Source organism: Cervus canadensis, chromosome 22 (assembly GCF_019320065.1).
Source record: "Cervus canadensis isolate Bull #8, Minnesota chromosome 22, ASM1932006v1, whole genome shotgun sequence".
In the NCBI taxonomy this organism is placed as follows: domain Eukaryota; kingdom Metazoa; phylum Chordata; class Mammalia; order Artiodactyla; family Cervidae; genus Cervus; species Cervus canadensis.
In genome coordinates, this window is record NC_057407.1 from 45,886,809 (window position 1) to 46,017,893 (window position 131,085).

General features: G+C 43.0%; 4 protein-coding genes, 3 long non-coding RNA genes, 1 other non-coding gene and 1 pseudogene across 19 annotated transcripts; 2 read left to right on the forward strand and 7 right to left on the reverse strand.

Annotated features, from left to right (window-relative positions):
- Positions 1 to 7,418: 7,418 nt before the first annotated feature.
- Positions 7,419 to 49,426, reverse strand: LOC122425076 (zinc finger protein 621-like). 4 transcript variants are annotated; one of them, XM_043443402.1, is made up of 5 exons: positions 18,710 to 18,863; positions 17,918 to 18,001; positions 10,542 to 10,668; positions 9,893 to 9,997; positions 7,419 to 8,537 (listed from the first exon to the last, which is right to left on the reverse strand). In XM_043443402.1, the coding sequence occupies exons 2-5, from the start codon at positions 17,939 to 17,941 to the stop codon at positions 7,597 to 7,599; spliced, it is 1,197 nt and encodes a 398-aa protein (XP_043299337.1). In that variant the 5' UTR covers positions 17,942 to 18,001; positions 18,710 to 18,863; the 3' UTR covers positions 7,419 to 7,596. The 4 variants fall into 4 exon arrangements, with proteins under 4 accessions (XP_043299337.1, XP_043299336.1, XP_043299338.1 ...); XM_043443401.1 differs by lacking the exon at positions 18,710 to 18,863 and adding an exon at positions 18,469 to 18,703; XM_043443403.1 differs by lacking the exons at positions 17,918 to 18,001; positions 18,710 to 18,863 and adding an exon at positions 49,324 to 49,426.
- On the forward strand, positions 18,892 to 46,625 carry LOC122425081. 6 transcript variants are annotated; one of them, XR_006264680.1, is made up of 4 exons: positions 18,905 to 19,080; positions 19,168 to 19,279; positions 19,774 to 19,903; positions 46,496 to 46,625. It is a non-coding gene; the product is annotated as an uncharacterized LOC122425081 (long non-coding RNA). The 6 variants fall into 6 exon arrangements; XR_006264682.1 differs by lacking the exon at positions 46,496 to 46,625 and adding an exon at positions 37,261 to 37,600; XR_006264683.1 differs by lacking the exon at positions 46,496 to 46,625 and adding an exon at positions 23,822 to 25,894.
- Positions 45,073 to 68,239, reverse strand: LOC122425073 (zinc finger protein 621-like). 4 transcript variants are annotated; one of them, XM_043443397.1, is made up of 6 exons: positions 67,993 to 68,140; positions 67,213 to 67,296; positions 51,998 to 52,224; positions 49,978 to 50,104; positions 49,324 to 49,428; positions 45,073 to 47,963 (listed from the first exon to the last, which is right to left on the reverse strand). In XM_043443397.1, exons 3-6 carry the CDS (start codon positions 52,160 to 52,162, stop codon positions 46,999 to 47,001), a joined length of 1,362 nt encoding a protein of 453 aa, XP_043299332.1. In that variant the 5' UTR covers positions 52,163 to 52,224; positions 67,213 to 67,296; positions 67,993 to 68,140; the 3' UTR covers positions 45,073 to 46,998. The 4 variants fall into 4 exon arrangements, with proteins under 4 accessions (XP_043299332.1, XP_043299334.1, XP_043299335.1 ...); XM_043443399.1 differs by lacking the exon at positions 51,998 to 52,224 and adding an exon at positions 66,671 to 66,743 and having other exon boundaries at positions 67,993 to 68,138; XM_043443400.1 differs by lacking the exon at positions 51,998 to 52,224 and having other exon boundaries at positions 67,993 to 68,239.
- A 6,513-nt stretch (positions 68,240 to 74,752) lies between these two features.
- LOC122425083 lies at positions 74,753 to 77,726 on the reverse strand. Its single transcript, XR_006264686.1, has 2 exons — positions 76,981 to 77,726; positions 74,753 to 75,616 (listed from the first exon to the last, which is right to left on the reverse strand). It is a non-coding gene; the product is annotated as an uncharacterized LOC122425083 (long non-coding RNA).
- Positions 77,727 to 82,135: 4,409 nt separating this feature from the next.
- Positions 82,136 to 96,197, reverse strand: ZNF619 (zinc finger protein 619). The gene is made up of 5 exons (XM_043443390.1): positions 95,718 to 96,197; positions 95,159 to 95,241; positions 89,365 to 89,565; positions 88,278 to 88,394; positions 82,136 to 84,044 (listed from the first exon to the last, which is right to left on the reverse strand). The coding sequence occupies exons 1-5, from the start codon at positions 96,053 to 96,055 to the stop codon at positions 82,801 to 82,803; spliced, it is 1,983 nt and encodes a 660-aa protein (XP_043299325.1). The 5' UTR covers positions 96,056 to 96,197; the 3' UTR covers positions 82,136 to 82,800.
- On the forward strand, positions 89,668 to 90,227 carry LOC122424983 (annotated as a pseudogene).
- Positions 96,198 to 98,884: 2,687 nt separating the features above from the next.
- On the reverse strand, positions 98,885 to 102,383 carry RPL14 (ribosomal protein L14). Its single transcript, XM_043443405.1, has 6 exons — positions 102,299 to 102,383; positions 101,656 to 101,757; positions 100,724 to 100,818; positions 99,585 to 99,684; positions 99,439 to 99,492; positions 98,885 to 99,230 (listed from the first exon to the last, which is right to left on the reverse strand). The coding sequence occupies exons 1-6, from the start codon at positions 102,299 to 102,301 to the stop codon at positions 98,943 to 98,945; spliced, it is 642 nt and encodes a 213-aa protein (XP_043299340.1). The 5' UTR covers positions 102,302 to 102,383; the 3' UTR covers positions 98,885 to 98,942.
- A 1,743-nt stretch (positions 102,384 to 104,126) lies between these two features.
- On the reverse strand, positions 104,127 to 104,233 carry LOC122425264. Its single transcript, XR_006264800.1, has one exon. It is a non-coding gene; the product is annotated as a U6 spliceosomal RNA (small nuclear RNA).
- Positions 104,234 to 117,223: 12,990 nt separating this feature from the next.
- Positions 117,224 to 126,036, reverse strand: LOC122425085. Its single transcript, XR_006264689.1, has 4 exons — positions 125,996 to 126,036; positions 124,117 to 124,119; positions 118,731 to 118,736; positions 117,224 to 117,375 (listed from the first exon to the last, which is right to left on the reverse strand). It is a non-coding gene; the product is annotated as an uncharacterized LOC122425085 (long non-coding RNA).
- Positions 126,037 to 131,085: the final 5,049 nt, after the last annotated feature.

A 131,085-nucleotide genomic window follows, 5' to 3' on the forward strand; every position in this document is an offset into this window, starting at 1 on the left:
TGCAATACAGGAGACGTGGGTTTGATCCCTGGGTCAGGAAGATCCCTTGGACAAGGAAATGGAAACCCACCCCAGTATTGTTGCCTGGAAAATGTCATGGACAGAGGAGTCTGGAGGGTTACACCCCATGGGGTCACAAAGAGTCAGACAAGACTGAGCAACTAACACACATTGTAACTAGTGAGGAGATCATAGAAATAACAATCATTACTGATTCATTTATGAGAAATAAATGAGCCAGCCCTACAACTGGGCTTCATGTAATAGAAATTTCAAAATATTTTCTTTAAGCAACATATTCTTTTATATATTATCTAGCTTTTAAGATAATATGACTTGGGGGCTTCCCTGGTGGCGCAGTGGTTAAGCATCTACCTGCTAATGAAGAGGACACAGGTTTGATACCTGCTTTGGGAAGATCACAGATGCTGCATGGCAAGCAAGCCCATACATCACAACTATAGAGCCAGCGCTCTAGAGCCTGCGAGCTGCAGCTACTGAAGTCTGAGAGCCTATAGCCCGTGCCCATCCCAATGAGGCCACTGAATGAGAAGCCTGCGCGCCACAACAGAGTAGCCTCCACTCGTTGCAACTAGAGAAAAGCCAGAGTACAGCAATGAAGACCTAGCACAGCTATAAACAAATCTTTAAAAAATTAATAAAACAATATGATTTTTACCTTAAAGCAATTCAGAAAACTAAGATCATGGCATCCGGTCCCATCACTTCATGGCAAATAGATGGGGAAACGGTGGAAACAGTGGATGATTTTATTTTGGGGGGCTCCAAAATCACTGCAGATTGTGACTGCAGCCATGAAATGAAAAGATGCTTACTCCTTGGAAGGAAACTTATGACTAAACTAGACAGCATATTAAAAAGCAGAGACATTACTTTGCCAGCAAAGGTCCGTCTGGTCAAGGCTATGGTTTTTCCAGTAGTCATGTATGAATGTGAGAGTTGGGACTATAAAGAAAGCTGAGCGCCGAAGAATTGATGCTTTTGAACTGTGGTGTTGGAGAAGACTCTTGAGAGTCCCTTGGACTGCAAGGAGAGCCGACCAGTCCATCCTAAAGGAGATCAGTCCTGGGTGTTCATTGGAAGGACGGATGCTGAAGCTGAAACTCCAATACTTTGGCCACCTCATGCAAAGAGCTGACTCACTGAAAAGACCCTGATGCTGGAAAAGATTGAGGGCAGGAGGAGAAGGGGACAACAGAGGATGAGACGGTTGGATGGCATCACCAACTCAATGAACATGGGTTTCGGTAGACTCCAGGAGTTGGTGATGGACAGGGAGGCCCGGAGTGCTGCGGTTCATGGGGTAGCAAAGAGTCGGACACGACTGTGTGACTGAACTGAACTGAAATCATATAACTTCTTTCTGGACAGCCGTAAAATAAGCTTTTTGTACTGATCTACTTATAGAGGAGTAAAAAGACCACATTTTGTAAAGCACTTTGAGAATCTTTAATTCAAGATACTTTAGAAACAGAATATCTACTATTGCTTTCAGAAAAGGAATAGGGCAAAGGTGTGGAGTGTTGGACCACTGAGGGGCAGCATTTGGGACTGGGTTCCTGGAATGTGGGACAGAATGAAAGAAGTAGTAAGAGGAGAACAGAGGAGCAAGAAGAGGAGAGGAGGTGTATTTTCTCAGCCTGTGCCACTGATGCTGATCACTCTATACTTTCTCCATAATTCTGTACTTTGTATAAAGGTATGTAACTGTGTATAAAATGTGTCCATTTCTAAAGACTCCTTTGCTGTTTTAACTCACATAAATCATATTACAGTGTATGTTAAGGTTAGGGAGGCTTTGTTTTTGCTGTTGTTTGGTTGCTTTTGATTATCAATATATTTATTCTCTGGTAGCACAAAATCAGCCAACTTCTTCAAAAATGTCTTAGCTATTCTTTGTCCTTTTCTGTATAAATTCTAGAGTCAATTTGTGAGGTTCCACACGTACACGCACACACAGACAACTTCCCTTGTAAACTTTGATTGGAATTACTTTTAACATAAAAATTCACTTGGCAAAAACTGGAATCTGGATATTGACCTTCTCTACCCATGAATATCATGTATTCTTCAGAAATTTTGGTCATTTTCTATGTCTCAAAAGAATATTTGATATTTTATAAAAGCTGTCCAAAATGTTTTGAAAATCCTTTCTGTTTTAGGACTGCTCCACATTATAAATCTCACTTTCTGAGGCAGAATTCAAAAACTATTTCCCAGAAGCCCTTGCTCTTTAGATGTACACATACAACCAATTTTCACTGAGCAGGTACAACTTGGAAGATGGAAATAAAGGTCATGAGACCGTATAGTCAGGATCGTTCTCAAGTGGATGTGGATGACTTGGTTTTTCTCAGAACAGGTAGCAAACCTCCTGGAGGTCTAGCCCCTCTCTTCGGTGCAGTGAGGGTGCCAGTCTAGTAGCAGGCACCAGCAGCTGCTGGGTTTCCACCGGAGCCTCTTGGTACTGTCCTTGGTCCCTTTTCTGACCATCTGCTTATGTGAGAGTCCAGCTTAGTTCCTTTTTGGGAATTCTGTAAGCTACCTAGTGGTTTGTACCAAATCCATTTCTGCTTAAACATGTTAAAATAGATTCTGGGGAATTCGCTGATGGTCCAGTGGACAGGACTTTGCACTTTCCCTGCTGTGGGCCCAGGTTCAGTTCCTGCTTGGGGGACTGAGATCCTATAAACTGCACAGTGTGAACAAAGAAAAAAAGATAATGTTGTCTGCAACTACACACAGACACAGAATTAGGAAGTAGAAGTGGGCTGCTGAATGTGACAGAACTGCCTTAGTATACAGGAATGAGAACTGAGTATTGCAAGTCGAAAAGGAGGTGGAAGAGATGAGGTAGGGCCCATCTGTGTCTTTTCAGAATTCTCGCACCAGGGATGAAGCCACAGCCACTCCCTGGAGGTCAGTTATCCCAGCAGAGAGCAGAATGTATCAGCTGAGGCTGGTGAGGACTGGGCAGGAGGTACTGGGAGGTTTGAGAGAGGAGGTGCATAGCAGCAGTCCAGCAAAATGAAGGGAACCCTAGAGATACAGTATCATGAAGAGGTCTAGGACACAATCAAAGGAGTGGTTCAGGTAAAAAGAAAGGGTAAGAAGGAAAATGAGAGGTGAGCTGTTGGCAGGCTCGTCCACTGAAAACACCAAGAATTCAGATAAGATTAATGCTGAGCAGAGTGAGAGCAGGTGATGAGCTGACACCTTCAAGGAACAAAGGGCACAGGATCCAGAGGTTCCAGCCTGATGACAGGATTCAAAGGTGGAGGTTTTGGGGAAAAGTCAGAGGTGAAGAATGGCCTGAAACTTTCACAGAGAAAGGACCCAGAATATGTGATGTGAGGGATGCTGCTAGGGAAGCAGCATCCTCAAGAGATGAGGAGGTTTTGGTTACAGGGAGAAGGACTTAACATCTATTGTTGTTCCCCAACACCCAAAATTCCTGCTACACTGCTCCCAAGGAGAGGGGGTGGGTAAGTGACATGGAATCTCAGTGTTTCTTAAAGACTTTTAGTTGATTTTCCTGTTCTTCACCCCACCAGCATCACCTACACTTCCAGAAAAGAGAAAGTGTTAGTCGCCTAGTCATGTCCGAACTGTAGCCCTCCAGGCTCCTTTGTCCATGGGATTTTTCACTCAAGAATACTGGAGTGGGTTGCCATTTCCTTGTCCAGGGGACCTTCCTGACCCAAGGATCAAACCCAGGTCTCCTGCTTTGTAGGCAGATACTTTACCACTAATCCACCTGGGAAGTTTGAAGTCTTGTAGTTCAGAGTTGGGGATGGTGGTAGTTGTGGGAACCAAAATAATTACCCCCAAACTAAAAACAAATATAGACCCTTTCCCCCAGTAAACTTAGCAGAAATAAGATACAACAGACTCTGTTAAAGATGGCCATTGAACATAGCATTCACACCCTCCTGAAACCCCATTGAGAAAGAGATTAAAAATTGAAAGGCATAAACTCAGAAGGACAGTGAAAATAAGCTAATTATAACAGTTTGGAAAATCGAAATTAGGTGAAGGAGTACTTGACTTTGAGTACAGCTAAGAAAAATCCTAAAGCAAGTTGCGGGAAGCTGAACAGCGCCTCCATGTGGCAGAAAAGGTTAGGAAAGATTCAGGTAACTTCTGAAATCTGTGGACAATGCAGGAGACCTGGGTTGGATCCCAGGCTGGGGAAGATCCCTTGGAGAAGGGAATGGCTACCGACTCCAGTGTTCTTGCCTGGACATCCTATGGACCGAGGAGCCTGGCAGACTATACAGTTCATGGGGTCGCAAAGAGTCAGAACACGACCAAGTGACTTTTCACACAAAGAACGCATCCAAGACTATAAACCTTATTCCAAGCCCCACCTTCTGTCACATCCCATAGGCCCGGCTACATCTCATTCTTACTGTTGTTGTTCAGTTCCATTCATCTGCAGCATCCACTTTGTGCTCTCTTTAACCCAAGTGTATTAACTTTATATAAGCAAAAAAATTTTCTCACTCTTTCAGTCAACATGCAAATAAGCCACAAAAACAGCAAAAAGTAGCCACTGTCCACCTCAGGAACTTCCTGGTGGTTGAGAACTCAAGGACTCTCCATAGGCCACATCAGATCTCTTTCCCCTTCCCTTTTCCTCCCTATGGACCAATTCCACTTCCTTTTCTCTCTCCTTCTAAAGTGACACCACCCAAACTATTTTTAGAGGTCTCTTTCCTGAAGACCACTGAGTTAACAGTGCAAGCCCTTTATCAATGTACGCCCCCAGACATCTTCTGCTCAAGGCAGCTCTCTCAAAGCATGGTCCACACTAAAGGGCTGGGCATCACATGGATATCCACAATCAGGCACTTTGCTGTAGAGCAGAAACTAACACAACGTTGTAAATCAACTATACTCTCATAAAACATTGTTTTAAAAATCAGAATCTCTGAGAGTTAGGCCAGAAAATTACTCTTTCTATACCAGGTTGTTGAGACACATGGTGAAGTTTAAAAAGCACTAATTTCAACGGAGAAACATGTAGATAGAAAAGCAACTTTAAAAAAACATATGGCCCCTTCCATAAACATTTAAGGATTTACTTTAAATTTGTGCAAATACTTTACCAGCTTCCATGGTAGCTCAGCTGGGAAAGAGGTTGCAATGCAATGCAATCGCTTGCAATGTAGGAGACCCCAGTTCAATTCCTGGGTCGGGAAGATCCCCTGCAGAAGGGAAAGGCTACCTACTCCAATATTCTTGGGCTCCCTGGTTGCTCAGATGGTAAAGAACCCGCCTGCAATGCAGGAGACTTAGGTTTGATCGCTGAGTTGGGAAGATCCCCTGGAGGAAGACATGGCAACCCATTCCAGTATTCTTGCTTGGAGAACCCCCATGGACAGAGGAGCCTGGCAGGCTACAGTCCGTGAGGTCACAAAGAGTCAGACACGACTGAGAGACGAAGCACAGCACAACAGTGCTAGTAAGGCATATGTTGGAGATACTGTGGGTTGGTTCCTGAGCACCATGATAAAGCAAATACAGCAAGAAAGCAAGTCACATGAATTCTTTGGTTTCCCAGTGCATATAAAAGTTATTTACACTACAATCTGTGAAGTGTGTAATAGTATTATGTCAAAAAAAAAAAAAAAAAGAGGAACAGCTTTAATTAAAAATTACTTTATTGCTAATATATTAGCCATTTTCCAATAATGCAGTATTGTCACAAACCTTCAATTTGTAAAAAACACAGTATATGCAAAACAGATATAATGAAGCGCAATAAAATAAGGTGTGCCTGTAATGCATAACTCAAGTTCTTTTCCCAGGAATTACTTCACATAGTCCTTTGCATAGTTATAAAAGACCTCATCTAAAGTCAAAAGCAAGAGCAGTCCATAGTTCTACTTCACTAACCTGTCACAACCTCTTGAGGGTCCCTTGACCTGCAAGGAGATCAAACCAGCCAATCTAAAGGATATCAACCCTGAGTATTCATTGGAGGGACTGATGCTGAAGCTGAAGCTCCAATAATTTAGCTACCTGATATAAAGTTGACTCACTGGAAAAGACCCTGATGCTAGGAAAGACTGAAGGCAAAAGGAGAAGGCAGAGGACTAGATGGTTAACTAGCTTCACCGATCAATGGATAAGAATTTGAGCTAACTCCAAGAGACAGTGGAGGACAGAGGAGCCTGGTGGACTGCAGGTTTGATCCCAGGTCTGGGAAGACTTCACATAATATGGGGCAACTAAGGCTATGTGCCAAAACTACTGAGCCCACACACCTTAGAGCCCATGCTCCACAACAAGAGAAGCCACTGCAATGAGAAGCCCACATACCACATGTAGAGAAAGCCCATGTGCAGCAATGAAGACCCAGTGCCAACAAAAATTAATAAATAAATAATTATTTTAAAAACATGACACAGGCATATTCAGATTTCCCCCAAATCATCTGCTCCTATTTCTTTAGTAATTTGCCAAACTCATAATTTATGCTATCTGGAGAAAAGGAAATGCAGAAACCAACGCTTGCAAACAGCAAACCAGAACCACCACCAAGAAAAATGTACACAATGGGTGGAGCAAAGACGAATGCTTTGGTGTATGTGTGCTTAGGAAACCAAAGTTAAAAGGAAACAACTACGTATCAAGAGCAAAACTAAAGATTAAAAAAAAAAACCTTTCACGACATGACTGCTATCAATCATATAAATAATTGCTATCACTGTGTACACGTATTTTCTTTCTTTTTTTTTGGATGTGCTGGGTCTTCTTTACTGCACAGGCTGATCTCTGCCTGCAGCAATTAGAGGCTATTCTCTAGTTGCAGTATAGGCTTCTCACGGCACTGGCTTCTCTTGCTGCAGAGCATGGGCTCTCGGGCAATCGGGCTCCAGCAGCTGAGGCAGGTGGGCTCAGTAGCTGCAACACAGGGGCCTAGTTTCTCCAGAGCATGTGGGATCTCCCAGACCAGGGATTGAGCCCGTTTCTCTTGCATTGGGGGTGAATTCTTTACCCCTGAGCCACCAGGGAAGCCCAATACATGTTTTTTAACTGGTTATTTCACATGATTTTTTTGCAGATGTACGAGATCCTCAATGATCTGTGTCAAAGATAACCCAATTTCAACTGCATGAAAACACCATGAACCTTCAACCACTGAACCACCTGCATTAATTTCTAGAGGCCCTGGTTGGAAACTCAGGTCAACTCTAAACTCTGACAGATCTCACATGCCTCCTGTTTCTCCCAGGCAGCTTCTCTCACATCACAGGGACCTGACACGGGGATATCTTCTCTCAAATGTCCGTAATTCACCGCAGCGTCCTACCAGCCCTTCACCCATGGGCAGCCCCATGATGCAGATATGGTCATCACTGTTCAAGTCTGAAAGGGACCTATATGAAAGTCAAGTGTTTCCATTTTCTACCCAGAAGAGAATATATTGTATATAACACAGTCTTTAAATATATCTCGATTACAATGGGGTTTATGCTCAAATAGCTGGAACACAGGTACAGTATAATCAAGCTGAAGGTAGGTTAGAGATCTGCTGCAACCGCAAGAGAAGTGCCAAGACAGAGGTCACGGGGGGTGAGGAGCAGGGGTCAGAATAACTGGGGAAGGCTTCACAGCAGGAGGAAGACCCTGGAAGACACGAACTACTTGGACAGAGGACGAAAGCACCCCAGCGGCGGGCAGCAGCATGAACACGGGCACGGAGGCAGGAGTGAGGATGGCGTGTGGCAAGGCCACGACCACAGCAGGAGCAGAGCCCGGGCCCTGGAGACGCCCGGGAGCTGAGGGTGCAGAGGGGCCCTGGGGACACAGCAGGGGCGGCGGCCCGAGCGGCCTGATGGGCTTCTCCACACGGTGCCTTTTCTGATGCTGAAGAAAGCTGGGGTACCACTTGAAGGCTTTCTCTCCGGTGTGAACTCTCTGATGCTGAATGGAGGTGATCTTCTGGGTGAACACCTTCCCACACTTCTTACACTTATAGAGCTTCTCCCCAGTGTGGATCCTCTGGTGCTGGGTCAAGGCAGTGCTGGAACTCAGACCTTTGCCACACTCCTTACATGTGTAGGGCTTCTCCCCCGTGTGGATCCACTGATGCTGGGTCAAGGCGGCTTTAGAACTCAGACCTTTGCCACACTCCTTACATTCATAGGGTCCTTTGCCAATGTGATTTTTCTCATGTATGATACAGTTCTGGCTGGACTTGAAAGCTTTGCCACACTCCTTGCACTTGAAGGGCTTTTCCACATCATGGGTCCTCTGATGCCGAAGGAACTTTGAGTTGTATCGGAAGATCTTCCCACATTCTTTACATTTGTAGAACTTCATGCCGCCTCGGAGTATCAGATTGGGATTCAGACTGAAAGTCTGCCACACTGCCTTGCTTTCAAAATCCAAGTGCTGAGACACGTTCGTGAGAAGCCCTCCCACGGGCCTGCCGTGGGCCTCTGTGCCCTCAGAGGCTTGCTGCTCTACCGCCGGCTCTTCTGTCTTGATGCCCCTCTCACCACCTAACCAAAGAAACCACAAGTTTCCTCATTACTGAACTGGAAGGGAAACGGGTTCCAGCAGTCCTGGTTTTCTCTTCTAGGATGCGATATTTCAAAAACATACCATGAGATGGTTATGAGCTTCCAAAGGAGGATAAGAAAGAAATAGAAAAACAACAGCATAAACTGGACAAGTGATGACACTGCAGTCCAGGAAGTGCCTCTTATAAGGAAGGGCTGGGGAATGAACCAGGGAATGTGAGGTGGGCAAATGAGAACTTGAAAGAGTGGGAAGGAAAGGAAGCAAGAGGGGAAAAAAAGAGTGGGCGAGGTAAGACAGACCAGCACAAAATGCAAACAGGCTTCAAAAGAGAGAGAGGGAGACCCCCAAGGAGGGAAGAGACATCGGTGAGATGAAGCGGAGCAGCTGAGAAGCCCAGAAACACAAACAGAGAAATGATGGATCCCAATGCCCCACCTGGAAGCCAGGAAACCACCCCCAATTTTGAATTCTAAATAACAACGCAACAATTCTACTTTTAAATATTTCATATAATATTCTGGGATAAAACATTATTTATTTCAGAAAGTCAGTGGGAATACAAGTTGATTGGAGAACTGTAGGCCACCATGGTTTTACTGCTAAAGAAACCACTTCTTACAATATTACAATATGTGTGAGAAGTGAGGCCTGGAAAGTTTCTTCCTAAAGCAAAGAAAAGTGAAGTCGCTCAGTCGCGTCCAACTCTTTATGACCCCATGGACTGTAGCCTGCCAGGCTCCTCCATCCATGGGACTTTCCAGGCAAGAATACTGGAGCGGGTTGCCATTTCCTTCTCCAGGGGATCTTCCCAACCAAGGGATTAAACCTAGGTTTCCCACATTGCAGGCAGATTCTTTACCATCTGAGCCACCTGGGAATGAGCAAAGAAAACCCAAATAATTAAAACCTCCCAGGATTAACTCATCAGCAAAGATTCCAGGAAATTTTAGGGTTAGTGGGTGTGTGTGTTCAGTGTGGAAATGGGACAGTATTCTTGCCCTTTCCTCTATGGCCCCATTGAAAACAAATTCATTGTAAACCACAACATTATGGAACTTTAAAATACTAAAAATGATATAAACACTAAAAAGGCAAATAAAATCATAGCTATGGTACAAATCAGTCTGATGCACAGAATCACACTTTCCTTTAAGTATGGCTGAAACCCTACCACCCCGCCATGAAAACCATCCTTACAGGTTAGGAACAGGAACTCAATACAGGTCAGCAAGTGACTGAGTCAGCTACAGGGAGCTTTGCTCTCCACTGCAGAAGAAACATTTCCAGTAAACCAGGAAGGCGAAACCAGAAGGTGCAAAGTCCCCTTACTTACCTGGACAGGTGCCTCTCAAATCCTCTGCTTCCCAGGGATTGGGGTCCCATGGAGCTTCCCCTCTCTCCAGCTGGGAGATCAGATCGGGTCTGGGGAATGGAGATACTACTCCAGCAAGAAAGAGAGACAGACAAGTTGAAGGGAGACATCCAGAGCTGTTACTGAGATCCCTCTGCCCACCCCAAGGCAGGCAATTTGAGCTGGGGTGTGGAGAAGGGGGCTTCCTGGGGGACCAATGAGCCACACAGGGGTTCTGAGGAAAGGGTCCAAACTACACTCCGTGGAAAGATCAGGGAGACAGTGATTCTCCCCAGGGAGAAAGTGCAAGCTCGCCCTGACTCAGAAGAAAGGACATCCCCTCAGGATGAATGTACTGAGATCCTGGGAGGCTCCTGCACACAGGAGAGGGCCCACATCCACGACACTGCAAGGACGGAGGAACTGAGGCCTCCTGGGGGCACCCCAAGAGTCCTTTCCTTCAGGGTCCAAAACCACGCTCTTCCCTGGGAAGGAATAAAGTCCAACTTCAAAGCCAGAGGGAACCTGGCATTTCCCCACCCAGCATCTCCATAGCACCCTAAGGACTACTAGAACCTCCAAGACAATTGAGGAGTACGTCAACTATCAGAGGGCCACTGAGAGACCTTACCCAGGGAAGCCACGTTTGCATAATTCTCCAGCATCACCTCCCTGTACAGGGCCCTCTGCGCAGAGTCCAGGCTGGCCCATTGGTTCTGGGTGAAGTACACAGCCACGTCCTCAAAGGTCACTGGCTCCTGAAACAACAGGTTCCTGCTCAAGCTCTGACTGAGGGCCAGAGGGGGCCAGTGTGAGCTTCTGGGAAGAGGTGGACCTGCCAAGGTCTGTGACTGAGCCCCATGGAAGGCCTGTTCCATGGACAAGAGCACTGGCTCCCACCTTCAAATGTGGAACGCCAAGGCTGTCCCACCTGCTCAGCCCTGCGGCTCCAAACTGACATCCCAACCTCACAGCCTGGCATCCGGGGCTCTCCAGGCTGTGACTGTATCAACCGCTTATGTCCCTGTCTCCATGGAGCTGTCTCTCTAGAACCCACTGCCCTGAGGTACCCATAACCTGTCACCTTATTCTCTGTACCCCAACTACTCTCCCCGTCTCCTCTCAGCCAAAGCACATGTACACCACCGCACGTATTCCCTGATCCAGTTTCTCCTTGGCCTTCCCCACCAGCTTCCACTACACACAGAGAAGCCACTCCTTAGAAATAGCCCCAGTACAGCTACACGTTAAAAAAAAAAAAATGAAATAAGAACATTCTCTAACATGATGTATAACAACAAAATCAAAATAGATTAAAGATCTAAAGGAAAACATAGGCAGAACACTTTTTGACATAAATCACAGTAATATCTTTTTCAGTTCGTCTCCCAGAGTAATGAAAAGAAAAACAAAAATAAACAAATGGAATCTAATCACACTCAAAAGCCTTTGCACAGCAAAAACCCAAAGTGAGAGAAAATATCTGTAAACAATATTACTGACAAGGGATTAATCTTCCAAATTTACAAACAGCTTATGCACTCAATTAAAAAAAATTTAATCAAAAATGGGCAGAAGATCCAAACAGACATTTCTCCAAAAAAGACATACACAAGGCCAAGAGGCATGTGAAAAGATGCTCAGCATCTTTAGAGAGACTATTAGAGAAATGCAAGTCAAAACTGCAATGAGGAATCACACTGTTCAGAACAGCCATCACCTAAGTATCTACAAACAATAAATGCTGGAGAGGGTATGGAGAAAAGTGAACCTCCCTACACTGTTGATGGGAATGTACACTGGTACAGCCTCTGTGCAGAAGAGTACAGAGGTTCCTTACAACACAAAAACAGAGCTACCAAATGACTTAGCAATCCCACTGCTGGGCATATATCCAGAGAAAACCGTAATTCAAAAAGATACATGTACCCAGTGTTCACTGCAGCACTGTTTACAACAGTCAGGACACGGAAGCAACCTAGATGTCCATCAATGGAGGAGTGGTACATATATACAGCGGAATATTGTTGCTGATGTTTAGTAATTCAGCAGTGTCTGACTCTCCTGCGACCCCAAGGGCTGTAGTCCACCAGGCTCCTCTGTACATGGGGTTTACCAGGCAAGAATACTGGAGTGGTTGCCATTTTCTCCTCCAGGCAGTTCTCCTGCGTCTCCTCCACTGGCAAGCGGATTCTTTACCACTGAGCCACCTGGGAAGCCAGCAATGGAATATACTTGGCCATAAAAAAAGAATAAGATAATGCCATCTGCAGGAACACGGATGGACCTAGAGATGGTCATATTGAGTTAAGTCAGTCAGACGGAGAGAGAGAATCATATGATATAGCCTATATGCAGAATCTTTAAAAAGAAAAACAAGATACGAAAGAACTAAACAGAAACAGACTCACAGACTTAGAGAAGGAATTTGTGGTTACCAGAGGGGAAGGTCAGTGGGGAGGGAAAGAGTGGGAGTTCCGGACTGACATGTATACATTACTATGTTTAAAAGAGATAACTGACAAAGGCCCACTGCACGGCACAGGGAACTCTGTATATTCTGTATATCTGTATATTCTGCAATAACCAATGTAGGGAAAGAATTTGAAAAAGAATAGATACTTGAATACGTATAACTGAACTGCTGTGCTGTGTGCCTGAAACTAACACATTGCTAATCAACTATATTACAATAGGAAACAAACATTTCTTAAAAAACACTCCCAATATTTCACAAATTTCTTTTCATTCCTTCTTACCGTATTAGAAAGCCAGCTCTCTTGAAGGAAACCTGCAGCCTGCCTATTCTGGCCTCTTCTCTGAACCGCACATCTTCAGAGAGGGCTGGCTGTGTGCTGTCCCTAGGCATGGGCACATCCCCTGCCCCGTGTCTTGCGCTTCATCCCACTCGTGAAAGTTCACTCCTCCCTGTCTTCCCGGGCCACCTCCATCATCCCAAGAGTGACGAGAACTCACATTCATAGACTAGACCCTAGGCACCAGGCTCTTGGGTGGGTACTTCTAAATCTTGTCTGTCATTTACTCTTTACAACACAATATGAAGTCAGAGTTATTTACCCCCATTTTTCAAAGAATGAAATTAAAGTTCAGAAAAATTCACTACTTTGCCCCAAATCACACAGCCAGGAAGTGACAGAGCTGGGACTTCAACCCAAACTTGTCAAACAGCAAACCTGGGCTCCTCCCACATAGCGAGCTGCCTCCGACACGGGGTTCATGAACTTCTCCAAACACAGAGCCAACCCCTGAACCTCCTCATAACCTGGTGTTGCCCCTGTCTGCAGAAGATCTTTTCACACCCACAACTTCCAAAATCAACAGTCAATCTATCTTTATCATGCTCCCTCCAGGCCACACGGGGCCCCTCCCCCAATCTAGACTGAGGGATCAGCTATTTCAGAACAGCACACATCATTCTAGAAGCCAGAGCCTCTGCATCTTCTGAGACACAAGAACAGTCTCTAACGGCGTCCACTGGCTACCCTCTTTGCTTCTATGGACAGGCTGCCCCATGCAGACCACAGAGACTGGACTCCCAACCTAGAAGGGGTTTCCAGACTTCTGCACTTTCTCGCCTTGATGACCCCACAGATGATTCCACCTCCTGGGAGTCTCACTCCCCTATGCAGTCAGCATTCTTTTCAGCCGATGAAAATGAAAACACCTACCCACTGGGGCTCAGCTAAGCCCCTGATTCTGTGAGTGTCCCAATCTCTCCCGGCAGCCCCCAGAGCAGCCTGTGCTCTGGAGACAGCACAGGGGACAGGGAGAGGGAACACTCTCACAACGGCTGCTGGGGGAAGCAGGGAAGAAACACATCCCCAGGATAAATGCTGGTAACTGCCCCTAGCTACTCTCCTCGCTCTAAACTCAGGTCCTTATGAGGGGGTCCTTTTCAAACCAGAACTAGGGAATTCAAAAGCAGAGAGTGAAAGAGAAAGAACATAAAAGAACAAATTTAGAAACTTCTCAAAGGAGAGCTGACCCTTAAACTGGGCAATGACAAAGTCCACAGGGCCCCTGAAATACTTGAGCCCAAAATCCAAACATCTGATAGAACCACGATGTCCTGTGAGTAATCACCGATTCAGCAACAAGGCATTAAGGGCTTCTGAGGACAGCAGCCACAGCCTGGTAGGAAAACCGAACTTCACTCTGCTTCCCGGAAGTCAAGTTTCACTCCCTCACGTCTCCAGAGCTGCTCTCACAGTCTTCCCCACCCAGTGCCATCTTCTTTGACATGCTGTTCTTCCCACCTGCTTTCAAATATTCCCAGGTATCACAAGTCCAAAAAAATGCCCATTATTAAAGGGGAACTTGGGCTTCCCTGGTGGTCTAATTTATAAGAATCTTCCTTGCAATGCAGCGGACACTGGTTCAATCCCTGGTCTGGGAAGATTCCACATGCCGTGGAGCAACTAAGCCATTGTGCCACAACTACTGAAGCCTGCGTGCCTAGAGACCATGCTCCACGACAAGAGAAGCCACTGCAACACAGAAGCCCTCAAACCGCAAATACAGAGTAATCACCGCTCACAACTAGAGAAAGCACCACAACAGCAGAGACCGAGTGCACAAAAAAATAACTAAAACATGTTTTTTTAAATAAAGGGGAACTTACTATTTTAAGACAGTTAGGTTGTTGATATAATTTTCCTCTTCCTGTGCATGGTCCCTGTGTACCTCACTTTATTTTTCTCCACTGTATTTTTTCATCATCTGACAAATTACACTTTTATCGGGTATCTCCCTCTCACCAGAATGTAAGCCATGAGGCAAGGATTCTGCTTTCTTCATTATTGCTTTCCTAGTGCACAGTAGGTTTTCTTAGTAGCTTTCCCTAGTGCCTGGCAATAGGTAAAAGCTAGTAGTAGCTTTTCCTAGTCTCTGGCAGATCCAAGATGATTAATATGAACCTGGGGAAAAATTAATTTGAAAAATGGTTCGATCACAAATAGAATTTTTACGCTTATGAAGAAGGTCAGAGAAGAACAGCAAATACCACTTTCACAGTGAAATGCCAGGGCACATCCATTAAAGCTGATGGCTGATAATTTACCATGCGCTGAGGTTCTACTTTTGGTAAAAGGCTGGACAAGCAGCATAAATACAGGCAATGAAGTAACATAAATATCTTTACTTGCAGATGAAATGGCTATCTGCCTAAAAAATATCCAAGACCCAAGAAAATAAATGAAAAACATTTAAAACTGACAAGATAATTCATTAAGTTAGCTAGATACAGGATACATGAACCAAAATGATTAGCTTTTTTAAATATCAGTATGAACGATTAAAAGACAAAATGGGAGAAAATAAGATGCCATTCATATGAAAAGAGCTAAGAGTAGACCCAACAAAAACCTGCAAAACCAAGATGAAGAAAACAAAATGATTATTAAAATAAATAAAGCAGGAACTGAATAAATTAGAATATACAGTGTTTCTAAATGGGAAGAATCAAACCTGTAAAGAAGTCAATTATCCCCAATTTTGCCTATGATTCCGATAAAATCAACTTCTCCACCAAAAAAAATCAATGGGATGAATGCAGAGGCTGGGGCTCATTTAAAGTCATCTGAGAAAAGTAAGTGTGACAGACTACCTGAGAAGGTTTTGAAGGAAATACATTTTTCAAAGAAAAGATGGGAGGGAATTGAACCCTACCTGAAAAGGACAATACTTAAAGCAAATAAGAATATAGGCCATAGATAGTGAGAAAACATTTAAGGAGACACACATAATAAAGGGTTATTATCCCAAGTACACAAAGAACTCTAAAAACTCAACAGAAAAATGAAGAACCTGATTAAAAAATGGGCAAAAGACCCAAACAGAAATCTCACCAAAGAAGTTATACAGATGGCAAACAGGTATACGAAAAGATACTCTACAGCATATGTGTTCAGGGAAATGCAAATTAAAACAATGAGATACCACAACAGAACTAGCAGAATGACCAAAATCCCAAACACTGACACCACCAAACACTGGTGAGGATGTGGAGCAACACGAACTCTCATTCACTGGTGGTGAAAATACAAACTGGTGCAGTCACTTTGGAAGACAGTTTAACAGCTTCTTACAAAACAAGAATAAACACATTCTAACCATATGATCCAGCAATCATACTCCTTGGTATCTCCCCAATGAGCTAAAAATGTATGTCCACACAAAAACAAGCACAAGGATGTTTACAGTAGTTTTATTCATAATTGCCAAACCTTGGAAGCAATGAAACAGTCCTTCAGTAGGTGAGTAAACTGTGGTACAGTCAATGGGATATTATACAGCGCTTTAAAAAGCTATCAAGCCATGAAAAGTCACACAAGAACCTGAAATGAATACTACTAAGTGAATGAAACCAACATAAAAAGGTAGGATACCAACTACACAATTTTCTGGAAAAAGCAAAAAGATCGACAGTTGCCAGGAAAGGAGGGCAGGACACAGGATTTTTAGAGCCTGTGAAAAGCCTCTGTATGATACAACGAGAGTAAATACACGTCATTATACATGTGTAACCCATAGAATGTACAACACCGAGAGTGAACCCTAGTGCAAGCTATGGACTCTGGGTGACTATGATGTGTCAATGGAGGTTCATCAATTTGAACTAATGTACCACTCTGACAATGGGCTATGCATGTATGGGGCCAGAAAGCATATGGGAACTCTGTGCTATTTGTTTAATTATGCTATGAACCTAAAACTTCTCTAAAAAAAAAAAAAGAAGTCTACTAAGAAAAGAAAAGGGAGGGAGCTGAGAGAGCAATACTTAATCTCTTACCCAGATGTCATATCCTACAAAATGACTCATGTTCTTTTGCAACCAACTCACCACCATGGGCCAAAATCTTTTTAATATATAAATCCATCCCTGTCACATGCCCTGCTTAAAATCCTTTAGCATCTTCCTACTGAACTCAGAAGTGAAACCTGAGTCTTCATAGTGACCTCCGAGACACTAGTTGTGCCTAGTTTGTCCCACCTCACAATGAATTACTTCCTCTAACCTCTCTCTACCCTAGAATACACCCAGCTTTCTCTCCTACCTCAGGGCTGATGCATTTCCTACAGTCTGGAAAGCTCAGCTTTGGCTCTCTCTCCAGTAGTTCTCCATCCTATTTCTACCTCATCCTTGAGGTCTCAAGCTCACGTGACCACCTCCATGAGGGATTCCCTGATGATCACCTTCAAAAGGAGCTTCTTTGAAGCTTCTCAAATTTGAGAGGGTGCATGAGAATCACCCACACAACTTGCTATAACAGATTCCTGACCTGACCTACCCTCCTCCCCAGTATAATTACTGATCTAGGGTGGCACCTAGCAAATTGCAGTTTTAATAAGCACCCAAGTGATCCTGATGCTGCCCATCTGTGGACCTCACTGTTAGGAAGCACTGTACTTGAGCAAAAGGTACTTACGATATCAACTTACTTGTTTTTGGTAAAAGTACCCTCCATGAGAAAGGAGAACTTGTCTGCATTATTCAGCCCTATGTGCCTAGCATCTGAAAGCACATATGGAAGGAACAGTGCAGGTCTCTCTGGGATACCCCTACTATTTGAGGAACAATCTCTTCAATTAAGAATTTGTCTCAAGCTGTTTCTCACCTAGCAACCTTATCTTTTTTGCTAATCCCATATTTCTAATTTATCCCCCACCCTCAACGTGTTTCCCTCTAGATAAGGTTGTTTTCTATATCTGTGCACACAACTTTTATTTGTACAACATGATCTGGATTTTCACATTCTGAGGGAATTTCTTGACCTGGGTCCCCCCTTTTCTACTTAAATCGATATGTCCAAACTCTTCAGGTTACACACAAGACTCTAACCTCCCCCACCACGTATTTACAACCTTAGCCTCGGGGGATGGACTCAAGAGGGAAACCACAGCCTGGACAAGTGAGGCCTTTTTGGTCCCTTCCTAATGACCTGATAGCTACTGTGACTCTTAAGACTGAAATGAAGGGAGGCTCACCTGAGGCCAAGTGGTTTGGAGCATGGCTGATGTCCCCTGGCTCTGTGCACTCTTCCCGGTTTGGAAAAGCAAGAACCTTAAAAGCTAAGAGAAGAACAGCCATGAGCGCAATGGTCCCTTTTCTACATCATCACCCACAAACGCCCAGTCTTCCATCTCATTGCCAGCATTGGCATGAGTCTCTACCAGCCCTCCACTGGCTGATCGCCGCCACCTTCTCATGAATTGCTCTAGCTGGTATTCGGGACAATCCACCACCTGTCTCCTCTGCCCAAGAGCGCTACTGGGCCCATTCACACCAAGTGGACCGAGACACACACGACGAATTCGGCCCCTACAGTGCTGGGTCTGAACAAACTTAAAAACCTAAAAAAGTGCTTATGGGGACCACGTCACTGACTCCCAAAAGTGCCTATAGAGAGGAGACAAGGCTGGCTGGATTTGGACTGAGTGAAATATTCATGGTCATATTAGCTATCAGGGCACGGGAGACCCCAAGAGGCTCTCCACCCAAGCAAGCAGGAGACCCCAAACATCAGAAACTTCAGTACCGGCCACAGGGGACTGTTGGGCCAACTTCTTTTAGACAAAAAAAGGATCCCGCCTCGGTGGGCAAGGAACTGGACCAGGGCTCTGGGCCCGCAGCCACCTCTGCGGCTTCTGTGAGGCCCAGACGCCGGGGCATCCGGTCAGAGGGAGGCGAGTTCAGGGGCAGCGTGCTGACGAGGCGCTAAGGAAAACGAGGAAGCCGGCGCCTAACGGGACTGACAAGAAGAGCTCGCCAGAATTTACCCTCTTTCCCTCATAACCCCTAAAGGGGTTCTCTCAAAGACCATGCGGAAGCGGGCGCAGGTGTCCACCATCCCTCTAGGCTGCCCATCTCGATGGTTCCGGCGGCGCGACCTCACGTAACCCGAAGGGGCTGGGCTTCGGACAGGCGCTTGCCCGTGACGTCATTGGTGGGCGCGGTAACACAGAACTAGAGGCTGGTCGCTCCGCCCTTGTGCTCCAGCTGCTGAGCCGACTAGAGTTTGGGTTTCGCGGCACCCCTTAATCTACTCAGATCGCGGCCTCTGGGCCCAGGTATGTGCTGTGTGCTAAGTCTCTTCAGTAGTGTCCGACTCTGCGACCCCCATGGCTCCTCTGTCCATGGAATTTTCCAGGTAAGAACACTGGAGTGAGTAGCCATTTCCTCCTCCGGGAGATCGTCCAGACCCAAGGATCGAATCTTGGGTCTCCTGCATTTGCAGGCGAATTCACCACTGGTCCACATGGGAATCCGGTGCAAGCGGCTGAATGGTTGCAGCCCTGAGGATTTCCCAGGAGGTGTACTCTACTTGTGGTTGCCATTCCAGATAACAGGTACATTGCTCCAATGTGCCCACGCGGCCTGGGCCCTGTGACTACACCGCTGTGGAAGAACTGGAAGTGGGAAGACTAGTACCCACCATTTCAGTGGCCAGATGTGTACGGGTTGAGAGCGTCAACCAGTTAGTTCCAGAAACCTGGCTGAACCACTCAAAATAACTGGGGATCCGCAGCAGTTGGTTTGCCTGATTCACTGTCTGTTATATGGGTATGATGGGGGTACCCCCACAAAGGGCTGTTGAAGTTTAATCATTAAATGAATTCACAGATTGGCAGTGTTTCCGGTGCTGCCTGGGACGAAATAAGTGCTTGTGAGGCTGTTCTGTTTTGTAACTGTATTGTTTTTAGAGATACAAGCCCTGCTGGGACTCCAGCCTGTGACACAGTTTAGGGAAACAGTGATTAGCATTTTTTTTTAAATTTTTTTATTTTTTTTAGCATTTATTCTTAGAGCCCTTTCCCACCACATACCTGTATGTGTGTTCCAGGCCCAACTTGGAGAAATTCAGCACCTCTGTCCAGAAAGGTTTTAACTACAAAGGCATCTTCAAGTTTTTGCAACGACAGAGGGCCAGGATAGTAACTGAACTAGGAATGGCTTCTCTCCTGTGGCCGCAGGTACTGTGGTACCCAGGGACTTCTCCTTTGCTGTTTCAGATGCCCTGTGATGGAACCTTTAGCGCTCAGTTGCTCAGTCATGTCTGACTCTTTGCAACCCCATGGACTGTAGCCTGCCAGGTTCCTCTGTCCATGGGATTTTCCAGGCAAGAATACTAGAGTGGGCTGCCGTTTCCTCCTCCAGGAAATCTTCCTGACCCGGGGATCAAACCCATGTCTCTTATGTCTCCTGCACTGGCAGGCAGATTCTTTACCAGTAATGCCACCTAGGAAGCCCTATGATGGGGGCCTTTTACACACTGTATACTCAAATTCTCCTGCAATTAAGCATCTGCTTCACATTGCTCCAGCCCAGCTCCCTTTTGTAATTACACATATAGATACTGAAATCAAACAGAAACAGCTGGATAGAAACAGCAATCCAAAAGGAAAAACTAATGTTTGAAAACATATGAATTTGTTGGAATCAATTCATATTCATTGTTGTGTTGCACTAGTCACTTAAATCGCCTTTGTATAATAACTAAGATTTATGAGACCTTAATATGTGCTAGAAACTATGCTAAGGCTTTATAAGCATCATTGCTTTTCATCTTCATTTCTTAGGTAGGTACTCTTATGTTCCCCATTTTACAAGTGAGAATACTGAACCTCAAGAAGTTTAGATGTAATATGAGGCCACAGAGCTAGAAAAGCCTATTAACCAACATCTGTACAGTTTCTCCTGGGAGCTGAAAAGCATTTTCAACACCATGGAAACATGACAGAGAATTCCTGGCCCCCACAGCCCACAGCCTCTGCTGCACTGCTCAGTCCTCCTGTGTTTCCCCAGCAATTGTCTGAACTGCCTGATGTCATGGTATTTGCCGTCCTCCTCCTGTCCCTCCTAGATTCATGCTCTACTCATCCTACTATCCCAACGGTGTCTTCCAAAATCTCTTAAATCCCATGGCCCCCAAAGAAAGGTGTGAATAATTGGCACCGGAGACCTACCTGTTTGTAGATTTTGTCTGTAGAAACTGATGTGGGTTTCTAGCCCCCAGAAAATTGTACTGACAGGTGCTTCCACTTGATGCAATTAAATGGGTCTTCTGAAAATCATGTCCTCTCTGTAGACAAAGGTATCTCCCGCTGAGATAATCTCATCTCACCTCAAACCACATTTCCTCAAACACACCCCAACCTGGGTGGACACACATCCATCCACACCTGCCATAACTGCTTGTCAAAGGGGAAGCCAAGTCAGGCCTCAGTCTGGCACTGACTTCTCTGAGCACTCATCTAAGAAAAGCTGTCAGGAAGCTAGCATTCCTGCAGACCCACTGTGTGCCGTGTTCTTCACAATCATGATCTTAGCCTGCCAGCAACTGTTCAAGGTAGTTAGCTCTTACCCTTTTTGTACACGTAAGGGAGCTAAGGCTCAGGGCTTTGGGTGACTTGCCTCTGGTCATGCAGCTGGGAAGCAGTAGGAATTGGATTTAGACCCAGATATATTTGACTCAAAAACCTCTATGCTGTGGTAGATGTATTTCCCCACCTTCCTCACATCAGTCTCTCCCCAGAGAAGAACTGTGGCTCCACTGGTGACTGGCTGTTTCCCTTTTCTCTCCCTTCTCTCCCCTTCCTCCCTTCACCCCTGCATCCCCACTAGTGAGTTGTAATGTTGGAACCTGGGGATTGAGAGGTTCCAAAAATGGGGAGTGAAGCCTATCAGTCCCTCGTTCATCCCACTGTGAGTCTGGGAGATCATGTGATTATTTTTCAGATGACACCCATGTTCTCTGCAGAGGCACAGACTGAAAAGAATTCATAAGAGGATTTTCAGAGTGTGTGTTTGTGATGGGTTTGGTTGTATGCACAGTGTGCAGAATTTATGAGCATTTAAGAAATCAGCCCCCACTGCAATGCACCTTCAGTGCTTCTCCCAGATGCCAGTTCCCCATGATGCCAAGGTGCCTCTGCCAAATCAGAGGACGTTTAGAAAAAACACTTCATGGAATATGTGCAGAATAATGTGATAGGAAGAGGAGCAGCCTAGCCTCTGCCACTGAACGCAGAGTCCAGCTTGCCCGCTGTGCCGTCTCTTCCTCTCCTTTTCCGAGTCCGGCTACTGAGATCTTTCTCGTGCGCGCTCAGGAATCCTGGAGGATGAGTGAGGCCCGTGTGTCAGTGGTGCCATTTGTACAAAACTCAGAATATCCAAGACACACAGTTTTAAGACTCAGAGACTTGAGTATAAATCCTCCTAGGTTCAGTGGGATTTCCCTGGTGGTCCAGTGGTTAAAACTCTGGGTTTCCAATGCACAGGGGGTGGGTTCAATCCTTGAAAGGGAACTAAGATCCTACATGCCACACAGCCAAAAATAAGTAACCAAATCCTAGTAGGTTCAATGAGACAAAATGGCTCAATGTTGTCTTATGACTGCACCATCCCTTTTATTGGATTTGGCCTGAATGAAACCTGCCATGGAACCCAGGACAGTTTCTGAAAATAAATAGTGCTTAGGGAAGGTCTGAATCTTTGAGGGGTATAACTACAAAGATCCTCTAAAGATTCGTGGCAGGGTGAAAAGACTTCTTTTACATCAGTCTTACTCTCTGACCACCCCATTCAACCTGCCAGGAGAAAAACCTAGGGATTACAGAACACTTATCTGGTGCTTAGACCACACATTGTCAGTTAATTCCAGAAATCTCCAGAGTGCAACATGAAACGAGAAGGGAAGGAATCCTAAGGATAGAATTATAATAGACAAGAAATGAAGGCAGCCTTTTGTTTATGTGAGGAATAGTCATCTGTTCATTGAAAACTGAAGGAAATGAATCCTCACTGTGGGGAAACGTATTTGTTCTCAAACTGCCTTAGAAGGAAACCAGCAACAACACAGGCTGAAGCCCCTCCCCTGCTAACATTCTGCACTAGTCAGAGAAACAGAACCAACGGGGTGTGTGTGTACAGAGAGACTAAGAAATTAGCTCATGCAGGGACTTCCCTGGCGGCCCAGTGTATGAGAATCTGCTTGCTGAGGCAGGGGACACAGGTTCAGTCCCTGGTCTGGGTAGATTTCACATGCTGTGAGCAAGTAAGCCTGTGCACCACGATTTCAGAAGTCCGTCCTCACGCCTGGAGCCCGTGCTGCACAACAGGAGAAGCCACTGCAGTGAGAGCCCTCTCGCCACAACAGAGAGCAGCCCCTGTCAGCCACAACTAGCCAGAAAGACCCAGTGCGGCCAAAAATAAATAAATAAAAACCACATCTTTAAAAAGCTTTAAAGAAACGAGCTTGTGTGTGTGTGTGTGCAAGTTGCTCAGTCGTGTCTGATTCTTTGCAGCCCCATGGACTCTACAGTCCATAGCATTCTCCAGGCCAGAACACTGGCATGGGTAGCTGTTCCCTTCTCCGGGGTCTTCCCACCCCAGGGATTGAACCCAGGTGTCCCACATTGCAGGCGGATTGTTTACCAGCTGAGCTACCAGGGAAGCCGATGGAATATTACTCAGCCAGTGAAAGGAATGAAATGGGATCATTTGTAGATACATGGATGATCCTAGAGTCAGTCATATAGAGTGAAGTCAGAAAGAGAAAAACAAATATTGCATATTATTGCTTTTACGTCAGATCTAAAAAATGGTACAGATTAACTTATTTCCAAGGCAGGAACAGAGTTGCAGACATAGAGAATAGACATTTGGACATGGGGCGGGGGTGAGGGGGCGGGAGACTGAGATGAATTGAGAGATTAGGATTGACATATATATACACTACCATGTGTAAAACAAATAGCTAGTGGGGACTTGCTATTAATATAAAGCACAGGAAGCTCAGCTCAGTGCTGTGGGATGACCCTAAAGGGGTGGGATGTGGGAGGTGGGCAGGGATATATGTGTACACATGACTGATTCACATCATTGTTCAGCAGAAACTAACACAGCATTGTAAAGCGATTATACTCCAATAACAAAAAAAGAAAGAAAGAAATTGGTTCGTGGAGGCTTGGAAAGTCCAGAATCTGCAGGGCGGGCCGGCAGGCTGGAGACCCAGGGAAGAGCTGCCGTCTGAGCCCAGACGTGGTCAGGGACAGGAATCCCTCTCCCCGGGGAGCTCAGCCTTCTTCTGTTCAGGTCACCATCACTACTTCCATTCTTCTGCCCCACCACATGGTTCACGCAGAACGAGACCACATTCCCATCTTTGAGAGAGCCAAGGGACCTGGGAGAAGCAAAAGTCCTTACTGAGCGAGCAGACGTCTGAGACTAGAGTGCTGGGGGTCGGTCATCGGGATGAGGCACCCAGAGAACAGGACACATGGCTCTTAGGGGGACATGGCCCCCCCATAAATCTAGCAGTGAGGGCTCGTCCATGAGTGGCATCCGGACAAAGAGCACACCACCCAATACACACTATGCTTTACACTTAGGGGGTCAGATCTATGTGGCTCTAAGCATACAGTCAAAATTCATCTAGATCAGTTGACAGCTAACCAAACCCTCACACAGTGAGTGAGCCCAGCTAATACCAGCATAGCCAGCCAGCCAATCACCCCAGATGCAGAACAACAAATGCTCAGTGTGATAGAGGCCACCGCAGTTCTGTAACTGTGATGCTCATGATGCCGCATTTTCTGGCAACAGATAACTGATACACCTACTTTCCAAGTCAAGGGATGGGCTGACAGATCAAACACTGACAGGGAAAGGCAGGTTCTATAATCCAGTGAGAGGTAGAGTGGAGTTTGTATTAAACTAGGAACCACACACCCATCTAATGTGGACAGCTGAACTCAGTCCCAGCCAGTCACCCCAGCTGGAAATGTTGATTTGGTGCAGCCACATTAACTTTCCAAGAAAGGAGACTTGGGTTTCTGTGAAATGTATTATTTTATATGTTACCAATACATTGTATTTTCCTCAAAAAGTTGGGCAATAATAACAAATGCAAATTACACTGATATCATTTCTCGCCTTTCCAAAAGATTAGCAAAAATCAAAAAGTCCAACAGTACACTCTTGTTAATGAAACTTTGGGAGAACCAGCACCTTTACACATCGCCAGAAGGAATACAGGGGTTTCCCCAGTGCGTCAGTGCGTACGGGATCTGCCTGCAATGCAGGAGACACCTGTTTGGTTCCTGGTCAGGAAGATACCCTGGAGGGGGCATGGCAACCCGTGCCAGTGCTTTTGCCCCAGAGACAGAGCAGCCTGGTGGACTGCAGTCCCTAGGTGGCAAAGAGTCGGAGGCAACTGAAGTGACTGAACACACAGGCTTGCACACAGAAGGAATGCAAATGGAATAACCTGGATGGAAGAGAATTTGAAGATACTTAGCAAAATTATATATTCTTTTACCCTTTGATTCAGTAATCATCCTTCTTGAAATCTATTTCAAATATATACTGGCAAATATAAAAGAGATATCTGGAGCTTCCCTGGCGGCCCAGAGGTAGAGAATCCACCTGCCAATGCAGGCGACATGGGTTTGATCCCTGGTCCGGGAGGATCTCACATGCCAAGGGACATCTAAGCCTGTGTACCAGAGCTACTGAACCAGTGCTCCAGAGCTGGGAGCTGAAATTAATGAAGCCCACGGTTCCTAGAGCCCATGCTCTGCAACAAGAGAAACCACTGCAATGAGAAGTCTGGACACCATAACTAAAGAGTAGCCTTTGCTCACTGCAACTAGAGAAAGCCCATGCACAGCAACGAAGACCCAGCACAGCCGTAAAGAAGCTTTTAAAAGTCACACTGCAGTCATAAACAGATAAATAAATCTTTAGAAAGAGATAGGTGTACAAGGACACTCATTATAATAGCTAAGACAGAAAACAATTAAAATGCCACAATCTGGAACTGGTTGAATAAACTATGTACATCCTTATGACAGAGTACTATATAACTATATTGTAATGAGTATCTCCATCTACTATGGAGTAATTTCCAAAATACATTGTTAAAGTGATTTTTTTTAAGTGCAGAAACATGTGTATACTACTATTTCTATAATAAAGGATATAAATATATACAGATTTAATTCTATTTTTCCATGGACAAGTAAACCACAAAAGACAACATTACACTTTAAAATATTAATCCCAAAATATAAAAAATGAAATAAATGAACCTAGCTGTGTATCCATTTTGGTAGCAAAACTGCAGAGATAAGCTATAAGTATTTGACTGCACACTCCCAGTGGGATACATCCTAAGTACAAAAAGGACTGTAGGTGAAAAAAAAAAAAAAAGGACTGTAGGTGGTACTGATGAAACTCTTTGCAGGGCAGCAGTGGAGATACAGACAGAGAAGAGAATTGTGGACACAGTCGGGGAGGAGAGGGTGGGACAAACTGAGCGAGTAGCAGTGGAAATACATAACCACATATAAAACAGAGCCAGTGGGAATTTGGTGTACGATGCAGGGAGCTCAAATCAGATGCTCTGTGACAATCTAGAAGGGTGGGATGGAGTGGGAGGTGGGAGGAAGGTTCAAGAGAGAGGGGACATATGTGTGCCTGTGGCTGATTCATGTTGATGTATGGCAGAGACCAATACAATATTGTAAAGCCATTATCCTCCAATTTTAAAAAACAGCAACAGAGTAACTTTTCAATAATGATATTACTGTGGTTCTGCTATTTTAGACCTGTCACATGGGTAATGCAATGTCAGATGAAACTGCTGAATAATTACATGATGTTTTATCATTCACGTTGTTTTTGAGGACAAAGATTCTGGCTATGGGAAGTAGGAAATACACGTATTAGAAGAATTGAGTAAAAATCATATAATCCAGAACCTTAAAAGGAAGCACAGGTTCAAATTCATGATGTATTTTATGATTAAATAGATAGATAGCTAGATAGGTAGACAGATACATAGACAGACAGGTACTTCCTGTATTTCCCGGTTCTGTCCACTGGAAACTGACTGCTGAATAGCAGTGAGCACCCGTAGCAGGGTCTCTACAGCCCATTTCTCATGGGAAGGAACCAATGCTGCCTGGACAAATAGAACTCCTACTGGCCAAAGATGGGACAGTCTGACCATGGGTGATAATAATAAGATAAATAATAATATGAATCATAATAATCTTCGCAAATGAATTCAAACATGTCAGCTATGATTAAATCCATGGATTCATAAAGATGCTTTAAGAAGACAGTTGGGAAAATGTGAATTTTGATGGCTACTCCATAATGTTAAGGAATCCAGCAGCAAAAATGGTAATTGAAGCTATGTTTTTAAAATAATTCTTATATTTAAGAGATGCATACAGCCAATCCTTAATATTCACAGGTTCTATATTTGTGGATTTCTATACTCACTAAAATTCACCAGTAACCCCAAAATCAATACCCTCAGTGTTTCTGTGGTCATTCACAGACATGTGAAGAATGATTAAAAACCTTGAGTCACCCACCCTGCATATTCCTAGATGAGGTTGATAAAGGGAACTCTGCCTTCTTGATTCATCCTTCAGACTATACACAAGTGCCCTTTCTGTAGTCTATCTAATGTCACTCTGTTCACACTTCTGTGCCACTTTTTGTTGGTAATTTCACTGCTTAGGATGGCTCCGGAGTTATGTCCTGAAATGCAATCCAGTGTTCCTAAGAGCAAGAAGGCTGTGATGCGCCTTATGGAGAAAATATGTCTGTTAGATAAACTTCATTCAGGCATGTGTTATGATACTGTTGGCCATGAGTTCAGTATTAATGAATCAATGATGTATATTAAACAACTTGTCTCTAAAATAAAACACACATTGAGTAAGGTCATGTTTTTATTAGTTGATGAAACTACGGCCAGAGGTCTCACAAACCTACTCCTGTACTTCCCCTGAGATAAAAGAGTTCTTCTATATTTGCTAATTCAGTGTTCACAGTGACTTTATGGAACCTAACTACCACAGATCACTTCATGGCAAATAGATGGGGAAAAAATGCAAACAGTGGCAGACTTTATTTTCTTGGGCTCCAGAATCATTGTGGACAGTGACTGCAGCCATGAAATTAAAAGACACTTGCTCCTTGGAAGAAAAACTATGACAAACCTAGACAGTGTATTAAAAAGCAGAGACATCACTTTGCTGACATATGTCCATATAGTCAAAGCTGTGGCTTTTCCAGTAGACATGTATGGATGTGAGAGCTGGACTACATAGAAAGCTGAGTGCCAAAGAATTGATGCTTTTGAACTGTGGTGTTAGAGAAGACTCTTGAGAGTCCCCTTGGACTGCAAGGAGATCCAACCAGTCCATCCTAAAGGAAATCAGTCCTGAATATTCATTGGAAGGACGGATGCTGAAGCTGAAACTCCAATACTTTGGCCACCTGAAGGGAAGAACTGACTGATTTGAAAAGACCTTGATGCTGGGAAAGATTGAAGGCGGGAGGAGAAGGGGAGGGACAGAGGATGAGATGGTTGGATGGCATCACCGACTCAATGGACATGAGTTTGAGTAAACTCCGGGAGTTGGTGATGGACAGGGAGACTTGGCGTGCTGCAGTCTGTGGGGTCACAAAGAGTCGGACACGACTGAGCAACTGAACTGAACTGATATTCTCCCAATAACATGGACCAATGAGCATATTTAACCTAAGCTATGGACCTCCAGTTGTCTATATATTACCAGCAATGGCCTTGCCAGACAGAGCCATCCATGGGCTCTTCACTGAGAGCCAGGCCTTAACCTTCAAATATGTGGCCTCTTTTACCCATGTGAAGTACCTCCAAGAGGAAATACAAGTTTATCTCGATTCTTCACCTACTAAATTTTGCCCAAGAAATTAAAAGGAACTACTAATGATGCAAATGGGCTTCCCAGGAGGCTCGGTGATAAAGAACCCACCTGCACTGCAGGAGACTCGGGAGACTCGGGTTCTGTCTCTGGATCAGGAAGACTTCTGGAGGAGGAAATGGCAACCCACTCCAGTATTCTTGCCTGGAGAATTCCATGGACAGAGGAGCCTGATGGGCTATAACAAGGTTGCAAAGAGTCGAACACAACTCAGCACAGCACAGCAGTGATATAATTATCTTATCATTATAAAAATCTCTTTGAATCTAAAAGAAAAATTTTTAATAGGCATTTGCTATTAATATGCCACTTGGGGGCCCTCCTGCACTGATGGGTATTGAGGACTGTCTCTAGAAAACAGCCTTTTCAATTCGGGTCGGCTGACGCACCCTGAGGGTCTCTGCCAGCCTGTTTCTCAATGTCTCCATAAAGGACCTGGGTTTGGAGGTAGGTAGCAAGTCAAACAAGGAGGACATTAACTGCGGGGAGCGGCTTGAAAGAGCTGACTCTGGGAGCTACCTTGATTGATTATCAAGGGTCTGTTCGCAGACATAGCTCTCTGTCCCGCCACCCCTCTGGAATTTACTATCCGAGTTAACTCCTAACAGACCATTAGTGAGCCTTGAATGCACACAAGGTGCAGATAGATGGCTTTGCACGACTGCCCTTAAGATAAGTAGGATGCCTTTGGCGCCAGGAGAGAGCTCTGGTGATTGTTATCTTAAAGATGATGTACATGGGGAAGAATTTTCTTTGGGATGCCTCTCTTCTTGGTTTAGTATATATGTAACCCTGAGAAATAAAGAATCATCGTTGACTGCAGCGATCCTCTCGACCCCATCTGTTCTGTCTCTTTATTTCTTAGCCTAAAGGAACGCGTCATGTTGCTCGCTGAAATCTTCCGGCTGGCCCGGCAATTGACTAGGGAGAAGATGCAGTGCAGGCTTTGTGCTTTTCTGGTTGGAACGGAAATCCAGAACAAAGACAGTTGTGCTCCCAGGATTGGAAAGAAATGGGAGGATGGGAACATGAATCGGGAGTGTTCAGAGGATCTCACATGGCAGGACTGCAGGTGAGTTTGTCCACTGGTTCCTAGAAGGACTGAGGTGTAAGCCCTGAAGTGAGGCAGTTTCTGCAGATGGCATCGGGTAATCTGTGTTTATGGAGTCCTCAGGATCATTCTTAAGCATGTTCAAGTTTGAGAACTGGCCTCTTGGAGGATCCCATTGTGGGTTTAAAGAATTATGTATGTGTACATGTATATGAACACATACATATGGACATATAGTAAAAATCAAACACATGCATAAACATATGCAAAAGGCCAGAATAACATACACTCTGTTCACAGTAACATATAGATGAAAGATTCAGATGGTGAAGACTACAATTTTTTGTCTTTAATTGTATATTATTGTATGTTGATTGTATCATGGTTTTTTTTTTTTGGCTATGCACAAGGCTTGTTATCTGAGTTCCCTGACCAGAGGTTGAACCAGAGCCCTAAGAAGTGAAAGCACAGGACCACTAGGGAACTCTAGTCCACTAATCACTGGACCACTAGGGAACTCCCTTGATTGTATCTTTACAAGATACTTCAAAAGAAAAGAGAGGCTGTGTGTGACCAGGGCTCCCTTCCTCTAGGATCTGGGCTCTGCCCTCTGCCATCTTGTCTGGCTCCCCTCAGGCCCACAAGATGACTCAGGAGCTCTGAACACCACTCCAGAAATGACAATGCCTAAAGGCCACTTGCTATGTATTTCTTAAGACTGTAAAATGTACTCCTTGAAACCCCTGAGAAGCCCTCCCTAGCGTGTCATCAGCTAGAACTACAGCACACTGCCGTGCCCTGGCTGGTAAAAAGAGAGGTATAGGCCCAGCATGACCAACTTGGACCAAGAGCATTTCCCCTTTGGGGATGCCCCTGCTACACATGGCCAGTGGAAGGAGGGAAATGCTGAACAAAATCCAGAAGGAGGAACAAAGGGCTTGGCTGTTTTGTAGGCAAACAGCGGCAACTGCCACATACGTTTACATTGTTCTTCACAGGGCTGTTTAGAATCTGTTGAGTTCTGATGGTGATTATTGAGGATGTAATTTTTTACATCTCACTATACTCCATCATTCTCCCAATATATCACAAAGTTTGATTATAAAAATGCAGTGTTTACTTATCATGACTGTAAATGTCATTACCTGATAAGTCATGGTGTGTTTTATGATTACCTTTTCTTTCTAAGTTTTTGGCTTTTCCTGTACTTCACAGTTGCCTGAATTTTTTTTTTCTTTTGAAATTTGCTTTGTTTTGTATTGCCCCTTATTTTTTTTCCCCAAATTCTCCTACAGATTTGTGAAACAATAATTTTCTGAACACTCAAACACTTCCAAGTAATCTATCAGTCCCATTTTTTTTTCCAGATCTCTCTCCCACCATGCTTTATCCTTCTGTTCCAATCTGGACTGATTACTGTTGCCTTCTCGGGGCTTCCTTTCTCCTTCTCTCCTGTGCTGGACTTCCAGTTTCCTAGATCATCTGTAGTTTTTTCTGAAGCACACATTCTTATAACATGATGGTTAAACTATGTGGTCCTTGGATGTCTGAAAACATGTTTATATTACTTTTTTTATATTTACAACTTATAGAATAGTTCTAAGAATAAGAATAGTTACATGAAACTTGTGTTGCCTTTACACACATTCACCTGTTACTAGCGTTTTGTTCCATTTTAATATCTGCTTTTTCTTTTTCTGTCTCTCCTCTTTCTCTCTCAGGGATGGATGGAGGGAGGGAGGGAGGGGTAGATGGGTGGGGACAGATGATCACTTTCTCTGAAATATTTAAGAGTAATGTTCATACAGTGTGGACATTCCTTTAAAAACTGGAAATAGAACTGCCATACGATGAAGAAATCCCACTGCTGGGCCTACACACCGAGGAAATCAGAATTGAAAGAGACATGTGTACCCCAATGTTCATCGCAGCACTGTTTACAGTAGCTGGGACATGGAAGCAACCTAGATGTCCATTGGCAGACAAATGGATAAGAAAGCTGTGGTACATATACACAATGGAATATTACTCAGCTATTTTTTTTTTCTTTTTTTTTTTTTACCAGTGCTAGGTAGGATTAAGGGGTTGGATATTATACAGTATTTCCCTCCCAAGTCCAGCTATTTTCTGATTGTCCCTCTAGAAGATTGTAGAGGCAACATTGTGGGCCAGGATGGGGCTGAGGAAAGGAGCATGAGACAGGAGGGAAGGAGGCAGAGCACAACCTTTGAAAGAGTGACACAGCACAAGGGCATAAAGGAAACCAATTAAAATCAGCTGGGTCCAAGAAGACAAGTCAAATTCAAGTAAACCTTAGTCCCCAATCTATAAACCACAGACGCGCCCAGAGGTGACAAGACAGCTCCAAGGCACTGTCAAAGAGGGAGGAGTGGCTGGCTCCCCCAGGGCTGGGAAGATCGTCCCACTCATTAGCATATGAATTCACTCGCAAAACCTATCCAGACCACACTGCCCTCAGCAATGGCCCACACCCTGAAGATTCCCTCTGAATCCTAACAAATCCACCTCTTACCTTTGGCTTTGTCTCTCACTAAATTTTTCCAATAAGACCTCAGAGCCTGAGCTTTATTAGGTCCTGAAACCAGATATTCTGGGTTTTGGCCGGGATCGAGTCCCGGGAGAGAGCTGAAGGACAGGAGGAAAAAGCAGTGGGAAAAACGTGCCAAGGGATCCCCTTCATAGCCTGCTGGAAAATCTGCTAAATACCTGACCTGTGCTCACAGTTTTCATTGGCCTGATTCTTGGCACAGACAAGAGTAAGGACAGAAGAACCCCCACCGGCTTGGGTAACAGCTACTGGGGCCCAGCAGATAGCGCCTTTGGGACATACCAAAGAGTAGCCTCTCCAGAACCCCTCAATTGTGCCCACTGCTGCCCGCCTGTTTGCGGGGAGTTCGAGGAAACAAGAAACGAGAGACTGTAAAGGAATTAAGATTTCGTTAGGCATGTTCCTCCAGCCACAGGAGCGAAGACCTATCTTAACCAGAGGTCTTCTAGAACCTGAGGCTGAGCCGCGTGGGCTTTCTGCCGAGTTCGTGTTTCACTGTCCCGGTTTCCAGCACGATGGGCCTTCCCCTGCGCTGGGTTTTCTTGGCGTTCCGGGTTTTACCGCGGGAGCTTTGCTGAGTTGGGCTCCTGCTGTGCCTGGACTCTTCTGTGCGGAGGTTGTCTCTGCCAGGTTAAATCCGAGTCACGGCAACACAGATGTCAGGCGAGGGTATGCTCCTAGGTTCTTGTTTCGTCACAACAATGATTTGGCGCCAAGGACATTAAAGCCCTCAGCCAGTCACAGCTCTTGGGTCTGGACAAACCATGTCATAGCTCTTAGACAAATCAGTGTTACAGCTCTATTTTAGTAGGAAGATAGAAGGAGAATCCATCCTCGAAGGAGAAGAGAGTGGAGGAGTGCGCCAGTGCGGGGTGGTGGGTTGTGGAGAGAGAGAGAGAAGGAGTGTACGCACGTGGTGCGCTGGCGGCGGGGGAGAGAGCTTACTCAGCTATTAAAAAGAACACATCTGAATTGGTTCTAATGAGGTGGATGAAACTGGGCCTGTTACACAGAGTGAAGTAACTCAGAAAGAAAAAGACCAATACAGTATATTAACACATATATATGGAATTTAGAAAGATGGTAATGATGACTGTATATGCGAGACAGCAAAAGAGACACAGATACAAAGAACAGACTTTTGGACTCTGGGAGAAGGTGAGGGTGGGATGATTTGAGAGAATAGCATTGAAACATGTATATTATATGTGAACTAGATCACTAGTCCAAGCTTGATACATGAAACAGGGCACTCAAAGCCGGTGCACTGGGATGACCCTGAGGGATGGGATGGGGAGGAAAGTGGGAGGGGTTTCAGGATGGGGGACACATGTACTCCCATGGCTGATTCATGTCAATGTATGGCAAAAACCACTACAGTATTTTAAAGTAATTAGCCTCCAATTAAAATAAATAATTAAAAATAAAAAAGTAATGTTCATACATCATGTCCCTTTATCCATAAATACTTCAGTGTGCGTCTTTCCTCAGAATATTCTTACATAATAACAATACTTTAACCTTTAGCAAATTTCATATTGATCCAATTTGTATCTAATCTATTGTCTATATTTTAATGTTGTATGTCAGCCCAATACTGTCCTTTAGAGCAGTTTATTTTTCCTTCAACAGAACATCCACTCAAGTATTGCATTTAGCATCATATCTCTTTAGTCACACTTAATCTGGAATACCTTCTCAGTCTTTGTCTTTTATGACACATTTTTAAAAGAGCACAGAATCGCCTTTTTGAATAGAAATACACCACACTGGGTTTGCCTGGTGATTCCCTGTGATTAGATTCGGGATAATCATCCCTTACTAGGATACTCACAAGTGATGTGCTTTTCTCAGGTCATCAGGTATGAAGGATACAATCTCCAAATGCCCCTCTGTGGTGTTGTTAATTTTGATAATCCAGTCAAGGTGCTGTGCAATTTGTAGATACTTTGTGATTTCTCTTGCAACTAATGAGCTTCTGTGGGAAACACTGAAGATACAAATATTCTGATCCTCATTAAATTTCCCCCTATACTGAGCATCCATTGATGATTCTTACCTGAACCAGTCTTTATTATAATGGTCACAAAGTGATTTACAGTTTCAGTACTCTCAGTACATTTATAGTTAGCACTTAGCATTCTACTTGCATTAATTTACTTTTGATGGACAGTTTGGCTAGGGATGGAATCCTAGGCTGAAAATAATTTTCTCCAGAATTTTTAAGGCACTGTCCATCCTCTTGGAGCATCCCATGATGCTACTGAGAAGTCTCGTGTCATTCCAATTCCAGTTCCTTGATGTATGTGACCTGTTCCCCACTCCCACACACCCGCAGAAGCTCTTAGTTTCTTTTAATCCTTGGTGTTCTGACAGTGCATAATGACGTGCCTGGAATTAGAATACTGTTGTCCTCTCTTCCTGGAGGCCTAACCCCCACAGTACTTCGTCGTCCTGCTCCAGTCCAAACGGGCTGCTGCCTAGGACCGGTGTGAGCTCTCCTCCCCTCCCTCCACTACCCTGTGAATGCTGGATCCTCCACTTCCTGAGCTCTAAATATTTCTTTTTGGTTTACTCCCTTACTTTCCTGAATCCTCTAGTAATACACCTCAAGCATAATGTTAATGGGGGAGCATGTTGCTGAGCAACAGGGGAGAGACTAATAACCCACCGAGACAAACAGAGAACTGGCACACAAGGCTACACAGGGCATGACTCTCCAGCATCCCTGGGACAGTCGCACCAACGCTGACTTTTTCAGCATGAAAAGCAGTGCCATTTATTATTTATAGAGTAGCTCTGGAGAAATAATAAGCGAAGTAGAAGAACAAAAGGTCTAATAGGGGTGGGTCCCCCTGGCCCATTGGCATTGCAGTGAGCCCTCCCCCTTCCCTGTGTAAAAGGAGCCCAAATTCTGACTGAAGAAAGATGGTTCTTTGCGATAAGACACTAGTCTACCATCTTCCTGGCCTGCTGGCTTTCCAGTTAAAGTCATTATTTCTTGCTCCAACAACTCATCTCCTAATTTATTGGCCTGTTGTGCAGTAAGCAGGATGAGCTTGGGCTGGGTATCAAAAAGGCCCTTAGTTTAACAGATATATTCCACTTCTTTTAAATGGAATGAGGTAAAAAATAATGATAAATCATAACTGTGTCAATCATATGTACTGGCTGTTCATCTAAGTATTCAGAGAGATTCAAAATGGAAATATCCTAAACATTCAATAATAAGAAATTAGTTCCAGGAAGAAGAGAAATCCATGCAGTGCAATATCATGCAGCTATTAAACATGTTATAGATCGTTTGTTTACTAGGACACCTACCTTGTATTCTGCTAACTTAAAAGAACTCTATGACAGAGTATGCATAATTATAATTCATGGATGCATCCACACTCACTGTGTGTGTGTTTATATATTCACCAAAGAATTAAACATGGTGAAATTCAGGCCTAGGTATTTTTCCAGGCAAAATTTTTGCTCCAAAGCATGTTATTTCTAATCAGAAAAAAAAAAAAAAAATTTAAAAGCCACTTTATATGGCCAAGAGATTAAAAGTGGAGATAATGTAGACACCTCTTCTTAATTGCTTATAAAATAATTAGGTATCAGGACTTGCCTGCTGGTCCAGTGGTTAAGAATCCGTGTTGCAGTGGTTCACAGATTCAACCCCTGTGGTCAGGGAACTATGATCCCACATGTCTCAGAGTAACTAAGCCCTCAAGCTGCAAGTAGAGATTCTGTGCCCCACAGTGGAAGATCCCACAGGAAGCAATGAAGATCGTTGTAGTATGCCTCAACTAAGACTCCATGCAGTCAAATAAATAAATATTTAAAAAATAATAATCAGGCATCTTGTTTATGGAAAATGAGAGAGCTGAAAAGGTACAAGAAAACTGCTCTGTTCCCAGAACAGTGGCTATAAAGAAAACCTCGTTCTTAGGAACAGACACAATTTGGCTTCACATTTGTGCTCCCTATACATTTGAGACTCATTATTTGCACTTTTATTGACAGAATCTAATGAACATCACTCCTTCCTTAGATAATTTGCTAGTAGTCACTGAAGAACAAATTATAACTAAACTGCTAAGATTGCTGGCAAAACAAGGGCAAGAAAAAATTCATCTATCCCACATAATTATTTGATACACTGAGAACTGCTATACCTGAGACTGCTTTTCTTAGAAAGTAAAGATTAGAGCTGAAAGTGGCCATTGATACACTTCAGTTCTGTCTCTAGTCACTGTCCTGAAGCAAGATCATTTACCGTTCCTGGTGTTTTTTAAAATACAAACCTGATATAGAAATATCTAACTTTCAGTGGCATTGTGCTTAAATGTTAAATGGTAAACAGCACCAGTAAAGTAGATATTTTTATCATTATTAAAATCCAAGGGGAATTCCCTGGTGGTCCAGTGGTTAGGACTCTCCACTTCCACTGCTAGGGGCCTGGGTTCGATCCCAGGTTGGGAAACTAAATCCCATAAGCCACAGGTCACGACTAAAGCAATTCAAGGTGTCCTCAAGAAGGTGGTAATGGGGTAAATTGAAAATTGTGGCCAACTGAAATTTCCTGTAACAGTCCTGGTAGCTCAGACAGTAAAGAGTCTGCCTACAATGCAGGAGACGTGGGTTTGATCCCTGGGTCAGGAAGATCCCTTGGACAAGGAAATGGAAACCCACCCCAGTATTGTTGCCTGGAAAATGTCATGGACGGAGGAGTCTGGAGGGTTACACCCCATGGGGTCACAAAGAGTCAGACAAGACTGAGCAACTAACACACATTGTAACTAGTGAGGAGATCATAGAAATAACAATCATTACTGATTCATTTATGAGAAATAGATGAGCCTATACATGACCCTACAACTGGGCTTCATGTAATAGAAATTTCAAAATATTTTCTTTAAGCAACATATTCTTTTATATATTATCTAGCTTTTAAGATAACAAGACTTGGGGGCTTCCCTGGTGGTGCAGTGGTTAAGCATCTACCTGCTAATGAAGAGGACACAGGTTTGATACCTGCTTTGGGAAGATCACAGATGCTGCATGGCAAGCAAGCCCATACATCACAACTATAGAGCCAGCGCTCTAGAGCCTGCGAGCTGCAGCTACTGAAGTCTGAGAGCCTATAGCCCGTGCCCATCCCAATGAGGCCACTGAATGAGAAGCCTGCGCGCCACAACAGAGTAGCCTCCACTCGTTGCAACTAGAGAAAAGCCAGAGTACAGCAATGAAGACCTAGCACAGCTATAAACAAATCTTTAAAAAATTAATAAAACAATATGATTTTTACCTTAAAGCAATTCAGAAAACTAAGATCATGGCATCCGGTCCCATCACTTCATGGCAAATAGATGGGGAAACGGTGGAAACAGTGGATGATTTTATTTTGGGGGGCTCCAAAATCACTGCAGATTGTGACTGCAGCCATGAAATGAAAAGATGCTTACTCCTTGGAAGGAAACTTATGACTAAACTAGACAGCATGTTAAAAAGCAGAGACATTACTTTGCCAGCAAAGGTCCGTCTGGTCAAGGCTATGGTTTTTCCAGTAGTCATGTATGAATGTGAGAGTTGGGACTATAAAGAAAGCTGAGCGCCAAAGAATTGATGCTTTTGAACTGTGGTGTTGGGGAAGACTCTTGAGAGTCCCTTGGACTGCAAGGAGAGCCGACCAGTCCATCCTAAAGGAGATCAGTCCTGGGTGTTCATTGGAAGGACGGATGCTGAAGCTGAAACTCCAATACTTTGGCCACCTCATGCAAAGAGCTGACTCACTGAAAAGACCCTGATGCTGGAAAAGATTGAGGGCAGGAGGAGAAGGGGACAACAGAGGATGAGACGGTTGGATGGCATCACCAACTCAATGAACATGGGTTTCGGTAGACTCCAGGAGTTGGTGATGGACAGGGAGGTCTGGAGTGCTGCAGTTCATGGGGTCACAAAGAGTTGGACACGACTGAGCGACTGAACTGAACTGAAATCATATAACTTCTTTCTGGACAGCCGTAAAATAAGCTTTTTGTACTGATCTACTTACAGGAGTAAAAAGACCACTTTTGTAAAGCACTTTGAGAACCTTTAAATCAAGATACTTTAGAAACAGAATATCTACTATTGCTTTCAGAAAAGGAATAGGGCAAAGGTGTGGAGTGTTGGACCACTGAGGGGCAGCATTTGGGACTGGGTTCCTGGAATGTGGGACAGAATGAAAGAAGTAGTAAGAGGAGAACAGAGGAGCAAGAAGAGGAGAGGAGGTGTATTTTCTCAGCCTGTGCCACTGATGCTGATCACTCTATACTTTCTCCATAATTCTGTACTTTGTATAAAGGTATATAACTGTGTATAAAATGTGTCCATTTCTAAAGACTCCTTTGCTGTTTTAACTCACATAAATCATATTACAGTGTATGTTAAGGTTAGGGAGGCTTTGTTTTTGCTGTTGTTTGGTTGCTTTTGATTATCAATATATTTATTCTCTGGTAGCACAAAATCAGCCAACTTCTTCAAAAATGTCTTAGCTATTCTTTGTCCTTTTCTGTATAAATTCTAGAGTCAATTTGTGAGGTTCCACACGTACACACGTGCACGCACACACAGACAACTTCCCTTGTAAACTTTGATTGGAATTACTTTTAACATAAAAATTCACTTGGCAAAAACTGGAATCTGGATATTGACCTTCTCTACCCATGAATATCATGTATTCTTCAGAAATTTTGGTCATTTTCTATGTCTCAAAAGAATATTTGATATTTTATAAAAGCTGTCCAAAATGTTTCGAAAATCCTTTCTGTTTTAGGACTGCTCCACATTATAAATCTCACTTTCTGAGGCAGAATTCAAAAACTATTTCCCAGAAGCCCTTGCTCTTTAGATGTACACATACAACCAATTTTCACTGAGCAGGTACAACTTGGAAGATGGAAATAAAGGTCATGAGACCGTATAGTCAGGATCGTTCTCAAGTGGATGTGGATGACTTGGTTTTTCTCAGAACAGGTAGCAAACCTCCTGGAGGTCTAGCCCCTCTCTTCGGTGCAGTGAGGGTGCCAGTCTAGTAGCAGGCACCAGCAGCTGCTGGGTTTCCACTGGAGCCTCTTGGTACTGTCCTTGGTCCCTTTTCTGACCATCTGCTTATGTGAGAGTCCAGCTTAGTTCCTTTTTGGGAATTCTGTAAGCTACCTAGTGGTTTGTACCAAATCCATTTCTGCTTAAACATGTTAAAATAGATTCTGGGGAATTTGCTGATGGTCCAGTGGACAGGACTTTACACTTTCCCTGCTGTGGGCCCAGGTTCAGTTCCTGCTTGGGGGACTGAGATCCTATAAACTGCACAGTGTGACCAAAGAAAAAAAGATAATGTTGTCTGCAACTACACACAGACACAGAATTAGGAAGTAGAAGTGGGCTGCTGAATGTGACAGAACTGCCTTAGTATACAGGAATGAGAACTGAGTATTGCAAGTTGAAAAGGAGGTGGAAGAGATGAGGTAGGGCCCATCTGTGTCTTTTCAGAATTCTCGCACCAGGGATGAAGCCACAGCCACTCCCTGGAGGTCAGTTATCCCAGCAGAGAGCAGAATGTATCAGCTGAGGCTGGTGAGGACTGGGCAGGAGGTACTGGGAGGTTTGAGAGAGGAGGTGCATAGCAGCAGTCCAGCAAAATGAAGGGAACCCTAGAGATACAGTATCATGAAGAGGTCTAGGACACAATCAAAGGAGTGGTTCAGGTAAAAAGAAAGGGTAAGAAGGAAAATGAGAGGTGAGCTGTTGGCAGGCTCGTCCACTGAAAACACCAAGAATTCAGATAAGATTAATGCTGAGCAGAGTGAGAGCAGGTGATGAGCTGACACCTTCAAGGAACAAAGGGCACAGGATCCAGAGGTTCCAGCCTGATGACAGGATTCAAAGGTGGAGGTTTTGGGGAAAAGTCAGAGGTGAAGAATGGCCTGAAACTTTCACAGAGAAAGGACCCAGAATATGTGATGTGAGGGATGGTGCTGGGGAAGCAGCATCCTCAAGAGATGAGGAGGTTTTGGTTACAGGGAGAAGGACTTAACATCTATTGTTGTTCCCCAACACCCAAAATTCCTGCTACACTGCTCCCAAGGAGAGGGGGTGGGTAAGTGACATGGAATCTCAGTGTTTCTTAAAGACTTTTAGTTGATTTTCCTGTTCTTCACCCCACCAGCATCACCTACACTTCCAGAAAAGAGAAAGTGTTAGTCGCATAGTCATGTCCAAACTGTAGCCCTCCAGGCTCCTTTGTCCATGGGATTTTTCACTCAAGAATACTGGAGTGGGTTGCCATTTCCTTGTCCAGGGGACCTTCCTGACCCAAGGATCAAACCCAGGTCTCCTGCTTTGTAGGCAGATACTTTACCACTAATCCACCTGGGAAGTTTGAAGTCTTGTAGTTCAGAGTTGGGGATGGTGGTAGTTGTGGGAACCAAAATAATTACCCCAAAACTAAAAACAAATATAGACCCTTTCCCCCAGTAAACTTAGCAGAAATAAGATACAATGGACTCTGTTAAAGATGGCCATTGAACATAGCATTCACACCCTCCTGAAACCCCATGGAGAAAGAGATTAAAAATTGAAAGGCATAAACTCAGAAGGACAGTGAAAATAAGCTAATTATAACAGTTTGGGAAATCGAAATTAGGTGAAGGAGTTATGACTTTGAGTAGAGCTAAGAAAAGTAAATCCTGGGCTTTATCCCAGGAATGCAAGGATTCTTTAATATCCGCAAATCAATCAATGTAATACACCACATTAACAAATTGAAAGATAAAAATCATATGATTATCTCAATAGATGCAGAGAAAGCCTTTGACAAAATTCAACACTCATTTATGATTAAAACTCTCCAAAAAGCAGGAATAGAAGGAACATACCTCAACATAATAAAAGCTATATATGACAAACCCACAGCAAGCATCACCCTCAATGGTGAAAAATTGAAGGCATTTCCCCTGAAATCAGGAACAAGACAAGGGTGCCCACTCTCACCACTACTATTCAACATAGTGTTGGAAGTTCTGGCCACAGCAATCAGAGCAGAAAAAGAAGTAAAAGGAATCCAGATAGGAAAAGAAGAAGTGAAACTCTCACTGTTTGCAGATGACATGATCCTCTATATAGAAAACCCTAAAGACTCACCAGAAAATTACTAGAGCTAATCAATGAATATAGTAAAGTTGCAGGATATAAAATTACACACAGAAATCCCTTGCATTCCTATACACTAACAATGAGAAAACAGAAAGAGAAATTAAGGAAACAATACCATTCACCATTGCAACAAAAAGAATAAAATACTTAGGAGTATATCTACCTAAAGAAACAAAAGACCTATACATAGAAAACTATAAAACACTGATGAAAGAAATCAAAGAGGACACAAACAGATGGAGAAAAATACGTGTTCATGGATTGGAAGAATCAATATTGTCAAAATGGCTATTCTACCCAAAGCAATCTATAGATTCAATGCAATCCCTATCAAGCTACCAACGGTATTTTTCACAGAACTAGAACAAATAATTTCACAATTTGTATGGAAATACAAAAAACCTCGAATAGCCAAAGTAATCTGAGAGAGAAGAATGGAACTGGAGGAATCAACCTGCCTGACTTCAGACTCTACTACAAAGCCACAGTCATCAAGACAGTATGGTACTGGCACAAAGACAGAAATATAGATCAATGGAACAGAATAGAAAGCCCAGAGATAAATCCACGAACCTATGGACACCTTATCTTTGACAAAGGAGGCAAGGATATACAATGGAAAAAAGACAACCTCTTTAACAAGTGGTGCTGGGAAAACTGGTCAACCACTTGTAAAAGAATGAAACTAGAACACTTTCTAACACCATACACAAAAATAAACTCAAAATGGATTAAAGATCTAAATGTAAGACCAGAAACTATAAAACTCCTAGAGGAGAACATAGGCAAAACACTCTCCGACATAAATCACAGCAAGATCCTCTATGACCCACCTCCCAGAATATTGGAAATAAAAGCAAAACTAAACAAATGGGACCTAATGAAACTTAAAAGCTTTTGCACTACAAAGGAAACTATAAGCAAGGTGAAAAGACAGCCCTCAGATTGGGAGAAAATAATAGCAAATGAAGAAACAGACAAAGGATTAATCTCAAAAATATACAAGCAACTCCTGCAGCTCAATTCCAGAAAAATAAATGACCCAATCAAAAAATGGGCCAAAGAACTAAACAGACATTTCTCCAAAGAAGACATACAGATGGCTAACAAACACATGAAAAGATGCTCAACATCACTCATTATTAGAGAAATGCAAATCAAAACCACAATGAGGTACCATTACACGCCAGTCAGGATGGCTGCTATCCAAAAGTCTACAAGCAATAAATGCTGGAGAGGGTGTGGAGAAAAGGGAACCCTCTTACACTGTTGGTGGGAATGCAAACTAGTACAGCCGCTATGGAAAACAGTGTGGAGATTTCTTAAAAAACTGGAAATAGAACTGCCATATGACCCAGCAATCCCACTTCTGGGCATACACACTGAGGAAACCAGATCTGAAAGAGACACGTGCACCCCAATGTTCATCGCAGCACTGTTTATAATAGCCAGGACATGGAAGCAACCTAGATGCCCATCAGCAGATGAATGGATAAGGAAGCTGTGGTACATATACACCATGGAATATTACTCAGCCATTAAAAAGAATTCATTTGAACCAGTCCTAATGAGATGGATGAAGCTGGAGCCCTTATACAGAGTGAAGTGAGCCAGAAAGATAAAGAACATTACAGCATACTAACACATATATATGGAATTTAGAAAGATGGTAACGATAACCCTATATGCAAAACAGAAAAAGAGACAGAAATACAGAACAGACTTTTGAACTCTGTGGGAGAATGTGAGGGTGGGATATTTCAAAAGAACAGCATGTATACTATCTATGGTGAAACAGATCACCAGCCCAGGTGGGATGCATGAGACAAGTGCTCGGGCCTGGTGCACTGGGAAGACCCAGAGGAATCGGGTGGAGAGGGAGGTGGGAGGGGGGATCGGGATTGGGAATACATGTAAATCCATGGCTGATTCATATCAATGTATGACAAAACCCACTGGAAAAAAAAAAAAAAAAAAAAAAAAAAAAAAGAAAAGTAAATCCTAAAGCATGTTGCAGGAAGCTGAACAGCGCCTCCATGTGGCAGAAAAGGTTAGGAAAGATTCAGGTAACTTCTGATGAAAGTCTGCTGACAATGCAGAAGACCTGGGTTGGATCCCAGGATGGGGAAGATCCCTTGGAGAAGGGAATGGCTACCGACTCCAGTGTTCTTGCCTGGACATCCTATGGACTGAGGAGCCTGGCAGACTATACAGTTCATGGGGACGCAAAGAGTCAGAACATGACCAAGTGACTTTTCACACAAAGAATGCATCCAAGACTATAAACCTTATTCCAAGCCCCACCTTCTGTCACATCCCATAGGCCCGGCTACATCTCATTCTTACTGTTGTTATTCAGTTCCATTCATCTGCAGCATCCACTTTGTGCTCTCTTTAACCCAAGTGTATTAACTTTATATAAGCAAAAAAATTTTCTCACTCTTTCAGTCAACATGCAAATAAGCCACAAAAACAGCAAAAAGTAGCCACTGTCCACCTCAGGAACTTCCTGGTGGTTGAGAACTCAAGGACTCTCCATAGGCCACATCAGATCTCTTTCCCCTTCCCTTTTCTTCCCTATGGACCAATTCCACTTCCTTTTCTCTCTCCTTCTAAAGTGACACCACCCAAACTATTTTTAGAGGTTTCTTTCCTGAAGACCACTGAGTTAACAGTGCAAGCCCTTTATCAATGTATGCCCCCAGACATCTTCTGCTCAAGGCAGCTCTCTCAAAGCGTGGTCCACACTAAAGGGCTGGGCATCACCATGGATATCCACAATCAGACACTTTGCTGTAGAGCAGAAACTAACACAACGTTGTAAATCAACTATACTCTCATAAAACATTGTTTTAAAAATCAGAATCTCTGAGAGTTAGGCCAGAAAATTACTCTTTCTATACCAGGTTGTTGAGACACATGGTGAAGTTTAAAAAGCACTAATTTCAATGGAGAAACATGTAGATAGAAAAGCAACTTTAAAAAAACATATGGCCCCTTCCATAAACATTTAAGGATTTACTTTAAATTTGTGCTAATACTTTACCAGCTTCCATGGTAGCTCAGCTGGGAAAGAATCCGCTTGCAATGCAGGAGACCCCAGTTCAATTCCTGGGTCGGGAAGATCCCCTGCAGAAGGGAAAGGCTACCTACTCCAGTATTCTTGGGCTCCCTGGTTGCTCAGATGGTAAAAAATCCGCCTGCAATGCAGGAGACTTAGGTTTGATCGCTGAGTTGGGAAGATCCCCTGGAGGAGGACATGGCAACCCATTTCAGTATTCTTGCTTGGAGAACCCCCATGGACAGAGGAGCCTGGCAGGCTACAGTCCATGAGGTCACAAAGAGTCAGACACGACTGAGAGACGAAGCACAGCACAACAGTGCTAGTAAGGCATATGTTGGAGATACTGTGGGTTGGTTCCAGAGCACCATGATAAAGCAAATACAGCAAGAAAGCAAGTCACATGAATTCTTTGGTTTCCCAGTGCATATAAAAGTTATTTACACTACAATCTGTGAGGTGTGTAATAGTATTATGTCAAAAAAAAAAAAAAGAGGAACAGCTTTAATTAAAAATTACTTTATTGCTAAAATATTAGCCATTTTCCAATAATGCAGTATTGTCACAAACCTTCAATTTGTAAAAAACACAGTATATGCAAAACAGATATAATGAAGCGCAATAAAATAAGGTGTGCCTGTAATGCATAACTCAAGTTCTTTTCCCAGGAATTACTTCACATAGTCCTTTGCATAGTTATAAAAGACCTCATCTAAAGTCAAAAGCAAGAGCAGTCCATAGTTCTACTTCACTAACCTGTCACAACCTCTTGAGGGTCCCTTGACCTGCAAGGAGATCAAACCAGCCAATCTAAAGGATATCAACCCTGAGTATTCATTGGAGGGACTGATGCTGAAGCTGAAGCTCCAATAATTTAGCTACCTGATATAAAGTTGACTCACTGGAAAAGACCCTGATGCTAGGAAAGACTGAAGGCAAAAGGAGAAGGCAGAGGACTAGATGGTTAACTAGCTTCACCGATCAATGGATAAGAATTTGAGCTAACTCCAAGAGACAGTGGAGGACAGAGGAGCCTGGTGGACTGCAGGTTTGATCCCAGGTCTGGGAAGACTTCACATAATATGGGGCAACTAAGGCTATGTGCCAAAACTACTGAGCCCACACACCTTAGAGCCCATGCTCCACAACAAGAGAAGCCACTGCAATGAGAAGCCCACATACCACATGTAGAGAAAGCCCATGTGCAGCAATGAAGACCCAGTGCCAACAAAAATTAATAAATAAATAATTATTTTAAAAACATGACACAGGCATATTCAGATTTCCCCCAAATCATCTGCTCCTATTTCTTTAGTAATTTGCCAAACTCATAATTTATGCTATCTGGAGAAAAGGAAATGCAGAAACCAACGCTTGCAAACAGCAAACCAGAACCACCACCAAGAAAAATGTACACAATGGGTGGAGCAAAGACGAATGCTTTGGTGTATGTGTGCTTAGGAAACCAAAGTTAAAAGGAAACAACTACGTATCAAGAGCAAAACTAAAGATTAAAAAAAAAAAACCTTTCACGACATGACTGCTATCAATCATATAAATAATTGCTATCACTATGTACACGAATTTCTTTCCTTTTTTTGGATGTGCTGGGTCTTCTTTACTGCACAGGCTGATCTCTGCCTGCAGCAATTAGAGGCTATTCTCTAGTTGCAGTATAGGCTTCTCACGGCACTGGCTTCTCTTGCTGCAGAGCATGGGCTCTCGGGCAATCGGGCTCCAGCAGCTGAGGCAGGTGGGCTCAGTAGCTGCAACACAGGGGCCTAGTTTCTCCAGAGCATGTGGGATCTCCCAGACCAGGGATTGAGCCCGTTTCTCTTGCATTGGGGGTGAATTCTTTACCCCTGAGCCACCAGGGAAGCCCAATACATGTTTTTTAACTGGTTATTTCACATGATTTTTTTGCAGATGTACGAGATCCTCAATGATCTGTGTCAAAGATAACCCAACTTCAACTGCATGAAAACACCATGAACCTTCAACCACTGAACCACCTGCATTAATTTCTAGAGGCCCTGGTTGGAAACTCAGGTCAACTCTAAACTCTGACAGATCTCACATGCCTCCTGTTTCTCCCAGGCAGCTTCTCTCACATCACAGGGACCTGACACGGGGATATCTTCTCTCAAATGTCCGTAATTCACCGCAGCGTCCTACCAGCCCTTCACCCATGGGCAGCCCCATGATGCAGATATGGTCATCACTGTTCAAGTCTGAAAGGGACCAATATGAAAGTCAAGTGTTTCCATTTTCTACCCAGAAGAGAATATATTGTATATAACACAGTCTTTAAATATATCTCGATTACAATGGGGTTTATGCTCAAATAGCTGGAACACAGGTACAGTATAATCAAGCTGAAGGTAGGTTAGAGATCTGCTGCAACCGCAAGAGAAGTGCCAAGACAGAGGTCACGGGGGGTGAGGAGCAGGGGTCAGAATAACTGGGGAAGGCTTCACAGCAGGAGGAAGACCATGGAAGACACGAACTACTTGGACAGAGGACGAAAGCACCCCAGAGGCGGGCAGCAGCATGAACACGGGCCCGGAGGCAGGAGTGAGGACAGCGTGTGGCAAGGCCATGACCACAGCAGGAGCAGAGCCCGGGCCCTGGCGACGCCCGGGAGCTGAGGGTGCAGAGGGGCCCTGGGGACGCAGCAGGGGCGGCCCGAGAGCCTTGATGGGCTTCTCCACACGGTGCCTTTTCTGATGCTGAAGAAAGCTGGGGTACCACTTGAAGGCTTTCCGACACACCTTACACTCATAGGGCTTCTCTCCGGTGTGAACTCTCTGATGCTGAATGGAGGTGATCTTCTGGGTGAACGCCTTCCCACACTCCTTACACTTATAGAGCTTCTCCCCAGTGTGGAGCCTCTGGTGCTGGGTCAAGGCAGTGCTGGAACTCAGACCTTTGCCACACTCCGTACATTTATAGCGCTTCTCCCCCGTGTGGATCCTCTGATGCTGGGTCAAGGCAGTTTTGGAACTCAGACCTTTGCCACACTCCTTACATTCATAGGGTCCTTTGCCAATGTGATTTTTCTCATGTATGATACAGTTCTGGCTGGACTTGAAAGCTTTGCCACACTCCTTGCACTTGAAGGGCTTTTCCCCAGTGTGCCTACTCTGATGCCGAAGGAGCTGAGAGTTATATCGGAAGATCTTGCCACATTCTTTACATTTGTAGAACTTCATGCCGCCTCGGAGTATCAGATTGGGATTCAGATTGAAAGTCTGCCACACTGCCTTGCTTTCAAAATCCAAGTGCTGAGACACGTTCGTGAGAAGCCCTCCCACGGGCCTGCCGTGGGCCTCTGTGCCCTCAGAGGCTTGCTGCTCTACCGCCGGCTCTTCTGTCTTGATGCCCCTCTCACCACCTGACCAAAGAAACCACAAGTTTCCTCATTACTGAACTGGAAGGGAAACGGGTTCCAGCAGTCCTGGTTTTCTCTTCTAGGATGCGGTATTTCAAAAACATACCATGAGATGGTTATGAGCTTCCAAAGGAGGATAAGAAAGAAATAGAAAAACAACAGCATAAACTGGACAAGTGATGACACTGCAGTCCAGGAAGTGCCTCTTATAAGGAAGGGCTGGGGAATGAACCAGGGAATGTGAGGTGGGCAAATGAGAACTTGAAAGAGTGGGAAGGAAAGGAAGCAAGAGGGGAAAAAAAGAGTGGGCGAGGTAAGACAGACCAGCACAAAATGCAAACAGGCTTCAAAAGAGAGAGAAGGAGACCCCCAAGGATGGAAGAGACATCGGTGAGATGAAGGGGAGCAGCTGAGAAGCCCAGAAACAGAGAGAAATGATGGATCCCAATGCCCCACCTGGAAGCCAGGAAACCACCCCCAATTTTGAATTCTAAATAACAACGCAACAATTCTACTTTTAAATATTTCATATAATATTCTGGGATAAAACATTATTTATTTCAGAAAGTCAGTGGGAATACAAGTTGATTGGAGAACTGTAGGCCACCATGGTTCTACTGCTAAAGAAACCACTTTTTACAATATTACAATATGTGTGAGAAGTGAGGCCTGGAAAGTTTCTTCCTAAAGCAAAGAAAAGTGAAGTCGCTCAGTCGCGTCCAACTCTTTATGACCCCATGGACTGTAGCCTGCCAGGCTCCTCCATCCATGGGACTTTCCAGGCAAGAATACTGGAGTGGGTTACCATTTCCTTCTCCAGGGGATCTTCCCAACCAAGGGATTAAACCTAGGTTTCCCACATTGCAGGCAGATTCTTTACCATCTGAGCCACCTGGGAATGAGCAAAGAAAACCCAAATAATTAAAACCTCCCAGGATTAACTCATCAGCAAAGATTCCAGGAAATTTTAGGGTGAGTGGGTGTGTGTGTGTTCAGTGTGGAAATGGGGCAGTATTCTTGCCCTTTCCTCTATGGCCCCATTTAAAACAAATTCATTGTAAACTACAACATTCTAGCATCAGGAACTTTAAAATACTAAAAATGATATAAACACTAAAAAGGCAAATAAAATCATAGCTATGGTACAAATCAGTCTGATGCACAGAATCACACTTTCCTTAAAGTATGGCTGAAACCCTACCACCCCGCCATGAAAACCATCCTTACAGGTTAGGAACAGGAACTCAATACAGGTCAGCAAGTGACCGAGTCAGCTACAGGGAGCTTTGCTCTCCACTGCAGAAGAAACATTTCCAGTAAACCAGGAAGGCGAAACCAGAAGGTGCTAAGTCCCCTTACTTACCTGGACAGATGCCTCTCAAATCCTCTGCTTCCCAGGGATTGGGGTCCCATGGAGCTTCCCCTCTCTCCAGCTGGGAGATCAGATCGGGTCTGGGGAATGGAGATACTACTCCAGCAAGAGAGAGAGACAGACAAGTTAAGGGAGACATCCAGAGCTGTTACTGAGATCCCTCTGCCCACCCCAAGGCAGGCAAATTGAACTGGGGTGGGGGGAGAAGGGGGCTTCCTGGGGGACCAATGAGCCACACAGGGGTTCTGAGGAAAGGGTCCAAACTACACTCTGTGGAAAGATCAGGGAGACAGTGATTCTCCCCAGGGAGAAAGTGCAAGCTCGCCCTGACTCAGAAGAAAGGACATCCCCTCAGGAAGGATGAATGTACTGAGATCCTGGGAGGCTCCTGCACACAGGAGAGGGCCCACATCCACGACACTGCAAGGACGGAGGAACTGAGGCCTCCTGGGGGCACCCCAAGAGTCCTTTCCTTCAGGGTCCAAAACCACGCTCTTCCCTGGGAAGGAATAAAGTCCAACTTCAAAGCCAGAGGGAACCTGGCATTTCCCCACCCAGCATCTCCACAGAACCCTAAGGACTACTAGAACCTCCAAGACAATTGAGGAGTACGTCAACTATCAGAGGGCCACTGAGAGACCTTACCCAGGGAAGCCACGTTTGCATAATTCTCCAGCATCACCTCCCTGTACAGGGCCCTCTGCGCAGAGTCCAGGCTGGCCCATTGGTTTTGGGTGAAGTACACAGCCACGTCCTCAAAGGTCACTGGCTCCTGAAACAACAGGTTCCTGCTCAAGCTCTGAGTGAGGGCCAGAGGGGGCCAGTGTGAGCTTCTGGGAAGAGGTGGACCTGCCAAGGTCTGTGACTGAGCCCCGTGGAAGGCCTGTTCCATGGACAAGAGCACTGGCTCCCACCTTCAAATGTGGAACGCCAAGGCTGTCCCACCTGCTCAGCCCTGCGGCTCCAAACTGTCATCCCAACCTCACAGCCTGGCATCCGGGGCTCTCCAGGCTGTGACTGTATCAACCGCTTATGTCCCTGTCTCCATGGAGCTGTCTCTCTAGCATCTGCTGCCCTGACATACCATAGTAAAAGTCACTCAGTTGTGTCTTTGCAACCCCGTGGACTGTAGCCTACCAGGCTCTCTGTCCATGGAATTCTTCAAGCCAGAATACTGGAGTCGTAGCCATTCCCTTCTCCAGGGGATCTTCTCAACCCAGAGATCAAGGCCAGGTGTCTTGCATTGTAGGTGGATTGTTTACCATCTCAGCCCCCAGGGAAGCCCAAGAAAACTGGAATGGGTAGCCTATTCTTTCTTCATCAGATCTTCCTGAGCCAGGAATCGAGCCAGGGTCTCCTGCGTTGCAGGCAGATTCTTTACCAGCTGAGCTACCAGGGAAGTCTGAGGTACCCATAACCTGTCACCTTATTCTCTGTACACCAACTACTCTCCCCATCTCTGCTCAGTGAAAATACACATGCACAACCGCATGGTTTCCTCGCCCTAGTTTCTCTCTAGCCTTCCCCACCAGCTTCCACTACACACAGAGAAGCTACTCCTTTGAAATAGTCCCACTACAGCTACACATTAAAAAAAATGAAATGAGAACTTTAACACCATCTACAAAAAGAAATTCAAAATAGATTAAATAACTAAATGTAAGACCAGATACTATAAAACAGAGGAAAACATAGGCAGAACACTCTGACATAAATCGCGGCAGTATCTTTAAGTTCATCTCCCAGAGTAATGGAAAGAAGAAAATGAGACCTAATTGCACTCAAAAGCCTTTGCACAGAAAAAACCCACAGAGTGGGAAAAAATATCGGCAAGCCATATTACCAATAAGGGATTAATCTCCCAAGTTTACAAATAGCTCATGTATTCAATTAAAAAAAAACCCCAAATCACAAATGAGCAGATCTAAACAGACATCTCCAAGGAAGACACACACATGGTCAAGAAGCACACGAAAAGATGCAAATCAAAACTACAGTGAGGTATCACACTGATCAGAAGAGCCATCATCCAAAAATCTACCAATATAAATGCTGGAGAGGGTGTGGCGAAAAGAGAACCTGCCTACACCGCTGATGGGAAAGTAAACTGATACAGACTCTGTGGAAAAGAGTACAGAGGTTCCTTAAAAAACTAAAAATAGGCATGTTCGGGATATCCAAGATGGTGGAGGCAGAGGTGGACAAACAGTACTTCTCCCTCCATGGATTCATCAGGAATACACCTTCAGACACAGACGATCTTGCAGAACACCAGCTGAGAGTGAGCAGCAGTACCTGATCACCAGAAAAGAATATACAGAACCATGCAAACGCTGTAGGATGAAAGAAGTAGGGGGGAAAAGAGGAGTGTGAAGAGGACTGCACCTGGGGGTGAACTGAAGCAGGGGTGAGATCCCACACTGAAACAACCGTTTGGGACAGAGGAGAAGCACTTGAGGCTGTTGGACAGTGAGGCAACTGATCTGTGACTGTCCGAATGGAATGAGAATCACACAGACAATCCTTGCTGCAGCCATACGTACCCTGAACAGGGATGCTGTATAACTTCAGTGGCTCAGTCGATACAAATTTTTGCGACCCCACGGACTACAGCATGCCAGGCTTCCCCATCCATCACCAACTCCCAGAGCTTACTCAAACTCACATCCATCGAGTTGGTGATGCCATCCAACCATCCCGTCCTCTGTTGTCCCCTTCTCCTCCTGCCTTTAATGCTTCCCAGCATCAGGGTCTTTTCCAATGGGTCAGTTCTTCCCATCAGGTGGCCAAAGTATTGGAGCCTCAGCTTGAGCATCAGTCCCTGCTTCATCTTCTATCCCAAAGTCAAAGTTGCCTGTATCTCTTGACTTCCTACTTTTGCATTCTAGTCTCCTGTGATGAAAAAGGACAACTTTTTTGGTGTTACTTCTAGAAGGTCTTGTAGGTCTTCCTGGAACCATTCAACTTCAGCTTCTTTGGCATTACTGGTTGGGGCACAGACTTGGATTACTGTGATATTGAATGGTTTGCCTTGGAAACAAACAGAGATCATTCTGTCATTTTTGAGACTGCATCCAAGTACTGCATTTCGGACTGTTTTGTTGACTGTGAGGGCTACTCCATTTCTTCTAAGGGATTCTTACCCACAGTAGTAGTTATAATGGTCATCTGAGTTAAATTCACCCATTGCAGTCCGTTTTAGTTCCCTGATTCCTAAAGTGTCGATGTTCCTCTAGCCATGTCCTGTCTGACTACTTCCAATTTACCTTGATTCATGGACCTAACATTCCAGGTTCCTATGGAATACTATTTCTTTACATCATCTGATTTTACTTCCACCACCAGTCACATCCACAACTGAGCGTTGTTTTCGCTTTGGCTCAAACTCTTCATTCTTTCTGGAGTTTCTTCTTGGACAGGGACAGAAGTCCCCTAGAAAGCATAGCAGCTGGGAGTTGGAGCTTAGCGATTTCAGAGCAATCCCAAGGCAAGGTCTACTACTGACTGCAGGGAGACAGCTGGAGTGGACATGAGGGAGGAGACTGCAGTGGGAAATGCATGTGAAGGAAAGCAGGCAAACATGGAGGCAGGGGATACTGCTGAGCCACACACAGGGTGGAGCCATCTCTATAGACTCTCTCTCCCCACACATTCAACACTGGACAGATGAAAGACCCCAGACAGGGTAGCCCTTTAAGCTCCTGACGCTCTGAGCAACAGAGAAGGATCCCACCAGGGTGGCCCTTTGGTGCCTGATGTACCAAACAACAGAGAAGGACCCCAGCGAGGGTGGCCCTTTAAGTGCCTGACGTGCCAAAAAACAGAAATGAACCCCAACTGGTGGATCCTGTGAGTGCCTGACATGCCAAAAGCAGAGAAGGACCCTAATGTAAAGGTCCTGTAAGTGTCTGAACAGGCCAAGCAAGAGAAGAACCAGCCAGAGGCCCTTGATCACCAGCTGCCAGAGGCTAGGAGACTGATAGGACCATAGCTCTTTCGTCTGAGGCAGCTGGTGTCCCTGAATACGCAGCGCTGCCAGAATTCCCATGATCTAAGCAAGCAGCTGTGCCACCTACATGCTCAATCCTCACTGGAGTAGAACTGCCAGAAGCTAGAAAAAGCTTTACTAGCACCATGCCTCCTGGGACAACTGCCGCCGGCAGCCCTGCGTATCTGGCATTGCCAGGGTCCCCGTGATGCAAGCTTTCCTGCCACCTCCTCATGCGATCCCCACTGGGACAGAGCAGCCAGAGGCTAGAGAAACCCTGAGTAAGTGAAGTTGCTCAGTTGTGTCTGACTCTTTGTGACCCCGTGGACTGTAGCCCACCAGGCTCCTCCGTCCATGGGATTCTCCAGGCAAGAATACTGGAGTGGGTTGCCATTTCCTTCTCCAGGGGCTCTTCCTGACCCAGGGACCGAACGCAGGTCTCCCGCATTGCAGGCAGACGCTTTAACCTCTGAGCCACCAGGAAAGCCCAGAAAAACGCTAAGAGCACCATATTTCCTGCTGCCCTAGACAGTGGCTCCCCTGAGTACCCGAGACTGCCAGGGCTCCTGCGATCCAAGCAGCTACACCACCTCCACACAGAGTCCCCCCTGGGGAAGATCCAGTTCCTCCAGGGCAGCCTTGGGAGCAAACCCCTGGGGATGACTCATGCAGAGGGGGAGATAAAACCACAACTGAAACCCAGGGGCAGTGTGGCTCTTAGCCAAAACCTTCCCACCAGTGGTACAAGCTGCAGATTAAATCCACACAATCAACTAGGCAGATTTTGTGTCTATGGAATATGGAAAAGGTCAATGAGACCCGCAAAAGAAAACACACTAGCACTGGCAGTTACAGACAATGGAGGCAAGAACACGCCATTGGAGGACCAGATTAGAGTCTGAGCTGCCCCCAAACAGATCCAGAGGCCAGCCCAGTATTGGAGGGCATCCTAGGAAAACGAGATGGACTGTGACTCACAGGAAGGGAAAAGACACTGACAGTTGAGATCCAAGAAAAAACTTATTATTTTTATATTTTAATTTATATGGTAGTTGCCTTTGGATTTTTTTTTTCTTTTCCTCTGTTGCTATAGTTGTTGATTTTATTAGTACTATTTTTTTTTAACCCCACCGCCACCCCTCTCCTTGTTAGTACTATTAAATCTATTCATGCTTTTGAGAGTTTTTTATTTCCTTTAAATACATCTGACTTTATGTTGGCCTTTTGCGGTTTTGAGGGGGTTTTTCCCTTTTAAAACAAACTTTTTGAATTTATTATCATTTTTCTACATACATTTTTGTCTGCTTTTCTTATTCTTTTCCTGTTGTTATTTTTAATATATATAAATCTCCTTTAGCTACCTCTATTTAACTTTGCTTTTCTAGTCTTTTCTTCCTTTTCTCTCTTTTCCTCACCATGTTTATTAGCCTGTTTTGTTTTTGTTGCATTATTCCCCAGTTGGCACATTGCTTTGGTTTTTTTTTCCAGTTTATGCTTTAGTTAGTTTTGTTTTTAACTAGTTGATATCATTTTTGCTTTCCTTTGCTTGAAGGGTGAATATCTTCTTTCTTTCTTTTTTTTTGGACTGCTTTGGTTTTGTTTATGGGTGTATGTGTGTGTGTATGTATTCCATTATTGTAGTTACCATTTGCCTGATTTTGCATTTGCCATTTGTCTGGGGTTTGCTTTTTTTTTCTTGTTTTAGTGTGCTTGTTTTAATACTCTTTAATGCCAAAACAAACCACCTGTGGAATTTCAGTTCCTAGGTCAGTACTAGATGAAGTACTGAAAGAAAATGTCTACAACCAAAATTGCTCTAACCAGCAAGAATCTCATTCTAAATTGATGGAGAAATCAAATGCTTTACAGAGAAGAAAAGTTAAGAGAATTTAGCTTCACCAAACAGGGACATATATAGGCAATAAACACAAGAGAAAGGAAAGACCTATGAAAACAAACCAAAAACAAACAAATGTTTTAATTGACACTAAAAAAATGTCAATAGGAACATATATATCAATAATTACTTTAAATGTAAATGGATTAAACACTCCAACCAAAAGACACAAACTGGTTGAATGGATACAAAAACAAGATCCATATATATGCTGTCTACAATAGACCCACTTCAGACCTAGAGATACATATAGACTGAAAGTAAAACAATAGAAGGGCTTCCCTTATAGCTCAGTTGGTAAAGGATCCGCCTGCAATGCAGGAGACCCCGATTCGATCCCTGTGTTGGGAAGATCCGCTGCAGAAGGGAGAAAGCTACCATCTGGCCTTCAGAACTAGTCCAGGGGGTCACATGATGTCAGACAGGGCGGTGTGTGCGTGCGCTCTCTCGCAAAGCGAAGTGTAAGGGGGAATAAAAAATTTAAAAAAATGAAAAAAGATACTCCATGCAAATGGAAATCAAAAGAAAGCTGGAGTAGCAATGCTCGATGTCAGGCAAAACAGACATTAAAATAAAGAATATTACAAGAGGTAAAGAAGAACACTACATAATGACCAAGGGATCAATCCAAGAAATCCAAGAAGACATAAAGACTGTATATACCCAACATGAGTGTCTTGCCCATGCGTGTGCAGGTGTCTCCAGTGGAGGCATGGGTCAGTAGTGGCCCACTGCATGGTTGGGGGCACTGAGTGTGCCTGCACAAGACCTTCTGAAGGAGGTCCCCATCATCTCCATTACCTCCATCATAGTTTGGCCTCAGGTGAAACAACAGGGAGGGAACACAGCCCCGCCTAGGGACAAAAACTGGACTAAATTTGCTGAGCAGGGCCCCAGCCATCAGGGTAAGACCCAGTTTCCCGCTCAGTCAGTTTCTCCCATGAATATTCATAAGCCTCTTATACTTATCCTTCAGAGGGCAGTTCAGTTCAGTCTCAATCCTGTCTGACTCTTTGCAAATCCATGGACTGCAGCACACCAGGCTTCCCTGTTCATCACCAGCTCCTGGAGCTTACTCAAACTTATGTCCATCAAGTTGGTGATGCCATCCAACCATCTCGTCCTCTCTTCCCCTTATCCTCCTGCCTTCAATCTTTCCCAGCATCAGGGTCTTTTCCAATGAGTCAGCTCTTTGCATCAGGTAACCAAAGTATTGGACCTTCAGCTTCAACATCAGTCCTTCCAATGAATAATCAGGAATGATTTCCTTTAGGATTGACTGGTTTGATCTTGCAGTCCAAGGAACTCTCAAGAGTCTTCTCCAACACCACCGTTCCTGGGTCTGGAAGATGCCCTGGAGAAGGAAATGGCAACCTACTCCAGTATTCTTGCCTGGAGAATCCCATGGACAGGGGACCCTGACAGGCTACAGTCCATGGATCGCAAGAGTTGGACACAGCTTAGCGACTAAACCACCACCACCACAGTTCAAAAGCATCAATTCTTCAGTGCTCAGTTTTCTTCATGGTCCAACTCTCACAACCATACATGACTACCAGGAAAACCATAGCTTTGACTAGACAGACCTTTGTTGGCAAAGTAATGTCTCTGCTTTTTAATATGCTGTCTAGGTTGGTCATAGCTTTTCTTCCAAGGAGCGAGCATCTTTTAATTGCATGGCTGTAGTCACCATCTGCAGTGATTCTAGAGTGCACAAAAATAAAATCTCTCACTGTTTCCATTGTTTCCCCATCTACCTGCCATGAAGTTATGGGACAGGATGCCACATCAGAGGGCACACAGAATGAAAACCACAGTCATGGAAAACTCATCAAACTGATCACACGGATCACAGCCTTGTCTAATTCAACAAAACTATGAGCCATGCTGTGTAGGGTCACCCAAGACGGACGGGTCATGGTGGAGAGTTCTGACAAAACGTGGTCCACTGGAGAAGGGAATGGCAAACCACTTCATATTCTTGCCTTGAGAACCCCATGAACAGTATGAAAAAGCAAAAAGATAGGAAACTGAAAGATGAACTCCCTAGCTGGGCAGGTGCCCAATATGCTACTGGAGAACAGTAGAGAAACAACTCCAGAAAGAATGAAGAGTTTGAGCCAAAGCAAAAACAACAGCCAGTTGTGGATAGGACTGGTGATAGAAGCAAAGTCTGATGCTGTAAAGAGCAATATGGTATAGGAACCTGGAATGTTAAGTCCAAGAATCAAGGTCAACTGGAAGTGGTCAAACAGGAGACGGCAAGAGTGAACATCAAAATTTTAGGAATCAGTGAACCAAAATGGACTGGAATGGGTGAGTTTAACTCAGATGACCATTATATCTACTACTGTGGGTAAGAATCCCTTAGAAGAAATGGAGTAGCCCTCATAGTCAACAAAAGAGTCCAAAATGCAGTACTTGGATGCAGTCTCAAAAATGACAGAATGATCTCTGTTCATTTCCAAGGCAAACCATTCAATGTCACAGTAATCCAAGTCTGTGCCCCAACCAGTAATGCCAAAGAAGCTGAAGTTGAATGGTTCCAGGAAGACCTACAAGACCTTCTAGAAGTAACACCAAAAAAAGTTGTCCTTTTCATCACAGGGGACTAGAATGCAAAAGTAGGAAGTCAAGAGATACCAGGTGTAACAGGCAACTTTGACTTCGGGATAGAAAATGAAGCAAGGCAAAGGCTAACAGTTTTGCCAAGAGAACACACTGGTCATAGAAAACACCCTCTTCCAATAACACAAGAAATGACTCTGTACATGGACATCACCAGATGGTCAGTACTGAAATCAGATTGATTATATTCGTTGCAGCAAAGATGGAGAAGCTGTATACAGTCAGCAAAAACAAGACCAGGAGCTGACTATGGCTCAGATCATGAACTCCTTGTTGCAAAATTCAGACTTAAATTGAAGAAAGTAGAGTTAACCACTAGGCCATTCACGTATAACCTAAATCAAATCCCTTATGATTATACAGTGAAACTGACAGATTCAAAGGATTAGATCTGACAGAGTGCCTGAAAAACTATGGAAGGAGGTTCGTGACATTGTACAGGAGGCAGTAATCAAGACTGTATGTACCCAAGAAAAAGAAATGCAAAAAAGCAAAATGGTTGTCTGAGGAGGTCTTACAAATAGCCGAGAAAAGGAGAGAACCTAAAGGTAAAGGAGAAAAGGAAAGATATACCCATTTAAATGCAGAATTCCGAAGAATAGCAAGGAGAGATAAGAAAGCCCTCCTCAGTGATCAGTGCAAAGAAACAGAGGAAAACAAAAGAATGGGAAAGACTAGCGATCTCTCCAAGAAAATTAGAGATACCAAGGGAACATTTCATGCAAAGATGGGCACAATAAAGGACAGAAATGGTATGGACCTCTCAGAAGCAGAAGATATTAAGAAGAGGTGGCAAGAATACACAGAAGAACTATACAAAAAAGATCTTCACGACCGAGACAATCACGATGGTGTGATCACTCACCTAGAGCCAGACATCCTGGAACACGAAGTCAAGCGGGCCTTAGGAAGCATCACTACAAACAAAGCTAGTGGAGGTGAAGGAGTTCCAGGTGAGCTATTTCAAATCCTAAAAGATGATGCTGTGAAAGTGCTGCACTCAATACGCCAGTAAATTTGGAAAACTCAGCAGTGGCCACAGGACTGGAAAAGGTCAGTTTTCATCCCAATCCCAAAGAAAGGCAATGCCAAAGAATGTTCAAACTACTACACAAGTGTATTCATCTCACACGTTAGCAAAGTAATGCTCAAAATTCTCCAAGCTAGGCTTCAACAGTACATGAACTGTGAATTTCCAGATATTCAAGCTGGATTTACAAAAGGCAGAGGAACCAGAGATCAAATTGCCAACATCCGCTGGATCATCCAGAAAAATACCTACTTCTGTGTTATTGACTAAGCCAAGTTTTTGACTGTGTGGATCACAACAAACTGGAAAATTCTTAAAGAGATGGGAATACCATACTAGCTTACCTGCCTCCTGAAAAACCTGTATATAAGTCAAGAAGCAATGGTTAAAACTGGACAATGAACAACAGACTGGTTCCAAATCGGGAAAGGATTACATCAAAGCTGTATACTGTCACCCTGCTTATTTAGCTTATATGTGGAGAACATCATGCGAAATGCTGGGTTGGATGAAGCACAAGCTGGAATCAAGATTGCCAGGAGAAATATCAATAACCTCAGATACGAAGATGACACCACCCTTATGGCAGAAAGCAAAGAAGAACTAAAGAACCTCCTGATGAAAGTGAAAGAGGAGTGTAAAAAAGTTGCCTTAAAACTCAACATTCAGAAAACTAAGATCATGGCATCCGGTCTAATCACTTCATGGCAAACAGATGGGGAAACAATGGAAACAGTGACAGACTTTATTTTGGGGGGCTCCAAAATCACTGCAGATGATGACTGCAGCCATGAAATTAAAAGATACTTTCTCCTTGGAAGAAAAGTTATGACCAACCTAAACAGCATATTAAAAAGCAGAGACATTACTTTGCTGACAAAGTTCCATCTAGTCAAAGCTGTGGTTTTTCCAGTAATCATGTATGGATGTGAGAGTTGGACTATAAATAAAGCTGAGCGCCGAAGAATTGATGCTTTTGAACTGTGGAGTTGCAGAAGACTTTTGAGAGTTCCTTGGGCAGCAAGGAGATCTAACCAGTCTATCCTAACGGAAATTAGTCCTGAATATTCATTGGACAGACTGATGCTGAAGCTGAAACTCCAATACTTTGGCCACCTGATGCAAAGAACTGACTCACTGGAAAAGACCCTGATGCTGGGAAAGATTGAAGGGGGGAGAAGAAGGGGATGACAGAGGATGAGATGGTTGGATGGCATCACTGACTGAATAGACATGAGTTCAAGTAAACTCCAGGAGTTGGTGATTGACAGGAAAGCCTGGCGAGCTGCAGTCCATGGGGTGGCAAATGTTGGACACAACTAGCAACTGAACTGAACTGAACCCAATATAGGAGCACCTCAATACATAAGGCAAATACTAACAGACATAAAAGGGAAATTGATAGCAACACAATAATAGTAGGGCACTTTTAACACCCTCTTACACCAATGGACAGATCATCAAAACAGAAAATAAGGAAACACAAACCTTACATGAAATATTAGACTAAATGAACCTAACTGATATCTTCAGAACTTTCCACCCAAATGCAAAGAATACACTTTCTTCTCAAGTGCACTTGGAACATTCCCCAAGAGAGGAAACATCTTGGGTTCCAGATCAAACCTCAGTAAATTCCAAAAAATTGAAATCATATCAAGCATCTTTTCTGACCAAACTCTAGGAGACTAGATATTAATTACAGGGGAAAAAAACCTGTTAAAAAAAACACAAACACATGGAGATTAAACAATCAGTTTCTATATAACAAACAGGTTACTGAAGAAATAAAAAAATTCCTAGAAACAAATGACAATGAAAACACAACAACTCAAAACCTACGGAATACAGCAAAAGCAGTTCTAAAAGGGACTTTTATAGCAATACAATCCTACCTCAAGAAACAGTAAAACATTAAATAGACAATCTAACTTTACACCTAAAACAACTGGAAAAAGAACAACAAAAAAAAAAACCCCAAAGTTAGTAGAAGGAAAGAAATTTTTATGATTTTATGATCTTTATGATTGGAGCAGAAATAAATGAAAAAGAAATGAAGGAAATAATAGTAAAGATTAATAAAACTAAAAGCTGGTTCTTTGAGAAAATAAGCAAAATTAACAAACCATTGGCCAGACTCACCAAGAAAAAAAGGGAGAAGAATCAACAAAATTAGAAATGAAAAAAGTAGAGGTTACAACAAACACAGACACACAAAGGATCATAAGAGACTATTATGAGCAACTATATGCCAATGAGGGCTTCCCTTGTGACTCAGCTGGTAAAGAATCCACCTGCAATGTGGGAGACCTGGGTTTGATCCCTGGGTTGGGAAGATCCCCTGGAGAAGGGAAAGGCTACCCACTCCAGTTTTCTGGCTTGGAGAGTTCCATGGACTGTATAGTCCATGAGGTTGCAAATATTCGGACATAACTGAAAGACTCTCACTTAGCTTCACTTCATATACCAATAAAATGGACAACCTGGAAGAAATGGATAGATTCTTAGAAAAGTTCAATCTTTGAAGACTGAACCAGGAAGAAGTAGAAATTATGAACAAGCCTATTACAAGCACTAAAATAGAAACTGTAATAAAAAATCTCCCCCAAAACAAAAGCCCAGGGCCAGATGGCTTCACAGGTGAATCCTACCAAACATTTAAAGAAGAACTAATCCCTATCCTTCTAAAACGCTTCCAAAAATTGCAGAGGAAGGAACACTTCCAAACTCATCCTACGAGTTCACCCTCACCCCGATACCAAAAACAAGACAAAGAAAACCCAAAAAAGGAAAATTACAGGCCAATATCACTGATGAACATAGATGCAAAATTCTAACAAAGAGAATTCAACACCACATTAAAAAGATCATACACCATGATAAGTCAGGTTTATCCCAGGGATGCAAGGGTTCTTTAATATATGCAAAGTAATCAATGTGATACACCATATTAACAAATTGAAAGATAAAAACCTTAAGATAATCTCCATAGATGCAGGAAAAGCTCTTGACAAAATTCAACACCCATTTATGATAAAAAAAAAAAAAAACTCTTTTTTTTTTTTTTTTTAAATTAGTTGGAGGCTAATTACTTCACAAAAAAAAAAAAAAAAAACTCTTTAAAAAATGGGCATGGAAGGAACCTATCTGAACATAAAGGCCATGTATGATAAACCCACAGCAAACATTATTCTCAATGGTGAAAAATGAAAGCATTCCCTCTAAGATCAGGAACAAAACAACAGTGCCCACTCTTACCACTATTACTCAACATTGTTTTGGAAGTGCTAGCTAAGGCAATCAGAGAAGAAAAAGAAATAAAAAGAATCCAGATTGGAAAAGAAGAAGTAGAACTCTCACTGTTTGCAGATGACATGATCCTCTACATAGAAAACCCTAAAGATACTATCAGTGAACTTAATAAAGTGGCAGGATAGAAAATCAATACACAGAAATCACTTGTATTTATACATACTAACAAAGAAATATCAGACAAAGAAATTAAGGAATCAATCCCAGTTATCATTGCAACAAGAAGAATAAAATACGTAGGGACAAACCTACCTAAGGAGACAAAAGAGCTGTATAAAGAAAACCATAAGACACTAAGGAAAGAAATCAAAGATGACATAAACAGATGGAGAGAAAGTCCATGTTCCTGGGTCAGAAGAATCAATATTGTGAAAATGATTATACTTCCAGATGTAACCTACAGATGCAAAGCCATCCCTCTCAAATTATCAATGGCATTTTTCCCACTAGAACAAAAAATCTCACAATTCACACAGAAACACAAATGATTCTAAATAGCCAAAGCAATCTGGAGAAAGAAGAATGGAGCTGGAGGAATCAACCTTCCTGACTTCAGACTATACTATAAAGCTATAGTCATCAGGACAGTATGGTACTGGCACAAAAACAGAAATAGAGACCAATGGAACAAGATAGAAAGCCCCAAAAAAAAAAAAAAAAAAAAAAAGCCCAGAGATAAACCTATGCACCTATGGATACCTTATTTTTGACAAAGGAGGCAAGAATATACAATGGGGCAAGGACAGTCTCTTCAATAAGTGCTGCTGGGAAAATTGGACAGCTATGTGTAAAAGAATGAAACTAGAACACTTCCTAACACCATACACAAAGATAAACTCAAAATGGATTAAAGACCTAAATGTAAGACTAGAAACTATAAAATTCCTGGAGGAAAACACAGGCAGGACACTCTATGACATAAATCACAGCAAAATCCTCTATGACCCATCCCCTAGAGTAATGGAAATTAAAACAAAAATAAACAAGTGAGACCTAATTAAACTTAAAAGCTTTTGCACAGCAAAGGAAGCAATAAACATGGTGAAAAGACAACCCTCAAAATGGGAGAAAAAAAATAGCAAATGCAACAACTGTCAAAAGATTAATTTCCAAAATATACAAGCAGCTTATACCACTCAATACTAGAAAAACAAACAACCCAATGAAAACATGAGCAAAAGACCTAAACAGACATTTCTCCAAAGAAGATATACAGATGGCTAATAAACACACAAAAAGGTGCTCAACATGGCTCATTATTAGAGAAATACAAATCAAAACTACAATGAGTCATCATTTCACATGGGTCAGAATAGTTATCATCAAAAAATCAACAAACAGTAAATGCTGGAAAGGTGTGGAGAAAAGGGAACCCTCTTGCACTGTTGGTGGGAATGCAAACTGATACAATCAATATGGAGAACAGTATGAAGACTCCTTACAAAACTAGAAATAAAATTATCATGTGACCCAGCAATCCCAATACTAGGCATATATCCTGAAGAAACCAAAACTGAAAAAGACATATGTAACCCAATGTTCACTGCAGTTCTGTTTACAAGAGCTAGGACATGGAAGCAATCTAGATGTCCATCAACAGGTGAATGGGTAAAGAAGCTGTGCTACATATATACAGTGGTTTATTACTCAGTGATAAATAGGAACACATTTGAGTCAGTCCTAATGAGGTGGATAAACCTAGAGCCTATTATACAAAGTAAGGCAGAAAGAGAAAAACAATTACCATATACTAATGCTCAAATATGGAATCTAGAAAGATGGTACTGATGAAACTATTTGCAGAGAAGCAATGGAGACACAGACATTGAGAACAGACTTATGGACATGGCTGGGGGTAGGGGAGGAGGAGAGGCTGGGAGGTATGGAGGGAGCCATATGGAAACATACACTACCATATGTAAAACATAGAGCCAACGGGAATCTGCTGCATGACTAGAGAACTCAAACTGTGACAACCTAGAGATGCGGGATGAGGAGGGAGGTGGGAGGGATGGTCAAGTAGGAGGGAACACGGGTAAACCTATGGCTGACTCATGTTGATGTTTGGCAGAAACCAATGCAATATTGTAAAGCAATTATCCTTCAATTAAAAATAAATAAATTTTTTTAAAAAGACTGGAGAAGGCACATAAATATAGAAAAGCAACATAAGTATCTTTGCTTGCAGATGAAATAGTTATCTTTTTAAAAAATATCCAAGACCTAAGACAATGAGAAACATTTAAAACTGGCAGAATAATTCATTAAGTTACCTAGATATAGGATAAATGAACCAAAATGATTAGTTTTCCTAAATATCACCATAAACAGTTAAAAGACAAAATGGGAGAAAATAAGATGCCATTCATATGAAAAGAGCTAAGAACAGACACAACAAAAACCTATAAAACCAAGATGAAGAAAACTAAATGTCTATTAAAATAAATAAAAGAGGAACTGAATAAATTAGAATATACAGTGCTTCTAAATGGGAAAAATCAAACTTGTAAAGAAGTCAATCCCCAATTTTGCCAATGAGTCCAATAAAATCAACTTCTCCATCAAAAAAAAAAAAAAATCAATGAGATTTATGCAGCAGTTGAGGTTCATTTAAAGTCATTTGAAAAAAGTAAGTCATCTTAGAGCTGAGAAAGTTTTGAAGGAAATACATTTTTGAACAAAAAGACGAGGGGAAATTAAACACTACCTTAAAAGGACAATACTTCAAGGAAATGAGAATACAAGTCACAGATAGTGAGAAAACATTTAAAGAGACACACATAATAAAGGACTATCATCCCAAGTACACAAAAAACTCTAAAAACTCAACAGAAAAATGAAGAACCTGATCAAAAAATAGGCAAAAGACCCAAACAGAAATCTCACCAAAGAAGTTATACAGATGGCAAACAGGTATATAAAAAGATACTCTACAACTTATGTGTTCAGGGAAATGCAAATTAAACCAATGAGATACCACAACATACCTAGCAGAATGACCAAAGTCCGAAACACTGACATCACCAAATACTGGTGAGGATGTGGAGCAACATGAACTCTCAGTCACTGCTGGTGAAAATACAAACTGGTGCAGTCACTTTGGAAGACAGTTTAACAGCTCCTTACAAAACTAAACACATTCTAACCATATGATCCAGCAATCATACTCCTTGGTATCTTCCCAATGAGCTAAAAACTTATGGCCACACAAAAACAAGCACAACGATGTTTATAGTAGCTTTATTCACAACTGCCAAAACTTGGAAGCAAACAAATGGTCCTTCAGTAGGTGAATAAATTGTGGTATAATCAATGGAGTATTATAGAGCACTAAAAAGAAAATAAGCTATCAAGCCATGAAAAGTCACACAGGAACCTGAAAAGAATACTACTAAGTGAATGAAACCAACATGAAAAGGTAGGATACCAACTACCTTTTTTGGTATTCTGGAAAAAGCAAAAAGATCAACAGTTGCCAGGAAGGGAGGGCAGGACAAAGGATTTTTAGAGCCTGTGAAAAGACAGTGTATGATACGATAATAGTAAATACACATCATTTATACATGTGTAACCCACAGAACGTACAACACCGAGAATGAACCCTAGTGCAAGTTATGGACTCTAGGTGACTACAGTATGTCAATGTAGGTTCATCAGTTGAATTAATGTACCACTCTGATAATGGGCTATCCATGTATGGGGCCAGAAAGCATTTGGGGACTCTGTTCTTTTTACGCAATTATGCAATGAACCTAAAATTTCTCTCTGGAAAAAAAAAAAAGAGTCTACTAAAAAAAGAAAGATGAGGGTGCAGGGAGAGCAGTACTTTATCTCTTACCTGGACTGCAACATCCTCCTAATTGACTCACACTCTCGCAACCAACTCACCACTATAGGCCAAAAATATTTTTAATATGTAAATCCATCCCTTTCACATGCCCTGCTTAAAATCCTTTAGGGTCTTCCTACTGAACTCAGAAGTGAAACCAAAATCTTCATAGTGACCTCCAAAACACGTGCCTAATTGTCCCACCTCACAGTGAACTACTTCCTCTAACCTCTCTCTATCTCTAGAATACACCCAGCTTTCTCTCCTACCTCAAGGCTGACACATTTGCTATACTCTCTGGAAAGTTTGGCTTTGGCTCTCTCCAGTAGTTCTCCATCCTATTTTTACCCCTTTCATGATGTCTCAAGCTCATGTGACCACCTCCACAAGGGCTTCCCTGACAACCACCTTCAAAGGGAGCTTCTTTGAGGCTTCTCAAATTTGAGAGGATGCATAAGAATCACCCACAGAATTTGCTACAACAGATTCCTAACCCGACCTACCCTCCTCCCCAGTATGATTACTGATCTAGGGTGGCACCTAGCAATTTGCAATTTTAATAAACACCCAGGTGATCCTGATGCTGCCCAGCTGTGGACCTCACTGTTAGGAAGCACTGTACTTGAGCAACAGGTACTTATGATATCAACTTACTTGTTTTTGGTAAAAGTACCCTCCATGAGAAAGGAGAACTTGTCTGCATTATTCAGCACTATGTGCCTAGCATCTGAAAGCATATATGGAAGGAACAATGCAGGTCTCTCTGGGATACACCTAGTATTTGTGGAGCAATCTCTTCAATTAACAATTTTTCTCACCTAGCAACCTTATTTATTTTTTTGCTAACCCCATATTCCTAATTTATCCTCCATCCCCAACATGCTTCCCTTTAGGCAAAGTTGTTTTCTATACCTGTGCAAACAACTTTTATTTGTAGAATATCTCAAATGATCTCGATTTTCATGTTCTGGGGAATTTCTTGACATGGGTCCCCCCTTTTCTACTTAAATCTATATATCCAAACTCTTCAGGTTACACACAAGACTCTAAACTCCTCCACCACGTATTTACAACCTTAGCCCGGGGGATGGACTCAAGACGGAAACCACAGCCTGGACAAGTGAGGCCTTTTTGGTCCCTTCCTAATGACCTGATAGCTACTGTGACTCTTAAGACTGAAATGAAGGGAGGCTCACCTGAGGCCAAGTGATTTGGAGCATGGCTGATGTCCCCTGGCTCTGTGCACTCTTCCCGGTTTGGAAAAGCAAGAACCTTAAAAGCTAAGAGAAGAACAGCCATGAGCGCAATGGTCCCTTTTCTACATCATCACCCACAAACGCCCAGTCTTCCATCTCATTGCCAGCATTGGCAGGAGTCTCTACCAGCCCTCCACTGGCTGACTGCCCCCACCTCTTCACGAATTGCTCTGGCTGGTCTTAGGGACAATCCTCTGCCCAAGAGCGCTACTGGGCCCATTCACACCGAGTGGACCGAGACACGCATGACGAATCCGGGCCCTACAGTGCTGGGTCTGAACAAACTTAAAAACCTAAAAAAGTGCTTATGGGGACCACGTCAATGACTCCCAAAAGTGCCCACAGAGAAGAGACAAGGGTGGCTGGATTTGGACTGAGTAAAATATTCAGGGTCACAAGAGCTATCAGGGCACGGGAGACCCCAAGAGGCTCTCCACCCAAGCAAGCAGGAGACCCCAAACATCAGAAACTTCAGTACCGGCGACGGGGGGCTGTTGGGCCAACTTCTTTTAAACAAAGAGGATCACGCCTCGGTGGCAAGGGACTGGACCGGGGCTCTAGGAGGCCCCGCAGCCACCTCTGCGGCTTCTGTGAGGCCGAGACGCGGGGGCATCCGGTCAGAGAGAAGCGAGTTCAGGGGCAGCGTGCTGACGAGGCGCTAAGGAAAACGAGGAAGCCGGCGCCGGACAAGACTGGCACGAAAAACTCGCCAGAACCTACCCTCTTCCCCTCCGAACCCCAAGAAGCACTCTCACAGCCCACACAGAAGCGAGCGCTGGCGCCCACCGCACTTCTAGGCAGCGCATTTCGGTGGTCCAGGCGGCGCGACCTGACGTGACCCGAAGGGGCGGGTTTCTGGCCGTCACTTGGCCTTGACGTCACTAGTGGGCGCCGTAATGCAGCGCTAGGGGCTGGCCCACCCACCCTTGTGCTCCAAAGGCTGAGCCGATTAGGGGCGGCCTGTCGCGCACTGTTGACCCCTTAATCTACTTAGATCTCCACCTCTGGGCTTAGGTGGGGCCGCAGTTAACGGACAGCTTCATCAGCTGTTTGCCTCATTTTCTTTGTGGGTCATCTGGAGCTTGGGCTGTGCAGTTTGGGGAGAGTGACTCCTGCTGTGTCATCTCTCGGAAGCCCACGCCAGGGAGGCTGTTTGTGTCCTAGGCTGGGCAGCCCTTAGGAAAACCATGGTTTCCACCTTTTTAAAGCCCTCTCCCTTCCTAGAACCTAGACGTGTGTGGGACGTTTTAGGATAGAACTAGACCCCCTCATATTTGGACAACGGTGTACCAGTCCACCAGGCTCATCTGTCCATGGGATTCTCCAGGCAAGAATACTGAAGTGAGTAGCCATTTGCTCCTCAAGGGGGATCTTCCAGACCCAGGGATCAAACCCGCATCCCTGCATTTGCAGGCTGATTCTTCACCACTGATCTGCCTGGGAATCCGGTTCAAACTGCTGAATGGTTTCAGTCCTGAGGACTACCCAGGGTTCTCTTGTCTATGCCAATTGTGGTTGCCATTCAAGATTAACTGAGGTACATTGCTCCAAATGTGCCCAGGCGACCTAGGTCCTGTGTCCACACCACTGTGGGAGAATTGGAAATGGGAAGAGTAGTGCCCACCATTTCAGTGGCCAAATGTTTATGGGTTGAGAGCATCAACTAGCTAGTTCCAGAAACCCTGCGGTTAAAAAAAAGAAGAAAAGAAACCTGGCGGTACCACTTAATAACTGGGGGATCAGCAGCAAGTTGCTTTGCCTGTTTCATTGTCTGTTATATGGGTATGATGGGGGTACCCCCCACAAAGGGCTGTTAATAATAAATGAAGGTTAATAATTAAATGAACTCACAGATTGGCAAAGTATTTATGGTGGTGCCTGGCACAAAATAAGTCCTTGAGAGTCTGTTCTGTTTTATAACTGTGTTTTTAGAGATACAAGTCCTGCTGGGGCTCCAGCCTGTAGCACAGTTTAGGGAAACAGTGATTAGCATTTATGCTTAGAGCCCTTTCCCTCCATATAACTGTATGTGTGTTCCAGGCTCAACTTGGAGAAATTCAGCACCACTATCCAGAAAGGTTTAATTACAAAGGCACCTTCAGTTAGTGCAACTACATGACAGAGGCCCTGAATAGAAACTGAAACAGGAATGGCTTCTCTTCTGTAACCATAGGTATTGTACTGTCAGGGACTTCTCCTCTGCTGTTTCAAATGCCACATGATGGGACCTTTTGTGCTCAGCTGTTCAGTCATGTCTGACTCTTTGCGACCCTTGGACTTAGCCCGCCAGGTTCCTCTGTCCACGGGATTCTCCAGGCAAGAATACTAGAGTGGGCTGCCGTTTCCTCCTCCAGGGAATCTTCCCAACCCAGGGATCAAACCCATGTCTCTTATGTATCCTGCACTGGCAGGCAGATTCTTTACCACTAATGCCACCTAGGAAGCCCTATGATGGGGGCCTTTCACACACTGTATACTCAAATTCTCCTGAAATTAAGCATCTGCTTCACATTGCTCCAGCCCAGCTCCCCTTTTGTAATTACACATATAGATACTGAAACCAAACAGAAACAGCTAGATAGCAACAGCAATCCAAAAGGAAAAACTAATATGTTTGAAAACATATGAATTTGTTGGAATCAATTCATATTCATTGTTGTGTTGCACTAGTCACTTAAAAGGCCTTTGTATAATAACTAAGATTTATGAGACCTTAATATGTGCTAGAAACTATGCTAAGGCTTTATAAGCATCATTGCTCTTCATCTTCATTTCTTAGGTAGGTACTCTTATGTTCCCCATTTTACAAGTGAGAATACTGAACCTCAAGAAGTTTAGATGTAATATGAGGCCACAGAGCTAGAAAAGCCTATTAACCAACATCTGTACAGTTTCTCCTGGGAGCTGAAAAGCATTTTCAACACCATGGAAACATGACAGAGAATTCCCGGCCTCCACAGCCCACAGCCTTTGCTGCACTGCTCAGTCCTCCTGTGTTTCCCCAGCAATTGTCTGAACTGCCTGATGTCATGGTATTTGCCGTCCTCCTCCTGTCCCTCCTAGATTCATGCTCTACTCATCCTACTATCCCAATGGTGTCTTCCAAAATCTCCTAAATCCCATGGCCCCCAAAGAAAGGTGTGAATAATTGGCACCGGAGACCTACCTGTTTGTAGACTTTGTCTGTAGAAACTGATGTGGGTTTCTAGCCCCCACATTACTACATTACCCCTACCATGGTTTGGCCTCAGGCCAAACAACAGGGAGGGACCATAGCCTCACCCATCAACAAAAAATTGGATTAAAGATTTACTGAGGATGGCCCTGCCCATCAGAACAAGACCCAGATTCCCACACAGCCAGTCTCTCCCATCAGGAAGCTCCCACAAGCCTCTTACACTTCTCCATCAGAGGGCAGAAAGAATGGAAACCACAATTATAGAAAACTAACCAGACTTATCACATGAATCACAGCCATGTCTAACTCGATGAAACTATGAGCCATGCTGTGTAGGGCCACCAAGACATCATGGTGGAGAGTTCTGACCAAACGTGGTCCACTAGAGAAAGAAATGGCAAACCACTTCATATGCTTGCCTTGAGAACCCCATGAACAGTATGAAAAGGCAAAAAGATAGGACACTGAAAGATGAACTCCCCAGGTCAGTGGGTACCCAATATTCTACTGGAGAACAGTGGAGAAATAACTTCAAAAAGAATAAAGAGATGGAGTCAAAGCAGAACAACTCCCAGTTGTGGATGTGACTGCTGAGGGAAGTAAAGTCTGATGCTGTAAAGAACAATATTGCACGGGAACCTGGAATGTTAGGTCCATGAAAGAAAAAGTGAAAGTGAAGTTGCTCAGTCATGTCTGTCTCTTTGCAACCCCATGGACTGTAGCTACCAGGCTTCTCTGTCCATGGCATTTTCCAGGCAAGAGTACTGGAGTGTGTTGCCATTTCCTTCTCCAGGGGATCTTCCTGACCCAGGGATTGAACCCAGGTCTCCCGCATTGCAGTCAGACGTTTTACCGTCTGAGCCACCATGAATCAAGGTAAACTGGAAGTGATCAAACAGGAGGTGGCAAGAATGGACATCAGCATTTTAGGAATCAGTGAACTAAAATGGACCAGAATGGGTGAATTTAACTCAGATGACCATTATAGCTACTACTGTGGGCAAGAATCCCTTAGAAGAAATGGAGTAGCCCTCATAGTCAACAAAAAAAGTCTGACATGCAGTACTTGGATGTATCTCAGAAATGACAGAATGATCTCTGTTAATTTCCAAGGCAAACCATTCAATATCACAGTAATCCAAGTCTGTGCCCCAACAACTAATGCCAAAGAAGCTGATTTTGAACAGTTCTATGATGACCTACAAGACCTTCTAGAACTAATACTAAAAAAAAAAACCACATCCTTTTCATCATAGGGGACTGGAATACAAAAATAGGAAGTCAAGAGATACACGGAGTAGCAGGCAAGTTTGGCCTTGGAGTAAAATATGAAGCAGGGGAAAGGTTAACAAGAGTTTTGCCAAGAGAACACACTGGTCATAGCAAACACCCTCTTCCAACAACACAAGAGAAGCCTCTACACATGGACATCACCAGGTGGTCAATACCAAAATCAGATTGATTATATTCTTTGCAGCTGAAGATAGAGACGCTCTATACAGTCAGCAAAAACAAGACCGGGAGCTGACTGTGGCTCAGATCATGCACTCCTTATTGCAAAATTCAGACTTAAATTGAAGAAAGTAGGGAAAACAAACCACTAGACCATTCAGGTATGACTTAAATCAAATCCCATGTAATTATACAGTGGAAGTGACAAATAGATTCAAGGAGTTAGATCTGATAGACAGAGTGCCTGAAGAACTATAGAAGGAGGTTCATGACACTGTATACAAGGTGGCGATCAAAACCACGCCCAAGAAAAAGAAATCAAAAAGGGAAAATGGTTGTCTGAGGAGGCCTTACAAATAGCTGAGAAAAGAAGAGACGCGAAAGGTAAAGGAGAAAAGGAAATATATCCCCATGTGAATGCAGAGTTCCGAAGAATAGCAAGGAGAGATAAGAAAGCCTTCTTCAGGGATCAATGCAAAGAAATAGAGGAAAACGATAGACTGGGAAAGACTAGAGATCTCTTCAAGAAAATTAGAGATACCAAGGGAACATTTCATGCAAAGATGGGCACAACAAAGGACAGAAACAGTATGGACATAACAGAAGCAGAAGAGATTAAGAAGAGGTGGTAAGAATTCACAAAACTGTACAAAAAAGGTCTTAATAACCCAGATAACCATGATGGTGTGATCACTCACTTAGAGCCAGACATTCTGGAATGTGAAGTCAGGTGGGCCTTAGGAAGCATCACGATGAACAAGGCTAGTGGAGGTGTTGGAATTTCAGCTGAGCTATTTCAAATCCTAAAAGATGATGCTGTGAAAGTGCTGCATTCAATATGCCAGTGAATTTGGAAAATTCAGCAGTGGCCATAGGACTGGAAAAGGTCAGTTTTCATTCCAATCCTAAAGAAAGGCAATGCCAAAGAATGTTCAAAGTACCACACAAGTGCATTCATCCCACATGCTACCAAAGTAATGCTCAAAATGCTCCAAGCTAGGCTTCAACAGCACGTGAACCAAGAACTTCCAGATGTTCAAGCTGGATTTAGAAAAGGCAGAAGAACTGGAGATCAAATTGCCAACATGTGTTGGACCATTGAAAAAGCGAGAGAATTCCAGAAGAACATCTACTTTATTGATTTTGCCAAAGCCTTTGACTGAGTGGATCACAACAAACTTTGGAAAATTTTTAAAGAGATGGGAATACCAGACCACCTGACCTGCCTCCTGAGAAATCTGTATGCAGGTCAAGAAGCAACAGTTACAACTGGACATGGAACAATGGTCTGGTTCAAAACTGGGAAAGGAGTACGTCAAGGCTGTATATTGTCACTCTGCTTATTTAACTTATATGCCGAGTACATCATGTGAAATGCTGGGCTGGATGAAGCACAAGCTGGAATCAAGATTGCCGGGAGAAATGTCAATAACCTCAGAGATGCGATGACACCACCCTTATGGCAGAAAGTGAAGAGGAGCTAAAGGGTCTCCTGATGATAGTGAAAGAGACTGAAAAAGCGGGCTTAAAACTCAACATTCAAAAAACAAAGATCATGGCATCTGGTCCCATGACTTCATAGCAAATAGATGGGGAAACAATGGAAACAGTGACAGGCTTTATTTTCTTGGACTCCAAAATCACTGCAGATGGTAACTGCAGCCATGAAATTAAAAGATGCTTGCTCCTTGAAAGAAAAGCTATGAAAAACCTAGACAGCAATTAAAAAGCATAGACATTACTGTCCCGAAAGTAGTCCATGTTGTCAAAGCTGTGGTTTTTCCAGTAGTCATGTATGGATGTGAGAGTTGGACCATAAAGAAAGCTGAGCACTGAAGAACTGATGCTTCTGAATAGGGGTGTTGGAGAAGACTCTTGAGAGTCCCTTGGACTGCAAGGAGATCCAATAAGTCAATCCTAAAGGAAATCAGTCCTGAATATTCATTGGAAGGACTGATGCTGAAGCTGAAACTCCAATACTTTGGCCACCTGATGCGAAGAAGTGACTCATTTGAAAAGACCCTGATGTTGGGAAAGATTGAAGGCAGGAGGAGAAGGAGATGACAGAGGATGAGATGGTTGGATGCCATCACCGACTCAATGGACATGAGTTTGAGCAGGCTCCAGGAGTTGGAGATGGACAAGGGAAGCCTGGCGTGCTGCAGTCCATGGGGTCCCGAAGAGTCAGACACAACTGACCAACTGAACTGTAGACAAAGGTATCTGCCACTGGGATAATCTCATCTCACTTTAAACCACATTTCCCCAAGCACAACCCCACCTGGGTAGACACACATCCACACCTGCCATAACTGCTGGTCAAAGGGAAGCCAAGGCAGGCCTGAGTCTGGTATGACTTCTCTGAGCGCTCATCTAAGAAAAGCTGTCAAGAGGCCAGATCGCCTCTGACCATGCCTTCTGAAGTATGGCCAGAGTTCCCTGGCTTCCTGCACCTGCATGGCTCTCAGACTTGAGAAAAGGAAGAGTCTCAGGTCTAAGTAAGGAGAAAAGAGCCCTGAGTGAAACCGCCCCTCTCTTGCAGTCCATGTGAGCATTACTCCCCTTCACATCTCTCACCACCATCCCTGGATTCCCTTAACTCTTAGAACAGTGACTGCTCTACCACTCCATGGCAGCCTGGCCCTCACCCATGGAGTTTTAACTGCTCTGTCCACTTACTGGCAGGGCACAAGGCTTCTCAAAATTTACCACAACACCCCATTATCCAGAACTGAGTCTCAGCTAAAGGAGGGTCCTAGCCTCAGTGACTGCTTGGGTTGGAATAGAAAGTAATTTTTACTGAATGTGTCTGTAAGGTGAGTGCAAAGAAAAACACAGCAAATCGTGCAATCAGGCAAGAAAAGGGAAATTTATTAGAGGGAAACAAGAGGGTGACTGGCCCTTAAGAACCAGCGTCCTCCCTTTCTTACAGGGTCTTTCTTACACCCCACCAATGAAAAATTCTCTAAAGTGACAGTTAATTTTTGTCCTGTAGTTGAGTCCTGTGGTCACGTAGCAGGAGGTCTGGAATCTGGTGGTCGTGTAGCTTTGAGAAGGTAGGCGCCAGTGAGAAAACAGAATGTCATTTGGGCAATTTGCTCAGTCTCAAGGATCACTGTGATTTTATTCTTTGTTTTCGAGCTCAACATAATGAGCCATCTTAACAATGAGATCCATGTGGGCCCTATCAGTGTCCAGTGACCATAACCATTGATAAAGATTCTGTCCTTGACCAAACTCTAGCCAGGCTCCTCTAAGCCCTTTCTCGGCTAGGCCTTTGAAACGTCACCTATAAATGTTAGGGAACCGCAAGTCCATGTGCCAAATGCATAGTGAAGCCAAACAATACCAAAATCTCAAAGTCTGGAAGAGAGAAAGGTTTATTGCACAGCCAAGCAAGGAGATGGGTGGCCCAGGCCTTAAAAACCCCAAGCTCCCCAAAAGTTCTCAGCAAAGCCCTTTTATAGGAAAGGTAAGGGAGGGGCGTGGTTAGTTGCTGCAGACTTCTTGATGTCAAATTCTTTGTTCTAGAGGGCAGGTCATGATCAGGTGAAGATGTTCCTGTAAATCTCTACCAGACGAATGTTATTCGCGGGAAATACTCTCTCAGAGGCCTATTCCTTTCCAAGGCAAGGCAGTGGAAGCTACTGTAAGGGAGAAATCATGCCGCTATTTGTTTTTCTTATCAGCAACCCAGCTTCCACATTGGAATGACTGTGAAAAGAGAAGGAAAAGCAGAAGAACTATAAGCAGAAATGAACAAGATGGAGAGCTATAACCAGAGAAGTCAGCCTTGCCACTGCTGAGTTAATTACACACATACATCCCAAAGAAAAAGATCTAAGAGCAACAGAGCCTCCCTCAGTCCATGGCCAGAAGTACTGGTTTACCCCAAACATAGAGCACAGAAGAAATCATTGGCAGCATATCCCCACTTCACATAAGTGAAAGTCACTCAGTCGTGTCCGACTCTTTGCAACCCCATGAACTATACAGTCCATGGAATTCTCCAGGCCAGAATACTGAAGTGGGTAGCCTTTCCCTTCTCCAGAGGATCTTCTCAACCCAGGGATCAAACCCAGGTCTCCTGCATTACGGACAGATTATTTACCAGCTAAGCTATAAGGGAAGCCACTTCACATAAGCCCACCAGCAAATCTACCCCAATCCTGGTCAGCCACAAGCCATCAAAAAGGAGAATCTGAATGCACAGACTGAGCTCACTGTGAGCCAGGAAATGTTAACGGAGGATGGTCAGTGCGTCTGGTGGAAGACTATCAAAGATAAATTGCCCAAAGCTTCCCGCCAGTAGGGAAAAAAAATCTTGAAGTTATCTTTGTTGCTAGGAGACATGGAGCTATAGGAATGACAGGAAGATTGTAGGGAATTCCTGGTGGTCCAGTGGTTAGGACTCCATGCTTTCACAGGCCTGGGTTCAATCCCTGGTTGAAAAGTAAGATCCCACAAGTTGCATGGCACAACAAAAGAAGAAAACAGCAGATGGCCATCAGAGAGGTCGGCCACAGATATCTTTTGGGTACTTGCTCCCTTTCCACAGGGTGGGGCCCCAGCAGCCTCACTGCATTGTGTGAACCACCCTACCCTCAGAGGAGAGTAGGCCAGAAGTCAGCACTTAAACTGGACAGTTCAGATAGTCTTTCCTAAGAATATGGAATCAAACCTGGGAGATTATGATTGGACTGGTTCCTAGAATGGAGTTATAAATGTGGGACCTGTAGCAAATTCTGCCCTGTGCCTGGGGATGAAGAAATCAGGAATTCAAAGAGGGGAGAAGAGATGGAAGGTGCAAAGCCTGCTTAGACAGAGCCTGAGTGCTGCATGAGGTTCTGACTGGGTTTCCAGACTCCAGACACCTCTGCTGGAATCTCACCCTTGGGTGCCAGGATACACTCAGGAGTCATAATGAATTAAGTATATCTGAGTTAATTCAAGTGGGTCTCTGCTATTCTTGGGTCTCTGCTATTCTTAAACAGATCCTAAATAACATACTTAGCAAGTCATTGGTCAATGCAAATGTCTCAGAACTGAACAACTCAGGTAAAATGACACCCACATACCTTTCTGGAGGGAAGCAGGCAGTCCTCAAGCAAATCGGCGGGGGTGGGGGAGGTCAACTGGTTATACTGTTACTTCACTTTCAGAAAAAAATACAAAGTTGTGAAAGAACACTATGTGTAAGTTTATTTTTACACATCTATCCTTTCTGTGAGCTACATTATGGCCCTTTTCAAAAAACTCCTGAACATCTAACGAAGTGCCAGACACCTGACGACCCTGAGCCCTGAGTTAGAAAGAATGGCCCATTACTCACCCTTCAGCACCTAGTAGGTGCTGAATAATAATAATAATGTTCAATTAACAACAGGCGAAAACCCTAAATGCTTGTTGAGTTAATGAATAAAGGAGGAAATAAATGGGAAAACAGAAGTTACCAAAAGTCAGAAAATCATAACTCTCTTGGCTGGGAGGACTCAAAAGCCACTTCCAGCCCAGAGCAGATCTGTTTACTTTTTCCTACACTTCTTGCTTTCCTCTCATGGTATAATCTGTTTAGAAGTTCCTCTTTTCTGCTGGCTAGTTAAGAGTCCTTAGTCCCACCCTTCCTTGTTATAATCCTCTCAGGTGCCTTGAGCCCCTTCCTGCTAAATGGTGTTTTGGGGAAATAAATAGGACAAAATTTATATACATATACATACACACATATATATGCATATTACATATAAATATATAATATTTCCAACACACACACACATATGTATAGGTGTGCATGTTAAGAGGAAAAGTTAAAATTTTACATAACCTCCTGCTCCTTCGAGCCTCTGTAACTAAGCTTGCTCCTTGCAAAGTCTGGATCACGTAGGTCATGTAGTCTCAGAAAGTGGGGACTTCCAATACTAGGAACTGGAGTTTAACTCTCACCCTTGTCCTGCTCTTTGCAAATGCCCAGCCCCTGCAAACCTGCTTGATCATGCCTGTCCATGTAAAGGTGAGGCATCCCCCTCCCCATCTTGACTGCTATTCCTGTGTGTGTGAAACCCCTTAGTTTAAACCAGCCTATTAACAGCTAGTGTTGCCCACTACAGTCTGTCTATAAAATCTCTGTAACCACTTTGTTCAGGGCTCAGAGCCTGGAGTGTTAACTCCTCTGGGCCCGCCGGCATAGTAAACCTGAGTTCTCCAACTCTCTTGAGCATGGTGCTTGGTTTCTCGAGTACTGGTTTCTGCAACACATGTGTCAGGAATGAGATAATGAAACCATAGTTACGGTCATTTCCCTACATTTTGACTTTGTCTTTACAATGATTCTGGATAAGGCATCTTTGCATATTGTGGAAGCTCTGACCACAGTTTGGTAAATTAAGTTTGATTTGTGCCTGTTAGTCTCTTGTATTACATAAACCTTATCAAGAAATGAGAATAAAGAAAAAAATCCTTAACACCCTACCAACCTTTTAAATTTCTCCTGTGCTGAGGGAACTTTTTGGGGTAATAGAAATTTTCTATGTCTCAATTATATAACTATATTCATTTGTCAAAACTCGCCAAACTGTATATTTAAAAGTATGAATTAACTGTCTATAAAGTATATCTCATTAAGCCTAACCAAAATCCAAAGCCTGTCTTTATGCCCAATGTACATATCATTTTCTTAGTATCTATCTCCATGTAATTATTTAAAAGTAACTTCTATATTGCTACACTGTCTGAAGATGTGATTCTGAGAAAGGACAGGGCCTCTAACCACTGGATGAAAAGTGTGATCAAACCAGTGAGATCCTAACATCTGGTCAGATCAGCATTCTTTAAACTCTTGTGTTATCAAAATCGTTAATTAGAAAATTAATTCAAAAGCACCCCACCCCCAGGACTTCCCTAGTGGTCCAGCGGTTAAGTCTCTGCACTGCCAATGAAGGAGGCTCAGGTTCAGTCACTGGTCAGGGAACTAAGATCCCATATGCTGCCCAGCTTGGCCAAAACATAAGATGACAATGACAATAATCAAATTAAATATAAAAAAGCACCATCCCTTACAAACGACTGATAGGGGACATGGAGCAGCTGTGAACACGTTGAGGGCAGGCATGGTAACTGATCAGGAACAGGCTCTCTTCTAATTCAGGAGCTACAGCAAGTCACTGTTGGGCTTCTCTTCTTCCCTCCAGTGTTTCCCAGTGTGATGCCAACAAGATCACCCCATGTCTAATTTACAGACACACCCAGAGACCTGCCCTCAAAGGCACAAGCTCAAGTCACTTCTGTACCAACATACTTGAGTAGGCACTAAAGTTAAACAGTGACATGGATGGGAATGGCAAAGAAACCCAAACAGAAAAACCACATCCCCTTTCAATCATGTTCTTGTCACTGATTATTTTCCTGCTGTATAGCTTGGTTGCACAAGATCCTGATAATGGTCACTATCGAGGTAATAGAAATCCAAGGCTAGATGCCCCACAGTGAACTTTGCTACTGGCCCCACCAAAGGGCCCTCCTGAAATTCTGAAAGTAATCATTGGATACTTTTCATGGTTACTTCCTCCCACAGACTTTGCATTTCCTCTACTTTTTGAATTACGATAGCCCTTCTTGTTGTAATGCCATCCTCCTAAAACCCAAAATATTCTACCAATTCTTCCAACTCTAGTATCCCTAGAAGGCAAGAGTGGACTGACGGTAGGCCAAAACTGGGCATGATAAAGAAATACTGGGACTTCCCTGGTGATCCAGTGGCTAAGACTCCGTGCTCCCAATGCAGGGGGCCCAGGTTCAATCCTTGGTCGGGGAGCTAGATCTCACATGCTGCGACTGAGAGTTCACATGCTGCAACAAACAGCCAGAAAATAAATAAATAAATAAAAAAGGAACAAATACTACTGGGGTTCCCTAGTGGCCCAATGGTTAGGATTCTAGGCTTTCACTACCTTGGCCTGCGTTCAGTCCCTGGTCAGGGAACTGAGATCCAGTAAGCACCATGATGCAGTCAAAAAAAGAAAAAGAAAAAGGAACAAACACTACCATTTCATACCAGGGGAAAGTGAAGGTGTTAATTGCTCAGTCGTGTCCAACTCTTTGTGTGACCCCAGGAATCTATACATGGACATCAGCAGATGGTCAATACCAAAATCAGATTATATTCTTTGCAGCCAAAGATGGAGAAGCTCTATACACTCAGCAAAAATAAGACCAGGAGCTAAGTATGGCTCAGATCATGAACTCCATATTGCCAAATTCAGACTTAAAATTGAAGAAAGAGGGAAAACCACTAGACCATTCAGGTATGACCTAAACCACATACCTTATGATTATAAAGAAGTGACAAACAGATTCAAGGGATTAGATCTGACAGAGTGCCTGAAGAACTATGGATGGAGGTTCATGACATTGTATAGGAGGCAGTGATCAAGACCATCCCCGAGAAAAAGAAATGCAAAATTGCAAAATGGTTGCCTGAGGAGGCCTTACAAAGAGCTGAGAAAAGGAGAGAACCTAAAGGCAAAGGAGAAAAGGAAAGATGTGCCCATTTGAATGCAGAGTTCCAAAGAATAGCAAGGAGAGATAAGAAAGCCTTGCTCAGTGATCAGTGCAAAGAAATAGAGGAAAACAATAGAATGGGAAAGACTAGAGATCTCTTCAAGAAAATTACAGATACCAAGGGAACATTTCATGCAAAGATGGGCACAATAAAGGACAGAAATGGTATGAACCTAACAGAAGCAAAAGATATTAAGAAGAGGTGGCAAGAATACACAGAAGAACTATACAAAAAAAATCTTCATGACCCAGACAATCACGATGGTGTGATCACTCACCTAGAGCCAGACATCCTGGAATGTGACGTCAAGTCGGCCTTAGAAAGCATCATTACGAACAAAGCTAGTGGAGGTGATGGAATTCCAGTTGAGCTATTTCAAATCCTGAAAGATGATGCTGTGAAGGTGCTGCACTCAATATGCCAGCAAATTTGGAAAACTCCGCAGTGGCCACAGGGCTGGAAAAGGTCAGTTTTCATTCCAACCCCAAAGAAAGGCAATGCTAAAGAATGTTCAAACTACTACACCATTGCACTCATCTCAAACTCTAGCAGAGTAATGCTCAAAATTCTCCAAGCCAGGCTTCAACAGTACATGAACCATGAAATTCCAGATATTCAAGCTGGATTTAGAAAAGGTAGAGGAACCAGAGATCAAATCGCCAACATCTGCTGGATCATTGAAAAAGCGAAGGAGTTCCAGAAAAACATCTACTTCTGTCTTATTGACTATGCTAAAGCCTTTGATTGTGTGGAACACAACAAACTGTGGAAAATTTTTAAAGAGATGGGAATACCAGACTACCTGAACTTCCTCCTGAGAAATCTATGTAGGTAAAGAAGTAACAGAACTGGACATGGAACAACAGACTGGTTCCAAATCGGGAAAGGAGTATGTCAAGGCTGTATATTGTCACCCTGCTTATTTAACTTACACGCAGAGTACATAATGAGGAATGTTGGACTGGATGAAGCATAAGTTGGAATCAAGATTGCCAGGTGAAATATCAATAACCTCAGATACAAAGATGATACCACACTTATGGCAGAAAGCAAAGAACTAAACAGCCTCTTGATGAAAGTGAAAGAGGAGAGTGAAAAAGTTGAACTAAAACTCAACATTCAGAAAACTAAGATCATGGCATCCGGTCCCATCACTTCATGGCAAATAGATGGGGAAAGAATGGAGACAGTGAGAGACTTTATTTTTTTGGGCTCCAAAATCACTGCAGATGGTGACTGCAGCCATGAAATTAAAAGACACTTGCTCCTTGGAAGAAAAGCTATGACAAACCTAGACAGCGTATTAAAAAGCAGAAACATTACTTTGCCAACAAAGGTCTGTCTAGTCAAAGCTATGATTTTTTTCAGTAGTCATGTATGGATGTGAAAGTTGGACCATAAAGAAAGCTGAGCACATAAGAATTGATGCTTTTGAACTGTGGTGGTGGAGAAGACTCTTGAGAGTCCCTTGGGCAGCAAGGAGATCCAACCAGTCCATCCTAAAGGAAATCAGTCCGGAATATTCATTGGAAAGGCTGATGCTGAAGCTGAAACTCCAATACTTTGGCCACCTGATGTGAAGAACTGACTCACTGGAAAAGACCCTGATGCTGGAAAAGATTGAAGGCAGGAGGAGAAAGGGATGAAAGAGGATGAAATGGTTAGATGGCATCACTGACTCAATGGACATGGGTTTGAATAAGCTCTGGGAGTTGGTGATGGACAGGGAAGCCTGGTGTGCTACAGTCCATAAGGTCACAAATAGTTGGGACACGACTGCACAACTGAACTGAACTGCTGGACTGCAGGCCACTAGACTCTGCTGTCCATGTAATTCTCCAGGCAAGAATACTAGAGTGGGTAGCCATTCCCTTCTCCAGGGAATGTTCCCAACCCAGGGATCGAACTGAGGTCTCCTGCACTGCAGGCAGATTCTTTACCGTCTGAGCCACCAGGGAAGCCCTACCAGGGGACAGAAGAGGGTAACCAAACTTGGTCCTTAAGTATGAGAACTTAAATGGAGCTGGGAAAACAATAATGACTTACTTATAGGAGACCAGAAGAGTATCATCAAAGACATGAGCAGAAGCCCAGAGGAAAGTCTGCCACACTAGGGATAACGGAGTTGGAAACGTGCAGGAGCTCACAGGGAATGAGGTAAAGGGTTCAGGCTATGAGTAGATGACTTCCAAGGAGAAGCATGATTCTGAAAGAAATGCACAACTTGGACAGGTGAAGACTTGGCCGTTTCCGACGAGGGGAACAAGAGGAAGGGAGGCACAGCAGGAGGAAGCAGCAGTGCCCGTGAACAAGACAGGGGAGCCCCTGCCGTGGCTGGGGCAGGTCACGCATGTTGGGGAGACAGAGAGGACAGGACTGAAGTGGGGCAGCAGGGCTTCACTGGGGATGGCCTTGTAACTTGGTCGGGTTTCTTCCTGGTGTGCACTTTCTGATGGTGAATGAAACTCGCGCTCCATTTGAAGGATTTCCCACACACTTTACACTCATAAGGTTTCTCCTCAGTGTGAACTCGCTGGTGCTGAACCAGGGTGAATTTCTGGTTGAACGCCTTCCCACACTCCTGGCATTCATAAGGTTTCTCCCCAGTGTGGATTCTCTGATGTACTATAAAGCGTGAGCTACAAATGAAAGTTTTCCAACATTCGTTACATTTATAGAGCTTTTCCCCAGTGTGGAACCTCTGGTGCTGGAGAAACAGCGAACTCCGGCGGAAAGCCTTGCTGCACTCTTTACATTTGTAAGGTTTCTCCCCGGTGTGGATCCTCTGATGCTGAATCAGAACTGAATTTGATCTGAAGCTTTTCCCACACTCCTTACATCCATACGGCTTCTCCCCAGTGTGAATTCGCTCATGGATGACGCGGTCATAGTTACACCGGAAGGCCTTCCCACATTCCTTACACTTAAAGGGTTTCTCCCCAGTGTGGATTCGCTGATGCCGGATAAGTTTCGAGTTGTAGTCGAAGGTTTTCCCACAGTCCTTACATTTGTAGGGCTTCTCTCCCCTGTGGAGTTTCTGATGCTGAAGGAGGTGCGAGTTTTGACTGAAGGCTTTTCCACATTCCTGGCAAGGGTACGGTTTCTCCCCAGTATGGATCTTCTGGTGCCGTGACAGTTTTGAGTTACATCTAAAGGCTTTGCCACATTCTTTGCATTTGTAGGGCTTTTCGTCCCTGTGAATTCTCTGATGCTGGTGAAGGTCTGCAGGTTGGTTGAAATATCTGCCGCACTCACCACAATTATAAAATACCTGTTCTCTAGGGAGGCCCTGCTTAGTAATGAGATGCATGCAGACACCACAGCTTCCTTGCAATTGTCTGGCTGTCTCTTCTCTTCCAGCAGTGGAGGATGGACGATCCTGGACTGGCAAACCTGTGAAACTGCCGTTCTTTGAGTATTTTTTCTTCCCTGGGTCATAGAGCTGCAGCTTCTCTAAGCTGTTCTCAAAGTGAGGGTGCCTGGGAACATCCACCAGCGGCACCTCCGTTATCAACTTGTGAGACTCTGGTCCCTTCGAAATGCTCAGCTCTGTAGTCTTCCCTCTGCTCTCAGTCTTGGTTTTACCACCTAGCATGATGAAAACATAACATGATATCACTGAATCACTCTGCTGTACATCTGAAACACAACACTGTTAATCAACCGTATTCTAATATGAAATAAAAGTTTAAAATAAGTAATAAAGACACACAAACACTGAAAGTGAAGGGATGGGAAAAGATATTCCATGGAAATGGAAATAAAAAGAAAGCTGGAGTAGCAATACTCAAACCAGACACAATACAGTTTAAAACAAAGACTGTAACAAAAAAAAATGGGTATTATATATTGATAAAGGTATCCAAAAAAAAAAAGAAATAAAAGAAAACATAACAGTCACCTAGTTATGCTGCAAGGAGAAAGGGATTAAGCAGTACTATTAATGCCGTGACCAGGACACGTGTACTTTTTGGAGAGACATAGCCTCCTGATGATACCCTGAAGGAAAAGTAAAAATACTGGAGGTAGAGAAAGCAAGCAATGCCATTAGGACAACAAAATCAGTAGAGACAGCAAAAACTATTAATGGAGACAAATGAAAGAAGAAAAAACAGGAATGGGGTGGAGAAAATGCTGAATGGGAAACAATTAAGAAAAGCAGAGGGAGGGAATTCCCAGGCAATCCAATGGTTAGGACTTAGCATTTTCATTTCTATGGCCCTGGGTTCAATCCCTGGTTGAGAACTAAGATCCCACAAATCCAAGGTGTGGCAAAAATTAAAAAAAAAAAAAAAAGAAAGCAGATGGAGCTGAGGTTGAAGAAGATCTTTAAACTGGGGCAAAAAGAGCTGAGTAAGCAGCTCTCACACCACACAGCATCCAGAGGGCTGGAAGATGCTGTCTGTAACAGCGGATCTCAAGGTCCCCATCAAGGCAAGAAACTGTCCGAATGCTTTAGAATATTCTGTAATGTTTAAAGAGATGTTTTATATTGCAAGCCTGACTGGGGAAAGGACAGTTTGTAACACTGCGGGTTGTGAGGGGTTCATAAAAGGACGTAATTGCAAAACTCGTGTGCTGTCCCGTGGGAGAGAGACTTAGCTGTGGAAGGAAAAAAGACATGGCTGGTTCAGACCCTTCTAGGACTGGAGATGGCCACTGGTGGGGAGGGGGGACCCACACTCTTACTGGTGGTACTACAACAGAGAAGCCATATTTGCCTTTCCAGACACCAAAGATTTGACAAGTGAAACTTCTAGCTTAGTGCTTCTCAAGTTATTTTGACCAGGACTCACCATTTAGATCCCATGGAAACAAGAGTTTTAAAGAATACTACCCTTAGTAAGAATGATGAATATATGATGGATTTTATACTAGTTTGGTCTATTTTATTTAAGTCAAGCCCAATCTAGTCTAATTTTTAAATGGTGAGCACAACTCACTAATGAGTTGCAACCCAGAATTTTAAAGCCACAGTTCAAGATTCTCAGGAACAGAGGTCTTCAAAGTGTGGTCCCAGGATCATCATGGTCTGGGAACTTGTTAGAAATGCAGATTCTCAGGCCCCACCCCAGTCTACCAAATTAGAATTTCTGGAGGTGGCGTCCAGCACCACAAGTGATTTAACAAGCGCTGCACACTTGGGTTTGACAGCCACTGATCTAGAAACTAAAAGCAGCAGCTGGAGGCTGTGTTTAAAATTGTTTTAGGTTGCATTGCCTGATTAGGTGGCCATTAACCACATGTGGCTATTTAATTAAAATGGAACAAAGTTAAAAATTCAGTTCCTCAGTTGTATCACCAGCATTTCAAGTGCTCATGTGGCTAATGCCTCCCACATCGGACAGTGCAGATACAGAACATTTTCATCACTGTAGAAAAGTCCTACTGGCCAAAGCTATTGACAGGCTAAATGCACAATGTGCAGCTGTGGCAAAGGGATTCACTGACAAGTGCAGGTGGGCCCCTGGGAAAGCTTTTTCCATCAAGGTGGGCTCAAGTGCTGGAGTCAATCTAAAGGGGCTGGATGAAGACAGAGTGGGGGTGAGTAAGATAGGGGCATTTGGTTTACAGAGGTTCTGAATAGCATTAGGGGTTGAGGGAGTATAAGAACAGGGCGATTGAATGAGAAAGACTATCCACCAAATCTGTGGATGGTTCTTCACATTTAACTTCAATTCATTATCTTTCAAGGAAGGGGAATTCCCTGGCAGCCCAGTGGTTAGGACTCCGTGCTTCCACTGCAGCAGGGCAGGGGTCTTTCTATTCCCTGGTTGAGGAACTAAGATCCCTCAGGCAAAAGACAAAAAAGGAAACCACTCATTCCCAATAAATAAACATGCTTTCCACAAATCAATTAATATGAAACTTCATATGAATAGAATGAAAGAAAAGAATCATATGATCATCTCAACAGGTAAAGGCTTCCCTGAAAGGTCAGTTGGTAAAGAATGTGCCTGCAATGCAGGAGACCCCAGTTTGATTCCTAGGTCAGGAAGATCTGCTGGAGAAGAGATAGGCTACCCACGCCAGTATTCTTGCCCTGTGCGCTTCCCACTCCAGGAATTCCCTTGTGGCTCAGCTGGTAAAGAATCTGCCTGCAATGCGGGAGACCTGGGTTCGATCCCTGGGTTGGGAAGATCCCCTGGAGAAGGGAAAGGCTACCCACTCCAGTATTCTGGCCTAGAGAATTTCATGGACCGTACAGTCCATGGGGTTGCAAAGAGTTGGACACAACTGAGCGACTTTCACTTTCAATAGGTAAAGAAAAGAATTTCACAAAACTCAACATTCATTCACCATAAAAACTTAAATTAGGTAGAGAAGGAACATGGGCTTCCCTTGTAGCTCAGTTGGTAAAGAATCTGCCTGCAATGCAGGAGTTCCTAGTTTGATTCCGAGGTTGAGAAGATCCCCTGGAGAAGGAAATGGCACCCCAGTCCAGTATTCTTCCCTGGAGAATCCCATGGACAGAGGAGCCAGGCAGGCTATCGTCCATGGGGTCATAAGAGTTGGACATGACTTAGCAACTAAACCACCGGCACAGGGAAGGAACATATCTCAACATAAAAAAGGCCATAAATGAAATGCCCACAGCTAACATCATACTCAAGAGTGAAAGGTTGAAAGTTTCTCCTCTAAGATTAGATACAAGAGTGTCTACTCTCACCACACTCCAATTTAACACAATGCTGAAAATCCTAGCTAAAGCAAACAGGCAAAAACAAAAAAGAAAGAAAGAAAAGGTACCAGAATTAGGAAGGAAGAAATACAATTTGTTCTATTTGCAGATAATAAGATTTAAAATACAGAAAATTCTTAAGACTCAACAAAAAGAACTGTTAAATCTAAACAGTGAATTCAGTAAAGCTGCAGGATATACAACTAACATACAGAAATCTGAATACTAACAATGAGTTTTCTGAGAAATAAATTGATCCCATTTATAACACCATTTATAACAGCATCAAAAACACTAAAATACTTAGAAATAAATTTAACCGAGGGGTTGAAAGATCTCTACTCTGAAAACTACAAAACATGGATGAAAACAACCAAAGAAGACACAAATAAATGGAAAAATATTCCATGTTCGTGAACTGGGAGAATTAATAGTGTTAAAATGTCAATACTGAACTTCCCTGGTAGTCCAGTGGTTAAGAATCCACCTACCAATGCCAGGAACATGGGTTCAATCCCTGTTCCAGGAAGATCCCACATGCCTTGGAGCAACTAAGCCTGTAGGCCACAACTACTGAGCCTGTGCTCTAGACCCCGTGCTCCGCAAGAAGAGAAGCCACTGCAACAAAAAACCCTTGCACCACAAGGAAGAGTAGCCTCTGCCCGTCGTAACAGAGAAAACCTGAAAACATCAAGGAAGACCCAGCACAGCTATAAATAAATAAATCTTAAAAAAAAAGTCAATACTGCCGTAAGTCATCTATAGAGTCAATGCAACCTCTATCAAGATGCCAATGGCATTTTTTTTAACAAAAGTAGAAAAACACTCCCCAAAATAAACAGGATTTCTTTCAAAAGCTACTTTCTAATTTAGTGTTTAGGAATTTATAAAAAGTCCATTCTCCTGCTACAGTTTCTCTCTCACACACACACACACATACAAAATGTCCTTACAGAAACAAGTTGTCTGTTTTGTGTATATTCTTACGTTAATCAACAGAAGTCTACCTTCATTGCTAAAGGTTTGAAATCCTTTAGCTTTACAAAGAAGAATGATGGAAAATAAAAGGTCTGGACTAGTCTTTTCCAGTTTGGGGCTGAAGCTCTATGGAGGAGAGAATGGCAGGTTCTCCTGCTTACCTCTGCAGATGCCTCTCAGGTCCTCTTCCCCAACCAGTGTCCAGGGATCCAGGCGCCCTGGTTCTTCCCCTCGCTCCAGCCAGAAGATCAGATCTGGTTTGGGGAGTGGAAATGCTGCTAAAGGACACAGAAGAGGAATAGAAAGTTGAGGAGAGTCTCCTCGGACCCCTCTCAGTCTACCCCCCACTTTGCCAGGTGGAAAAAGCAGTGACGTCCCAGGAGACGAAGGGAGGCCAGGGTGGAGAGACTCTGGGGATGAAATGAGGGCACAAACTGTTTTGCCCAGGAAGATTATTCTGGCTCTGAAAGCACAGGAAGTCCACACTGTCACTGGAAGAGTGTACAGAAGGCCTTAGGAGACTCACACAGAGAAGATGGGGCCACAGTCTCCTCCAGGGAACTGAAAGAGTGAAGGAATGAATATGGAACCTTCTCAGTGCTCTGACCCCAGGGCAAAGCCCCTCCCAGGAGAATTCCCAAGGGGAAAGAAGGAAGTTTTTTCTTTTCTTGGCCACACTGCTCAACCTCTGGGATCTTAGTTCCCCAATCAAGGATTGAACCCACACCTTTGGCAGTGTTGGAGAAGGCAATGGCAACCCACTCCAGTACTCTTGCTTGGAAAATCCCATGGATGGAGGAGCCTGGTAGGCTGCAGTCCTTAGGGTCGCTGAGAGTTGGACACGACTGAGCGGCTTCCCTTTCCCTTTTCACTTTCATGCACTGGAGAAGGAAATGGCAACCCACTTCAGTGTTCTTGCCTGGAGAATCCCAGGGACGGCGGAGCCTGGTGGGCTGCCATCTATGGCGTCGCACAGAGTCAGACACGACTGAAGTGACTTAGGAGCAGCAGCAGCTTGGCAGTGTGGAGTCCTAACCACTGGACTGCCAGGGAATATCGGGGAAGTCTTGTTTAAAACTGAAATGAACCCAGATCTTTCTCCAGTAGTTAGTTACTGCAACTGAGGATCGGGGAGCTCAGCTCATGGAGCATCAATTCTGGTGGTATTAGAGATCCCAGATACATTACAGAGGAAGCCAGGAGCCCCCAAGGGCAGAAGCAGAGTTTTAGGAAGGAAGGAGGACTCACCCAAGGAGGTTATGTTTACATAATTCTCCAGCATCACCTCCCTGTACAGAGCCCTCTGCGCAGAGTCCAGGCTGGCCCATTGGTTCTGGGTGAAGTACACAGCCACGTCCTCAAAGGTCACTGGCTCCTGAAACAACAGGCTTCTTCTCAAGCCCTGGACGGAGGCAAAGGGAGGGGCCTGAACTTCCGGGAGGGCGTGTCCTGGAAAAAAGAGCCACGGAAGAAGAAGCAGAGGACTTATAGCCATCACTGTAAAGACCCGTTTAGACAAGAACCACTGCTAGATGCAAAATCTAGGAGGAAATGTTGACAAGCAGGATATCTGCATGATTTTAAATGTTTCCCTCGCTCCGGCCCGGGGCCGCCCCGCCCCCGCCGGCCAGGGTGCTCTAGGCGCGGCGCGGAGACCCCCTGCACCCGTGCGAACACGGCGCTGCCGCGGCCCTGGGGACTGCGGGCGGGTGCCGCCCGGGCGCTGCGCACCGGCCCTGCTCTGCTGTCGGTGCGGAAATTCACAGAAAAACACGAATGGGTAACAACAGAAAACGGTGTTGGAGCAGTGGGAATCAGCAATTTTGCACAGGAAGCGTTGGGAGATGTTGTGTACTGTAGTCTGCCTGAAGTTGGGACAAAGTTGAACCAACAAGAGGAGTTTGGTGCTAAGCTGCTAGTGAACTCTATTCCCCTCTATCAGGAGAAGTAACTGAAATTAAGAAAGCTCTAGCAGAAAATCCAGGACTTGTCAACAAGTCTTATTATGAAGATGGTTGGCTGATAAGATGACATTCAGTAACCCTTCAGAACTACATGAACTAATGAGTGAAGAAGCATATGAGAAATACATAAAATCTATTGAGGAATGAAAATGGAACCCATAAACTACTTTGAAACAACTTAATCTAGCATTGTTGTCTTAAATTAGTGGTGGATAGATATTTAAAAAGCAACTTTTAGCAAAAGAAACTACTTGTAACAATGTTTCCTGAAGAAACTACCCCTTAACTTTCTAATGCCTTCAGATAAACACTGTGCATCTTTTCCACAGCATCCTGTGATTTTTAGGCTAGGCTCCAGTTATAACATTCAGAATTCCTGAAATTATCTCTGGTAAAACTAATTACAAAAATTATGTAATTCAAGGATAACATGGTTATCTTATACCTTATATGACATTGTAACTTGCTTACAGCTATCCTTGGATTTGGGTCAAAATAATCTTCCCACTAGAAATAACTGCCAGTGGAGAAAAGTTTGTTCGTTGTATAGTGTCCAGTGAAGAATATTACTGTCTTAATTTTGCAATATACTGTGTTTGCTGGTGCTATTTTTATACAGTGAAGCAACAGCCTTGCAAGAGAATAAATTTAATAATAAAATACTCAACTTCTTAATCATGTAAAAAAAAAAAAAATGTTTCCCAATAGATTTCTAATCAGTTGCAGGGGAAAAATAATAACTATACAGTGAAGAAATCAGATAACACTTTGACCAGGAAATCTAAAGTTGGCTAGTGTGACTGATGAACTGGATTTCTAATTTTAATTCATTTTAATTTAAATAGGCACCTGTAGCTAGTGGCTCCCTTACTGAACAGTGGATAACAGACACTTGGCTGACCCTGAATGTTAATATTCTGCCTCTACTTCCTTGAGAGTCAGCAGAGGAGAGCACAGTCCTGACCATCTTCCCTCACTTTAGGGCTTCCACCCTCCACACCTCTCTAATTACTTATGTATCCTTTGTTCTTTGTTCTCTGCAACATGCAGATTCTCAACATCCAGCTCTCTCTCTCATCATTCTGCTTCATTCCTTTGCTGACACTTCCTCCCTCTCCATTATTAAATTAACAGGGGACTTCCCTCATGGTCCAGGGATTAAGAATCTGCCTGCTAATGCAGGGGACTGGGGTTCAAGCCCTGGTCCAGAAAGATTTCACATGGCGGGGGGGAGGGGGGGGGGGCGGTGCGTGAAGCTACTGACACCTAGTGGTTGGAGGCCATGGATGCAAGTTACTTAACATCCTAGAGTGCACAGAAGGGTCCCCCACAACAAAGGATTACCTGGCCCCAAATATCAACAGTGCTGAGGCTGACAAACCCATTTCTACAGTCACACTCCCGAGGTTCAGATTCCACCGCTATAGCCATTAGCTGTCTGAACTTAGATGAGACACTTAACTTTTTGTGCCTCAATTTCTTCATCTAAAAAACTGATACTAGCAATATGAAGCTAATGAGGCTCTTGTAAGGATGGAATGAATTAGTATGTGTAAAGCAAACATCACCTGGCACATGATAATATATAAATCTCTGCACTTATTACAACAACAGATGAGATTGGGGGAACTTCCTAGGTGACTCCAAATAACAAATGTTTCTCATAGAGATTGTAGCAAAGACTGACAGTTCTTAATATATCTATCCATCCATCTATCTCACTTCTAAGAGGTTTCTAAAAGAGAACAGCTGAGAGGTTTGCATTTTTAGCATCTCCTCTTCTATCTCGAATGCACATGATAGCTGGAGATCAAGCAGCCGCCTTAGACTGTGAAGTACCCTTGGGCAGGAAGGCCAGTGCTAGGATGGTGGAGCAGAAAGACAGAAAGAACTTGGATGTGTGATAATAGTGGAACCATCACACTCGCCCTAGACTGCCTCTCCCAGACTTCTCTGGTGTAAGAGAGAAGCTTTTTTCCTGTTTAAGCCACGTTTATGTCACTGTTACTTGGGTTGGTTTGTTTGGCCACACCACAGAGCATGGAGGATCGTATTTCCCTCCTCAGGGATTAAATGCTCACCCACTGCAGTGGAAGCCCTGAGTCTTAACCATTGGACTGCCAGGGAATTCATCAGTTGGGGGGTTTCTTAGTGGAACATAATCCCCCATGACTACCATACTTTAGGCAAAGCCTCTGGAGAGAAAAGACTGACCCCAAAGATGTTAAAATTTTTCCGAACATGGAACTCATGTTGGCTTAAGTGCTGAAACATAAGTGGATGATCCAAGGTCCAGAAAAATGAACCAAATACACACTGCTAAGTTTCTGGGATGGAGCTTTCTCATTTTATGATACACCCATTACATGACACACCAGCTTTCTCACTGCATGGTCTAGGAATCTAGAGAGAAATTCACTGAAATCATCCTCTATCAGTAAGAAAACTCCAGAGGGAAAACTTCCTTCAATGCTGCATGAATTTGTGCCAACAATGAATACAGCCTTTTAACACAGATTAAACTGAAGTTTTTGCAGTGGCCTTAGAGGCACTGGCTTCAGTTCCAAACTCAGCACTCCTCCAAAAATTCACCTCTCTCATCAATCCACACCCTCCAATGCTCCCAATTTGGGTTTCACTGCACCCTGACTCTGTGGTCTGCAGAGCAAACTCCTCCTGGAGGCATGCCTATTTAATCTCAGGAGGTGGCCTTCCTCTGTGTATTGCCACACAGACTCAGTTCAGTTCAGTTCAGTCGCTCAGTCGTGTCTGACTTTTTATGACCCCATGAATCGCAGCATGCCAGGCCTCCCTGTCCATCACAAACTCCCGGAGTTTACTCAGACTCATGTCCATCGAGTCGGTGATGCCATCCAGCCATCTCATCCTCTGTCATCCCCTTCCCCCTCCTGCCCCCAATGCCTCCCAGCATCAGGGTCTTTTCCAGTGAGTCAGCTCTTCGCATGAGGTGGCCAAAGTACTAGAGTTTCAGCTTCAGCATCAGTCCTTCCAATGAACACCCAGGACTGATCTCCTTTAGGATGGACTGGTTGGATCTCCTCGCAGTCCAAGGGACTCTCAAGAGTCTTCTCCAACAACACAGTTTCAAAAGCATCAATTTTTCAGCACTCAGCTTTCTTCACCATCCAACTCTCACATCCATACATGACCACTGGAAAAACCATAGCCTTGACTAGATGAACCTTTGTTGGCAAAGTAATGTCTCTGCTTTTTAATATGCTATCTAGGTTGGTCATAAGTTTCCTTCCAAGGAGTAAGCGTCTTTTAATTTCATGGCTGCAGTCACCATCTGCAGTGATTTTGGAGCCCAGAAAAATAAAGTCTGACACTGTTTCCACTGTTTCCCCATCTATTTGCCATGAAGTGATGGCACCAGATGCCATGATCTTAGTTTTCTGAATGTTGAGCTTTAAGCCAACTTTTTCACTCTCCTCTTTCACTTTCATCAAGAGTCTTTTTAGTTCCTCTTCACTTTCTGCCATAAGGGTGGTGTCATCTGCATATCTGAGGTTATTGGTATTTTTCCGGGCAATCTTGATTCCAGCTAGTGCTTCTTCCAGCCCAGCATTTCTCATGATGTACTCTGCATATAAGTTAAATAAGCAGGGTGACAATATACAGGCTTGACATACTCCTTTTCCTATTTGGAACCAGTCTGTTATTCCATGTCCAGTTCTAACTGTTGCTTCCTGACCTGCATATAGGTTTCTCAAGAGGCAAGTCAGGTGGTCTGGTATTTCCATCTCTTTCAGAATTTTCCACCGTTTATTGTGATCTACACAGTCAAAGGCTTTGGCATAGTCAATAGAGCAGAAATAGATGTTATTCTGGAACTCTCTTGCTTTTTTGATGATCCAGTGGATATTGGCAATTTGATCTCTGATTCCTCTGCCTTTTCTAAAACCAGCTTGAATACCTGGAAGTTCACAGTTCACGTATTGCTGAAGCCTGGCTTGGAGAATTTTGAGCATTACTTTACTAGCACGTGAGATGAGTACAATTGTGCAGTAGTTTGAGCATTCTTTGGGATTGCCTTTCTTTGGGATTGGAATGAAAACTGACCTTTTCCAGTCCTGTGGCCACTGCTGAGTTTTCCAAATTTGCTGGCGTATTGAGTGCAGCACCTTCACAGCATCATCTTTCAGGATTTGAAATAGCTCAACTGGAATTCCATCACCTCCACTAGCTTTGTTCGTAATGATGCTTTCTAAGGCCCACTTGACTTCGTGTTCCAGGATGTCTGGCTCTAGGTGAGTGATCACACCATCGTGATTATCTGGGTTGTGAAGATCTTTTTTGTATAGTTCTTCTGTGTATTCTTGCCATCTCTTCTTAATATCTTCTGCTTCTGTTAGGTTCATACCATTTCTGTCCTTTATTGTGCCCATCTTTGCATGAAATGTTCCCCTGGTATCTGTAATTTTCTTGAAGAGATCTCTAGTCTTTCCCATTCTGTTGTTTTCCTCTATTTCTTTGCAATGATCGCTGAGGAAGGCTTTCTTATCTCTCCTTGCTATTCTTTGGAACTCTGCATTCAAATGGGAATATCTTTCCCTTTCTCCTTTGCTTTTTGCTTCTCTTCTTTTCACAGCTATTTGTAAGGCCTCCTCTGACAACCATTTTGCCTTTTTGCATTTCTTTTCCATGGGGATGGTCTTGATCCCTGTCTCCTGTACAATGTCACGAACCTCCACAGACTAGCGCTCCCCAAATTTTAACCTGCCCATTAATTCCCCAGATATTGTACAAATGTAGATTCTGATTCAGTAGATGAGGTTCTGCCTTTCTAATGAGCCCTCTGGTCAGGCCAAACCTGTTCATCTGTGCACCGTCTTCACAATCTGCCTGGATGTAGATTCTCACTTTCTAGAATTTCTAGGCTGGTGCTTCCCTCTTTGCACACCTGATCCTTCCAAATTTATTCTACTCTCCCTCATTAACTCCCCTAACACACTCCTCTGCCATACTCTTTGATGGCTGCAAAGCTAAGCACATGACTGGCCAAGGCACGTCCTTTCATATCTGTTCTGAATGTGGAAAGCTGGGAAAAAGCTCACCTGAGACCATGTCTGGAGAATGGCTGATGACCCCTGGCTTCATGCACTGCCCTCTCTGTTTGGAAAAGCAAGAACCTGGAGAGCTAAGAGGAGAAAGAACCACAGTGAGACTGACCCTGTCTTGTTCCGCACACTCGCCACCTCTTCCTCCCTCGGTCTCCTCACCACCATCCTAGGAAAGATACTCTACAAATTTACCTGATGAGGACAGAAATTCCTAGAAAGAATCTCTGAAGCAAGAGTCAAGGACTGCAGAACATTTGACTTGTAAGAAAGTCCCTGGCCCGCTTTGAATGCATCACTATGTAGTCTGCGCCGAAGGCTTCTACTGACCACGGCTGGCAAAGATCCCAAACAAGCCTTTGCAGAGAAAGTAGGGTAATATAGGCCTCTGGAGCTCTGCAAGGGCTGCAGAACAAAATGCAAGCGGAGTTCTGGCCCCGGGAGGAAAGGGTAAAACGTTTAACGTCCTTGTTGGGCTATGAAGACCGAAGCCCGCATCCGGATATGAACACTCCACTCTGGGAAACAGGCGACTCTAAACGTCACCAGCCCGCACCCTGAGTACCGCGAGTCGGAGGAAGGAGGTCGGGCCGGCTCTTCAGGGCAGAAAAGTCGATTGCTCCTCTCCAGCAGAGGGCTGTGCCCAGGCTCGCAGAGCTTCGGAGGCCTCTGCTCGGCGAGCTCCAGGATGAGGAGGGCTGCGCCGCGAGGGAATGGGATCGCGGAATTCCCGGCAGCTCGGCGAGCGCGAGTGCCAGCGGGCCCGCCAAACCTAGCCAAGGCGGAAGCGGAAGCGCTCCCAACTGGCGCTCTCTGCGCCTCTCTAGGAAGCCCGGAGGCTGGCCTTTCTCTATGGTTCCCCCCAAGCCAGATCCCCGATGACTGCTCGCGCATTAGCTCGTATCTGTGGCTGCTTAGGCCAAGTTGACACTTCCTCAAGGACAGAGATTCCACGTTATACTTGCGATGCTTTAAGTTCTGTCGCTAACACTTGCTGTGTGTGCTTAGTCGCTCAGTCCTGTCAGACTCTTTGTGACCCCACGGACTGTAGCCCGCCAGGCTCCTCTGTCCATGCAGATTCTCCAGGCAAGAATACTGGAGTGGTTTGCCATGCCTTCCTCCAGGGGGATCTTCCTAACCCAAGGATCGAGCACACAATCTTCCACATTGCAGGCGGATTCTTACTGTCCGAGCCACCAGGGAAGCCCCACACTTGCCAGCAGCAATCTAACCTAATGATATAGCCCGTCTCCCTGGCTTACTGGCTGATGGCCTGGACTGTGACCTAAAATCATGAAGTCTGGGATCCGACTAGGTTCGAACTGTCTTCACTGTACGGCCTTGGGCAAATTACTAAACTCTTCCTCAGTTTCTCAACTGAGAATGGAAATAGTTTCAAACTCATAAATTCGATGGATTAACTGAGTCAATTCATAAACTGCAAATTATCAGATACAGGGTGTAATACCGTGACTTAAAAATTACGTATTTGGTATTTCCATCCAGTCCTTGACACAAGAAGCCTCTAAAATTCTTGGGAGTCTCCAGAGTGGTAGGACTTTCCTTTTTGACTGAGATGACCAGTGGCTAGGGTCTCCTAACTTCAGGATGGGATGGGGGGGCTGGTCAGCCGAGGAACCACCAGGACTGTGGCCATCGTGGGTGACCTGGTCACCACCACCACCAACCCCCGACCTGCCTGGAGCAGAAGGGCTGGGGATCTAACTAATCACCAATAGCCAATGATTTAATCAAACATGCCTACCTAATGAAATTCCATAAACTCTAAAGGGGTAGGGGGCTCTAAATGGAAGGCAGCTTCCAGGATGAACATAAAGGTGCTGGAAGGGTAACAAGCTACAAAGGACATGTAAGCTGTGTGCCCCTTCCCTCACAACTTAACTCATGCATTTCCATTTGGCTGTTCTGAGTTACCTTTTGGACACACCTGTAACAAATGTTTCCAAGTTCCTTCTCCAGATCTTCCCGAACCAGGCATAGAACCTGCAGGGATAGTCTGCTTGGCAGGCAGAGCCACCTGGGGAAGACTGCAACATGCCTTAGTTCTATTAACAAAGGAGGCAGTCATGGAAACTCCAATTACAGCTGCACCGTGAGAAGTACAAGAGGCCTGAGAACCTTGCAATTGGCATTTGAAGTCAGGGCAGACCCCTCTGGGGCTTCCCTGGTGGCTCAGCTGTAAAGAATCCAACTGCAATGCAGAAGAGGCAGGAGACTGAATGGGTTCAATTCCTGGGTCAGTCAGATCCCCTGAAGGAGGGTATGGGAACCCACTCCAGTATTCATGCCTTAGAGAATCCCGTGGACAGAGAAGCCTGGTAGGTTACGGTCCATGGGATCACACAGACACGACTGAAGTGAATGACCATGCACAGACCTGCTTACCTGTGTTGTCTGTGGCTCACCTGGGCAGTTTCTATCAGATGTGCTTCAGTAAAAATTCTTAAGGGGGAAATAACTACTTTCAGACAAGCAAAGTGAAAACTGCGTCGCTTAGCTGTGTCTGACTGTGACCCTGTGGACTGTAACCTATCAGGCTCCTCCAACTATGGGATTTTCCAAGGCAAGAATGCTGGAGTGGCTTGCCATTTCCTTCTCCAGGGATCTTCCCAACCCAGGGACTGAACTGGGTCTCCTGCATTGGAGGCAGACACTTTACCATCTGAGCCACCAGGAAGCCCAAAATATACATGTTCATGGACCATACAGTCCATGGAATTCTCCAGGCCAGAACACTGGAGTGGGTAGCCTATCCCTTCTCCAGCAGATCTTCCCGACCCAGGAATCGAACTAGAGTCTCCTGCATTGCAGGTGGATTCTTTACCAACTGAGCTATCAGTGACGATTTCAGACAAAAAAGCATTCATAAATTTTTATACTCATGCTAACTGGAATACTAGAAGATGCAGTTCATGAACCGCAACACAATTTCACTAGTGCCACTTTGGACCTTTGTAAATACAGAGTAAGGAGTACTGCAAAGCTTGAAACCACCTGACCTTCCCAACTCTTCCTGTCCCATGTTTCAGTTCATTCAACAGGACACAATCTAAATTTTATACATCACTCTATTCAAAAAGGACTCTGTGGCTTTCTATACACTATCCACCCACCACAGAGCCAACACCTGGCTTCCTAGTCCTGTGGTCTCTGGCAAGTCTTCTACATGCCTGAGATTCGTACCTCCCTCCCCCCCACACCGTGTTCTGGGTAGAAACTTAAGATCCCACTTTAGACAACCCACCTTGTACTTGTTAGAAGGACAAGTAATCCAAAATTGCCGTATTTCCTCTATCACAGTAACTATTACACTGCATCACTTGCCTATTAATGCCACTAAACAAAAATGAGAAATGACTGTGAACTGGAAACTAAGTAACCACCCTATCCAAATGTAGTATTTGTTTATTTACCTAGAGTGTACTTTTATATGAAAATTTACTCTTGAGCATAAGAAGCATCTGGGATTTTAGTTATTTATGAGATGTATATTTGTACAAGGAAAGAAAATTAACCCAGTGGCCTAATTATCATGATTTCCCGTAAGAACATTACTTAGGACTTTGTGTGATGACTTGATAGTATCTGAGTCTGGACAGAGTGGGACTCAGGAATTCCTTCTCCAATGAGGACAGTAACAATCCTACCATCAATCTACTTCATAAAGCCAGCCCCAGCAACAAGACTAATCCACAGATTAAATAATTTGCCAGCACGTCAAAAAGAACCTTTATTCTGATTTGAATAGCCTCTTACAGACTCATGCTTTCTTGCCAGATGCCTTTGGAGCAGGTGCTTTCTGGGATGGAGCTTTCTGACCCTTCTGAGATTTAGCAGGAGGTGCAGCCTTCTGGCCTGCGGCCTTCTGGGCAGGAACCTTCTGGGCTGGAGCCTTCTTACCCCCGGTGGTGATCTTTTTCGCTGGAACCTTGGCAGCGGCAGCAGCTGCTGCAGCTGCCCCCTTAGCAGCAAGGGCTTTCTTGGGAGAGGCTTTTAGGAGAGCTGCCTTTTGAAGTTTCTTAACTTCAATTTTGATTAGTCTGTTCCTCTGAAAAATTTCAATAAAAATGTTCATTATATATGCACACAAAACTCTTACCCATCCAATATATATGGATATATAGATAGATACAGGAGACCACCCTTATAATGGATAAGAATTCTAGGAAGTCAACTTTATGGTCAATACACTTAGGCAAAAAGAATTACCGGACAAATAAATTCAGTGCTGGAACACAACAATCACAAAAACTTACCATTTTCCTTGCCTTCATGACTTTGTAACGATCAAAATCTGTCATCTTGGCTTTCTGTGTTTCCAAAAAAAAGAACTCTTGTCAAACCACCTTCTAATCCTCCAAAATCAGAACATGTCCAAATTCAAATATCTCTAAATCATTACCTTTTCTCTGGCTTCAATCTTCTTGGCCCACCTTGTGGCTGCCCACTTTGCATTGATATCTGCCTTCTCCCAGGCTTTCCGGACATACTTCTGGCGGGCACTAGAAAGAACCAAGAACAAAGATTTAAGAAATCAGCTCTGACGTCACACAGATTCAAGGACAGCTTAGAAAAAGCACAAGAAAAATGCCACAAGAACCCTTGCGTTTTCTACTTCCAGTTGTAGTTGTCTCCACAGAACACAGCACAAGGCACAATGTTATCTTCTACTTGTTCCAACAGTGTTCACTAAGCCAGGATGTCTTATATCCTCCAAACACACAATTTTTAAAATAAAAATATGCAAACCACTCCACTTTCAGAGTTTAAAAATCACCTCTAATAATGTGCATATATCACTCAAATAGTGGATGAGTAGAAAGCAATTTCCTTTTCATAAATAACATAGTTGTCCCTTATGGCTTGCTTTATTCTGTACAGTAATGCTTAAAGATTTGTGTTCAAATGCCATAAAATGGAATTATAACCACTTTAGAATTTCTTTCAAACATCAAAATCCAGTATGCTTATAAAGTAAACCAGTCATAGCACAGGTTACACTGCAAACAATCGTCACCACACAGCAACACACCAGTTTTTAACTTCTGTAACCTACATCATGTTAAAAATCACAGAATGACTGCCTTAATTGCTCATGAATAGCCAGGAATAGAACTTCTTTGGTGGCTGTCATAAGGAGATGACAGTAATGTTAAGTATTAGCTGACACATATGAAAAGTTCAACTAATGATAGTAGTTTTTGTTCTAAAGCTAAAATTGACTAACACATGTTCAGGGAACCACACATATAGGAGGTTCTCTGTTGTGTGAATCCTGAAAGAAAGGGGCACAAGAGAAAAAGAATGGGAAATCTGGACAAAGGGAAAGCCAGAGAACCACCGGATCACAAGGCATTTTATTAGTAAATAATGTCTAGTTTTACAATGCAAATCTCTCTTCTAAATGGCTCTCACTCTCACACTGCTTACTATATTCTCAAGAGAAAAAAAAAAATAACCAACAACATTTTTAAATGAAATTAAGCAAACTTTTACTAGTATTAATAAAACTATGGGAGGGGGTGATAGTTGGATAGTTACCTGTGCGGGAACTTGAGGATGAAGTCAGTGAGCTGCATGCATTTGAAAGGCATAGCTTGTCTCCTTACTTGAGTGCAAGGTCCATCCACCAAAGCCTAGAAGAGGTTAAGATCAAGGATCTCAGTATAAAAATGTAACAGCATTCAAAATGCAGATATCCTACATAATATTAGTCTTTTCAGAATCATCAAATTCTTATATTTAAAATCTTTCTTAAAGGTTAAAAAAGGACTTAGCAGTAAGTTAAGCATAGAACCCAACATATAGTTTTGTCTTTAATCCTTCCACTTCCCACAAAAAAAAACTATCTTTGCTCAATCCCTTAGTTTGTGGTGCTCAAGTAGTGACAACAGGAAACGAGGGCTTTCTATGGGACTGGCTTTGTTCCAAATTCGCTTTGAACATAATAAATGATTTACATCTCGCCAATGTTTTAGCCCACCTTTAGTTTAAAACTGCCTAGTTTCACTGAAACATGTATATTATCAAATGTGAAACGGATCGCCAGTCCAGGTTTGATGCATGGGACAGGGTGCTCGGGGCTGGTGCACTGGGACGACCCAGAAGGATGGGATGGGGAGGTAGGCGGGAGGGGGGTTCAGGATGGGGAACACACGTACACCCGTAGGTGATTCATGTCAATGTATAGGAAAACCACTACAATATTGTAAAGTAATTAGCCTCCAATTAAAGTGAATAAATTTATTTTAAAAAAAAAGAAAACTGCCTAGTTTAAAAGACAGAAGTATTACTCAAACCCAGCAGTACAGGTCAATTCAAGCCTCTGCTCTGTAACCCCTATCTGCGCTGGCTGTTTAACTAAAACTACCACCCATTGTACTATCTTAAGAGGGCCGTTGAAACCATTTACCTCTGTCGTCTACACTGCCTCCAGTGCCATGTGAAGCCGTGACACTTTTCCTTACACTTACCCTGTTCTGATCAATAACATCTACAATCGCGACCAGCTTCCCGGCATGAGGCCCAAAGGAGACGTAGGCCACCCGGCCAACCTCTACGAAGCGCCTGAACACCTAAAATTGGGAGGCGCGGGGGGAGAGAGAACAACGAGACTGATTAAAAATACGATCCAGTTTGCCGTCTTTGTAACTTAAATATAGTATGGCTAAAAACAGGAAAAAAAGAATGTTGAGGAAAACACGCCCAAGTGCCATGGGACAACCAGGATTGACGAAATCCACAGAGGGAACGGTGGCAAGTCAGGCTCCCGCTGGCCTCCAGGTCCACGAAGCCAGCACGGCCAGACCACCATGCAACGCTCTGCTTCGGCCACGGCGGGCTGGCTAGGCCACTGGCCGCCGCAACGACGCGGCGGAGGCGGCCAGAGCGCGCACGCGTGACCCAGCGAGCGCCCGGCATGCCGGGCCCTCCACGCGCTCCTCGGGCGCGCATCCTGAAAGCTCCCAACTCTTGTGTCTTGCCCACCCGGGGAACCTCACTGCACAATACCTAAGACCCACTGAGCGCCGCTGCTCGCCTCCGGCCCCCAGCCCAGGCAAAGCTGCTCGGAGCGGTATAGGGGTCAGACATGGAGCCCGCGCCGGCGATACTCACCATGTTGGCGGCGTTCGGCGAGAAGGAAGAGGGCCCGCCCAACCTTGCGCAAGTGTAGAAGGCCGCCCCGCCCCGATAGTGAACGAGTCGCCGACGTGGGCACCGATTGGTTGGGACGTACGCACGTACGCGCACACATGGTCACTGGGAAAACATGGCGGAGTCTGCTGGAGCTCGGCTATGCTTTGTGGTTGGGTTTCGTGGGTTTGGCTTAGTCGACACCGCGCGTGAGCAGCTGTTTCTTAAGACTTCAGGGTGCAGAAGAGCACAGAAGCTGTGCTTTCCTTTGTGACTGTTTGCAGTCCTTTCGACTTCATCTTTTAACGTTCTTCCATCTTTTCTTCCACTATTCGTCTAAATGTTACTGATGTCTTAGTACGATTTTTTTCTCTCCGTAAGTGACCCCATTAATTTTATTAACCCTTCTTCTTAAAAGAATTCGAACTTTACAGAAAAGTTACAGAACAAGTATAAGTAATCCCCCTAAACATGTCACTTCGAGTTCCCAAATGTTAACATTATCCTGTTGCTTAATAATTTTTTTGACCCATTTGAGAGGAAACTGCAGACATCATGTTCCTTTACACTTAAATGTGATGTTTCTTAGAAACAAGGGCATGATTTTATATAATCAGTACAATAGTCAAATTCAGTAAGTTAATAACAGTCATATGTATGTGTGTATATATATACACACACTTATGTATGTACATGTATGTATGTATGTATGTATTATTTTGGCTGTGCCTCAAGGCTTGCAGGATCCTAGTTCCCAGACCAAGGGTCCAGACTCAACCCAGAGTGAAAGCCCAGGATCCTCACCACTGATTCACCAGGGAATTCCCACCTAATTTATTAATTTGCACTCTTAATTTAACTATTAGAAATTGTTCCATTTATGTTATTGCCAGCAAATGAAAAAAGTCTTAAGGGCTTATAATCTTGTGAAGGGTTACAACCTGCATTTAGTTACGTATGATCTTTTAAAATCTGTAATAAACCTATCTGTGTCGTTCATATTACTGACATTTAAAAATACAAGCTAGTTGTTTTATAGGTCTCAAGTATATGCTCTGTAATTTCATTTATAGAAAATTCAAATCAAGCAAACTAATCTATGTTACTAGTCATTTCTACCCCTGGTGCAGGCAGCAGTGGCTTGGAGGGGGAAGCGGGGTTTTTGAGCTGCTGCTGAGTTGCTTCATCTGAGTGTTGGTTACACGAGTGTGTTCAGCTTGTGAACATTCAAATCTCTACCTTTATGATTTGTGCATTTCTTTCCCCCAAACACATTTCCTAGCTCTACAATCAGAGAATCTTGATCTGCAGGTCTGCAGAGGAGCAAGAATTTGCATTTAATAAACAAGCTCCCCAAGTCTTTCACTGAATACTTTGGGAAAGACTGGGATTCCCCAGTTATTTTTCTAGAGTTCACTAAATGATTACGTCCCACTTGTTTTAAGTACTCCAAAAGTCCATTTTTCACCACACAATCCAGGGGTCCCCAATTCCCTGCAACCAGAACTCACAGCAGGAGGGGAGCAGTTATCTTCCCCGAAATTGGTCGCTGGTGCCAAAAAGACTTGGGACCGCTGGCCCAATCTACAGGATAAAGTCCTAACTCCCCAGCAATTCAAGGCCTCCATAGTCTAATCCCAACCCCTTCCTAGGTTTTTTCTCTCTGGGCATTCTGCCTCCTTTACCCCTAATATCGCAATAGTTAACAAGTTTCGGGACTTTTCATGTAATCAGCTCCCTCTTCCTAGAATGTGGTCCCCATCTTTCTCTTTGAAAAATGGCAACGCATCCCTGAAGTATTTTTTTTTTTTTTAATATGGAACACTTCACGAATTTGCGTGTCATCCTTGCGCAGGGGCCATGCTAATCTTCTCTGTATCGTTCCAATTTTAGTATATGTGCTGCCGAAGCGAGCACTCGTTGAAGTATTTTAAGACGCCTTCCCAAACAGCCCCAGGCAGTTTTCAGGTTTTTCGAAGCTCCATTAAAATGCAAGATAACTCTCCAAGCAAGCCTTTTCTGCATCGCGACGTCAGGGTCGTCCAGGAATGAGCAAGAGCATTTCATATATTTACACCCTTGAAACAAGGGAAAAGAAAACGCACGTTCCCAGGTCTGGTTGGCTGGTTACGTCCCTTCCAGGACACCTAACCGGCTCGTCCAATCACCAGGAGGAAGGGCAACTCGAGGAGGATGCCAGGATCCAAGATGGCGTCCTAACCCCATCCGGTAGTTTCCTTAGCCTCTCCCTGCGGGGCCACGCCCCTGTCGTACGCCGTTCCTACTCGTCCAATCACTGAGAGGAAAGGCGGGTCAAAGCCGGCGCCCGCGAGAAACAAAGCGACCGTAGAGCGTTGTAGGGCTCAGGTGTTTCGTCAGCGTGAAGTGTGTTGGAAACTATGTTTCCTTTTAAGCCGAGCGCCCTAGTGCCTATTTGTGACAAGAAGTGGTGAAATGTTAAAGGCGAGGCGGGCGCCCTGCTTCGGGTTTCAGTTTGAGGCTGAGAGCAGAGGAGTACGCTGGTCCTGGATCCAGGCCGCGGATTGCGGCGGTGGGGCAACAGCTTGTCCCCTTCCCCCCAGTTTCCACAATACCTGCGAATGTCAACGTGGCCAGAGCTGTCTACCTGTATAGCCTCAGCTGAGTAAACGTGTCTCGAGTTTTTTTATTCCTCTCAATCATGAGGAATGGAAGCATCAGTTTAGCAGAGGAAATGTTTGGGACTAAAAAGAGGGGGAAAAAAAAATCTAAGCCTGTTCCAAGAAATGAAGTAAAAGCCACCGAGTACCGTGACAACCTTGTTCCTGTACCCTTTCTGGGATATGAACTCATCCCAATTATAATGAAACTGGCATGGTAGACTGTAATATTCCTACCTGGCATATTATATTTAGGGATGAAAAATGCATATTACAGTCAAGTGAAAAAACTACCACCTAACAGTTGAGAATTATGTTGTATTTGGTGGCTTTTCTGAGGACTTAAGATCGGAAGAGAGCCTCTCAGATCTCTCTGAGGGACTACTGAAGAGGTAAGGGAGGAGCTAGGATATACAGGAGTTTTGTAATAAAACCGGCGAAGTTCATGAATTTAGTGCTTTTTTATGTATGGGAAAATGCAAGAGTGTGGGCTCTTTGCAATTATCTTTTTGATAATGGGCTCCCATGGTGTCTCGGACCAGGGAGAATCTGCCTGCAATGTGGGAGACCGGGTTCGATCCTTGGGTTGGAAAGATTCCCTGGAGAAGGGAATGGCACCCCACTTTAGTATTCTTACCTGGAAAATTCTATGGGTAGAGGAACCTGGTGGGCTGCAAGTCCATGGGACCTCAAAGAGTTGGACATGACTGAGCAATAATTTAGCTATTACAGCTATAGTGTATTATAGCTGTAGTCCTTCTAGGGCTGTCTAGAAACAATATGCTGTGCTTTTCTCCGTCGTGATTCCCCTCTGAGTGCATAGTTGGGGTAGTTACAGTAATTGATGGCTGCAACATCCTTTGTTACTGACATGGCAGCATTTTTCGTACACGCAACTGTTTAAAATTTTTCCGTGTTTGGACCCTGGAAGCTGAACAAGACAGGGTCCAAGCCCCATCAACCTAAGACCACCTGGAATAAACCTGTAGTACAGCAAAGTCAGATCTCTTGATAAAATTATAATGAAGGACACTGCATACCAGAGATGTTACGGGACATATAACTGAACAAAAGAATGAGGTAGGGTTGTAGGATTGTGGAGACGTGAAATTTAGATGAAATACAAATGAAATATTGCGTAGACAAAGCAGAGCAGAATTTTCTAAAGTGATCAACATCAGCCCTAAGACAACAAAACGGACCCATGGTCTTGTTTTTATTAAAATGTCCAGAAACACCCTTTCTAAAGCTTTATCCCTGGAAGGTGAATTGTTTCATTCTTACTGATAAAATGTAAAGCACAAGGTTTTCCAGAGGCTCTGATTTTAGACAACAGAGTTTCTCAGTAAGAAAGCAGTAGTCACTTAAAGAAGAAAGTTAACATGATTCTTCACAGATGTAGCATTCATTGGTAGAAATATTGTTTTCCTATTTACTTTATTTGTATCTGATTTTCCTGCACAGTGAATAGTCATGCAGATCTTAACTTTCTGAGACAGAGCTAATTTTTAATTAACAGAAATGTTGATGATATACAGGAAGATATCCTGAGGGTTTCATCCATGGGGAAGTTTTAAATCTTTTCTGTTGCAAAGCAAGAGGTAAACTCACAAACCACAGGAAATTACACATCCATGGATGAATAAAATGTCCATCATGAGGAGGACATTGGCCTATTCAATCACAAGAACCTAAGTAATATCAAATGAAGCTTACTTACTAACCCAGTGGTTCCTCACTTCTGAATTCCAGTTCATAAAGAAGCTAACAGGCACTGAAGTGGGTCATGACTCTTGGGATGTAATGCCCAGTTTTATGTTTTAGTAGTACAAGTTCGTCCAATACTCCAAATGCCTGGATGGAATATTTTTGGTCTGTCCTGTTTAACAACCAAGGAGGTAGTGTTGGTTTCTGTGCCAATACAGACTGGTCCAGTGTCAAGAAATTACTTGGGAAAATATGGTGATTATAGATCAAGGGGATTGGCATTTGCAAACTATTATACATAGAATGGATAAATAATAAGCACCTACTGTATCGCACAGGGATCTACATTCAATATCCTGTGGTAAGCTATAATCTATAATGATATATATATTCTTTCATTTCTACTATATTTTAATATAGTTTATTATATAAACTATAATGAATATATGTCATAGTTTACCACAGGATATTGAAAAAATATATGTATTTTTTTCATTATAGTTTGCCATAGGATATTAAATATAGTTCCCTGTGCTATACAGTAGGACCTTATTATTATACATACACACACACACACATACATACAAACACACATGTGTAACAGAATTGCTTTGCTGTGCAGCAGAAATTGACATTAAATCAACTATACTTAAATTTCAAAAAAATACTTGGGGAAACATATCATAACATAGTAAGGCCACAGCAAAGCTGGAGGCTTTTGTTGCCCCTGAGTATTAGAAGTTGACAAAAGGTGTCATGATCTAAAGTAGACCATTAAACTCACTTTCTGTGGGAGATAGAATATTTTGTTGCATAGAAGGCTCACCAACACCAGGATTAAATATGCACTCTCACATTATATTACAGGATTGGACCCAGTATTGAAAGAGAACATTAGCTATGTACTGCATGGTGCTCTGGAAATAACTGAATAAATACAGAATGAACTGATAAGCTAATAAGCCTTCAAATCCAGAACAAGCTCGCGGAGCAGGTAAAAGCAGCTGAATTCTTGAGTGTGATCATAGATGGGAAAGCTGGTATTTCTTCCAAAGAAAATCTCCCCCTTTGTGTGCTGTTTTCACTAGAGTAAGGAAGGTAAGTGGAGCTTTGTTAGTATCTAATTGACTTTGTAGAGGCTGTTGACACGACAGAATCTCCCAACCTAACGCTTCTTGTAGAGAACAGCAGCCTGGGGTTTACCAAAGGAATTATTGTGGGGTTTTGATGATCAGAAGGTGATCTCATGAGTGGCCAGCTGGAAGAATTTGTTCTTGGCTTCTAAGCTACAGGAGCTGGACTCAGCTATTATTTGGTCCTGTGCAGTGGAGTCAGTCACTAACTTCTAGACACTATGGCCAAAGTCATCACGGTACCACTAAAAGCATTCTCAAAGCACTTTGCATCTCACCTGGGTTTGATGCAGGCATCCCTGAATGAATGGGGTGAATACTGGGAGGAGGAAGAGAAGTGGGACGTTGTGATTTATAAGGAAAATATTTATTTGGTCATTCAGATGGCTAAAACTTGGAATTTCCTAAATGCTGAGAGTGATAAAGGTGTCTTTTTTTTTTTTCTTTTTAATTTAGCTGTATTTGTTACAACTTTTAAAGGTGTCTCTTGTTATGTTAATAAGGTGATTTTTAAAAGTAGTATGGGGGCTGGTTGCCTGGAGAACCAACTCTGTGATTAGAGGGTTGGAGCTTTCAGTCCCATCCTTTGATTTTCAGGAAGAGGGGGAAAGGATCTGAGATTGAATTAGTTGCCATCGTTTCCTATGCCAGCATTAATACAACCTTCTTCATTATGGTCACTATTTTAGCCACTATACCTGTCTATGTCCCACCTGGGGGTGGAAAGGATCAGAATCTGTCAGAGGCATTCTGGAAGGAAGCAAGAGCTTTGACTGCCCCTAACAGGTATTCCTCAGGACACCTAATATGCCTAAGGTCTTGGATGACTTTGACATATATTTACACTGACAGTTCAGTTCAGTTCAGTTGCTCAGTCGTGTCTGACTCTTTGCGACCCCATGAACCGCAGCACTCCAGGCCTCCCTGTCCATCACCAACCCCCGGAGTTTACTCAGACTCGTGTCTGCTGGGTTGGTGATGCCATCCAACCATCTCATCCTCTATCATCCCCTTCTCCTCCTGTCTTCAATCTTGCTCAGCATCAGGGTATTTTCAAATGAGTCAGCTCTTCGCATCAGATGGCCAAGGTATTGGAGTTTCAGCTTCAGCATCAGTCCTTCCAGTGAATATTCAGGACTGATTTCCTTTAGGATGGACTGGTTGGATCTCCTTGCAGTCCAAGGGACTCTCAAGAGTCTTCTCCAATACCACAGTTCCAAAGCATCAATTTTTCAGCACTCAGCTTTCTTTATAGTCCAACTCTCTCATCCATATATGACTACTGGAAAAACCATAGCTTTGACTAGACGTATTTTTGTTGGCAAAGTAATGTCTCTGTTTTTTAATAAGCTGTCTTGGTTGGTCATAACTTTTCTTCCAAGGAGTAAGCGTCTTTTAATTTCATGGCTGCAGTCACCATCTGCAGTGATTTTGGAGCCCAAGAAAATAAAGTCTGTTTGCACTGTTTCCCCACTTATTTGCCATGAAGTAATGGGACCAGATGCCATGATCTTAGTTTTCTGAATGTTGAGTTTTTAAGCCAACTTTTTCACTCTCCTCTTTCACTTTCATCAAGAGACTCTTTAGTTCTTCTTCGCTTTCTGCCATTAGCATGGTATCATCTGCATATCTGAGGTTATTGATATTTCTCCTGGCAATCTTGATTCCAGTTTGTGCTTCATCCAGCACAGCATTTCGCATGAGGTACTCTGCATATAAGTTAAGTAAGCAGGGTGACAGTATACAGCCTTGACGTATTCCTTTCCCAATTTAGAACCAGTCTGTTGTTCCATGTCCAGTTCTAACTGTTGCTTCTTGATCTGCATGCAGTCTCAGGAGGCAGGTAAGGTGATCTGGTATTCCCATCTCTTGAAGAGTTTTCCACAGTTTGTTGTGATCCACACATCGAAAAAGCAAGAGAGTTCCAGAAAAACATTTACTTCTGCTTTATTGACACTGACAGTGGCTGGAATGTTTTCTGAGTTGCTGAAATATATGGGTACTTGGAACTTGCCTCAGGGCAAATATGTCTGCTGAGCATGTTTCTGAGATTTGCTCTCTGTTTTATAAGATTGTTTTAGGAAATTCCCTGTGGTCTAGTGTTTAAGGCACAGCACTTTCACTACTGTGGCTGAGTTCAATCCCTGGTCAGGGATCTAAGATCTCACAAGCTGCATAGTGCAACCAGGAGAAAAAAAAATTGTTTTAAAAAGAATTTCCAGTGTAAATAGAGTTTGTACTTGTACCAGAAGAAGTAGTGTTACCAGCAAAGTGGCAATACCTTTGCTTTTGTGCTCCCAAAGAAAATAATTCAGTCAACAGATAGCACAGTTTTAAGCAGCCAGAATTTTATTTTTAAAAAAGCAAAAGTATGCTTCTAGAAAAGGAGAGCAGGCCAAATGGATAGTGTTGGGTTTTTTAGAGTGGTGATCCTTCCCTGTGTCCTGTGTTATTTAACAAGTTGATTGACAGCTTTAAGTTATGTAACTTTTCTCCTAGTATGCAGGCGCTTACCCATAAGCACCCAAGTGAGACCCATTTGCAAAGAAATAGAGGAAAACAATAGAAAGGAAAGACTAGAGATCTCCTCAAGAAAATTACAGATACCAAGGGAACATTTCATGCAAAAATGGGCACAATAAAGGACAGAAATGGTATAGACCTAACAGAAGCAGAAGATACCAAGAAGAGGTGACAAGAAGATACCAAGAGGTGACACAGAAGAACTATACAGATATGACCCAGATAACCACATGGTGTGATCACTAACCTAGAGCCAGACCTCCTGAAATGGGAAGTCAAATAGGCCTTAGGATGCATGGCTACGAACAAACCTAGTGGAGGTGATGGAACTCCAGCTGAGCTATTTCAAGTCCTAAAAGATGATGCTGTTATAATGCTGCACTCAATATGCCAGTAAATTTGGAAAACTCAGCAGTGGCCACAGGACTGGAAAAGGTCAGTTTTCATTCAAAGAAAGCCAGTGCCAAAGAATGTTCAAACTGCTGCACAATTGGATTCATCCCACTCGTGAGAAAAGTAATGCTCAAAATTCTCCAAGCTAGGCTTTAATAGTATGTAAACTGAGAACTTTCAGATGTTCCAGCTGGATTTACAAAAGGTAGAGGAACCAGAGATCAAGTTGCCAACATCAACTGGATCATCAAAAAAGCAAGAGAATTTCAGAAGAACATCTACTTCTGCTTCATTGACCACACTAAAGCCTTTGAGTGTGCAGATCACAACAGACTGGAAAATTCTGAAAGAGATGGGAATACCAGACCACCTTACCTGCCTCCTGAGAAATATGTATGCAGGTCAATTAGAACTGTACATGGAACAACGAACTGGTTCCAAATTGGGAAAGGAGTGCGTCAGGCTGTATTTTATTACCCTGCTTATTTAACTTATATGCAGAGTATATCATGTGAAATGCTGTGATGGATGAAGCACAAGCTGGAATCAAGATCGCTGGGAGGAATATCAATAACCTCAGATATGAAGATGACACCACCCTTATGGCAGAAAGTGAAGAAGAGCTAAAGAGCCGCTTGATGAAAGTGAAAGAGGAGAATGAAAAGTTGGCTTAAAACTCAACATTCAAAAAACGAAGATCATAGCATCTGGTCCCATCACTTCATGGCAAATAGATGGGGAAACAATGGAAACAGTGACAGACTTCATTTTCTTGGGCTCCAAAATCACTGCAGATGGTGACTGCAGCCATGAAATTAAAAGACACTTGCTCCTTGGAAGAAAAGCTATAACACACCTAGACAGCATATTAAAAAGCAGAGATGTCACTTTACCGACAAAAGTCCATATAATCAAAGCTATTGTTTTTCCAGTTGTCATGTATGGATGTGAGAGTTGGACCATGAAGAAAGCTGAGCACTGAAGAATTGATGCTTTTGAACTGTGGTGTTGGAGAATACTCCTGAATGTCCCTTGGACAGTAAGAAGATCAAACCAGTCAATTCTAAGGAAAATCAACCCTGAATATTCATTAGAAGGATTGATGCTGAAGTTGAAGCTCAAATATTTTGGCCACTTGATGTGAAGAGCTGACTCATTGGAAAAGGTTCTGATGCAGTGAAAGATTGAGGGCAGAAGAAGAAGCGGGCCACAGATGATGAGATAGTTAGTTAGCATCACTGACTCAGTGGATAAGAATTTGAGCAAAGTGGGAGATCGTGAAGGACAAGGAAGCCTGGTGTGCCATAGTCCATGGGGTCACAAAGAGTCAGACATGACTTAGTGATTGAACAACAACAAAAGTAGAGGGTTGGTTGGGATACTAGAACAAGGCTGGTGCTCCTTTATCAGTGGACAGGGTCACTTCTGAAAAAGTAAAAGGACAGAGGTACATGGGATGGCCTTCAGCTCCAGCAAGAATACTCATGTTATCTTGGCTGGCTTGATATCTCAATATCGGAGTTCTGTGACCTACTGTGTCCTCTGATTGATTTCTTATGAGACAAATGTCCCATGAGGTGGGGAAATTACTCCAATAGGAGACTGTATATGGTTGTCAAAAGACAGTTTTATCATGTTCCCAATACTTACTGTCTGAATCTGGGCATGCCATTTGCCTTCTCTAAATCTCAGGTTCCCTTGTGGTAAAATAAGGATGAAAAACATCAACTTCCAAGGACTGTTAGGTCTAAAAGGAATAATCTATATGAGAAATCAGCAAACTTTTTTTTGTAAAGGGCGTTATAGTAAATGTATTGGATTTTGTGGCCATAGAATCTCAGCCACAATTGTTGATCTCATTTGTTTTAGTGGAAAAGCTGCCATAGGTAACACAAAAATGAATGGATGTGGCTCTGCTCCAATAAACTTTATTTACCAAAACAGGCAGTAGCTAGAATTGACCATCCTTTGCCAACCCCTTTGTATAGATAAAGTCCTTAACCTATCACAGAATCCATCTTCAGTTAGTCTCTGTAATAATGTATTCAATATTAAAGTGTGTGCCACAAAGACAGAAATATAGATCAATGGAACAGAATAGAAAGCCCAGAGATAAATCTACGAACCTATGGACACCTTATCTTTGACAAAGGAGGCAAGGATATACAATGGAAAAAAGACAACCTCTTTGACAAGTGGTGCTGGGAAAACTGGTCAACCACTTGTAAAAGAATGAAACTAGAACACTTTCTAACACCATACACAAAAATAAACTCAAAATGGATTAAAGATCTAATGTAAGACCAGAAACTATAAAACTCCTAGAGGAGAACATAGGCAAAACACTCTCCGACATAAATCACAGCAAGATCCTCTATGACCCACCTCCCAGAATATTGGAAATAAAAGCAAAACTAAACAAATGGGACCTAATGAAACTTAAAAGCTTTTGCACTACAAAGGAAACTATAAGTAAGGTGAAAGACAGCCCTCAGATTGGGAGAAAATAATAGCAAATGAAGAAACAGACAAAGGATTAATCTCAAAAATATACAAGCAACTCCTGCAGCTCAATTCCAGAAAATAAATGACCCAATCAAAAAATGGGCCAAAGAACTAAACAGACATTTCTCCAAAGAAGACATACAGGTGGCTAACAAACACATGAAAAGATGCTCAACATCACTCATTATCAGAGAAATGCAAATCAAAACCACAATGAGGTACCATTACACTCCAGTCAGGATGGCTGCTATCCAAAAGGTCTACAAGCAATAAATGCTGGAGAGGGTGTGGAGAAAAGGGAACCCTCTTACACTGTTGGTGGGAATGCAAACTAGTACAGCCGCTATGGAAAACAGTGTGGAGATTTCTTAAAAAACTGGAAATAGAACTGCCATATGACCCAGCAATCCCACTTGTGGGCATACACACTGAGGAAACCAGATCTGAAAGAGACACGTGCACCCCAATGTTCATTGCAGCACTGTTTATAATAGCCAGGACATGGAAGCAACCTAGATGCCCATCAGCAGATGAATGGATAAGGAAGCTGTGTACATATACACCATGGAATATTACTCAGCCGTTAAAAAGAATTCATTTGAACCAGTCCTAATGAGATGGATGAAACTGGAGCCCCTTATACAGAGTGAAGGAAGCCAGAAAGATAAAGAACATTACAGCATACTAACACATATATATGGAATTTAGAAAGATGGTAACGATAACCCTATATGCAAAACAGAAAAAGAGACACAGAAATAAAGAACAGACTTTTGAACTCTGTGGGAGAATGTGAGGGTGGGATATTTCAAAAGAACAGCATGTATACTATTTATGGTGAAACAGATCACCAGCCCAGGTGGGATGCAGGAGACAAATGCTCGGGCCTGGTGCACTGGGAAGACCCAGAGGAATCGGGTGGAGAGGGAGGTGGGAGGGGGGATCGGGATGGGGAATACGTGTAAATCTATGGCTGATTCATATCAATGTATGACAAAACCCACTGAAATGTTGTGAAGTAATTAGCCTCCAACTAATAAAAAAATAAAAAAATTAAAAAAAAATAAATAAATAAAATTTGTGTATAATCCAAAAAATAAATAAATAAATAAAGTGTGTGCCAGATGGATGTTCTAAGAGCTGTGGGCTTCCTTGTCTTCAGGTAAATAAAAAAGAGGCCAGATTCTTGCTGGACGCTGGATGGGAGGATTAGCAGACTAGTAGGAAGTCTTCCTTGATTTTGTGTTTTGCAAATGGGGACCTTTGAGGACTGGTTTTAGAATTCTTTTGACTTTAGAGTCTTTTCCTTTTCCTCATTCCTTTGTCTCCCCCCTCCTTTTTTTTTAATTGAAATATAGTTTGATTTACAATGTCGTGTTGATTTCTGCTGTGCAGCAAAGTGGTTTTGTTATACATACATGTACATTCTTCTTAAAATATTCTTTTCCATTATGGTTTATCACAGGATATTGAACATAATTCTCTGTGCTATACAGTAGGACCTTGTTGTTTATCCATTCTGTATATAATTGCTTACATCTGCTAACCCCAACTTCCCACTTCATCACCCCCAACCCCCATCCCCTGGGCAACCACAAGTCTATTTTCTATGTCCATGAGTCTGTTTCTGTTTCACAGACAGGTTCCTTTGTGTCACTTTAGATTCCATGTATAAGTGATATCATATGTGTCTTTCTCTGTATGGCTAACTTCATGTAGTATGGTAATCTCTAGTTGCATCCATGTGCTGCAAATGGGATTATTTTGTTCTTTTTATGGCTGAGTAGTGTTCCATTGTATATTTGTACCACATCTTCTTTATCCCTTTATCTCTCCATGAACATACAGATTGTTTCCATGTTTTGACTATAGTGAATAGTGCTGCTGTGAACATATGGGTGCATGTATCTTTTTGGCTTAGAATTTTGTCTGGATATATGCCCAGGAGTGGGATTGCTGGATCATATGATAATTCTGTTTTTGGTTTTCTGAGGAACCTCCATACTGTTTTCCATAGTGACTTTACCAAGTTACATTCCCACCAACAATGTAGGAGGATTCCCTTTGCTCCACATCATCTCCAGCATTTGTTATTTGTAGAGTTTTTAACAATGGTCATTTTGACTGTATGGATCACAATAAACTGTGGAAAATTCTGAAAGAAATGGGAATACCAGACCACCTGACCTGTCTCTTGAGAAGCTTGTATGCAGGTCAGGAAGCAACAGTTAGAACTGGACATGGAACAACAGACTGGTTCCAAATAGGAAAAGGAGTACATCAAAGCTGTATATTGTCACCCTGCTTATTTAACTTATATGCAGAGTACATCATGAGAAATGCTGGGCTAGAGGAAGCACAGGCTGGAATCAAGATTGCTGGGAGAAATATCAGTAACCTCAGATATGCAGACAACACCACCCTTATGGTGGAAAGTGAAGAAGAATTAAAGAGCCTCTTGATGAAAGTGAAAGAGGAGAGTGAAAAAGTTGGCTTAAAACTCAACATTCAGAAAACCAAGATCATGGCATCTGGTCCCATCATTTCATGGCAATTAGATGGGGAAACAGTGGAAACAGTGGCTGACTTTATTTTTGGGGCTCCAAAATCACTGCAGATGGTAACTGCAGCCATGAAATTAAAAGACGCTTACTCCTTGGAAGGAAACTTATGATCAACCTAGACAGCATATTAAAAAGCAGACATTACTTTGCCAACAAAGGTCTGTCTGGTCAAGGCTATGGTTTTTCCAGTAGTCATGTATGGATGTGAGAGTTGGATTATAAAGAAAGCTGAGTGCCGAAGAATTGATGCTTTTGAACTGTGGTGTTGGAGAAGACTCTTGAGAGTCCCTTGGACTGCAAGGAGACCCAACCAGTCCATCCTAAAGGAGATCAGTCCTGGGTGTTCATTGGAAGGACTGATGTTGAAGCTGAAACTCCAGTATTTTGGCCACCTGACGTGAAGAGCTGACTCATTTCAAAAGACCCTGATGTTGGGAAAGATTGAAGGCAGGAGGAGAAGGGGACAACAGAGGATGAGATGGTTGGATGGCATCACCGACTCAGTGGACATGAGTTTAAGTAAACTCTGGGAGCTGGTGATGGACAGGGAGGCCTGGAGTGCTGCGGTTCATGGGGTCACAAAGAGTCGGACACAACTGAGACTGAACTGAGCTGATTGTGACTGGTGTGAGCCCATTCCTTTGTCTTGTCTCTACTTTCTGAGGGTTTGATGAAATGTCTAGTTAGTTTTTAATGTCTGCTATTAGATTATTAATTTTCAAGAGTTATTTCTTCTTAATTCCACCTGCATTTTTTAAAAAAATGTTGCTGTCTCATAGAAGCAATATCTTCTATTATCTCTCTTCGATATTAATCAAAACTTCCTTTTTAAAATGTATTTATTTTTTTAATTGAAGGATAATTGCTTTACAGAATTTTGTTGTTTTCTGTCAAACCTCAACATGAATCAGACATAGGTATACATATATGCCCCCCCAACCCAGAACCTCCCTCCCATCTCTCTCCCCATCTATATCTAGGTTGATACAGACCCCCTGTTTGAGTTGCCTGAGACATACAGCAAATTCCCATTAGGTATCTATTTTATATACGGTAATGTAAGTTTCCACGTTACTCTCTCCATACATCTTACCCTCTCCTCCCCTCTCCCTATGTCCATAAGTCTGTTTATGTTTGTTTCTCCATTGCTGCCCTGCAAATAAATTCTTTGGTACCATCTTTCTAGATTCTATATACATGTGTTAGTATTTGATACTTATCTTTTTCTTTCTGACTGACTTCACTCTGTATAATAGACTCTAGGTTCATCCACCTCATTAGAACTGACTCAAATGCATTTCTTTTTATGGCTGAGTAATTTTCCACTGTGTATCTGTACCACAACTTCTTTATCCATCCATCTGTCAGTGGACATCTAGGTTGCTTCCATATCCTAGCTATTGTAAATAGTGCTGCAATGAACATTGTGGTACATGTGTCTTTTTCAATTTTGGTTTCCTCAGGATATATGCCTAGGAGTGGGATTGCTGGGTCATATGGTGGTTTTATTCCTAGTTTTTAAAGAAATCTCTATACTATCTTCCATAATGGCTGTATCAATTTACGTTCCCACTAATAGTGCAAGAGGGCTCCCTCTTCTCCACAGAGGGAGGGCTCCCTCTCCAGCAGTTTTTGTTTGTAGACTTTCTGATGATGGCCATTCTTATTGGTGTGAGGTGATATCTCCTTGTAATTTTGATTTGCGTTTCTCTAATAATGAGCAATGTTGAGCATCTTTTCATGTGTTTGTTAGCCATCCGTATGTCTTCTTTGGAGAAATGTCTGTTTAGGTCTTTTCCTCACTTTTTGATTGGGTTGTTTGTTTTTCTGGTATTGAGTGGTAAAAGCTCAATATGTTGAGCTTATAAATTGATACAGCCTTCATGGAAGACAGTATGGATATTTCTTGAAAAGCTAGGAATAAAACCACCATATGAGCCAGCAGTCCCACTCCTAGGCATATATCCTGAGGAAACCAAAATTGAAAAAGACACATGTGCCACAGTGTTCATTGCAGCACTATTTACAACATCTATAACATGGAAGCAACCTATATATTCACTGACAGATGAACAATAGATGTCCTAGATGTCCATTGACACTACATTTTGGAAATTAATCTTTTGTCAGTTGCTTCATTTGCTATTATTTTCTCCCGTTCTGAGGGTTGTCTTTTCACCTTGCTTATGGTTTGCTTTGCTGTGCAAAAGCTTTTAAGTTTAATCAGGTCCCGTTTGTATACTTTTGTTTTTATTTCCATTACTCTAGGAGGTGGGTCATAGAGGGTCTTGCTTTGATTTATGTCATCGAGTGTTCTGCCTATGTTTTCCTGTAAGGAGTATCATGTCATCTGCAAACAGTGAGTGTTTTGCTTCTTCTTTTCCAATTTGGATTCCTTTCACTTCTTTTTCTTCTCTGATTGCTATAGCTAGGACTTCCAAAACTACATTGAATAATAGTGTTGAAAGTGGACACCCTTGTCTTGTTCCTGATCTTAGGGGGAATGCTTTCTGTTTTTCACCATTGAGAATAATGTTTGCTGTGGGCTTATCATATATGGCCTTGACTATGTTGAGGTAAGTCCCTTCTATGCCCATTTTTTGAAGAGGTTTAATCATAAATGGGTGCTGAATTTTGTCAAAGGCTCTTTCTGCATCTATTGAGATGATCATATGGTTTTTATCTTTCAGTTTGCTAACATGTTGTATCACACTGATTGATTTGCATATATTGAAGAATCCTTGCATCCCTGGAATAAACTGAACTTGATCATGGTGTATGAGCTTTTAATATGTTGTTGAATTCTGTTTGCTAGAATTTTGTTGAGGATTTTTGCATCCATGTTCATCAGTGATATGGGCCTGTAGTTTTAACTAATTTAATTAATCAAAATTTCCTTAAAAATTTTTTTTTTCTTTTCTGTGGATAGTTTCTGTTTCTTCCAATTCACTTTTTCCTGTTGGTTTGTTTTGTTCTTTACCCTTATATTCCAGCTAATAGATATCAGTTGGCAGGCTATTAGATATATAAATCTGGAGTGAAGGAAATATGAACTTTGTCTACCTTATTTAGCTATTGTGACTATGAAATGATATAACAATATAATTTGTTTAGCACAAAGCCGGGAATATAATTAGAATTCAAATGTTAGATGTTACTTTTGTTTTACTATTTAGTGATTGTATGCAGCACATGGGTGAACATAATTTAATCATTCCTTTATTGTTATGAAGAACTAAAGTGTCTCTTGGTGAATGTGAGAAAGGAGCATGAAAAAGTTGGCTTAAAACTAAACATTCAGAAAACTAAGATCATGGCATCTAGTCCCATCTCTTGATGGCAAATAGATGGGGAAACAATGGAAACAGTGACAGACTTCATTTTCTTGGGCTCCAAAATCACTGCAGATGGTGACTGCAGCCATGAAATTAGAAGACACTTGCTCCTTGGAAGAAAAGCTATGACAAACCTAGATAGTGTATTAAAAAGCAGAGACATTACTTTGCCAACAAAGGTTCATCTAGTCAAAGCTATGGTTTTTCCAGTAGTCGTGTATGGATCTGAGAGTTGGACTATAAAGAAAGCTGAGTGCTAAAGAACTGATGCTTTTGAACTGTAGTGTTGGAGAAGACTCTTGAGAGTCCCTTGGGCAGCAAGGAGATCCAACCAGTCCATCCTAAAGGAGATCAGTCCTGGGTGTTCACTGGAAGGACTGATGCTGAAGCTGAAACTCCAATATTTTGGCCACCTGATGTGAAGAACTGACTCATTGGAAAATACCCTGATGCTGGGAAGGATTGAAGGTGGGAGGAGAAGGGGATGACAGAAAATGAGATGGTTGGATGGCATTGCTGACTCGATGGACATGAGTCTGAGCAAGCTCTGGGAGATGGTAAAGGGCAGGGAAGCCTGGCGTGCTTCAGTCCATGGGGTCGCAAAGAGGTGAACATGACTGAGTGACTGAACTGAACTTGCTGTTATAAGTACTGCACATTTTTCTCACTTTTTAGTGTTGTATAAACAGGAGTGAACACCTTCTTGAAAACAGCTTTGCTCATATATTTAAAACTTTTTTATGGGAAATTACAAAAGTAGAGAATGGGATATAAAGAATTCCTGTGTACCCATCACCTAATTTGAATAATTACCCATTTATGCTCAATCATTCAAACATATTCATGTTTAATGCAAAATTTTGTTTTATTGATAGGAATACAGTCATCCCTTGGTATCCTTGGAGGATTGGTTCCAGGACCTCCATAGATACCAAAATCCGCAAAGGCTCAAGTATATAAAATGTATATAAAAAGTATATAAAATGACTTACTGTTTACATGTAACCTACACACATCTTCCTGTGTGTATACTTGAAGTTATCCCTAGATTACTCATAATACATAATACAATATAAAAGCTATATTAATAGTTGTAAATACAGTTGACCTGGGTTTGAACTGCAAGTGTCCACTTATATTCAGATTTTTTTAGTAGTAAATACTTCAGTACTACATGATCCACAGTTGGTTGAATCTATAACTGGTGACCTTGAATATAGAAGACTCATGGATATGGAGGGCCAACTCTTTCTGTTTCCACTGTTCAGAGGGTTGGCACCCCAAACCCTAGTGTTGTTGAAGGGTCAACTGGGTCAACTGCTCTAAATAGTTTACAGCATATGGCAAATTCAAGTTTTCCTTTTCAAACTTTCTGGAATTTTGTTTTCCCTGAATATTTTTGATCTGAGATTGGTTGACTCCGAAGAATGTGAAACCTGCAGATATGTCCTACTGATGGTATATAGACTCTATACCAGTGCTGTCCAATAGAAACATAATGTAAACCACAAATATTAATACAAGCCACATTTATAATTAAAAATGTTACTTAAATGTGATTTAAACTTTTCTACTAGTTCCATTTCACAAAGAGAAAAGAAATAGGTGAAGTCAATTTTAATGATACATTTTCTTTTTTTCAATATATCCAAAATATTATTTTAATAGATGCCCCATATGCAAATTATTAATGACATATTTCACTTTTTCTTTTTGGTATTAAGTCTTCAAAATCCAGTGTGTATTATACATTTACAGCACACTACAATGGGACTATGTACATAGTGGCTTTCATATGAGAAAATATAAATACACCCACTAAATATGATTATTCTGAAGCAAGTTTTAGACATTGTATCCATATATTCATAAGCACTTCAGTATGTATTACCACTAATAGTATTCACATTAAAAATTTTCCTTAGTATAAATTTCTAGAAATTAGATTGTTGGATTGCTCATTTAAAATCTTACAGCATATTACCCATAATTTTCCAGAAAGTTGACACCAATTTACACGCCATCAGGAGTGCTTGATAGGGCCCACATCACTTCATACAGTGTATTTTTATTCCTGACTAGGTTTCTGAAATCCAGAGAAAGGCAATGAGACTTTCATCCTGAAGAAAGGTCAAGTTCTAAGATGACTCAGAGGTTAGTTTTAGGCAGATAAGAACAAAGGACCAAAACCAGGGGCCTCTTGGAATATTGCTTTGTTTTTCTTTTCTTTTTAAGGAAAGAATAGGGCAAAGGAAAAAAGATAGTGGGGAGGTAGAAATAAAGCAGACAGACTCTGGGTAAAGATGTCTGATAGAAAACCAACATCTAATTGCATTCCTTCCTGACACTCCAGTAAAAGTACAATGAGGCTCTGCCTAGATACTTGGCAATCCTTGTTTATCATCTCATTTTTGAGCGTGGATGTTGGTGGATAGGATGAAAAGCTGATGTAAGTTCTAACTTCTTGACTCAAGTTTCACTATTGAGTGATCTAACTGGGGAACTCCAAATGTCAGCACATTTTGTCCTTTTTCCTGGGCTGTTTGGATTTCCCATAATGGAAAACTTTTCCAAAGTCCTGTCTGGAGGGAGAGTTACACAGAACCCGAGGGGTGGACTTGAGATCTAAACAGTGTGTGTGCTCTGTCTGATTCTCTAAATCCTGCTGTTCTGCGTATGATACCTCCAACTTCAGCTGTGACTTGTGCTGTCCAGTCCTCTGCCTGTGTTGGGGAGAGATAATCATTCTTTAGCAGAGTAGGAGAAGGGATTAGGGAGCTACATTCTTAAACAGCTTTAAACTGTTTTAACCTTTTAACCGTCTTTATTTTATACCCACGAACTCAGCTTCCAGCTGTACGTGATACCATGAACTCCTGAACTTTTTAAAGATGCTACTGTTTAAACAGGTTGATTCTCAATTTCCTAATTGAGTTAGGATTAGGCTTTCTTGGATAGCTAAGCCATTAACCCTGGTCCATCAGCTTTTCAGGTGCCAAAGCTGTTGCCATTTTCTCTTCTCCTCTTTCCCATAGTTGTGGATTTGTGCTGGTACAATGCAGAGTTAACTCTCTCTGATGCATTCACTGCTCAGTTAATGGCAACCCCATATTTCTAGTTGCTTAGGCTAAAAGTTTAGAATAATCCTAGACTCCTCCTCTCTCTCACCCCACATATTAATAAATACAACAGCAAATCTTGGGGCTCTGACTATTGCTCAGAGTCTCTAGCACTACCAGCCTGGTCCTTGCCACTAGCATCTTTTGTCTGTATGTTTCTAATAGACTACCAGTTGATTTTCCTGTTTCTGCCCTTGCTCCTTTCACTTTATTTTTATTGCTGCAGCTAGAGAGTAAACCCTCTAAACCAGAAGCCAGATGTCCCTCCTTTGTTTAAAACCACCTAACGACTCTATCTTGCACAGTCTGTTTCCTGTTAACTCTCTGAGCCCATTTCCCACATCGTCTAGTTGTTCGTTCTCCTCCAATCACTCTGGCCTCTTTCTGTGCCTTGAATGCGCTCCTACTTGCATATGCTATTTCCTTTGCTTAGTGTGCTCTTCTGCCAAATAATTTCAAATGGCTGACTCCTTCACTTCCTTCAAGTCTTTGTTCAAATGTCACCTTATCAGACAAGACTTGCCTGACTTGTGTGAAGTAGCAATCCCTGCACTCCCTATCCCCTTTACTGTGCCTCATTTTCCTCTGGATTAGTTGTAATCCCCTGCACAATATGTACTTAGTGTCTGTTTCCTCCAGTAATGTCAGTTCCATGAGAGCAGGGACTTTGTTTTTTTAATTGGTGTAGCCACAGCATCAAGAACAGGAACTGGTTCAAAACAACAAAATTCTGTAAAGCAATTATCCTTCAACTAAAAAAAAAAAAAGAACAGGATCTGGTTCAGAGGATACTCACAGTATTAGCTGAACAAGTAGATGACTATATTAAAAGAAACTGAGGTATAGAAAGCATCTAAGAAGCGTAGGCGAGGGTCACTCAGTATCTAATAGAAGAACCGGGATTCAAACCAGATTTGTGTGATATCAGTGCCTGAATTATTAATCTTTTTGTTTGATATTTGGGAAGAATTTTTAATGAGGTGTGAAAGTGCTAATGAAATAAGTAATGAAATGCTATAAAAGAAGTAGATATAAAGTAGTAACTCCAGTATGCTCTTAACTATGTGAAAACATGTAGAGGAAAAGATCCAGAAGTAAAGATACCAAATATAAAGCAGTGGGTTTCTGAGTGATTTAAAGTATATTTTAAAACTCTCTTGTTGTAGAAAATTGTGACGTATACAAAGAAGACAGAACTATAGCAAACCTCCATGTACCCATCATCCCAGGCTCAAGGACAATCAAACCATGGGCCAGTCCTGTTCCATCTGCATTCTCCCTTCCATATTATTTTGAATCAGTTCACAAATGTGATGGTCAGTTTTATGTGTCACCATGGCTAGGCTACAGTCCTGTGTTATTTATTAAAGTGACTACAACCATAATCAGTTGTTTTTAAGTATGGGAAATTATCCTAGATAATCTAGGTGAGGCTGTCCTGTGGGTTTCAGACTTGCCTCGATAGCCCCTACAATCATGTAAGTTACTAGCAAAAGCAATTTCTCATGAAATTGAAACTGTATGTATCAGTGTATCTCCTACTTGTTCTATTTCTTGGGTTAAATCCTAACTGCTATAATAGACATATCAGTTCATCTGAAATAGTTTAAAAAATTTTTAAATGGTAAAGATTTTTTTCTTTCAATTTTTATTGGAATATAGCTGTTTCACAGTGTTGTGTTAATTTCTGCTGTACACCAAAGTGAATCAGTTATGTGTATACATGTATTCCCTCTTTTTAAGATTTCCTTCCCATCTAGGTCACCACAGATTATTGAGTAGAGTTCCCGGTGCTAAGGAGGTTCTCATTGGTTATCTATTTTGTACATAGAACTGCCAACATCTGCTGGATCATCGAAAAAGCAAGAGAGTTCCAGAAAACCATCTATTTCTGCTTTATTGACTATGCCAAAGCCTTTGACTGTGTAGATCATAATAAACTGTGGAAAATTCTGAAAGAGATGGGAATACCAGACCACCTGACCTGCCTCTTGAGAAACCTGTATGCAGGTCAGGAAGCAACAGTTAGAACTGGACATGGAACAACAGACTGGTTCCAGATAGGAAAAGGGGTACATCAAGGCTGTATATTGTCACCTTGCTTATTTAACTTATATGCAGAGTACATCATGCGAAATGCTGTGCTGGATGAAGCACAAACTGGAATCAAGATTGCCGGGAGAAATATCAATAAGCTCAGATATGCAGATGACACCACTCTTATGGCAGAAAGTGAAGAAGAATTAAAGAGCCTCTTGATGAAAGTGAAAGAGGAGAGTGAAAACGTTGGCTTAAAACTCAACATTCAGAAAACAAAGATTATGGCATCTGGTCCCATCACTTCATGGCAAATAGATGGGGAAACGGTGGAAACTGGCTGGCTTCATTTTTCTGGGCTCCAAAATCACTGCAGATGGTGACTGCAGCCATGAAATTAAAAGACGCTTACTCCTTGGAAGGAAACTTATGACCAACCTAGATAGCATATTAAAAAGCAGAGACAAAAAATAAAAAAAAGCAGAGACATTACTTTGTCAACAAAGGTCCATCTGGTCAAGGCTATGGTTTCTCCAGTGGTCATGTATGGATATGAAAGTTGGACTATAAAGAAAGCTGAGTGCCAAAGAATTGATGCTTTTGAACTGTGGTGCTGGAGAAGACTCTTGAGAGCCCCTTGGACTGCAAGGAGATCCAACCAGTCCATCCTAAAGGAGATCAGTCCTGGGTGTTCATTGGAAGGACTGATGTTGAAGCTGAAACTCAAATACGTTGGCCACCTGATGTGAAGACCTGACTCATTGGAAAAGATCGTGATGCTGGGAAAGATTGAGAGCAGGAGGAGAAGGGGACGGCAGAGGATAAGATGGTTGAATGGCATCACCGACTCGATGGACATGGGTTTTGGTGGACTCCGGGAGTTGGTGATGGACAGGGAGGCCTGGCGTGCTGCAATTCACGGGGTTGCAAAGAGTCGGACACGACTGAGCGACTGAACTGAACTGAATGTATATATGTCAATCCCAATCTCCCAATTCCTCCAACTCCTCTTCCCACTTGATAACCATAAATTTGTTCTCTACATCTGTGACTCTTTCTGCTTTGCAAATAAGTTTATCTGTATCATTTTTCTATATTTCACATGTAAGTGATATTATTTTCTTTTTCTGACTTACTTCACTTTGTATGACAATCTCTGTGTGCACACTAAGTTGTTTCAGTCATGTCTGACTCTGTGCGACCCTATGGACTGTAGCTTGCCAAGCTCCTCTGTGGAGCTTGGAGATTGTCCAGGCAAGATTGTCCAGGAGTGGGTTGCCATGTCCTCTTCCAAGGGATCTTCCTGACCTAAGGATTGAATCCGAGTCTCCTGTCTCCTACATTGGCAGGCAGGTTGTTTATCACTAGCGCCACCTGGGAAGCCCTTGACAATCTCTAGGTCCTTCCATATCTCTGCAAATGGCACTATTTCATTCCTTTTTATGGCTGAGTATTATTCTGTTCTATATGTTTACTGCATCTTTATCCATTTGTCTCTGTCAATGGACATTTAGGTTGCTTTCATGTCCTTGCTATTGTAAATCGTGCTGCAATGAACACTGGAGTACATGGGTCTTTTTGAATTATGGTTTTCCCTGGGTATAGCCCAGGAGTGTGATTGCTGGGTCTTATTTTTAATTTTTTAAGGAACCGCCATACTCTTTTCCATAGTGACTTTATCAATTTACATTCCCAACGGAGCAAGAGGGTTCCCTTTTCTTCACACCCTCTCCAGCATTTATTGTTTGTAGATTTTTTTTGATGATGGCCATTCTGACTGGTGTGAGGTGATACTTCTTGCAGTTTCTTTTTTCATTGTAGTTTTGATTTGCATTTTGGTAATAATTAGTGATGCTGAGTATCTTTTCATGTGTTTGTTGGCCATCTGTATATCTTCTTTGATGAAATGTCTATTTAAGTCTCTCACCCATTTTTAAATATTGAGCTGTTTGAGCTGTTTGTATATAAATCTCTTGTCAGTTGTTTCATTGGCAAATATTTTCTCCAGTTCTGAGGGTCGTCTTTTCATTTGTTTATGATTTCCTTTGCCATGCAAAAGATTTTAAGTGTGATTCGGTCCCATTTGTTTATTTTTATTTTCATAGGTGGTAGGTAAACAGTAAGGATTATTTTTGAAGAAGAAATCCACAATACCATTGTCTCACCTAAACAAAAATTAACAGAAATTCCTTGATATTGCCAAATGTTTTAATTTCCAATTGTCTCATTATTTTATAAAATTAAAAATATTTTTGAACTCTTAATTTTTTTTTCAGCACCTATAATTAGGGAGAAAAAAAGCGCATAACCAGGAAGAGTTTTCTCCATAGCTCCAGTAGGGGGCATTAGTGTCTCATATGTTTCAAGAGGAAAATTTTCTCTTCCAACCTTAGTCTTGCAGCCCAGTGAGTGATTTAGCACCTGATAGACTTTTGGAAAATATTAGTGCGAGCGTGCTCAGTCATATCTGACTCTTTGTGACCCAGTGGACTGTAGCCTGTCAGGCTCCTCTATCTATGGGATTCTCCAGGCAAGAATACTGGAGTAAGTTGCCATTTTCTTCTTCAGGGAATTTTCCCGACCCAGGGATAAAACCGATGTCTCCTGAGTCTCCTGCATTTCCTGCATTGGCAGGTAGATTCTTTTACCACTGAGTCACCTGGAAAGCCCTTGGTAAATGTATGATAAGTGAATAAATAAATGGATGAAGGAAATACTTTTTTATACTTTTATCCATTGGCTATACTCTGTGCCAGGTACTAGCTGAGTGCTACATTTTCTCTTTTTAAAATTTTTAACAGGAGGCAGATATTATCTCCATTTTATACATGAGAAAATCTAATGGTCAAAGAGATTGAAAGACTTAATGAACATCATAGAGATAGCCAATCCTGAGTTAGCCCAGATCTATAATTTTATTTTTAAATGTCATGTAGGACGTACAGAAAGTGTATGAATGGTTGAAAAAGGGAATACCTGTAACTGCTACCCATTTGTAGAACCTCACTGTCAGACATGGACCAACAGACTGCTTCCAAATTAGGAAAGGAGTACGTCAAGGCTGTATATTGTCACCCTGCTTATTTAACTTATGTGCAGAGTACATCATGAGAAACGCTGGGCTGGAAGAAGCACAAGCTGGAATTAAGATTGCCAGGAGAAATAGCAATAACCTCAGATATTCAGATGACACCACCCTTATGGCAGAAAGTGAAGAGGAACTAAAAAGCCTCTTGATGAAAGTGAAAGAGGAGAGTGAAAAAGTTGGCTTAAAGCTCAACATTCAGAAAACCAAGATCATGGCATCTGGTCCCATCATTTCATGGCAAATAGATGGGGAAACAATGGAAACAGTGAAAGACTTTAATTTTTGGGGCTCCCAAATCACTGCAGATGGTGACTGCAGCCATGAAATTAAAAGACACTTGCTCCTTGGAAGAGAAGCTGTGACCAACCTGGATAGCATATTAAGAAGCAGAGACATTACTTTGCCAACAAAGGTTCATCTAGTCAAAGCTATGGTTTTTCCAGTGGTCATGTATGAATGTGAGAGTTGGACTATAAAGAAAGCTGAGTGCTGAAAAATTGATGTTTTTGAACTGTGTTGTTGGAGAAGACTCTTGAGAGTCCCTTGGACTGCAAGGAGATCCAACCAGTCCATCCTAAAGGAGATCAGTCCTGGGTGTTCATTGGAAGGACTGATGCTGAAGCTGAAACTCCAGTATTTTGGCCACGGGATGCGAAGAACTGACTCATTTGAAAAGACCCTGATGCTGAGCAAGATTGAAGGCAGGAGGAGAAGGGGACAACAGAGGCTGAGATGGCTGGATGGCATCACTGACTCGATGGACATAAGTTTGAACAGACGCTGAGAGTCGGTGATGGACAGGGAAGCCTGGCATGCTGCAGTCCATGGGGTTGCAAAGAGTCAGACACGACTGAGTGACTGAACTGAACTGAACTGTCACTCCATAAGTCCTGTTTTTATGGACTGTCTGCTTGTGTGCCCCCAACAGTCATATGTTGAAACCATAACCCCCAGTGTGGTGGTGTTGGGTATGGGACCTTTGGGAGGTGATTAGGGTTAGATGAGGTTATGAGGGGGGTTCACTAATCGTGATGAGATGATTATAAAAGGAGAGAGCTCACTCTCCCTTTCTGTATAAGCACAGAGGAAAGGTCAGTGAGAGGGTAGCCATCTACAAAGCAGAGAACTCTCACCAGGCACTGAACTGACCAGCACCTTAATCTCGGACTTCTTAGCTTCCAGAAGAGTGAGAAAATAAACTTCTGTTGTTTAAGCCACCCAGTCTGTGGTAGTTTATTGTGGTAGCCCTAGCAGACTGAAACATCTGTTTATCTCTCCCCATACAAAAGGTACCAATTTTACTTTCTTTGTTTAGTTTTACCTGTTTTTGAGCTTTATATTAATGGAATTATTCTATCTACCTACCTAATGACTTGTTTTTTAACCTCAACATTATGTTTGTAAGATCCATCCATATTGAGTATATATTTGTGGTTCTTTTGTTTTAATGCTGTATGGTATTTTCTAGTACCAACATGTTACTATTTATTCTTCCATTTTATGAGATGGGAGTCTTGGTTGCTGGTAAGAACATTCCTAGGCATGTATCCTGATATACATTAGAACACATATCTCAAAGATATATACCTTGGCCTGGAATTTTCGACCACCTGGTATGCATGTCTTCAGCATTATTAGATAATAGCACAGGTTCCCAGAGTGGTTGCACTGACTTACATTCCCACCAGCAGTGAATGAGAATTCCATTTTTCTATACTTTCATTAACACTTGGTTTGTCAGACTTTTAAATTTGCCAGAATAATGGGTATATTGTGCTATCTTGTAGTTTTAATTTGCATTGCCCTGACCTGTTTAATGAAATTGAGCACCTTTTTATATTTATTGGACATTTAGATTTCTTCTTTTGTAAAATGTCTTTTCAAACCTTTTGCCCACTGAGAAAAACTAGGTCATCTGCTTTCTTCTCACTGATTTGTGGTTCTTCATACAATTAATCAGCTATATACTTTGCAGATACCTCTTCCCATTCTATGGCTTGTATTTTCATTCTTAATGCTGTTTTCTGACGAGTAGAAGTTCTTAATCTAATGTGATCCATCATATCCAGTATTCTTTTATGGTTAATGCTTTTTGTGTAGTGTTTAAGAAACCCTTTCCTTATTCAAGATCTTACATTTTCCACCCTACATTCTATTCTAAAGCTTTTGTAGGTTTATCTTTCACACTTACTACCTGGGGGTGATGTTTTTCAAATCCTTATTTGTTTATTTGGCTGCATCAGGTCTTACTTTTGGCACACAGGATCTTCTTTGTGTCATGCAGGATCTTTTGTTGAGGCTCACAGACTCACTAGTTGTGGCGTGTCAACTTACTTGCTCTGCAGCATGTGGCATCTCAGCTCCCCAACCAGGGATTGAACCCATGTTCCCTGCATTGCAAGGCAGAGTCTTACCCCCTGGACCACGAGGAAAGTCCCTGGGAATGATTTTTGAAAATGTGAGAGGAAGGGTTGAATTTCCTTTATTTCTCCATGTGGAAATCCAGTTGTCCCACATTTTTCACTATTGCTCTGATGAGACACGTCTGTCATAAATCACGCAACTATATATGAATAGGTATGTTGAACTACAAAATTCTAAAGTCAGATGCCCAACTGTCATGATATTGACTTTGTGAGGGAAATATGATGGACATAATGTGATTTCCTTGCCTTCAAAGTGTGGAGTCCTAACCACTGGGCATCCAGGGAATTCCCCAATTTTTTTTTTTTTAATTTACTTGTTTTTTTCCAAATGTATTTTAGACTTAACCAGACTCTCAACTCACAGTCTCTATCTCCAGAAATACTTACTAGCTGGTGATGCTGGCGTGTTATTTTACCTTTGAGCCCATGTTTTTCTTGCATGGTTATTATAAGGAGTAGGCATAATTTGTGACACCTAATCGTAGTTAGTGATTTATCATCAGTACATATTTCACATGTAAGCACTTGCCCTGTTTGTAGCTTAGGGGCTTGGAGTTCTGTAGTTGTGTTAAGTTTTTATGGCGGTGTAACAAGTAGCCACACGCTCAGTGCCCTGTAACAGCACCCATTTCTGACCTCGCAGTTCTGGAGGTCAGAAGTCTGGGTGGGTTCTCTGCTTAGAGACTCACAAAGCTGAAATGATTGGAGGCTCTGGGGAGATCTGCCTCCAAGTTCACTTAGGTTGGTGGCTGAACTCAACTCCTTGCAGTTGTAGGACTGAAGTCCTTCTTCCATGCTGGCTGTCAGCCCCCTTAGTTCCTAGGGGCTGCCCTAAGGCCCTTTCCACCTAGCCTTCTCCATCTTCAAGTTAGCAACAGTCAAATCCTCCTAATGCTTTGAATATGACTTTCTTTCCTGGAGAAAATGAAAATGGAAGTGAAAGCTGCTCACTTATGTCCAACTCTTTGTGACCCCATGGACTATACAGTCCATGGAATTCTCCAGGCCAGAATTTGGAATGGGTAGCCTTTCCCTTCTCCAGGGGATCTTCCCAACCCAGGGATCGAACCCAGATCTCCCACATTGCAGGAGGATTCTTTACCATCAGAGTCACCAGGAAAGCCCAGGAATACTGGAGGGGGTAGCCTATCCCTTCTCCAGTGGATCTTTCCAACCCAGGAATCGAAGTGGGGTCTCCTGCATTGCAGGCAGATTCTTTACTAACTAAACTATCAGGGAAGCCTGGAGAAAACACTCTGCCTTTAAAGAAGTCATGGAAATTGTGAATTGAGATTAGATT

Excerpts from the sequence above, each read along its gene's own strand:
- LOC122425076 (XM_043443402.1), bottom strand. The coding sequence starts at position 17,941 with ATGCTCCAAACCACTTGGCCTCAG. Across the intron at positions 9,998-10,541 it reads TGCAAACGTGGCTTCCCTGG|TATCTCCATTCCCCAGACCC; the intron begins GTAAGGTCTCTC and ends TTGCTGGAGTAG. Across the intron at positions 8,538-9,892 it reads TTTGAGAGGCACCTGTCCAG|GTGGTGAGAGGGGCATCAAG; the intron begins GTAAGTAAGGGG and ends TTCTTTGGTTAG.
- RPL14 (XM_043443405.1), bottom strand. Across the intron at positions 100,819-101,655 it reads ATGTTATTGATCAGAACAGG|GCTTTGGTGGATGGACCTTG; the intron begins GTAAGTGTAAGG and ends AACCTCTTCTAG. Across the intron at positions 99,685-100,723 it reads ATCCTCAAGTTCCCGCACAG|TGCCCGCCAGAAGTATGTCC; the intron begins GTAACTATCCAA and ends GGTTCTTTCTAG.
- ZNF619 (XM_043443390.1), bottom strand. The coding sequence starts at position 96,055 with ATGCGCGAGCAGTCATCGGGGATCTGGCTTGGGGGGAACCATAGAGAA. Across the intron at positions 89,566-95,158 it reads TTCTCCAGACATGGTCTCAG|GACACGCCCTCCCGGAAGTT; the intron begins GTGAGCTTTTTC and ends TCTTTTTTCCAG. Across the intron at positions 84,045-88,277 it reads CCTGAGAGGCATCTGCAGAG|GTGGTAAAACCAAGACTGAG; the intron begins GTAAGCAGGAGA and ends TCATCATGCTAG.
- LOC122425073 (XM_043443397.1), bottom strand. The coding sequence starts at position 52,162 with ATGAAGCAGGGACTGATGCTCAAGCTGAGGCTCCAATACTTTGGCCAC. Across the intron at positions 50,105-51,997 it reads GCATCACCAACTCGATGGAT|GAGCCAGTGACCTTTGAGGA; the intron begins GTGAGTTTGAGT and ends CTGTTGTTTCAG. Across the intron at positions 49,429-49,977 it reads TGCAAACGTGGCTTCCCTGG|TATCTCCATTCCCCAGACCC; the intron begins GTAAGGTCTCTC and ends TTGCTGGAGTAG.